The sequence below is a fragment of the Onychostoma macrolepis genome, chromosome 10, assembly GCF_012432095.1.
Source record: "Onychostoma macrolepis isolate SWU-2019 chromosome 10, ASM1243209v1, whole genome shotgun sequence".
Lineage (NCBI taxonomy): Eukaryota > Metazoa > Chordata > Actinopteri > Cypriniformes > Cyprinidae > Onychostoma > Onychostoma macrolepis.
Window position 1 is genome coordinate 6,244,679 of NC_081164.1, and position 116,933 is coordinate 6,361,611.

Sequence of the window (116,933 nt, forward strand, 5' to 3'; positions counted from 1 at the left end):
TTGGCATGAAATTGCTAGAAATCATTCTCAATTCTCAATAGAGCAAATGCTGATTGAAAGAATGAATGCAGTCCAAACATTAATAACCCTGAACACAATTATCTAAGTCTAGTATTGTTTTCAAATAAAATTAATTGGGTTAATCTTATAAAACCTGTCAGAAGCCTTGTCCTGGTCATATTTTAAATAATATTTAGCATAATGCATATGAACTATTTTAGCACCATTAATATTTTTTTCCATTGCCACATAATTTTGTTATTTTTTATTTTTTCCCCAGAAAGTTCTCATTACTGCATTTAAAAAGCGATAAAAACTAGCAAAATATTCAGACATTACGGTAATGAGACTTTGGAGGGAAAAAGTACTTAACTGTCATAAAATTAAATAAAATAAAATTTTTATCATTTATAATAATAATTTATAGTAATTTATTTAAAAAGGTACACAAATAGACTGAATTTACTTAATACATCATATTGTTTCTTTTTTTAATGTACTTATTTATTTACTTATTGTGAAAATAATTTCATATTGCAGATCTAAAAGTGGATAACAGTTTATAGCTGTTAATTTAAAAATTTACACAACTAGGCTCAGTTTTATTTATACAACATTGTTCCTTATTGATTGATTGACCCAGACATGTTCTTGGCAAGCTTAATGAGATTCACCCAATTATAGTGGCAACAGACTAACACTAACTTAAACATTAGCCATAAAAGAAAATGTTTTGTGTGTATTCAGTTATGCCATCAAGACGGAACGTGCCTTTTTTGACGCCAAAGGTGTCAAACACCATTGAATCAAATGTGCCTTGCTTATTTAAACATGCACAAGTATTTGAAAGCTACAGTCTGAGGGAATGTTTTCTGTGAATAAATACTTAAATGTCAGTCTGTTCTGCATACAAAGCTTTTATATGACTACAGAATTTTATTTTTTAATGAAAATTAATGAACAAATTTTTCATTTTGAGGGTTCTGTGACCAGAAATTTTTCGTCTAATTAGGTTAAACACCCACACTCACACACAGTGTTGAATGTTCCACACCAAAAGTGCCAATTTTCTCTTTCTCTTCTTTTCTCACTTCTATTTTAGCTTCCTATCGCTGAATAATACCTGCAGTTGGCCCCAGAGGAACCCAGGATTCACTCCTCATTTGAGCAGCCACACAAAACACAAATACTCTCCAGCACTCAATTAGAGCAGGTCTCTTCACAGCAAACCTGTAATACACGCAGAGATGTAACAGAATATAGCACAGAAGTGAAATATGAATCATGGCGCACTTATATAATCCCTATATGAACCACCCCCTTGAGTGCAAATCATTGTCATCCTGTTTTCTTGATGTGAAATAGGTATTCACATACGTCACGCATATGCACACGTAGGAGGAGGGCAATTTCTTCCCATATTTAGAGTATTGTGCTATATCCTATTGGAACCTTATGAAATTACCATCAGACTGGCACCAAGTGAGCAATCATTGACTCACTCATGTCGGCCAAACCCATATTACTTGGAACACACAAAAAGAAAAAAAAAGTCTGTATTTTTTTTCTCCATACACTAGCTATATTTTCATCCAAAGTTGCCAATTTAACTTAAGCAGAAATTTAGAATATCGCATAAAACATTTGCGAATAAAGCACCATTTCCGTAGCATGTGTTCAAGAGAACAAAATCGTCACTTCATGGTAAACTTCCGCAAAATTCTAATAATAAAAATGAAAGTTGCTGTAACTAGGGACGCCTGTGACTCTTTTTTCCTACGCAATAAATGACCTGTGCCTCAGAGCGTGCAGACAAAATGCAATAATAACACACTGTGTCGCCAATATTTAAAATTATTGCACTGATCTGCTGCCTTCGAGTGTGCCACACACGACCTGCAAAGTGAAGCCAAAACATTTTGATCGCCATCTAGTGGCTGGCTGCAGTAAAGGTCATTAAATCCCGCCTTCTAGATGTAAACCAGAGGGACATGAGCCAACCTAAGTAATCAAATTACATGTCAAATAAATTTTCCCAAAGATGGTTTCTATCATTTTAGGTATAGTTTTTATCATGATTATTTATGTCCAAGTGTTCGTTTTTTTTTTTTTTTTTTTAAATAAGTTTGCTTTTAGTGAATTCTTTGATGCTATAAAAGGGTCTGTGGGAGTTTGGGCGGGACTTTGATACCGCGGCTCCACCTCATGATCACTACTGCACAGACTCAATCTCCAAATGACTACTATGCAGACTCAGGCTCCAAATAACGTCATTTTCGCAAGATGACAGTGGCCATACTGGGATGTTTTGGTTTCACTTTTCTATAATGGAAGGAAGTGGAGATGCTTCGTCCGTCTTTTTTTACAGTCTGTGGCTGCCCTTTATTACTCTGTGCTTTTATTTTCCGGATGACAAAAAGGTTTAAATATTTAGGCTTTTCTGCCTCAGCGGCCTAACAGCGCTCGACAGTGTCAAAATGAGAGATGGCCAATCAAAGTAGTGTAGATGCTCATGTGATCAAATGCATTCGAACAGCCACTAAAAACCACCTCTTTTCCTCCTATTGACCTACAGTACGCTAGCCAGACAGCATTTAAACTTTAGCTTAGCTTAGGTCGTACGTTTGGTTTGAAGGTGAAAAATTATGAAAGGCACAATGTTATCTTACCTGTCCTGATTCTAACACAATCCAACAGCATTCTCTGCTGCTCTACTGCTACTTGTCCTTAAGCATGTTCTCCATTCGTATTCGTAAGTAAATTGTGCAAGCTTATTTCGCAATATTACATTGAAAGATCAGAAAAAGTCCATACATACACCCACCCATTGACCTTCCCCTAAAAGAAATCAAGAAAGTGTCTGAAAGTGGACAAAAGAGATAGGCAGGTGTAAACAGGAATGTGTCTCGCTTGTCTACTTGTGATTCAATCGACCAAAATACATCTTAATATACCAGGTGTAAACAGGGCATTATGGTAGGTGATTGTACTAAATCATTTTGATGAGGGACTTTAGCTCAGGCATTTCAAAATGATTCAAATAACATCTGAGATGGTGCGTGATGAGATCGGTTTGCTGGTTAGTCCAGTTATCCGATCACATGATCTGTTGAAGTGAAGTCATGTGTGTTTTTTGTTGTTGTTGTTGTTTGTTTTTTGTCATTGAAAATTTTATTTGGTAAATATGTTTCGGTTGTAGTTTATGCACGCTTTCCTATTGGATCTGCCTCAAATGAGTACCTAAGTTTGTATGAATAATGTGAATAATGATCCTTTTACATGAAGATACAACATCAAAAAGTAGCAAGTAGTTCTTTTACAGAAATGCTGATTGTAGCAACCTAGAAAACACAACTTCGTTTCCCAATGGACTGATGAAAACCGCACATCCTGCTGAATCCAGCCAATGAGATCTGGTGATTTTACTTGGCTCTTGGCACTTTGTGTGTTATAAGCATCAGACAGTCTGTGAACTGTCCGCGGGTGGCTCGTAGGCGTCCCATCTGAGGGTGAGGCTAGGTATAACGTAACGTGACCTGTGAGTGAAAGTCTGTCTCTCTGGAAGAGAATTCTCTGTGTAGGTTGGATGAGAGTCTGGTGTGTATCTGGAGGATGGATATTCACAGACGGGAAGATTAAGTGCTCTTCTGTATGCTAACAGCTAACTTCACCAAGTGGCGGTCTATGCTAAGCGCTGTGATTCATGCCAGGGCACACACAATTCAGGGTTTGGGTTTACTCACATTCACAGAGAGCCTGATTCATGCTCTCAATGGCTTCATTGAGGTGTGAGACCTAATTTGGTGCGTGTGGAGAAAAAAAAAACAGTATTTTGAACATGAGTGTTTGTATCAGTGTGGTTGTATAAACTGGTTTGGGAAAGATCATGAATTAAGTTGAACAGAAAAGATTTATATTTAAGGATGCTAATGGATTACGAGTGTTTAAAGACCTTGGCTAATGTGTAAGGGATGAATAAAAGAGAAACTGTGGTTCACCACTGGCCACAACATGCCCTCAACTAGCCCATTAAATAGCCTACTTGATTAACAAAGCAACAATATACAACTCTAATAAAGAAATTCTCCACCTTCATAGAAAAAATCACAAAGTATTTTTAATTTATTTGTAAATGTTCATCTCCACCCTTGAAATATTCATATGAATAATTGGAATACTTTTGGTTTTTATTCTTTTAGGGAGATTTTCCTTGCCAGTATCCTGATTAGCTTGCATAATAATTATATGTCAGTTTTGTTTTGTTTTTGAAACAACAACATCAAGAAAAAGATACACAAATACATTTGTATTTAAAGTGTTTCTCTTATATTCTATTGGGTAGATATGCAGTTAAGAAATTATAAAATAAATATTCCAGTTTTTTTTTTTTTTTTTTTACAAATGTTTTTAAGATAATATTTGTATCATATTAATATCATAAATAAATAAATAATTTGAAAACCTTTACAAATAAATGTGAATTGAAAATGTTTCTCTCATATTCTAATATTCTAATAATTCTCTTATATTCTTATATTCTAAATGATGTTTACATATTATAATAATGTATTATATATATATATATATATATATATATATATATATAATGTAATATTTTTACATTGTTTGAATTATTTAGTTTATCATTTTTTCTTCATAACCTTTTTCATTTTAGGCTCTATTCTGCTATGCATTAGCATACTTTTCACAGTCCAGTATTCCCAGATAATATATTCAAGTGTTTTTACTGGATATTCTTAATAAAAATTCAGTTTGAATTAGTAATATGTCACATTATAGAAGTAAAATGTGTTGTGAATGTAGTTTCATGGTGAAATTCACACTTGTAGTGTCAACGTATTCTCTTAACCCTAACCAAAACCACAAAAGTCTATAAATACTCTAATGAGAGTTAGTTGACGTTGCATGTTTGGCTTTGGTAAAACAACAGATAAATAGTTTTCTTGGGATAAAGTGTAGGTTACGTGTCATCCACTCTTCAAGTTCAGTCTGTTTGTGAAACTGAAGTAGTGGGCTTTTGTTGTGTGTTTTTTATTGTCTTATTTCCGGCTTGACTGTCAGATCAAAATCACTTTCTCTCTCACTCTTGCTCGCCCTCCCCCGTCCTCTCTCTCCTTCCTGTTTGCTAATCCTTTGAAGTGATAGAGTGTGGGCTTGAGGGCCGAAGTGACTCCTGAGAGAAAGACAGAAATGGAGGATGAAAAAGAAAAGATGAAAAGATCTTTCGGTCTTGTAGAACAGGGGAGATGGGTGGAGGGGGTTTTGGCGGTGGTCTTATATTTTTGTTCCTCGACAGTTAAGGGTAAGCTAAGCCAAAGGAGGTCAAGGAAATACTGACATGCTCAGGCAGAACCTCAGTGTCAAGCTATGAGCTCCTCAGTCCCATCGATGGACAGCTTCCTGCAGGAAGAGATTCAAACTTTCTCTTTATCACACACTACTAAACTTTTTTTTTGTAATATGACAATAGCTTGTTTTAATAGTGTAGTTTTGCCAGTAGCAATGTTTTTTAAACCACGTATATAAGAGACTTCGTACTGATCGCAAACTTTTGAACGTTAGTGTATTTAAGGGTAACTTATACTCTCATTAGAGTATATTTGACTGTTGTGGTTTTGATTAGGGTTAAGAGAATAAGTGGAGATGTACTTGCAAGGTTAATTAACATCAGTAAAAGTTCTGCTGGTGGACCATCAAAATCAAGTGTGAGCAGATATTAAAGGGATAGTTCACCCAAAAATGAAAATTCTGTCATTAATTACTCACCCTCATGTCGTTCCAAACCCGTAAGACCTTTGTTCATCTTCGGAACACAAATTAAGATATTTTTGATGAATTCTGTGAGCTCTCTGACCCTCCATAGACAGCAAGGGTCCTAACACGATCGAGGTCCAGAAAGCTACGAGAATACTTTTTGCGTGCAAAGAAAACAAAAATAATGACTTTATTCAACAATTCATCTCCTCCGTGTCACCCTATAGCACCATTTTGGAGAGTATCACATACGTAAACAACTTTGTACTTGAATACGTTGTTTACATTCAGATCAAAGCGTCAACAACATATCTGCGTACGTACATTGCATACGTTGTTTACGTATGTGATACTCTCCAAAATGGCGCCAGGGTGAAGCGGAGGAGACGAATTGTTGAATAAAGTCGCTATTTTTGTTTTCTTTGCGCGCAAAAAGTATTCTCGTAGCTTCGTAAAATTACAGTTGAATTACTGATGTCACATGGACTATTTTACCGATGTCCTTGCTACGTTTCTGGACCTTGATCGTGTTAGGATCCTTGCTGTCTATGGGAGAGTCAGAGAGCTCTCAGAATTAATCAAAAATATATAATGACAGAATTTTCATTTTTTGGTGAACTATCCCTTTAAGCACACAGTCTACTAATACTCTAATGACTAGTTCACATGTAGTTGCAAAAGCCCCTTTTACACATACAGTCATTACTGGTAAATTACAATTAAGAGATCATGTGCAAACTGGACCTTTTCAAAAATACCAGAAAATTCATTCTGGCAATTACCGGTATAAGCACGTACGAGTTCAGAATGCTTTGACGTAAGATGTCTATTCCGGGACAATCATAACATTCTGACGCAGATGACGCATTTACCCCGCACTGTGTAGTTCGGTCTGAAGTCGTCTAATATGATGTCTCTGGGCCAAAGTCATCTGCATGAATGTGAACATTTGACACAAATACGAAAACATCAACAAAACACAGACAAGGAGGCGCAGCCATTTAGAGGCCATTTCCAGTTAATGATGTCACAGAATTTACCGGTATTTTGAAACTGATTTGTGAAGGGTGCTAGACGGAACTTCATTGCCTGTGCGAACAGTGCATTTCTGTATTTACTGGTGAAGTTGTTCTGGTAATTTTATGGCAATGTACTGGTATTACTGTGTGAAGGGGCTAAAGTTACTTATAGTTATTAGAATGTCTAAAATGGACTGTCAAAATAAAGTGTTACTTACAGTATGGTATAGTATAGTGTAGTAGGTACTTTTTTGCTAATAGCTTGTACTGTAACCAAGCATTTGGGGTAGGTAGGGTAGGGATCTTGTGGTAGCTTGACTGTTTTTTCTTACGTTACACATTCTTTCCAGGTCTGTTTGTTTCCTCATCTGAACAGAAACTGATCTGGCCCAACAGGAAAGTGCAGATTACAGAGATTGCCTTCTGGTATTATTGTCTTGTTCTTTTGAAATTTTTTCTATTTGTAATGTTTCCAAGAAGCTAAAATCCCAGAATGCATTGAAACGAGTTTTTGGTGAAAACATTTATCCAAGATGTCAGACGAATTGAGAGAAATGTTGAAAAAAAAAAATACATACTTCAATAAGTATTGTTAAATCTGAACAATGTATTTTTAAGTAAATTGGAGCATCACATTGTTAGCATACCAACATGCTAACGTCAAGCTCTATTGACATTAAGCTGAGTTTTGCACTTTGCATAAGGAGTGCTATTTGTGTTGCTCTTTGCATAGAGCATCCCGAATCAGTCACTTATTCATTCAGTTTCCTGTTAAGATGTTGCCTGTGTAGCCTTGTAGGCAGTAGACAACAAATTGGCTCAGTTAATTAGAACATAGCTTGTTTTTTATTTTCTTACTTATTCTTTTAGAATAACGGGATTGGTCAATTTTAAATGTCTCTCTCAAATGAGGTCATTAATAGACAATGGGGAGGAGCTAATGAGAACATTCTGAAATATTATGCCTGTGTCTGAAGATCTGAACTCTCAACTCGCTTTCATCCATTAATGGTGACAGATGTTCATTATGAAGGTTTACTCAGTAACCAGACTTTTTGTAAGGTAGTTGACAGATGTGTATGTGTGTCCGTGTTTGTAAAAGTGTGTACAGGAAAGAAGAACAGACAGAGACAGTGAGAAAAAGGAGAAGTAAATTAGAAAACATAGACAAAGCAGGTATCCAAAAAATGTCTCATCTAACACCCACACACAGGAACTCAGCAACTGCACCAAATAACCCACCCGCTTTTCAGTTTTCTTTTCCTATTGGCCTTGCTGCCCTATGAGACGAGAGATTCATCAATCATGCCGAGACAAAACAGTGTCCGTTTACTGCCGACAGCTGACACTGTATATCAGACCTGTTGAATGGGAAGGTTGTTGACACTGTGCATCTGCTGGATATTAAAAACAGAGACTGATGAGGGGATCAGATGAGTGTTGTTGTTTTCTCACGCATACAGTCTGTCTGTGCTGCCCGGCGGACCTTCGTTCCCCATCGCCCCTGTCTCCATCTCTGTGCCACCTGCTGGGCTCGTCGGCACCTCTCCGCTGCTTGTGCCCGCAGCTTGTGCCACGCTGGCCACTACCATCTGGTGAATGTCAGCGTGACTCCTACCGCCCTGGCACAGGGTGGATGGCCAGGTGGTGTGTGTGCCATCCCTCCCCCAACATCCTCTCTTTCTGATTACGAGAATGCAGATATGGTTAAGGGCTTGTCCTAAAAGTCACCTTAAACTTGTTTATACTTCTCTTGAGCATCTATAACTAAAGTAGGTTCTAAAGTCATCATGAAATCAAAACTGACCCTTTTAACTTTCTTAATGCATGTTCCTGGTCTTATTCCAAAAAAATATTTGTCACTGTAAACATTCACCAAAATGAAATAACGTTCTCGACCTTTGAAACGACTTTTCTTTCAGATGACATCACCAAGGACACTTAAAGGATAAGTCCACTTCCAGAATAAAAAATTCCTGATATTTTACTTACCCCCATGTCATCCAAGATGTTAATGTCTTTCTTTCTGCATTCACAAAGAAATTAAGTTTTTTGATGAAAACATTCCAGGACTTTTCTCCATTTAGTGGACTTCAATGGTGGCCAATGATTTGAAAGTCCAAAATGCAGTTTTAATGCAGCTTCAAAGGGCTCTACACGATCCCAGCCGAGGAATAAGGGTCTTATCTAGCGAAACGATCAGTCATTTTCTTAAAAAATTCTATTTATACACTAGCATTAGCTCTGCGATGCGCATGCACGTCTTTATTGGGTGATATTGGAAAGGTCACACATGACGTAGGCGGAAGTACCAACCCAGTGTTTACAAAAAGCGAACATGCAAAAAAAGTTAAATTCCCTTTAGAAAAAAACTAAAGTTTTTAAACGAAGTACAAAGACGAAGAACTAACCGTGTGTGACCTTTCCAACAGGATTATGTAATGTGTGAAGATACGCATCGCAGAGCTAGAGCAAGCCGAGCATTTGTGGTTAAAAAGTGTATAAATATAATTTTTTTCAGAAAATGACTGATCATTTCACTAGATAAGACCCTTATTCCTCGGCTGGGATTGTGTAGAGACCTTTGAAGCTGCATTGAAACTGCATTTTGGACGCTAAAATCGCTGGCCACCATTGAAGTCCACTATATGGAGAAAAATCCTTGAATGTTTTCCTCAAAAAACTTTGTGACTGAAGAAAGAAAGACATGAACATCTTGGATGACATGGGGGTGAGTAAAATATCAGGAATTTTTTATTTTGGAAGTGGACTTATTCTTTAAGTTCCAACCAATGGGTGCTGCTGATGTTTCAGTAGGAGAGTATCTGCAAATGCACATTAATTACTGGCTTGAACACCACAAGCCGGTCAATTCCTAATGGATAAAAGTTCCACTCTACATTTGTCTTGTTGAATATCCTGTTTCACATGGAAAAATGTCACATTATAGAAGTAAAATGGGTTGATAACACCTGACTTGAATTTAAAATAGCATTGCTTGAATGTATGCAAGTTTGAATGCAGAAATGTCTAAGGGACACAATACCCTGCTGGAAAATCCAGCTAAAACAAAAGGTTGGGGCAGGGGAGTCCAAACCTGTTCCTTAACAGGTTCCTTTAGCTAGAGATCATGGTGGTGGATGGTAAACCACATTGGACAAGACAAAAAATAGCAACCATTATACAAAACCAGCTTCACTTCCTAAAAGATTAGGTTTATCGAATATGTGTTCCATGGAAGAAAAAAAGGGATGTTTGGAACGGCATGATTAAATGATAACCAAATTTTCATCTTTTGGTTAACAGGTTCTTTAAAGGGGTCATATAATGCTACTGAAATGTGTGTTGGCAGTGTGTACACAACCACCCTATAATGATAAAAATCCACCCAGTGTTTTTTTTTAATCTACTAAAATCTTTACCCCTTTCTCAAATCGAGCCGATCTCTGTGTGACGTCACACGGACGAAAGGCCGCTCCCACGATTGTTTGACTGACAAGACCGTCTTACCTCAGACCCGCCCTGAGTGAGCTGTCATCAGTTTCACCGCCGGAGCAGATGTAGACAAGAATGACTCCTAAGCGATTGAGGTGTTTTGTTGTTGGATGTAATAATGAACATAGCAGTAGTCATTGAGCCGCTGAAGAGGATTATGTTTGGTTCTGAAGGGAATTCGCCCTCCATCTACCTAAATGCGTCTATGTTCGTGCAAATCATTCGTGATCTTTGCAAATTGCCTTTCCTAATAATGTGCTAATTAGCAAGTTTCATGATGAATGCGGCTAAAACGCCTGTCAACAGTCCCTCAGAGAGCGGCTCGGAAGAGAGGGGCGGGGTCAGCAGAGCTCAGCAACATTTAAAGGAGAATGACACAATATGGCTTGCTCTGAAAAAAGGTGTTTTTGACAGGGTAAAAAGGTGTTTTTTACACTACCAATGATAAATTTTTCATGTTTTCCAGTGGGGTAAAGTGTATGAACATCAGATTTGTTGATAAAGCATATAATTTGTGGATGAGATGATGCTTCTGTTCAGCTTATTTTTTCCCCACCAGTTTATTGGCTTGATTCCTCTTAAGTGCGTCTTCTTCCAGCTAGTCCCCTGGTTATTTTCATGCAGCTTCCCCAGACTCTCAGATTTGAAATGACCACCTGTCATTTAGGTCAGGATGCAGCAACCCAGCTGTCACTCTTACCCCTTCACTCTTAAAAATAAAGGTGCTTAAAAGGTTCTTCACAGCGATGCCATAGAAGCACCATTTTTGGTTCCTCAGAGAACCTTTCAGTCAAAGGTTCTTTAAAGAACCATCTCTTTCTTACCTTTTTATAATATGAAGAGCCTTCTTTTGCTACAAAGAACCTTTTGTGAAACAGAAAGGTTCTTCTGATGTTAAAGGTTCTTAATGGAACCATTTAGACAAAAAGGTTCTTCTATGGCATCGTGAAGCACTTTTTTTTTTAAGAGTGTTTCCCGGTCTCTCTCTCTATTTGTCTCCTCCTGTGAAGGTCTAACATCACCAGTACTTCCAGGCTACGAGGGGCCAGTCATCTGCAATGGTCCTGATGCAACTGGAAAATTGGCAAGGTTGGCCGGATCTTCGACTGAATTGAAGAAGGCCCTTATGTGGAAATCCTCTCAGTGCATTTACTTGAACTGGTGTCAGCAGGCAGACAGGAAGTGCACCAGCGCCTAGCTTTCAAATCCTAACCTCCTCAAGAAGGACAGATAAAAGCTAACTCCTGAGGGCGGTGTTGAATGTCAGGCTTGTTGTGATACGATTGAAGAGGGAAGCGGTCATATTGAGAGAAAGAGAGAGAGGTTGGGAAGGGCGGGGGGGATGGAGAGAGTGCTGGCCATCTGTGCCGCTTTTGTCCTGCTGTGTTTCAGGTAGGGGCGAGAGGAGGACTGTATGTTCTGGGTTTGGCAGGTCAGGATGGAAGCCCCATGGGGACAGACAACCCGATTGTCAGTCTTGGGCATCCAGACATGGAGCGCTGCTGGTCACATATGGACACAGACACACTCACACACAATCACATGACTTCCAAAATAACCAGTCGGCTGCTTTTTGGAAGCTTCCTTGCAGGCAACTGTTCAACTTTGAAAAGGAAACTGAATTTTTACATTGTACAAATGTGAGTGGTGCTTGCCGATGCAATACCTGCTGCCACAATGCCAAGGTGTTGTGGGTGGTTGCCAGAGCATTGCTATGCCATTTCTGGGGTGCTCTTGGCAGTAGCTAGGGCATTGCTAGAATGTACTGTGTGGGTGCTCACTAGTTCATATCAACCCCCAAGTCTCCTTGATATTCTCCATATGGCCCAGGTTCCTTTAATTATTTAAGTCTATCAGACCTTTTCTTCTCATTTTTGTCCATCAATTTGTCCATTGTTAGTCTAATCTTAAAGTAATAGCACACCTCTCCTCAACAAGTCATGCAATTTGAGTAATCACAGTACGTCAGTAGCACAAAATATATACACAAAAGAAGTGTTACACACTGAAGGTAAATACTGAGAGTTAAGAGTTTGATGGGTGTTAAGCGTTGATTAACACTTTACATTAAGTTTCTATTTGTAAAGGGTAATAACTGACTTACACATGCATTATAAATCGTTTATAAGCAATTATAACTGCATGAATAAAAAGGGTGATTTTAAAGCAAAACCTGCAAAACAGTGAGCCATTTTTACTCAAATGTTGTAAATGCTTAATAAATATATTTATTCATACTTATTTCACTCAAAACCAAATTCCTGATTTAATTATCAAAAAAAAAAAAAAAAAAACATATTCCTGATTTATTTGATGCAACAAAAATAGATGATGACAGTATGACTGAAGGGTATTGTATTTATGGTTTTCCCATTTATGCCATTTAAGTTTTCATACTATGTTGCTTGACACTACTCTATATCTTAGCCATGATACTCTGTAAAAGTTCATTATGCCTATTCACAGCAATGTATAAAAACTGATATCTTTTGTATAAAAATAAAAAATAAATAAGAGCACAACTATAACTTGATGAGATATTAGTAATGAATAATTAGTATTAGTTACCTGTGAACCTTAATGTAAAGTGGACACCAGGTGAACCATTTATTCTTAAACTATGAACATGAATAACCTGTGAAAATGCACCTTAGTGAACACCTGTGAACATTTATTAATGAGTTATAAATGGTAATAACCTGTGAAAGTGCACCTTAAAGTGAACACCTGTGAACATTTATTAATGAGTTATAAATGTCAGTAACCTGTGAAAATGCATCTTATTGTAAAGTGAACACTTGTGAACCATTTATTAATGAGTTATAAACGTTGTGAAATCGAACCTTATAGGCAGTTATAGCTGCTCATTAACAATTTATAATGCATTTGTAAATGAGTTATTAGGAGGCATTTTTGAGCACCTTTATAAACTCTTTACAAAGAGAACCTTAATGTAAAGTGTTACCATATATGCATTAGGTCATACAAAAAATGCACTCATATTTTTATGTATGCAATATCTTACAGTACATTTTTGCCATGTCATACAAATTTTTCTTTAAACTGCTGTGATGGGAAGACCTTGAAGCTGTCGTCAACCACTTTTCTTTCTTTTTTTTATCATATCCTTAATATTCTTGTTCATTTTATAATATTTACGTGGGGTTTGCTGGTGTATATTTCCTGTTTTAGCTGCGTGGCCATGGGCTTAATGGAAGCTCAAACTTGTGGGAAGTACTCATTTTAGTTAATTATGGAAATGTTTGTGCAAATATGTTTTTGGTTTAATCGTTCTTTTATTGTATGTACTTGTTCAACTCTTGTTCTTAATTCTCGTATACTTATTAATCAAGGTTAGACAAGTGTTTTTATAAAAAATGCTATGTTCCAATCAGTAAGAGCGGGAAAGATGAGTAAATAAGATGGCTGTTTATAGATTAGATTATGATTTATAAAGTTTTAAATATGAATATTTTTCTTATACACAAACGATTCACTATTTTTCGATTCACTTCAGAGGGCCTTTATTAACCCCCCGGAGCTGTGTGTGGAGCACTTTTTATGATGGATGGACGCACTTCATTTTGCTTCAAAATCTCCCCATTCACTGTCATTATAAAGCTTGGAATAGACAGTACATTTTTTAATATAACTCCAATTGTATTTGTCTGAAAGAAGAAAGTCATATAGAATGACTTAAGGGTGAGTAAATCATTGCGTAATTTTCATTTTTGAGTGAACTATCCCTTTAAGCACAGTAAACTCTGGCCTCATTGTTGTAGACTGGAATTACAGGCTACTGTTTTAGTACCTTGCAGCTCTAGTTTTAGACTGTTTTTATTAATAACCTTTGTTTTTATGCTCTTAAACATATTTATTTGCACATTTTTGCACATCTGCCCTAAATAAACACCTTTTTGGATGCCAAAATCACTCCTATGTTTACATCACAGTCCCTGTACAGTTGCCATGAGACTGTGTTGGGGGCGGAACCAATGAAAAATCATTCAAACCTTGATGCACACTGCTTGTAATAACTGTGAGATGATTATTATCTAATGCTATATTATCCAAAGCAGCTTACAAGAGGACCAGTTTGCATGGGTTACTACTAGTACCAGTTTGTAACCACTAAGCTACCAGCAACATTGTCATCCAATCAGATATTGAAGATAGTGAAAGGAATAAAATCTGATTTTAAAATCTGGTTCATGGGAATGTTGTTCCAGGAGCATATTCTGCTTGGCAAAATCCTGGGAATATTCCTTCTTATCATTTTTACATCATTCCATTTTTGTGGAAGGATAGTGGTAGCTATAATTTGGGTACTCGTTGTCTCCATTTTATCGCATAGTACATTATGAGGCTGAGTTTAGAAACCGCAGAGGGAGGATCTGGTGTAATCAAATTATAATATTGCAGGTTGAAGCTCACTAATTTATGCATTTATGCAAAAACATGCATGCTTATTAGATTATGTCACCTCTTATATAGATGACTGGGGGCATTATGTTATTCTAGAGGGGAGGGGTGTCTGTTTAATAGAGAGTTATATTATGTTTAATTTTATTCTATGAAATCCCGCTGTGTTTGTGTGTCTGTATTTTTAGAGAAGTCTTTGTCCATATAGGACAGTATGCTCTTTTGTTCTTGTGCGTAAGCAGAGACTCTTAGTATCACAGAAACACACCCTTTAAATGAACAGGAATTTAAACACTGTAAGCGGTGTGCATGTGTGTGTGTGGAGACTGTCATTGGTATGTTGTTCTACTGGAGAGACCAGCCTTGCTTTGAAACAGCCAAAGAGATGTTTTTCCAAAAGGAACTACTCTGCATTCCTTCTGGCCTTCCGTACTTGAACAATCACTGATTTATTCTCAATGCACACATACCTGTTTTCATACTCTTGATTTCATTATGCAGTTGAGCTCTGGATGGAATGGATTCATGCGCTTGTCTGGGAGCTGATTGATAAACATTGAAGTCACTGTGCATCTTGTCAATCATACTCACCTTACTGGATTGTTATATAGCTATTTGACAAGATGTGCTACATGGTCAACAATGCAACTAAAAGAACAGCGAATCTGAGACCTCTGAGCAAGCTGCAAGAAGATGAAAGTGTCTTAACATTAATTAATTTCAGTCATTTAAACTGTGAATTGAAATACACTGTGGTTAATTGAATTGAAGTTGAAGTTCTTGTTTCAAATGTATGACTCTGGACCACAAAACCATGCAGTCATAAGCAGCATGGGTATATTTGTAGCAATAGCCAACAATACATTGTATGGGTCAAAATTATCCATTTTTCTTTTATGCCAAAAATCATTAGGATATTAAGTAAAGATCATGTTCCATGAAGATATTTTGTAAATTTCCTACCATAAATATATCAAAACTTAATATGCATTGCTAAGTACTTCATTTGAACAATTTTAAAGGCGATTTTCTCAATATTTTTATTTTTTTGCACCCTCAGATTCCAGATTTTCATCAATGGAAAGTTTATTTATTCAGCTTTTAGATGATATATAAATCTCAATTTCAGAAAATTGACCCTTATGACTGGTTGGTCTAGGGTCACATTTAACAGTTGAAAATCCAAATTAATTCTTTGCAAGTACATAAAACATGTTGTACAATTAATGTTTTAGTTTCCATCCATCCATGCATCTATCTATCTATCTATCTATCTATCTATCTATCTATCTATCTATCTATCTATCTATCTATCTATCAATCTGTGAATCTGTCTCTCAATCTGTTTAGAACATTCAGAACATATTTTACTTCAGTTTACGTCTACATTCTTAATAAGCAAGCTATAATATATCTCTATAATAACGTGCTGATAATATCTGATAATAATAAATAACAAAACAAATAAAAAAACAAAATGGACTGGGCTTTGCCTTTAAATGTAGAACTATCTAGATCATTTCCACAGATAAACTTAGTCTTAAGGCTTATGAAGTGGAAAGATAGCAGTTTGGCAGGTGAAACACTGTAACACTGTATCAGTTGTTGCAGAGCAGCAGCCCTCCAATTAGAGCACGCGCATATCATGACGTGAACGCGCCCGTGGTCCAAATACTTGAGACAGTTGGAAAGCAGATAGAGAGACCGCCGGAGAAAGAAACACTTGACTGGAGGTATATCGCTCCAGCGGGGGAGTACGGCCAACGAGACCACGGTAATTCATCTCCTTCGGGACCCTTTCAGATCCTGCTGTGCGGAAGGGACGCACAGATGGGTTTAAAGCGTATCGCGTTGTGTCATGTGCTCATGTAGGACATCATCTGTGCTGCTGTTATTAGGTAATGTACAGTATCCGCGGATCCGAGCACATCCATCAGCTACAGCGGTTCATAATTTTACCTGTAAATGCCGTCGTGGCTTTTTTTTTTAATGCTCTCTGGCGCTCCTCGGACGATGGGTTTAGTATCGGCTTTCAGATGGAGGAATTACATGCACGCGCATGCATTTAACTTCACCTCGCGCTTTCAGATGCTGCATTTGGGCATATTGAGGTTGTGCTGGTGCATCTGCTGTAGTTGAATAATTTAGTATGCTGTATCTGGGGCTGAAGGAGAGAAACAAACACTCAGCTGTTACGTGAGACTGTTTTAATTGAGGCGAAGGAAAGGAAGGAACGCTTAGCCAACGTAAACTTTGGTTGTGTTCATTTGTGTAATTTGTGCAATAGCCTACCAGTGGCATTGACCAGTGTGTGAAGCGGTGGTTTGTTTGCATGAACCCTCTCTATTTTCCTGTAAAATCTGCACCCACCTGTGTTCTTTGGGGCAAATTTGACCTATATTGAGGAATTATTAAATTCTCGATTAATCTGCGATTATTCTAAAAAATAAAATAAAAACCTGTTTTCATTAATCTTAAAGTGCATTTTTATATGGACAAATATGTTCTAAACTGAATTTAATGGAGTAGGCTCACACAATTTGAGCACTTTGGGGCACAACTAAAAGTGTTGATTTTTCTAGGCTATTTAATTCAATTAGTTATGTTTGGCGATTCATAAAATCCCACACATTTTTTATAACATCTGTATTATTCTGCTTTTAGGTAGCTAATGGACACTGTACATGGATGTTGGATGGTGGATGGATTTCACAAATAAATCTCTGTTGTGACAGGAGTAGCCTAATCAATATGGAAATTACATCCAGTCCATTTCTTACTAATTAAAAGTGTGAGTGAAAGTGTTTAGGAAAATGATACAGTGGTTTTGTTATGTAATATTTTAAATATACTCCAGGGACATTTAGTCATATTTGCACCCTCGTAAAAGAACGTGTGAGGCTGTAGAAAACATTAGAATTTTTAATAGGCCTACTACTTGTTATTAATTTATTTTCACCAAAAACTATTTTGTAAAAAATGAAAGGAATTTAGACATTTTAGATTTTTTAAATATATATAGGCCTATATATATATATAGCTATATATATGTGTGTGTGTGTGTGGGTGTGTGTGTGTGTAGCCTACAAGTCAAACTCTACTAAAATGATCCCGTAAATATTTCACATAAAACAGACACTGAGGTGATAACCACACAAGATCGATGTTGGGAAACTTGCGGAGGACAGTCGACTGTCCTCCGCGTGAATAATGAATTGAGCTCGTGCACGCGTCTGCGCGTTCCTCATTCATCTCGGTGCGCGTGAGTGAGAGGCAGCAGGCGGAGTGTGAGTCCTGCTGACACCACAATATTGGTCTGAACCTCGACTCGTACACATTGAGGATACGTTTGGATTATTAAACATTTCTTCTTTCACCAGTAAGTAGTGCTTTTGAGTCTATCTGAGCTTGTGTTTGCGGCTTTTCCTCTGCGAGATTGGGAGGTCCGCGCACAAACGCGCCTGAGAGTCTCGTTTGGCTCAGCGGTTGCGTTAAGTTTCATTTAAAAAGTTACTTTCTGTTTCTCTGGAGCTAATAAAGAGCTTCTCACCCTCTAATTTAGACTTGTTTGCGGTTACATGTTGCATGGTGTTTTATGAACTGCACGGTTGTTCTTTTGAATTATTAGAAAGAGAATAACGTTGTTGTTTTATTTGTCTAAGTTAACGTGTCAATGGCGAATGTAGGCTATGTGTTAAAGATGTGGGTTTGTTTCGTTATTTTTTTTTAACAGACTCCGATATGTAGAGTCGGTTAGTCGGGGTTGATGATCATCTTGCAGCAGGTGTCTTGTTGAGGGACTTCCGCAGTTTCACACCCCATCTACACTGTACTGGCGATGTGAACGAGTCGTTCTAGCGAGCCGGATCTTTCCAATGAATCGTTTGAATTGGTTCACATAAGCATTTGGAGCTATTCACCCGCGATTCGGACTGAATCGGTCCAAAAACTGTTCTGACTCTTTTGAACTCATATCGTCTTTTTCGGGAATAATTGACTCGTATGATCCGAGAAGCGATGAGTGAGCGAGGAATTGATTGAGTGAAAAGTTACTTTAATAGACTAGTTGCGCAAATGTTACCCCTGTGGGTTTTGTGGGAACTATCGTCCGCTCTGTTTGGTTATTTTTTTGGTTATTAAATGCGCTCTAAAAATGTACTATTGATGTTTTTCATAAAATGTTTACCATAGTAACCACAGCATTCCCACGACCATGAAAATCCTTTTTATTTTAATTTCCAGGCTTGGAAACACATGAAAATGAAAAATTAATGGACATTACTGAATATATTGATACAAGTATAAAGATAATATAATCGAATACACACGCACACACAAACACACATATATATATATATATATATATATATATATAACAATTCATAACTGCAGTAACACTTTTTTTGGAAACTACCTGAGGTTAACTTGTTACATAGGTATGATGAAGTGAGGTTATGACTCTCATAATCATGTTGGTGTGTGATCTGTGCAATCCTGAATATCCACTTTCCTTTCACAAGAACAAAGAGCATAACTGTGATGCATGTTTCCTCATGCGATCAGCTCTTGCTTCCGTCTCTCTCACACACACACACACACACACACACACACACACTGTTCTCTGTCAGCGACACACTCTGCTGTGAGCCTAGCATCTGAAATGCTTTGGAAATTGCTTGGCACGTTGGCTGAAAATAGCTTGTGGCTATCACATATTGCCTCAGGTTGAAATGCGAAAGATTGCACTTGTTTGTAAGGACCGAATTCCCTTGAGAGAGAGACAAGTTGAAACTTATTTATTTTTCATTTCTGTGCGGGTCCAAGCTGTTTGTGCCAAAACAAAAGTATGAAAACACAGATATAAACTGCAATGCGTGTTACCTAGTGATGTTCATTGTGTTGACCGTACAATGTTGGTTATAGAGTCTAAAGATTTCTATTGTGCAGTGTGACATAGGAGACTGATGTTGTGCAGTCTGCCTTTGCCTTTTCCCCTCAAGAGTCGGTGAAACTGATCTTTGATCGTCCTGAAGGTGCTCAGAGAAGCGATGACAGATGCTCTGGAGGTCAAAGGGTGGATGTGTCCTGTCTCTGGTCACTCCTTGTCTTCGTCTCTCCGTTATGTCCAGTAGAGCTCCCAGAAGGCCTGAATTTGACTCACGGTCTGTTGCAGGGGTTTAGTGCTTGAATAATCATTAAAGAGTTTTGTGCGCTGCGTGTCCTGAGGGCAGAGGGAGCCGACGGTGGCAGATGTAGCTGACTTTTCAGCATCGTTAGGTCATGCTGGGCGTCCGCAGGGATTTGGAGAGGAAAAATAAACATGGTTATGAATTTGTCGTCTTTCTTTGATGCTTTATTAACATCCCTCCTTGTTCAATCTTAGGTTAATCTTAAAATCAACATTAAATCAAAACTGACCTTGTTTAATTTCTTAATGCATGTTCCTGTTCTCGTTGTGCACACGATTCATTGGTGCATGTTAATGCAAATAAAAAGAAAATTGTTTGTCTTTGTAATCTCGCTCTCGCTCTGCCTCATCCTTCCTTTTTGGCTGATATCACAGACTCTAGGTGCATTCAAGCACACTTTCTCTGCTTTAATAATAAATCTAATTTAATATGGGTAAATACATTTAATTTCTAGAGTTTTACGTGGGAGTCTTTTTAGTGCAGTTTTTTTATTCTCAAAGTTTGTGGTCAGATTTTTATAATGAAAAGTCTCTTATGTTTAGCAAGGTGGCTATTATTTGAGCAAAAATACAGTAAAATTGTGAAATATTATTGTAATTTAAATTAACTGTCTTCCATGTGAATATGTTTTCAAAAATAATTTATTTCTGTGATGCAATGCTGAATTTTCAGCATCATTACTCCAGTCTTCAGTGTCACACGATCCTTCAGAAATCATTCTAATACACTGATTTGCTGTTCAAGAAACATTTCTGATGATTATGAATGTTGAAAACAGTTGTGCTGCTTCATAATTTTCAAAAGAACAGCATTTATTTGAAGTGGAAATCTTTTGCAACATCAGTATACTGTAAATGTCTTTACTGTCACTTTTGTTTAAAAAAAACCTGACCCCAAACATTTGAACATAAAGTAAATACATGTTTAGACAACAATAAAGGGGTTAAACATAGCTGCAGTCTATATGAAATGACTTAAAATTTCACATACAGAAATGATTTGAAAAATCTTGGAAACTGAAAAGCGTGGGAACTCTGTAACTTGCCAAAATACTGCAGTTATGGCCGCAAAACCGTTATAAATGAACATGTGTTCCTTTTAGCTGCAAGAGTTGTCAGAATCTGAAAGAATTAATGTAATTTGTTATTTATAAAACCATTAATTTCCAGTGTTAAACATAGTTTAATAAATCTGTTAAACATATAGTTTTCACTTACTAAATTATAGAGAACATATCATTGAATTTTTTTCCCCAGATCATTATTGCCTGTAGCTATATCTCACAAAATGCAGATAGTGCCTAATATAGATTTGCAGGGTATTGACAGAATGAGGTGGTATCCACCTGATGAAGTGTTTCTTCACCCGTATCTCTTGTTCTCTCACTCTTCTACCTTTTTTTCTCTCCATCGCTCTCTAACCGATTGGAGCTATTCTTGGCTTGCTCTCTGAGCTGATGGGAAAAGCTGACATTGCTAACAGAGGGGGAATTTGAGCTCGACTCAAGCCAAAGCCCACTTCCTCCTCCTGAGCCCATGCACCAGACACCATCCACCCCTCTGCCGTCTGCCACCGCTGCCATCAGGACATCTGATTTACTGTCTGCTGTTTGCATGACAAAGACAGCCTTTCTGGTGAGAGTGTTTGAGAAAGGGAGAACCAAACAGAAAGGAAGAAGCGCTCCTTTTTTACAAAAAGAGAAGTATTTTAAACAAGGTTCCCTCTACTTGAGGTCTTCTGCGAGCAGCATTATCAATTGTACATTATCACAGGTTTGGCAATAACTGAACAACAACCAGTTATGGGCATTGCGTCCCACTTTGCCAACTGAATTTGGCACGTGACTTGGTTGCATCTTGGCTGCTGAATTTAACTCCGTCTGACTAATGAGGAGAGGTGAACAATCCCATAAAAGAACTGGCGTGTAGCACAAATTTAGAATCTAGCAAACAGCAAAGTAACTACAAAGAAAGCTGCAGATTTATTTATTTATTTTTTTTTAGATTTTTGGACAGCATAGTGGAGAATTGACAGAAAAGGGGGGTGAGTAAAAGATATGACCCAGGCTGGACTTGAACCCGGTTCCCCATGAGCACATTTTTATCGCATAGAATTCAGATTGCAACGTTGCAAATTGTTTTAACGTAAAATAATTTATTTTGCTGTGGCGCTTTACATCTAGTGGCAGCGCTAATAGAGGCTCAGGAAACATTGGTCCATGCTAAATTTGCTAGGTAATTTAGGGCCCTATGAAATCAGTTTGATTTTATTTCCCCAAATTCTATTTTATTTATTTTCTGGATCCCATTTTTTCCATTTAGATTTTTCTAGACTCTGATTTAATGGTTAAATTAAATATCAAAAAGCATGTCTAATTCATTAAAAAAAATTATAGAATTTAATAGCAATTTATTAAAATTTTAACAAAAAATAAATTAAGGCCCTATGAAATACTTGTCATAGTTTATTTATTTATTACCAAATTCTGTGTTTTCCATTTATTTTCTGGATTCCATTTGAATGGTTTCATTAAATGTTAATAATCAAAAGCATCTCTAATTAATTGATTTTACAAATTTTTATTATTATTATTATTTATTTTAGAAATACTGTTGTGTATTTACATTTTTCTTGTAAATAAATTCTGGTAAATATTTTCTGGCAAATGTTCCTTAAAATAATGTAAGTAGTTATAGTACTATTACATTAAGTGATTATATTTGTCACAGTTTCTTCAAGTTAAACTGAACTTTTATTTTGACGGGTTGCGGTGAAGACCTTTTAAGTTTCTGTTTGTAAATGATGTGATGATAGGTTTTCTCAAAAGAAATGGTAAACTGCTTATGAAGTGACTCTCAGAGCAATTCTAGAGATTGTTTGTGTTCATGTACTCATATTGAGGCTGGAGAGAAAAACACTGCGAATGCTTCAGTATGTGTAGTAAATGAAACCGTGCGTCTGCGCCATTCATTCACACAGAAACACAAGGGTACAAGTGTACACTAGGTCGTGAGTGCAAGGGCACACTGGGACTGGAGTTCCTGAGGGGGTGTGCAGTGGAAAAGTGCCCTGCGCTGTGTCAACAGTCTGTGTATATGTGCGTGCGCTTGTGTTTTTAAGGCAGCTGATGTGGCGACAGGAGCAGCGGAAATGGATCCAGGGATGAGCAGAAACCAGATCTAACACAGGCACGGGGAAGGAATGGCCTTGTAAGGCATCTGAGTGTCAGAGAGCGAGAAAGAGAGACACACAGTGGGTCGCCATTCCCTGAAGACGGACACACGCATACATGCATTCAATGAAACCGCAGCATTTCTAAACACTCTGAACTAAACAAATCATTATCTGCACCACACAGGCTATAAAATTATCAATTTTGCATTATAAAGGTATTTAAAACCAAAGATGATTAGCGTTTATAGGAAGCCATGTGCTGCTGCTTTTGATTTATTGAGTTTGGCAAACGTAGTAATTAAACGTTGACCTGGGAATAGTTCCTCTTGTATTTGATTGTACCAAATCTAATCTTTTATGGAAAATATTGTCTCACATTAAATCCTTCTTATGTGAGCAAAAATGTCTGAATTTTGGAGGCGTACTGTGCAGATCATAACTTTATTTGGAACAAAAGCCTGTGAATAAGAAAATGTATTTAGGAGATATTTTTAAGAGATTTTAACAAGATTGTGCATGCTTATTGTGCTTGCTCATTGCCTTTGTAAAACTTTTTCTGGTTTTATTACACATTAGTTTCATCGCTGTAAAAGAAAGATGTGCAATTTTTAAGATATCATTCATGCCCATAGCAGGGTGAATTGCTGCAAAGCATAACACTTAGGCGTTTGTTTAAATTACAGTAGTAATAGTGAGGTACTGTAAATTAATTTTAATGTGAAGTGATGAATGAGGCAGAACTTGGCTTCAAGGACAATGTCTGTCTCATCAGGACTATCAGAAATACACACAAATTCCTCCGTGGATTTAGTCTAAACTTATTCAGCAAAAGCAGAGTATTTCAGGATGCACATTTGTTTCTATCAGTAAGACAAACTAACTGCTGCTCTCCAAACACCTGTGTTTTTATTGGCCTGATAAGATTTTACAGATTGTAAGATTCGTATGGTGTGACAGTATCTCTTCCAAAACCCACTCTCAAATATCTACGCTTTTGCGTTAAAAACAGCTAGAGCACAACAGATTCAAAAAGCCACTAATGGCTTTTTTTTTTTTTTGATGGAGTGCATTGTAGAATTGCATTATGGTTAAGGATACATACTATGGTTAATTTTTGCTGTCTAGGTAGGCTGCTTTCTAGGTTTTTTTTTGTTTTTTTTCAGAGCTCTGGTCACTTGAATGTTATTGCATGTAGCAATTAATCCCCATTTGACCTCCTTGTCAAAAAAATCTGTCAAAGTTGATACAGATATTCAATTAAAGGCTGGAAGGCAGAGTGCTTCCCCATCTGATAGTGTGCGTAATTTAATAAGGGAGGTTTCCAGCACGGTGGCATCGCCAGGCCGATTTTTATGAGTGACGAAGTGATGGAAGAGAAAGGGAAGGGTAGATGGAGAGGAAGAAGGAGGGGGTGTAGGATACTTTGATTTGTTCTGCCTTGATGGTCGTCACCCCTTTGCCTCCTTGGAGAATTAACCAATTAGACTGTGCCTGGTGTGTTTGCCGGCCACACTATTAGACAGATGAAAGGAGCCCTCTGTTTAGCCTATAAACGAGTGAGCAGAATATTGATAAAGACGAGCGAGGGTTATTGCGTTCGCCCCACCATGTTAGTTCCTTTTGTGCCATGATACAGTACTGCGTAGTTCTTTTTAACCCGCAGTGCTGTGTGTGAGTTATGGTAGTGAGAATTAAGCTGCCAGACTTAATTGTAGGAAGTGATTCGTTCTGAATTGTACTTTTGTGGCAGAACTGCACTTATCTGACAGCGATCTTATTCACTGTTCTCAGAACAGCCGTGGTGGCTGTTGAAAGCCCTGTAATGACTGTCGGTCTGTTCATTAAGGATAATTGGTAATGTTGCACAGTTCTGGATTTGTGTGGCATGTGGGTGTTGAAGTCATAAGTGGATGAGTTATAAATAAAGACCAGGCTTTCAGTGATGTATTTGTGATATAACAACCCATTACAAAAATTCCAGTATGAAGCAAGTGTGTGTGTGTGTGCACTGTAAGGTGGCAGAATTAAAAACTTAATTATTAAAAACTGTTAGTAATATCTGAATGACTTGCAGCCTGTTTTTAATAAACCAGTAAATGCGATGGTCATTGAGTGCTTGAATGTTAAATCACAAGCCAATCTAGCTGGTTGTATTGACTCAATTTTACGAATTCTTACTAGGGATGTAATGGTACACAAACATGTTTTGACGTCACGGTTCGGTTTGGTTTCAGACTGTACAGCAGGGCGAAAAAACTAAACACAAAATTGCCCTTTTTTAAAAAAAAAAATTAAACAGTTCTTTTTGAGTTTTTGCTTCTGGAGATTGAAAATGATTGGTAGGGTTGGAAAATAAGATTTGTATTTTGTACATATCAAACCTGCATCACTCACTTGAGCATCACAGTTTAATATATGTAGAGCATATGCACTAACCTATTTTTTTTTATAGTTTTTTTTTTTTTCTATCGAAAGTGGAGAGTGATGGAAACTTGTGTTGGAAGATGAAATATTGGACTACAGTTATTGGACTCGCAGGTCGAGACAGATTTAGATTTAGAGCAAGCTCAAGGCAAATAGTGAGGTCCATTTAGCTTAGTCATAAAGCAATTAGGCCTATTGTTTAATTGCTTCCTTGAAGTAACAACATTTAGATGTGTCAATGAAAAATGAAGGGACAAAAGGGTGAGTTTAATGAGAATGCACAAAATGATTCTTCTTTAATGACATCACGAACCTCTTGTAACATCTGTCCAGCCTGAACTATCCACAGTGCTCATTAACACCAGCCAGCGTTTTTCACCGAACACAGTCTCACCTGCTGCTCTTCATTACGATAATGATTTCTACTTTCCATCTCTCACCTGGACTCCTTTTTTTGGCTCTTGAATATCGATTTTCTCCAAAAAGCATTTTCCATCCTGAGGGTGTCATTCTCAGAGACTGTATTTCTTAACTCTCTCATGGCTCTTCATAGCTGTGGCCACCTGCTAAGCTCTCAGGAGCAGTGAGTAATTGGAAATCTCCCTTGCGCCAAGGGACACCCTGTGCTGCATATCTTTTCTTCCTTTCCTGGGTTTGACACATCCCAGGGATTTCTCACTGGCTTCCTCTCACACATATGCAGGCATACACTGGTCTTTGAGTGGATCCTCTGTGCAGGGATGTTTTCAGGCCAAGGTGAACTGGGATACTGGAGGGCAGTGCAAGAGCCAAACGCTGCCTAAGGGTCTTGAGGGATGGAAATTGAAGGTACTGACAGCGATTTGCAATGTCAAGGTGACCCCAAGTCATTAAATTTCAATGGGAGGTGACAATTTTACTACGACATGAGTGACGGTAACTGTTCTAAGGATACATAGGGCCCTATGATTTCCAGTATGTGGAAAATGCGGACAGAATCACGGAATCCAGTCATAAAAATGGAATTTACTGTATAACGCAGAATGTCACGGAATTTGCCAAATTTTGAATGAATAAACCAAAAGTAGGTCAGTACACTTAAATCAAAACGAGATATGGACTATTATCTGTAAATATTAAGCAGCAAATGACTGTTTAAATATGAATAACTTGAATAAATTGTGAAAGGAATATATTACTCAATATAATAGTACTACTAATAACAAAATTATTATTAAAACAAGGAATAATCATTAAAATTTCTTCAATGTTTTAACCATAAACCTATGTTGTGCAGCACTTTGTTAGCCAACTGATTAAAGCTAAATGAATGTTTTATGCATTCATTTATTTACCAGGAAAAAAAATGTATTGTTTTTATTAAATCAGTTAATTAGAGATGCTTTTGATTAATAAAATTTAAAAAATAAAAGTTTTCATAGGGCCCAGATTCAGTGCTGTTAACTACCAATGGGAGTGCAGAAGGTGATATGTCATTTGATACAGTTGGATACTGCCGTTTAGTTTTGATCACCTACTAGCACCTTTCTACTTGATGGCTTCTAATGATTGCATTGATGATTTTAAAGAAATTGTTTTCAATGACAGTTGCCGATTTCTGCTGACATGAGTGACAAAGTTGAAGAAGCAGCATCACAGTTACCTTTGGGAATGATCCACTGTCAATTAGACACAGTGGTCATGTAGGTTATCAAGGCAACACGGAGAGCTACTTCTGGGACACTTCTGAAATGTGGCTGGTATAACATTGACTAGGAAATACTCCTTTTTTTTGAATTGCCTGAAAAAAACACCTCATGCATTTTTTTGTGATATATTAGAGTTTTTGTGAAATTGACATGTTTCCATTGGGTATATTTTCAATTCGTAATTTCAGTTTTTGCAATTTGAAGGGTAATGGAAACACAGCCCCTCTCAAAATCAGGGGTGTAAAATAACAAGTTGAGAAAACTCAAGAATCTGCTGAAGCTGGTTGCCTTAAAATTTTAAGTTGACTCAATTATTATTATTTTTTTCTTTTACAGTGTAGAGCTCTAACCCTAAATAAACACACCTGAACCAGCTTATAAAGGTCACCAAGAGTACTTGAAACTTCCAGGGAGATGTTTTGGAGCTGAATTTTGCAGGACATTGGCCCACCAGGAGCAGGACTGGACAACCCTGCTCAAAATGGATCTTGTACATTTCTGTCCATCTGAACTATTTAAGGTGTATACTCTTCTTTCCATGTCCCATGTATTGATACAGCCGTGTCTCTTCCTCAGCAATACTGCAGTTGTTACACTGTAAATCTAGGCTGAATTGGCAAGTCTTGCCTCTCTCTCTCTCTCTCTCTCTCTCTCTCTCTCTCTATATCAGGAGATCAGAATGTCTCTCTCCCATAAGACTCTAGGGGTGCTCCCTAACAACAGGGATCTAATGATTGTGTTATCTGTGGTAAATTACATCTTTACACAGAGAAACACCATTTGCTGGTTTCTTTTTTTTTTCCATAAGATGTATGTGTACATTCCTACTATATATGCATAGGTCGCTCTGAACCTGACTGACCCCACAGGCACACCCTTTAATCTGTGCGGTGGATGTGTTATATCCTGGCTGGATTACTTTTTAAGTCTCTTCTGATTAGTATTCACTGATCAGACTTAATGTGGGTGGCAGTAGCCAGGTTAGCTTTGTTAGCATGTTAAATCATCTGGAGGCTTACTGTATGTAGAGCAGTAAACCTGGCTGCAGCCCTTCATTTTTCCAGGTCGAACCCTGATTGCGTCACAGTGGATAGCTTGTCAGCTGCTGCTAATTTTGACCCGCTCCTAGTCTCTTGTCTATTTATGGACCAGAGCAGAGTCTTCAACTGCCTGTCACTCTCAGGGAAATAAACAAACATGCTGGATGTGAACAGCAATGCCAAGATAAACAGCAGTTCTGTTATTGCACCTGTAATTGATTTAAGAGGGTAAATACGCATGTTAGCCATTCTTTTGGGTTCGCGGTGAGCAGAGGATTTAACAATGTGATGGCAGCTTTTGTGGATACCCAGATCCGTAGCTGCCATAAACAGTTTTAGTTCATTTAGGCTAAATCTTAAATTAGTCCCCTCAAACTTGAATATGTTTTCATGTTAGTTTATACATTTATTAAGTCTTTGGCTTTGCTGAATTTGATTCAGTTGTAAATAAGTTTTCTTAACATGAAATTGCCATGCATAAAATGAGATGTCAAATTAACTAAAACTAAATCTTCGTTCATTACTAGCAAGCAAGAGCCACACTAACATACTAAATGTGTTGTGATGGGATTTGCACAGTAATTGCTTATTGATTAAAGCAACATACAGTGTAATCTTTATACTACCATCTTTAAGTACAAGCTTCACTCTTCAGCACAATAGTAATCCCCAAAATGCCAATATAATAGAAACTGTTTGTAATCCCAAAAGAACATTAAACACTGAGTTCCCTTTTTCATCCTGCTAAAACACACACAAGATATCTCTTCATTTTAACATTTACTTTCCCCATCCAGTCCGATGCAGAGCATGATGGGAACTAGAAAGTCCCTGCCCTGTTTCAATTAATGCCAGCAAAAATTTATAATTTAGTTACAACTTTTAAGTACACTTTCTGTAAGTGAATTGCACATTTTTAAGTTAATTCACCCAAAAATGAAAATTGTCATCACCCTCATGTTGTTCCACAGCCGTAAGACCTTCGTTCCTCTTCAGAAGATATTTTTAATATAATCCGAGAGGTTTCTGACCCTCCATAGACAGACAGCAACACAACTGACACGTTCAAGGCCCAGAAAATTAATAAGGACATCGTTAAAATAGTCCATGTGACATCAGTGGTTCATCCTTAATTTTATCAAGCTACGAGAATGCTATTTGTGCACAAAAAAAAAATACATGTGCGATGTTTCTGTTGAAGGAGCCGGCATTCTGATGTAGAATCTGGATGCACTGCGCTTTGTTTTCAAGCAGAGGTATACGCACACGTGTCGTGGTACTCTCTCTAACACGTGTCGACTGACACAGAAGTGAAGAAATTGTTGAATAAAGTCGTTATTTTTGTTGTTTTTTTCATGCACAAAAAGTATTTTTGTAGCTACATAAAATTACAGTTGAACCACTGTTACATGGACTAGAGGTCTGCATTCCCGTGGCTGTCCCGACCAGATTTCTTGAGACGCGGGATTAAATTCCCGAATAAAACGCGGTTGCGGTCGGTAACTCTGGTGCAGTTTGAACGGGAGCGGGCGGTCTAACAATATCCCGTTCCCGACGTCTTTTCAGAACAGCATATCTGCACTTTATTCAAGCACCGGTACAGCCTGCACTAGACTGTTATGCACGCACTGCACGCATGAACCAGTGCTTTGTTTTATTTGCGAGGTCTGTGCGCAGGATGTGCATAACAATGCCTACCAGTGGTGAATATACGGCCCGCAGACAGAACAGGCAGGTTGTCGATGAGTGACAGAGCAGAATAAAGATGGAGCAAAGTGTGGATGCGCTGTCCTTGAAGAACGCTCAACTCGGTTTTGTTTATATTTTGCTTAGCCTATAATTTTAAATGACAGATGTCGAATTTATTTATTTATTTTTCTTCCACGACACTTTTCCTAGGCTACTGTGTTTACAGCAAGATGTTAAACGAATTTAGTATTTTGGCAAGACGAATAAAATTATAATAGGCCATTTTTGTACAACCTACATTTTGTTTCCCTCTGCGACACTTGTTCCTATTGTGTTGTAAAGGTTAAACGAATTGTATCCTGACAAGACGAATAAAAATAAGGAATACAATTTTTGTACATTTTTATTTTCTCTGTGACTTTTTTTTTCCTACTGTGTTGGCAGCAAAATGTTAAAGAATTTCGTGTCTTAAGACACAAAATTCGTTTAACATTTTGCTGTCAACAAAAGACTCTTGACAAGACGAATAAAATAACAAATACAGTTTTGTGCAGCCTACACTTTTATTTGTTAGCCTATCTGTCTTTCTTTCAGTAGAGGAAATTTAAATGTGTGATTCTGGAAACGAGATCTAAATTTAGCGGGAACAGTCGGGTCGGGAAGAAAATTATTCAAAGCGGACAGCGGGTGAACAAAGAGTAAATATATCGCGGGAGCGGGTGGGTGCGGGATATAACCTCGCGGGAGCGGGACTTAAAAAACAGTCCCGCGCAGACCTCTAACATGGACTATCTTAATGATGTCTTTATTACCTTTCTGGGTCTTGAACGTGGTAGTTGTGTTGCTGTCTATGCAGGGTCAGAAAGCTCTCGGATTTCATCAAAAATATCTTAATTTGTGTTCCGAAGATGAACAAAGGTCTTACGGGTTTGAAATAACATGAGGGTGAGTAATTAATGACAGAATTTTCATTTTTGGGTGAACTATCCCTTTAAGTTGGGACAATCGTCAAGAATTGTTTAATTGCTTAATTTTAATTGAATAAGCAAAACATGATTTATTTATTTATTTTTTATTCTTCATGTGAAATACAATTATGTTAGCTAGATATGCCCCCTTAAACGGTAATACATCAGTTGAATGAAGCTTTAGGAATGGCTGGCATGACCAATGTATGTGTTTCTGTGCTCATTTGGCTGCCCAGGTCTGTGAGCCTAGAGCTGGGATGGGCTGAGCTCTGTTTCTGCCGTGAAACGACTAGCTGCCTCTCTGCGCTGCCTTGGGAATTCTCTGACCCACTTTGCCTTTTGGTTGGAGTTATTTTTACATATTAGAAGAATAAAACAATGGCAGTCCTCACAATGTCTTTGCTTTTACTTTTTCCTCTTTTCTTACTTTTGTCACTGTCTATTTTGTATGGGAATGAGGAGGTGGTGGTGAATGGGGAATGGATCAAGGACTAGTTAGTTACCTATAAAAAAACAAAAACAAGACACCTCGGCTCTGAGGTAAATGGGAGTCAAATGCCACTTTAAAGTGTTGGTATTTTGTCAGCCATCCTGCAACGTGACAAACATTGCTCCACGTGACGATTCGAGATAGCAGTGTAACTGATCAGATGCACTGACAATAAGCACACATGCAAAAGCGAGCTTGCACACACATTCGCATGCGTGAACAAATTGTCTTTGTCAGCGGATGCTCTCTCAGCAATATTCGTAGATGGTGCAGTCTCTGGAGATCCAAGTCTGAACTGATGTAAACCTCAATCGTTATTACTAACCTCCTCTTTCACCGAGAGGTCACGGGGGCTGCATTTACACTGGAAGGCCTAATGCACAGATTTGATATTTTGACACGCATTCGATTTTTATATCTTTATTCCTGGCTGTTTACATTTATTTAAGACATAACCGACTTTGTTAACTTGAATACCCAGCCAGACGGTGGAGTGCTGACGGCATAAATCGATTGGTCAGAACAACAGTGCACCGCAGAAATCAGAATAGTTTGACCGTGTGCACGCGGCCTGAGATGCCTCCGGTCCTGTGCGGGCTTTGGAAGCGTCTCAGCGGCGGCTTAGGACACAGAGACCTCACTGATTATAAGCCTTTAATGTTAAGCTGATTACAGGCTTTAGGTATCTCCTGCTTTCTGCTGGTAATGCCCGTGTCAAGTACCAGAGTCGTGGAAACATGCAAAATGTATCCGGTAGAGACAGTCGCTCTCACTTTCTAGAAGCCTTATAAAATGATTATATATATATATATATATATATATATATATATATATATATATAATCATTTTTATACATAACTAAAAATAGTGAATGATGCTGCTTAATTAACAAGTTGTAGTGTGACTAACTGATTGGTTTTGTAAAAGTATAGTTTTTCCCGTAATAAATCTTCCCAACAAGTAGCGGTGTAGCGTTAGAGTTAGCATTAGAGAATTCAGAAACTGGTTTCTTTTTAGTGAAACTGTTTATTTGAAACATTCATGCATTTAAAAAAAAAAAAAAATTAAAAAAATTAAAAATCCACTTATTTATTTGCCGTCTTTTTGGTGCGAAATGTGTAGTTAAATCTTGATGTCAGTGTTTTTAAATATAAATGTATCTAAATAAATAATACATTTAAACATAAATAGAACGTGTTTCTAATTATTGATTTTATTTAATGTAAATTAAGTCTAATAATGTCACCATAATTAAGATATTTTACATTTGTGTGCGTGTGTGTGTGTGTGCCAAATAAATATAAATGTTGTTGTGAAAAATACTTATTTTCAAAATAACAGCAGCATTTATTTGGGACAAAAATGATGAGGAAATTCAACTGATACATTTACACAAATTACATTCAAATGTAAATACCTAGTTGAAAAAGTAGTTAGTAACAATACAAGTTAGTAAAAATATATTCCCTGAAAAAAAAAATGGCAACATGTTTTTCCATTACTCACGTTTTTTAGAGCTCCTTTTGTTTGTTTTCATAATCCATTTGAAAAAAAAACAACTATTAAACAAATCTGTTCATATAAATTATTGAATTCACAAGTGACATGTTTGTGATTTTTATTTGTGTAAGCTATAGTTCTGATCTTTAAATCAAAGCATACTTGTGATTTTATGACATTGATTACTGCTTTATTTAATCAGAAACACAACTATCTTAATGCTATTTCTGAATTTTACTTTCATTTTCTTACAAGTAGGCCAACAGCACCCCCTAAGTAAATAAAACATAATTTTTCATATCAGGCCGATACCGATGTTTACATTTTAAGCCATTATCGGCCAATTCTGATAACATTCTGATACTATCGTGCATCCCTAACTGCAGCACCCCTCCTCCCAGTCTGTCTCAAATGACCGGTTTAGTTTCTGTTGCTATGAAACCCCTCCTTCCGAAACAAGAAATGTGCTCTGATTGTTTAGTGTTCCGGAAATGACACGCCTCCTACTGTTACCACAAGTTTAAATATTAACGATGGTGGCAACTTTGCCGTACCAATTCAAGCTGGATTGGCTGGACGGTGCCTAATTGTTGAATAAAGTCATTATTTTTGTTTTATTTCCGTACAAAAAGTATTCTCATCGCTTCATAACGTTATGATTGAACCACTGATGGCAGATGGAGTATTTTGACGATGTGTTTCATAGTTTTCTGTGCCTTGGCAGTGTAATTTACTTGGCAGTCAATGGGACAGTCACAAACCTTCCGGTTTTCATCCAAAATATCTTAAATTGTGTTCTGAAGACGAACAAAGCTTTTATTGGTTTGGAACGACATGGGGGTAAGTGATTAATGACAACATTTTTATTTTGGGTTGGAGCATCCCTTTAAATGAGTGAATTTGTGATATCACAATATCCAGAAGAAGTCCGCTGTAGTCTTAAGAAGCCATTTGTTGTAGTTCTTGAAGAGTGTTTTCTGTTAAAGAGAATATATTTGACTCAATTTTGCGTTGTAAAATTGTAGCTTTCAAAGTTACAGGCATTGGTACAGCGATGCAGCGTGTCTGTTAATTCCAGGACACAATGAAACAGATTTCATGATTTCCATTAACACTGTCGGTCACACTCCATACACCTCGAGATGAGCTCAGCTTCTCATGGATTTCTGATGGAATGAGGTGGCATTGACCGAGTCATCCTCTGCTTATTAGCGAGTTCACAGCTGTTTCCTGTTGTGCCGGTAAAGCGGAGCGGTTAAGAGACAGCAGCTGCGTTAAAAACAAGAGGGGTGATAACACAAACTGCACCGCGCATCAGGCTCGTCCTCCAATGTCTCTTAACACCCGGGAGTGGGAGGGAGCCAGTCTCCATGGTAACTGCAGGAGTAAAATAATTGGGCATGGCCCAGATTGTGTGAAGAGTGATGTATGGAAGAGGGGCTTTTCTTCCCCCTTTTCTCTTGTTTTGTTCCTAACTCTTGCTTTCTTTGAGCAATGCATATCTAGATGTGCGAGGGTTTTTTTTTTTTTTTTTTGTACGAGGTGAAAAACTTCTAGATCACAGATGTGTCCTACATGACTGGATTAACCGCTGTAATCTGTATGGCCTTAACGCTCACTAGTGGCTATTGCATCACTTTTTAATTTGGTAATTTTTCTTTATTTCAGTAATCAAGTCACATAATATCCGTAATTTTGCACCCACCCCCTTTTCTGCCTGACTTGTGTGTGTTAAACCAGTGTACGATTTCTTTGGCACGCAATGCAGGATGAGAGAACATGCAAAGGTAAATATTTTGGCTCTTGGGCAAATGAGAGCCAGACGCCGAGTGTTGGCTTGTTTAATGGATGGCTGAAGCTGGAATGGCCCTCGTTTGAGCTCTATATTAAGCAGGGGGCCGTGTTTTTAAACGGTGAACAGAGAGCTCTTTGTGACCCATTCAGACGGGGTGTCTATCGATTTCAGGTCCACTGTTGCTGTTCAGGCCAGACTTGAGTAGCTGTTGTTTAAACTCTCACGCTAACAAGAAGTTGAACTAACTGAATTAACTTCCTCATCTTTAGGACAATGCAAAGCTTAAAAAGGGATAGTTCATCAAAAAAATCAGTTATGTTTTGTCACATGCATTGTAACCCCTTGAAGTGACAGTTCTGACATCTTGAACACTTGTAATGGAAAAATCAAAAGTAAAAAAATAAAAATTCTTGATACTTTCACATAATTCCAAATTGTGAATTTAATCTATTATTAAAACAATTCAGTGTCTTTACAATCACTTTTCACATTAAAACATTTGAATTTTGTGATTTTTATTTAATTTTTTAACCTTGACTCTGATTGACTGATTACTTTGTTAATCGAGTAATCGGTCAATTTATTCTGACTATTAATCGAGTAATTTGATAATATATTGTGGTAATAAAAATAGAACTAAGCGAACAATAGACTTTAAAATGACTTAAAATATGCATATAATGGCAATGAGGCAATAATAATTGGTTCAAATAAAATATCAAGCGCAAGAAATCGAGTTTTTATTGAACAGAACAGTTAAAATAATGTAATAAAACAATATAATAACTTTTGTACATTGTTTTACATCAAATTTACGGTAATGCATTGTGTTTCTAACAATGAACAATAGTTATTACATGCATTTAGTAGCAGATATTAATCTATGCTAATGTTAATCTCATATACTAGGCATTTTTAATATTTCATGTTTATGTGAACATTAATGTTTTATGCATAAAGTTGAATTAACAATAATTATACAGTATACAGTAAATGGATTTGTATAAATGATGTATATTTATATAATATCTTAATTATTGTACATTGTTAGTTCATAATACATAATGCATTAATGAATAAAATCTGTTGTAAAAATGGGGAGCTCCTTACAATAAGGTCCCATTAATTTAACGTTAGTTAATGTATTAACTAACATTACCAAAAATTAGCAATACATTTGTTACAGGATTTATAAATATTACTAGTTAATAAAAATACTTTTTTACTTCATGTTAACTTGGGTCTGTTAAATAATATTAACAGAGACAACTTTTTTTTAATAGTGTATTAATAATGTTGCAACGTTTTTGCTATACCTAATAATAATTACCGTAATATAGTTAATAAATGGAATCTTAGTATAAAGTTTTACCTTTTCATGTTTTATTTTTTAAAAAGCATTGACGTTATATTAAAAAAAATAACAATACTACTACATATTATGTAGTGTATATATAAAAAAAAATAAAAAATATATAATTTTTCCAGGAAAAAATTATATATTTTTTTATTATTATTTTAATGATTGGTCATCCCCACACTTCCCATTTTCCCTGGAAAAATCATGAATGAATACTGCTGCCACACTAAAAGTCAAAGGCAGTTACATGGTTCAGCAAGATAAGAGGTTTTATTACAGACGCCTGTGCCAGATAATCTCCATTTTCATGTGAAAACTTTTTGGCGCACTTTACCAAATTGCTACCTTCAGTAACCAGCGTTACTATACTACTCAAACAGTGTTGTGGCTGAGCTAGGGTCAAAAGTCCCGATCTGTCAGATAAAACAGACTGTTGAGGATTATTTTCCTCTCGGGCAGGGAGAGATCTGGCTCTTTGCTATAATAGCTTTGCTAAGCCATTGTCTGCGGGAGTCGGGGCTAACAATCCTGCTTTGGCAGTGGAGACTACCGCCTTATTGCTCAAACAGGGCTGGAACGCTCTGCGCGAGATCTCTGCAGGACGCGTCTGGTCTCATGGAAGGCGCTTGGAGCCTGGTGAGAAGCTGTATTTGTTGAATGGCAGAGGAGAATGGTTTCATCATTCGCGAGTTAGCAAGCTTTTCACATCAGAGGTCAGCCGCACGACTCTGACCTTTCGTAGGCGAACCACAATGAACGCGCAGGTGCATATGTGACTACTGAATCCTTGCTTCAACACCACTGAAACTCGCTGCTATTTTTAGCACAAGAAATGCAGTTTAGAAACACTGCTTTTTAATGATTGATGTGTTAAAAAAGGTACACTCTAAAAATAATCTGTGAAATTTACAGTAAAAAAAGTGGAAGCTGTGGTTGCTATGACTTTATAGAGCTATAAATTAGCCTAAATATGGTAGATTTGGCTTAAATTTAAAGTAAAAAACATTTCATTAACTGATATAATGTTTATATAAATTAATATATTGAAGTGCTGATATAATAGAAAGATGGCAGCAGCATTATTTTATATTTGCAAAGAGATTGGTAGGTCTGTTAGTAAAATCTGTTGATGGAAGCAATCTTTGTAGCATTATAAGCCAGTGGTGTCAGTTCAAAAATGGGGGAAAGGCGCTTTTCAAGTGTTTTTTTTTTTTTTCTTTTCTTTTTTTCCCCCAAAGTTTGCATGCATGTAACTCAGAAAGTATTAAAAAGAGGTCTTTTAGATTTTGGTTCTTAACACTTCTTTTATTGGTATCTTCATTTTATTTCCCTGTATGGTTCAGTTCCAGAGATATTGGGATCTCAGTGTGGCTCCAAGAGTAACTACACATTTTCAGTGGTCCAAACCAAATGTGGGCCACTTTGCATACAGCTGATACTTTATTGCTTTTAAGAACCAGAACCTAAAATTGTATTGAGATTTTGAATACTTTGACTTGCAAGCATATGCAAACTTTTGAAAAGAAAATGGCATGCAGACAGATCTGTTTTATGCAACTGTGTCAATAGAAGGAAAGAAGATTCATTTCTTGTTTTAACATTTATTTAGTTTTTCAGACAATCCTCATTAAACATTTCTTTAGGTATGTTCATTTCCAGAGATATGGGTGCTTCAATGCGGCTCCATGTCCAAATTGTTACCCATATTCAAAGGTTGATGAGCAAATGTTATCTTTAATACCTCTTGAATTACAGACAGGCAGGCAGGCAAAAAATAAATAAATAAAATAAAATAGCTTTTTTACCATTTTTGAACTGTTACCTTATAATGCAAAAAAGATTGCTAAAGTCAACCGATTTTACTAATGGACCTTCCGATCTCTGTGTAAAAATAACATAATGGTGCTGCCAGGTTTCTAAAGTCCTTTATACCCTGCTGTAATTTGGCTCCAAATCTCAGGTGAAAATTGTCATTTTGACCCCACTCTACAAAATTACTCTGTAAATATACGTCCATGACATTTAATGTTTTGGCTTTCTTTATCTATTTCTTTGACCAGAAAAAATATCAAAATCCAAATTTTTAGGCAGGGACAAAAGTTCTCTGGAAAATTCATTTTTATTTACTGTTTTGGTCAAATATTTATTAGTTGTCAATTTCATTGCATCACTTTGAAAATGCAGCACATTTGCGTTCCAAAAAAAAAAAAAAAAAAAGAACACAAAACTGAGCTGCCTTCCAAAGTCAGAAGGGATTTTGAGATTTTGTTCATGTGCTGGCATGGAGTATGTTTAGGCCTTACTCTCTTTTTCATCCTTTTTATGTTTTATCCCTGTGCTTATCCCTCTGTCTGTGTTCAGATGCAGTCGTTCACTCTCTGAGGAGAACATCTGGATGTCTAAGCCTGGCACTGTTAATTAGGGCTCTCTGCAGTCACTCACTCCGTTCACACTGAAGTCTTTATGGATTTTCACGGTCATTTGAATTAACACAGAAAAGAATCTGTTCAGTTGAATTTATAAACCCATTAAAATTCTGAAAAGGCAGAAATGAAACAAATCTTGGCCAAAAATGAATATGCGATTGTGTTCTTTGCAACACTGTTGTAGGGTGTCCAAAATTTTGTTGGCGTTAATGTTTACTAGTCTTTGATTTTGAATCAGATTTTGTACTAATGGAGGAATCATAAAACATAAAACCCATCAAAACTTGTCCAGGTCATATTTCCAAATCCAAAGAAAGAAACCAATTATATTTTGATTAAAGGAAATCCTTCTTATTTTAAGGAAGCTTAAGTTTTTTTTTTTTTTTTTTTTATTTTGCGTTGAGATACAATTCGCATGACACAAGCAGATTTCACTGCGATTCATATTGCCATAATTACTGCTTTTAATTTGATATCAATAGATATGCTTTTGTTTCTGCTTTAACTGAATTCAAGCAATAAGGACAATTAACAGACGTGTTGTGGAAATGTACATTTTCTGCTGAATTATTTTATTTCAACATTTTATGGCAAGTCCTTTTAAATTCCTCTATAAAACATGTTAAATAATGCTGAAGGGACAGCATTTCCTGAAAGCTAAAGGCCACTGGTACTTCATAATAATGGCATCCGTGACCTTTACAGCTGCTGACAAGAGAAAATTAGGGTTCGGCCTGCAGTTTCTTCTTGATATGCCTGGTTTGTCAATTGGCATTCAAACTCATTCTTTGGAATGAAGAAGTTATCATTTTTCATACAAAGCTCTGACACAACACGTTCAGAAGGGCGTTGGCCTTTTTTCAGGAAGAACGTTATCTGACAAGGAACAAGTTTGTCCTCAAAATGCTGTCATGAACCGGAAAACCGTCAGAGGACTATCGTTTAGATTTTCCGTCAGTGCCGTTTTATAATTCGGGGCTTTATGGCTGAATGGCAGAAGGTGGCGTTTATATGATATCTGATCGCGGAGCTCACGTAGGCGTCTGTAGATTACATCGGCCTTTACCAATTAAAATTTCTAGCACAGACAGCGTCTGCTTGACATGTATCCCACAGTGGAGCTATCTTCATCTGGAAAGCGACCTTTTCTCCAGCATTGAGAGTGGAGCGCTGTGTGGGAGACGTTGTTCTGAGAGCGCTAATTGAATTTCACTTTCCATCATCACCACACGCTCCTCTTTACTGACGATCCCACTTGGCTCATTGCATATGTGTGGAGTTAGACGGATTTAGACACTGGAATAACACTCCTCATTGTGACAAATATACAGACCTCATTTTGAGCAGAGTGCTGGAGATGTTGGCATTGCTTTCATACCTTCAGAGATTATTTCTTATCAAAACTTTATTTGGAAAGATGATTGGATATCGTAATCTGTTCTGCATCCAGGGCAGGGTGCTTGACTAGTTAAGTCAAGCAGGGTCCTTGTGTTAAAAACGCATGTTAGAATAATATTCAGAATTTTATTTACTTTAACTTTTTAACTTTTTTTTTTTTTTTTTTTAAATAGGCTAATAATTAAAAATGTAATATTTAGTTACTTTAATTTTTTTTTTTGATTTAAATTTATTTTATAGTTAATAAATAATAGTTTATAACAACCCAAATATTTGTTGATTTTGTGGTTTTGTATGTAGTTATTCATAAAGTGGGACAAGAAAAAATGTGCCTGTGTTTGTTTTTTTAATTTATTTTTGGTCTTTTATGCTTCCTTACTTTGCTTTATTTCTTTTTCTTTCTCTTTTATGCATTTTCCTGTCTCCTTTCATTTTTAGCTTTTTTTTTTTAAAAGTATTTTTAGGATTTTATTTTTTAATACTCTGTATATATGTTTATATTTCTTTAGTAATTGAGTGTTTAATTAATTTAGAAGGGAATCTGCAGCTTGTTGACAGCATGTTATGATGATTTTATGCAATAAATGTTACAATTAGATTTTTTTTATTTGTTGATAAATAACTGAAATACTAGTTTTAGTAGTTTTTCTCACAATTATTCATAAAAGTGCAGCAAAAATGTTTAGTTTTGTTTTTAATTTCTTTTTTAGTCTTGTATGCTTTTTTCTTCCTTTCTTGCTTGCTTTTTATCTTGTTCTTTTCCTGTCTTTATTCCTTACATTTCCTTTATTTTTATTGTTTTTAGGATTGTAATTTTTTCTAAAACTCTGTATATATTTTTATATTTACATTTTTATTAATATGAAGAAGTATTTTCAAATTAATTTAGACAGAAATGTAGCACACTGACAGTGTTTATTTATTCATAAAGGGTGACAAGGAAGTTGTTTTTTGTTATTAATTTCTTTGTTTTATGTTTTTTAAAAAGCTTGATTAGTTTATAATCTTGACAGAAAGCAATTGAAATAAATTGCCATGGCCTTCATCTTCATAAGGAGCCATTATTCACTTCTGTCTTCACATTTGCTTTGCTGGATAATTGAGTGCGCAGCACTTTGTATGATAGCAGCTCACGTAACAGTGTGATTATTGATGTTTGAATTAAGGCTCTGTGCATTGATCACACTTCTGCTAATGCCTCTATTTTAGTGCAGCTTGATCAATGTGGCACTAGGACTTGTTGTTGAAACACATCAATACAGTCTTCCAGAACAACTGTGTGGTGCTTCCATATATCTTCACAGTATTTAGTCATAAACACTGTTTTCATTGTATTTCTTGTGTCTCATTAGGTCTTCTGCAGCTCATTGTAATATTAATGATATTGAAGTCTGACTTCCAGCTTTTTTTCTCTTCCTTATTTTTCTGTCTATGATGCTTCCTTCCTGTCCATTTCTTTTGCTTCCTTCCAGTTCTCTTATTAACCCTTTTCCCTTCCTTCCTTTCCTACTTTTTCTCTCTTATGCTTCCTTCCTAACTGTTCCTCCATCTTTACTTTTTCTTGATTTCTGTCTGTTATGCTTCCTTCCTGTCCTCCTTCTTTGTTGTTTTCTTATGTTCCTCCATTTGTCTTTTTTGCTGTTATTCTTAAAAATTTTTTAGAATAACATCTTTCTTTCTCGTTCCTTTTTTGTCTCTTTTGTTTCCTTATTTTTTGTTATTCCTTCATTGCATTCCTTGTTTTTAATTTTTCTTCTCCTTGCTTCCTAATTTCCCTGGCTTTCCTCTTATCCTTTTTTTATTCCCACTCTTGACTTTGTGACCTAAATACTCCCCATTTTCTGTCCATGGATGAAAAGTCGCTGCATGGCTCATGAACGCAGATTAATTTTTCAATTGGATAGATTAGAGATGGCCCATTGTCACCCGTCTCCTGGCAAAAACAATTTTCAGCGCCTTATTTATCATCACACAATCAGGCGTGCTGCAGTGATACTGAAGCGCACACGGAGAGTTGCGCCACTACCAGTTCAGTCTTGGCAAGATGCCCATCGACGGAGGTGGAGCATGAAACACACGGCCGGTCAGTTTCAAGAGTGCTCAGACACAGCGGTTGAGTGCCCACTAGAGACTGAATTATAATTTTGGAATTGGAGGGAAAGAGCTGGTGTTTAACAGTGATTGTTTTCATCCATTGTGCATCCAGGACTAATAAAGGGTAGATCTGAATGACCTAGAGCTGCTTTCATAGTCACTTTCCTCACTTGATCCTTGACTCATGCATTGTCAGGAACTGCTCGCTGACCGCTTCCATCAGGCCAGTTGAAATTATTACGTAATTACCTTATCTCAGCTATTTGACTGTGATAACTGAGCACTTTAAATTCCAGTCACATGTTGCTGTTTCAGATAAGGGCTTTTAAATGAGTGTCTTTGTTTACGGTTTTAATATTTTAAATAGCCTAGTATTTTCTAGATGTGTCTATCATTTGACCTGACCCTCTGGAATATTTTTCAAAGCCTTAAAGAAAATCATTTCATTTCTTTTAAATTCTATAATCTATGAATTAAAAGGCTTGCACAGAAAATGACATGAACGAGACTTCAAGATTTCTAAAAAACTGACTGCAATATGTTTTTCTGCAGTATATTCTGATATGGAAAATTAAAGGAATTTTCAAGAGTTGATTGAATAACTATAAACATTATTATTATTATTATTATAAATAATATTATTTTAAATAAAAGAAATATTTTACAGTTTGTCAATTGATATAACAATTTTGTAGGCTTTGCATACACGTGCGCCCCTCGAAAGCCTGAAATCACAGAGCCCCCCACATAGCAATTCCCAAATTAACCCCTGATGATAATCGCTGGCCAAAATATCTTCATCATGACAGCACTAGCTTTCATTTGTTCATTACATACATTCATAGAAGATGGACATTTCCATGGAAAAAAAAACACAAGGCAGCTGCTGAGAGATTGAATGAGATTAGAGAATTAAAGCAGTAAAGTGTTGCACATTGCAAGTGCTGTTTTATTATAACACCAGAGGCCGTATGTTGTGTGGTCTCGCTTTGATGGCCAGTTATTCGCATCAACTCTCTGCATCACGTGATTTAATTGAAAATGAAACCATTACTCTTTGAGGTGATGGCACTACAGCGCCATGTTAGGGACCTTGCTTTTCTTGTTTTTCCTGCTTATCTTTTCTTCCATCTCTAAATATGGATCATAGAGAAGCAGTGCAGTGTGTGGCGGTCCAGTGGAAATGTATTTACCCTGTGACCAGCAGCACTGGATGGTGATTTCATGATGACGGCTGCGGTTATTGTTTACAGAGCTGGGAGGTCGTGTCATTTCCTCCCCCGCAGCCGTGGAGTTGAGTGATCATCGGTAGACTGGTGCGTGATACTGAACTGCGCCTGTTATCTGTATTTCTCTCTCCGAGGCGGGTCAGTGAGATAAAGCGAGCGCGGTGGTGTTGTTCTCCCGCTGGAGCCCGTCGAGGATGTAGATGTAGAACTGGGCCGGATCAGCTGTGATTCACAGAGAGCTGAGGTGATGGAGAAAAGCAGCCCACCTTGTGCATCCAAACACAGCGAGCATTAAACTGTCACTGCTATTAACTCTCTCACACCACAGCCCAGAGCCTCAACTGGATGTTCTAGTGTGATAATGGTTTGTGGTGTGGCATGTGGCTTAGTACATTAAAACATTGAACATGCATTGAAACGTCTAATACTGTTGCACAGACAGACAGACAAATAAATAAATACACAGTTTGCCATTCAAATGTTTGGGATCAGTAATATTTAATGTTTTTGAAAGTCTCTTATGCTTCTCAAGGCTGCATTTATTTATAATAATAATAATAATATTTTATAATAATGCATTTATTTAGAATAAAAACAATATTGTGAAAAAAATATTTTTACAATTTAAAAAAACGTTTCTATGTGAATATATTGTGAAATGTAATTTATTTCTGTGAATTTTCAGCATCATTACTCCAGTCTTCAGTGTCACATGATCCTTCAGAATTCATTTGATTTGCTGCTCAAGAAATGTTTCTGATTTATTATTAGTGTTGAAAACAGGAAAGTGATTCCTTGGATTCCTTGATGAACAGAAAGTTAGAAAAAAAACAGCATTTTTGAAAAAAAATAAAAAATAAACTTTAAATGAACTTATGTATTTTTTCATATATAAAATATTTATATAAATTAAAATATATTATTTGTATATTATATTTTAATATAATATTTCTATACATGTGTATATACATTTTATCTGTATAACTTATTGTGTGTGTGTATGTGTATGTATGTATGTGTGTGTAATTTTACATATATAATCTTTTATTTTATCTTTATAAACAACTTTCTACCAGTTATGATTGAACATTTTAAATTGCTTATAACAGAAATCCTTGTTTATTATCTGTGACTTATAATGCCGAGATAGACTTCAAAATGTATTTGTGACAATGTATTGCACAGATTTTCATGAATGCAGCACTTTTGTGTCTTGTCTGTGTTTGTGTTATTCTTCTTCAGTGAGCGGTTGAATAAAAGCTCTTCTCTTTCTACAGGTCCAGTTCTGACAGCATCTGTGCTCGGTGAGAAGGTGTAGACAGGAGCAGAACGTGAGCGCTGACGGTACGTGACCCCTCTCTCTTGACCTCTCAAACAAGGCCGTCCTGAGTGGGTCAGGCTCATAAATCTGCAGTCCTCCAGACCACCGCACCATTCTCAGATTTGTTCTCTCAGGTTTATTTTGAGTACGTGCTTTATGGGTGTGGAGCACAGAAACTCTTCCCCCACTGCTTATTTTGGGAATAATTAGTACAGGGTGGTCTGGACGCGGTTCAAGTGTTGAGTCTTAGTTTGTCAGAATGCATTTGCCCTCACAGCCTCTGGTGTTTGTTGATGAAACATAATTGTTATTGGGAAATGCCATGTTTTACACCATTTACAATCCAAATGGCCGTTGGGATGCAATTGGACATTGAGGATGATTGTAGGTTTACATGCTTGTTTCCGTGTACCTCTTTGGAGATGTTTAGTTAAACGTGAACGGTTTACTCCTGAGAGCGTGTTTGAGCCTTCGCGTTGCTTAAAGGGACAGTTCACTGAAAAAGATTAATGAAAAAAGAAAAATGCCTCACTGTTTTTTTTGTCAGTACAATGAAAGTAAATGGTGACCAATTCTATTTTTTGGATCTCATTGATGTTTAATATACAGATCAAGACAGAAGAAACCATTCTTCAGAAGTTCATCTTTTATGTTCCCCAGAAGAAAAAGTCACACATGGTTTGGAACTTGCAGCGTCTTTCAGAGTGAAGTGTGGCACTGCTTTCTTACATGCGAGCAGCTCATGATCATGATGAGTTTGGGTCGCTTTAATGTGCGTTTTGAAACGTAACACATGACTTCCCAAACTTCTGAAGAGTAGGCTAGTGCTTATCTAAAAAAAGAAAAAGAAAAGAAGAAGCTTTAAGGGCTCCCTGCAATATTTTTTTTCCAAAAAGTTCAGTGGTTTGATGTTTGAAAAATAAAGAAGTTAAGACAGCCATAAATTATTATTATTATTATTATTATTATTATTATTTTACAGTTGTAATGTGAAATTAAACTATTAATATTTTTATCATTATTATTAGTTTTATTATATAAAATATTATTTTACAGTGAAATATTACAATAGTACTATTGTTATTAAGTATTAAATTTGATCATTTATATTATATTAATTAAAATTATATTTTACAGTGAAATATTAAACTAGTAATATTTTTAGTAATAATAATAGTTGTTTTTCTTAAGTTCACAATTTTATTGTGCAGTGAAATACTAAAATAGTAATTTAGTTTGTAATCATTTTTATATTTTTATTTAGCAATAATGTTAATTTTTTTCTTAAATGCACAATTTTATTTTGCAGTGAAATATTAAAATAGTAATATTTATTTTGTTTGTAGTGATTTTTTATTTTATTTTTATAATCATCATCATCATCATCATCATCATTTAAGATTTTATTTTCTCATTTATATTTATTGTAATTATTTTTAAAATGCAGCCATATTATTGTATTATCACAATCTTGCATCCCTACCAGATTGTGTTGCATCCCTCCCAGAAGAGTTTTCGGGCCATTGTTCAGTTCTGATGAGTTACAGATGTGGGTCTCAGCATCGCTCATCTACAGCTGAATCCTATAGGAGAGCAAACACAGACTACTGGTGAAGTAATCACACAGGGATGGCTCATTCTCAAGCATCCACTGACACAGGAAAGGCCAATTTATCACACCTACTAAGTTGTGATTGTGAAGTGAAGGGCCTTGAGCAAAAAATAACCAAGTAATGCTTTTGGGTGGCATTGATCTTGTCTTGGCCTGGGCAGAAATTTACCAATCAAACATTGTGTTAGGCCTGTTGGTTCTGGCTCGCTCTGGCTCTGTGCGCTGGAGTGGATGTTGAGAGCGGACTCGGCTCGGGTAATGGAGTGTGTCGCTGTTCTACAGACCAACGCTCCGACTTTCTGCTCAAATGGTGGCTAATCAGTCTCCGCTGGTTTGAACTACAAGCGTGAGCAAGTTACTAACAACTTGTGTCCGCTTGAATCTGCTTTACTCTTCTGCCTTGTAACCCTCGATTCATTAGCCGTAGAGATAAATTAACGCGATTCTCTTGCCCAAAGCCTGCCATCATCACTCTACTTCCCCCAGGATGCTTGGTGGAGCAGATGCCAAGCCCCGCCTTCAGAGCCATACACTCACACACAGAGACACACACTGACACACACACACGCTGACACACATGCTCACGGTGTGGCCAATCCACGTGAGTGTATTCCCAGGCTGCCTCTCATATTCCTGCGCGCTCGTCTCTCTCCATCAAACACACACACACACACACACACACTCTCTTTCGCCGCAGTGTCCTTGAGAATCCAATGACTTTGGCAGCCCGCGCTTCTATCTCTGCAGTTTCACTACATCTGACATTTCAGCGTTAATTGTTAGTCCTGCATGTAGTAACAGAGTAACGTTGGTTTATTCTCCACACACTTTGTCATCAATTAAAATATTCATTACCTCTTTGTAAATTTAGTAAGCTGAATTCCTTGAAGATCTTTATTTCTATTACAGATTCACTTATTATTATTATTATTATTATTATTAAACTAGTATTAATACTAGTTATTACAGTGTAGTAGTAGTAGTAGTAGTAATATAACAAAACTGTAATGTATTTTATTACTATATTATAAATAATAAAACAAAGAGGTAAATGTTGTTTATTATTATTATTATTATTATTATTATTATTCAAATAGTAGTTATTATTACAATGTTGTTGTAGTAGTAGTAGTAGTAGTAGTAGTATTATAACAAAACTATTGTATTTTTGTATCACTATATTAAAAATATAGTAAAACTAAAAGAATTAACACAAGTATTTATTATTATTATTTCTAAAAGTCGTTGTAGCAATAATAATAATAATAATAATAATAATAATATAACAAAACAGTAATGTTTTATTTTTATTACTATATTAAAATGAAAAATTAAAACTGAAATAATTAACAAGTATTAAAAACACATGCATTTTTAAATAAATTTTAATATAGCAATAAAATAATTATACATTACTGTTTTATTATAATATTAGTATTATTATTATTATTACTATTATTTAAAGTCAACGTAGTTGTAACATGTATTATTCTTCTTATTATTATTATTATTATTACAACTACATTGACTTTTTAAATAATAGTGATGATGATGATAATAATAATAAAACAAAACATTAATGTATTGTTTTTATTATAGTAACATTTAAAAACAGAGCAAAAGTGTTATTTTAATATAGCAATGAAACAATTATACATTTCATTATTAATAATAATAATAATAATAATAATAATAATAATAATAATAAATACAGATAAAGGTTGGTAATAACAAATTATTATTATTATTATTATTTAAGAAATATAATCATAATAATAATAAACAAGAGTCTATTGTTGTAATAATAACAAATAATGTTTTTACCTTATATAAATTGTCATAATATACCAGGGACCCTACTTTATACTTTAAGTGATGATCAAGTGTTGAAGTACCTTATGTTAGAATTAATTTTATTTATATGTGCAGTAGTATACTGTAGTATATTCACACATTTTCCTGTTTAAAGGATCCTCATTTTTGTGACGTTTGCTCAAATCTGCATTTAATCAGAAATGGCCATCTGACGTCTGACATCCGTTCCTTGGAGCCTCTCTCTTTCTTTGTCATTTCCTGTGAAGGAGTTTGCGCTACTGTATTTCTTTGTGTAGACTTTGTTCTCTGCCAGGCTTTGTTATTCCCGCCTCATACCTGTTTTCATCATTTTCAGATGTTTTGTGGACGGGGCTGAATAGGTCTGTCTTGAAAGGGCTGTTCAGTGGAAGACACAAACATGAGAGAGAGAGAGAGAGCTGCTTGAATTTCTGATTAAAACTCTGTCTGCTGCTGGGACTGAGGAGTCAGTGACCGCTGCTGATGAATACAGATAAACACTCATACTCCAGAGATGCACGCTTCCTTAGATGAATAAGCATATGCGCAACTATATCTATAGAACATTGACTACAACTGTTAACCATAACTCGCTGTATATTTTAGATGCAACACCAAAACCAAGTGCATGGCATTAAGGAAGTTGAATTCGATGCAAGGCGGTTTCATGTGGTCTTTAATCTCTTTGTGCTGTTGTGTCAGCGGTCAGACGTGCCTCTGTCTGTGATATAGCATCTCGATCCTCAGCCTCTCACTGCAATAAGAGCCGCTCCATCTGTCTGTCTGTCTGTCTCTCTCTCTCTCTCTCTCTCTCTCTCTCTCTCTCTCTCTCTCTCTCTCTCTCTCTCTCTCTCTCTCGCTCTCTCTCTCGCTGCTCCTGTCTTGCATTCGTCGCTCTCTGGGAATCAGGGAGCTGCTGCTGGAAGGATGTAGCCATGACGACAATTCCCGTGGGATGAGCCGGCACAGAGCCTCACTTTTTTTTTGCCCATCTAGTTGTGCAATCTCTCTCTTTTTCCCCTCTCTCTTCCTGTCTTTTTTTTTCTTTCAGTGTTTCAGTATCTTATAACTACTGTTCAAACTGGGGCTTTTCGGGGGAACACAAATTCACATTCTTTTGTCAGGCCAGCAAGAACAGAAAAAAATGATATCTAATTAAAAAAATAAAATAAAAATGCTGATAAATTATTATAAATGGGAAAAAAATATTGTTGTATTTGTGTACTAGCTTGGCCAGTAGTTATAAACATAAACGAATGAATGAATGAATAAACAAACAAACAAACAAATAAATAGAAATAAGAAAAGAGCCATAGAAGAAAGCAATAATTAAATTAAAAATAAAATGAGGAAAATGTTTAAAACTGCAGCAAAGATTATAAATAAAAATAAAATAAAATAAAAATATTGAAGAATGGAATTAAGAACGGTGAGAAACTAAGAAAGTAATCAAAAAATGAAATTAAATGATGAAAAAATATTAAAAATACCATCTGAAAAGATTATAAATAAAAATATCAATGAATAATTATAAGTGGAAATAAATAAAGAACAATGCAAAACTAAGTAAACAAACAATAATTAAATAAAATAATGGGAATAAAAATCTAAAGTAAATAAAATAATTAATTCAGTGAAATGTTGCATACATTGATTTATTAATTTATTAACATTAATTTAATTAATTAATTAATTTAAAAAAGAGACTATGTACATTTAATCAACATTCATGAATGTAATTTATGTAAATGTACCCAAATTAGCCCGAAGGCTAGTTTTCATTGGCAGTCCCTTTGCCAGATGTTATTAGGTGTAAAAACTAGAGAAAGGAAAATTAAAACAGAAGAACAATAACAACAAAATACTACAAAAATGAACAACTCTCTAAAATACAATTAAACAACAGATTATACAAAATTATAGAAAAAAAAGTATAAAAATATTGTATAAGTAAATATAAAAAGCAACTTATCAAAATAAAGTAACATTAATGTTCGCATTGTTCATTTATGAAGAAACAATTTCTTAAAATTATACTTAAATGAATTAAACGATATGCATTCTCTAATTAATTGTGGTATTGAATTCCACATGTATTGCTCTGAATGAAAAAAAAAAACCTCATGAAATTAAACATTGCATCAAGCCAAAATAGCAGAGAAAACTGGAACGAGTCGTCGTGCAAACACATGGACTGAGAACTGAGAAAATCTCTCTAAACGGTCTGATCAACGCAGCCACCCGTCGGACGCATTCATGCTGCAGCTCTGAGTCGATGTAGTTAAAACACAGGATGCGAGGTGATGAATATGTAACGAGGAGAGTGGTGTGCGCTGGAAATGGGGTCAGGGGTCAAAACTGCAGCTTACACACAGAGATGAACACATCCTCCTGTCTGTCCGCTGCTGCGTCTGATGGCCCCGGGGTCGCTGAACTCTGCTAGGAATTCAGCACTTTGCTGAGACAAGCCGATTTTCACCACCTCTCTCTCTCTCTCTCTCTCTCTCACACACACACACACACACACACACACACACACACACAGAGAGTGCTCTTAAGCCCCATATCTGTTTTCCATTCACACTGTCATTGAACCTCCCAGGAGCTGCACACCTCCATAACTAAGAATGAGCTTACGTTTGTAAAGGCGTACTACCAGCGCTAGACACAACATTTAATATACTTACCACGTTTTTCTTGACAAAATCATTTTTTAGCATTGCTTTATGATTTTTGTCATAAATGTTTTTAGGAGAAAAATACGTGTAGGTAAATATTGCTGATAGTTACTGCATATTGTGGTATTAGTGCATATAAATAAAAATGAAACAACATCATTCATGTGTTTAATTTAGTGATGGATTGTGTGGAAAATATGCCTTTAAGAAGACTTTTACAACACTAAAATTGAAATGCTATCAATTAATATTTTTTCCTACTGTATTTTACACACTTTTAATTATTTCATTATTTCAAACATTATTTCTGTTCAATTGTCTCACAAAAATATGGTTGTTTTTGCAATTTTATGCAAATTTATTTTGTAAGGTTAAAACAATATAGTAATTAACAGAAATATCTGTTTTTACTGAAAGATTTTAATACACAAAAAATGCATAGATTTCTTTAAACATTGAAAAAATATTCAAATCATTGAATCAGTGTAAAATGTACAGTGGGGCAAAAAAGTATTTATTCAGCCACCAATTGTGCAAGTTCTCCCACTTAAAAAGATGAGAGAGGCCTGTAATTTTCATCATAGGTATACCTCAACTATGAGAGACAAAATGAGGAAAAAAATCCAGAAAATCACATTGTAGGATTTTTAAATAATTTATTTGCAAATTATGGTGGAAAATAAGTATTTGGTCAATAACAAAATTTCATCTCAATACTTTATATACCCTTTGTTGGCAATGACAGAGGTCAAACGTTTTCTGTAAGTCTTCACAAGGTTTTCACACACTGTTGCTGGTATTTTGGCCCATTCCTCCATGCAGATCTCCTCTAGAGCAGTAATGTTTTGGGGCTGTCGCTAGGCAACACGGACTCCAAAGATTTTCGATGGGGTTGAGAGCTGGAGACTGGCTAGGCCACTCCAGGACCTTGAAATGCTTCTTACGAAGCCACTCCTTCGTTGCCCGGGCGGTGTGTTTGGGATCATTGTCATGCTGAAAGACCCAGCCACGTTTCATCTTCTGATGGAAGGAGGTTTTCACTCAAAATCTCACGATACATGGCCCCATTCATTCTTTCGTTTACACGGATCAGTCGTCCTGGTCCCTTTGCAGAAAAACAGCCCCAAAGCATGATGTTTCCACCCCCATGCTTCACAGTAGGTATGGTGTTCTTTGGATGCAACTCATCATTCTTTCTCCTCCAAACACGACAAGTTGAGTTTTTACCAAAAAGTTCTATTTTGGTTTCATCTGACCATATGACATTCTCCCAATCCTCTTCTGGATCATCCAAATGCTCTCTAGCAAACTTCAGACGGGCCGGACATGTACTGGCTTAAGCAGGGGGACACGTCTAGCACTGCAGGATTTGAGTCCCTGGCGGCGCAGTGTGTTACTGATGGTAGCCTTTGTTACTTTGGTCCCAGCTCTCTGCAGGTCATTCACTAGGTCCCCCGTGTGGTTCTGGGATTTTTGCTCACAGTTCTTGTGATCATTTTGACCCCACGGGGTGAGATCTTGCGTGGAGCCCCAGATTGAGGGAGATTATCAGTGGTTTTGTATGTCTTCCATTTTCTAATAATTGCTCCCACAGTTGATTTCTTCACACCAAGCTGCTTACCTATTGCAGATTCAGTCTTCCCAGCCTGGTGCAGGTCTACAATTTTGTTTCTGGTGTCCTTTGACAGCTCTTTGGTCTTGGCCATGGTGGAGTTTGGAGTTGGACTGTTTGAGGTTGTGGACAGGTGTCTTTTATACTGATAACGAGTTCAAACAGATGCCATTAATACAGGTAACGCGTGGAGGACAGAGGAGCCTCTTAAAGAAGTTACAGGTCTGTGAGAGCCAGAAATCTTGCTTGTTTGTAGGTGACCAAATACTTATTTTACCGAGGAATTTACCAATTAATTCTTTAAAAATCCTACAGTGTGATTTTCTGGATTTTTTTTTTTCTCATTTTGTCTCTCATAGTTGAGGTATACCTATGATGAAAATTACAGGCCTCTCTCATCTTTTTTAGTGGGAGAACTTGCACAATTGGTGGCTGACTAAATACTTTTTTGCCCCACTGTACGTTTTGAACTGATTCACAGAAATTAATTAAATAATATTCAGAGACGAGAACACGTCAAATTACATGCTTCTAGGTGTTCATTTCCAAATTAAAAGTGCGATAAAATAATTGCAGTATTCACAGTAAAATCATTGTGAATATATCATGAATATTTAATATATCTCTGGTCCCTACAGAATTACACATTCACATGCTATTAAAAAAGGGTGGCATTATTCAGTGTATACTGTGCAGAAAGCTTTTATAGTGTATACAGTGTATACTGTGCAGAAGGATTTTATTCTGAACATGGAGGCAGACAGGAAGTGCAAACTCACAGCCATGACCTCAATGACCTTTTTACTTTCTACTCTTTCACTCCCCTTCAAGATCCATTCACAAGTGCAGACGGCTCTGAAAACAGAAGGGAAAAATATCAGAAAAACGATGTTTAGTTCCTAATCTGGCATCAGATTCCTCCTGCTTCCTGTGGTACGGCGAGCTCTTTACACCCATTCAGCCTCGAGGCCCGGCACGAATTCCCCGCGTCTAATGAGGCTGATTTATTGGGAGCATACGAGCCGCGCACCCGAGGTCAGGGCCGCCTGTGAAAGCGCACGTGTGGGCGTCAGAATAAACCCGCTTCCTTTGTTTGATAACCAAACGCTCTTTTCATTCCTTTCTTTCTAACGCCATCCGACTTCAGATGGGCTCTGAAAACCAGGCCGCTCCGACTGCCGAATTAGTGAAAAATTCATGCTCGGAATCCAAAGAGACGCAGGGAGTAAACGGATATTTGAGAGAGAGACGGCCGCTGAAATATTTACAACATCGCTCCGTCTGATTGACCGTAGACTGCTTGTACCAGTGCATTGTGGGTCGTGGTTAGCGCTGGATAGCGGAGGGGGTGGGTTATTCTGAGCGAGACGGTGAGGGATCGCGCTAATGAATTGGTGTTGTTGAGTAACATGCCTAAATTGACCCGGAATGAATGGATTCACTGATCCGCCTCGACTTGGCTCTGAGGTGCACAAACACGCTCTGTTTTTCCTCTTTCGGCTTAGCCACACTTGTTCTAAATTCCTCTTTCTGCATAAACTGTCTCGCCGCTTTCACAAACACACCTCGCAGGAGCGGTTCCTCAGCTGGCACAGGATGGAGCGGCAGGGGGCGGCCCGCTGGGTTGATTGCAGTATGAACAGATGGTGCCCGTGATACTGAGCAACGGCGGCCCAAGGTTGGACGCGACTCTAACGGAGAGCTGACGCACCGATCCGCTCCGTGCGTCAGTGTGTGAAGCTGAAGCGCAGAGAGAGGAGTGAGAGAGCGATGTGACCTGTGTGCTGTTATATAAGGGTCCTTTCAAAGGGTCAAATGATGGGAAACGTAGGGCCCTATGAAATCCATTTTTATTTTTTCCCAGTTAAATTTTTCTGGATTCTGTTTTTTCCCCCCTGTTTTAATTTTTCTGGTCTCCTTTTTAATGGTTAAATTGAATTTTATTAATCAAAGCATGTCTAACTAATTAAGATCATGAAACTTACATAATTTCACAGGCCCTATTTTATTTTTCTCACCATATGTTTTATTGTTACCAAATTCTGTTTTAGCATGTCTTATTTGAATGCATAAAAACAACTTAATTTATTCAAATTTATTCTTACAATAGCCTTATAAAATGTTTTTTTAATTTTCCTCAGAAATTCTGTTGTGTATGTAAATTTTACTGGATATCAAATAAAACAATTTCATTTATCAGTAGTAGTAGTAGTAGTAGTAGGTACATTCTGTCGAACAATAGTAATATATTTCTGGCTCAATGTCTTCAAGTTAAACCAAACTTTTATTTTAACGGGTTGCCATTACCTTTATTTTTCTGTGTGTGTATGATATGACGCTAGTTTTACTCAAATTAAACGGTAAACTGCTCATGAAGTGACTCTCGGAGCAGTTCTGGAGATGTTGTTTATGTATTTCTGTCCTCATTTAGTGAGACGGCAGACGCTGAAATCACCGCGAGCGTCACACGCTTCAGTATGTGTGTAGTAAACATTCGTTCACGCAGAACATACAGGATTCATATTTAAGTAGTCTTTTTGCAGCTTAATATTTACGGATACTAGTCCATATCGCAATTTGATTGAAGTGTCATGACCTACTTTTGATTTATTCATCCAAAGTTTGACAAATTCCGTGACATTCCGCGTTATACAGTGAATTCCATTTTTATGACTGGATTCCATCCGCAGAAATCCTAGGGCCCTAGAAACAGGATTTTTCTTGCTCTTTTAAAAGACTGACCATCAAAGAAATTTAATGCAGTGATTCTCAGCTGGTTTTGCTTCAGAAACGCTGGACGTCAGTTTGAAGGAATAAATGAAAAAAGGTTTACGTTCTTTTAATGAAACATGAAGTGTATTAATAAATTACAATGAACTCCAAAGGTTTAACAATATACAAAACTGAGTAGCACTATTTTATGATGTCCTTGTTAAATGTACTTACTATAGTAATAATAAATTATGCATAACTGCACGCAACAATCCCTAAACCAAAACCTCATCTTAACCCTAACCATATAGTAGAACATGTAGTTAATTAATATGACTCTGTACTTAAATGTATAATTACACTGTAACAAGGACACCTTAAAATAAAGTGTAACCCAAAATTGTTATATAGGAAGCATATTCTGGAATATTTTCAAAAGAAATTGCAAATTGTATTTTCAACTGTTTTCCATATCTATCTATCTATCTATCTGTCTGTCTTTCTGTCTTTCTTTCTAATTTTAAGAGGTACTTTTAAGCACTTCTCTACAATCTTGAATGTTTATGCACTCGGAAGTCTGAGGAATAAAAGTTTATTTTTTTATAAATCCAGTGTGTAAGCAGATAACAGGCATCTTGTAGTAATTTCGGATTTGGGGACAAATTGTTCTTTTTAGCAAAACAACGAAATCATTTCACGAATTGGACTGAAGGGTTTGTTTAAAATATTTAGTGAGAAATTGTTTGCATTAACACCTATTTGGTATTTGCTCCGGTGTCAATCATTTTACTTATAATAGGGTAGCCATCATAACAGACGGTATCTTAAAGGTATAGTACCAAAAACAATAGGTTTAGGCCTAATTCCAGGTGTGTTTAGAGGGTGAAAAATAGTCATGTAAAACTAAAATATGACTGTTAGTCAAGGAAACTTTGATTTTTGTATGAAGACTTCATGGAATGAGATAAAATACTACAAGTATGGTCTCTTATAGTGTACCTGCAGAGTGTGTGAGCTGTGATGTATCATGTCTTTGAAATCTGTCTGAAGGAAACAGGAAGATGATGATTTTGGGTTGACCGCTGTGCTGTTTAACTGTTGTCTCAGCTCAGTTCTAGTCAAGAGCCTCTTTGATTTATCAGCGGGGTACAAAGTGTTGAGCAGTTTGAATTTGCACGCTCGCACACACTCTTGCTCCGCCTGTGTGAACACACACACACATTAATATTTCCATCATCTGCTTTTCTTTCTTGTCCAGCGGTGTTTCCAATCATTTTCTCAGTCTCTTTCCTGCATCTATTCACTTCATTGACTTTCCCCCTGCCCTGCTCTGTTTCCTTTTCATTTTTTTGTACATCCTTCCTTTATTAAAGTTTTCATCAATACTGTATCTTAACTGTAAGTGCTAAACAAGTCTTGTATGTGTTTCCTCTCTTTGTCCATTAACACTTCTCCAGAGATCTAATCCACTCTAAATGGCTTTCACTTTAAGCTCTTGTTTTGTAACATGGGCAGCTGTATTTTTAGCACTTTCACAGTGGTACTGAAGCTGCTGGAGGCTCAAAGCATCCTGGGAAGTCTGTAGAAGTCTTTCATGTGTCACTGTAACACTGTAAGTCCAGCCTTTGAGAAACTCCTGAAGTGTTTTTGTGCTTGTGATCCGGACAGTCAAAATTATTTTGACACGTGATTGTCTTTTTTGTTCATGTCATTTATGCAAAAAACTTATTACACACACACCGTACAGAGAAGATAGTAACACAGAACTTAGAAACAAAATGTGCGATTTCCGTTTAAGACTTTGTAAACAAATATTGCATAGATTGGCATGAATGTTTTTATTGTAGTGTATGTGCATATATATATGTATGTATATATGCATGTTAATATTAAGAGCTTCTTTAAGCGTCTCAAATACATAGGACCAAAAGGTTACCAGCTTCGGACATGTCCAAAACATATGCAGATGATTGGCAGGTGACTGTTTGCAACGGTTGCAGGCAGCGCTCCTGTCCGGGAAAATATTTGCCAATTCGGCATTGGTTACTTTATCGAAACCTAAAACATAAAAAAGTGCATAAGATTATATGAAAAGCGGCCATAATCTCTTGAGTTCAAAGATATTCTCTGTCTGAGTTTGTGGGTTTATTTCAGAGCAACTGCTTTACCAGCCATTAAATTAATACATGCTCAGACTCACTGTAGTTTTAATACCACAACAATTGATTGCTTTTTGCATTTGTAGCGTGTGTTTGTGCAGTTTAGGTTTTTAGAATAATACGCTGTTTGGAAGAGTGTGTGTGGGCATTTGAACGTGTGTGTGTGTGTGTGTGTTTTGAAGTCCTCAAGCGACATCAAAGAGGGAATCAGTTTGCTGCATCTCATTTAATAAATCCAGGCCATTTTGCCATTCCTCGTTTGAAATGTCCTCTCAAGACAAACGAGTCAGCCAATACTGTAGATCAGGTTTATGCCCACACTAATGTCTAAACCTTTAACCCAAGCCAATGTGTGTAGTGAAGCTTTTATTAAGAAGTTGAATAGTTTCATTTGAACGTAATATTGATTGTGTTTTTTTGTTAAAGATAAAGTGTGTCATTTCTCTTCCATTAGCCACATCAGAATGAATGACAAACATGTTAGATGGAAGTATTGAAAAATGACACGGCAGCTTAATGCTGTCAGTATAATATTGAGTTTTGTTTGGGAAGCGTTTGCTCTGATGGATCTTTGCGTCTGCTGCGCATCTGTTAGTCAGCGTCACATTAGGCCGTCAGTAGAAGTAAGACAAATGAGAATTATATGAGGGAAAAGTGACTCTAAGTGAGAGATTGCGGATGACAACAGGAAGTTACACGCTAGTTTTAAGTTATACTTTGTAATCTCTCTATCCTTGTTATCCTCCTCTCCCTCTCATTATTGTCCCTACAGGGTCGACCTAAAGTCAGCAGGAAGCACCTCTCCATCTTAAATATTGACAATGTAGTTATTTGTTTATTGATGGCATCCATTCTCCCTATAGCGTGTTCAGCGTTTTTCTTCGCTGCCAGATCAACAAATGCGTGAAGCTGCACTTTCTCTCGCATTGCCACTTCAACACAAGCCATTTTTTAATCAAGACACACCTCCAGATTCCAGGAAGACAAGTCCGCATTGAAGATGATGTTATCAGTAAATGGACATCATTTTTGGGTTTGCATTGTGTTTATCGTAAGCAGTTATACTGGCACCTTTAGTGTTTTTCTGCTTGCTTTGAATGGAGCAGGTTGTTAAGAGATTTATGCATCTTCTGTTCATCATGAATTTTTTTATTTATTTATTTTTTTTTTTGTTGGCTAAATTGACCTCTACAGCGGGCTGCTGTAGGAGTGTTTTGAAGCATGTTAGATTTTCTAATTGACTTTTAAGTGTTCACACCCTGAGAATAACAGGTGAAAGGTTAAAAAAGATGTGCTGTAGTTTTGTATACAATTTATTTCAAGAATCCTGTTGCCTTGTTGTGCTTAGAAGAGTTGGAAGGAAAGTATTTGTTCACTTCAGGGGGCTGTATTTCTGAGATGTGCCTCAATTTTCAAGGTGTCTTTGTTCTGTTTGACTGATTTAAAAGACTTGCTCATACACATAACTTGTTTTAAAATGTCATTATTTTTCTCTTCAATTCTGGATTGAAAAGTTTCCTCTCTTGGCGTTTTTGTTTAATTTAACAAATCCTTATGAATTAATAATCGTATTTCTTATAAAGCTAAATAAATAAATTTGTGAAATTGTGTAATTTTATGAAATGTTATTGCAATTTAAAATAAGTTTTCTATTTTAATATACTTTAAAATATAATTTATTCCTGTGTAGCTTTAATTTTCAGCATCATTACTCCAGTCTGTGTAACATGATCCTTCAGAAATCACTCTAATATGCTGATTTATTATCAATGTTGAAAACAGTTGCGCTGCTTAATAATTTTTGGGCCCTGTGATACTTTTTTCAGGATTCTTAGTATAGTGTTTATTCAAAATAGAAATGTTGTGTTACAATATACACTACTATTCAAAAGTTTGGGTCAGTAATTTTTATTTTATTTTATTTTTTTAAAGAAATTAGTACTTTTATTCAGCAAGGATGTGTTAAATGGATAAAAAGTGATAGTAAAGACATATTGTTAGTAAAGATTTCTATTTTTAATAAATGCTGTTCTTTTTAACTTTTTAAGAAAAAAGTATCACAGGTTCCATTAAAAAATAAATAAATTAAGCAGCACAACAGTTTCAACACTGATTATAAATCAGTATATTAGAATGACTTCTGAATGTGACCCAAAGACTGGAGTAATGGCTGATTAAAAAATAAAAATATTGTGGCATCACAGAAATAAAATATATTTTAAAGTATATTAAAATAGGAAACCAATATTAGAAATTACAATAATATTTCACAATATTACTGTTTTTTTTCTGTATTTTTGATCAAATAAATACAGCCTTGATGAGCATAAGAGACTCCATTTTAAAAAAAAATTCATAATTCATGACATTGTGAATATAGTTTATACCTTTTTATTTAATTTTTTTTAACCTATATATTAAAACACAATTTTGAAAATAATTACATTATAAATTATAATAAATAAATTATAATTGCATTATAAATGTGGGCATTCATGGTGTAAAAATGTTAAATATTATATAATTGTAAATATTGTAAATAAATATTCTAAACTGTTTACTTGGTTATAAATTTTTTAGTTATTTTTAAAAGCCATATGTAACATGAAAACAAAGATTAGATTTCTAAGAGCTAAAAGGCACTTGATTTTCAACTATTTCTTTTCTTTTCTTTATCCTTGACTTTTCCCTTCATGTCACACTGAGTTATTCCGTGACAGCTCTTTTGAATTAATGTTTACTACAGGTTAAAATGGGTAAAAAACAAAAGACTTTTCTCTTTCATCTGTCTATTTTTTTTCCCTTTCAGAACGTGTTATTGTTGAACATAAGAATAGGAAACGGTGATGGCTGTTTCTCTCTGCTGTCATTCAACTCAATGTGTCGGATGATTTGTTTACATGTACTTGAGCTGGAACCTTGACTTCACTACTGCAGAAATTAAAATTAAACGCCTCACAATTATGAATTATGCAGCCACATCTAGAAACCTGCGACTTTGGATAGAGTTCAGCGAGCTTCATGAGAAGAGCTTCCTTGACTTTCGGTGCATGTGCTTTCATGTGTGCCTCTGTCTGAGTGTAAAACAGCACTCAACCAGCATTTCAGTCAGCAGAACACACTAGTGACGAATACACAAGTATGGTTTACTTAGAAATTCAGTATTTCCTTCTGTAAACGCACTCTTAAAATAAAGGTGCGTTGGGTTCACTAATAATAGATTTGGTAAAAGAGGTTAAAATGGCTCTGAAGTAAACATTTGCATGTGCAGTGGTGCTTAAACTCATAGAAGCGTCAATACACAACTCCATATATAGCTGTAAGAATAACCCACCGCTAACCTAAACATAACATTTCCCGGAGTTGCAGTTCCCAGACTGATGGTTTGTAAACATCTGTTTATTGCACACACCCTAACCAACGGCCGAGTCTTTTCCGTGGGAGCAGGTGCGGTTTGCCATGTGTAAGATTCATTAAGTGGCCGTCCAATAATCAGTGTGCAGAGAAGTGTGGCGCTGATCTGGCAACCTCGTACTAATGAGACGCCATCCGCCATGCCAGTGCCTTTTGCCTGCAGGCCAGAATGGATTTCCTTAGAGGAATCTGGTTGGGTTTTTTGTAATGAGAGAGCAAAAATGGGAACACAAGCTCATTTTGAGATTTTGGGAGTCTCTGGATGATAAATAAATGGCAAACTTGTAGAAAACATCAGCCAGGCTCTGATTGAAAGGCGCTTTCGTTTAATACCAGCTTCTGTCTCTTGATTACCCTAGAGAAGAAATTAACAGCTTTCCTTAAAACACAGAGAAGAATGAAAGAAAAAGAAAATGAATGTGTGTAATTAGTAGCACTGGGGCAAAGATATGATCGTAACCTACTCCCCTCTTGAAATCTCTTTCTATCTTCTGTTTGCTAGATGAAAACAATGTTTTTCTTTACTAGCTCCCTGTTGTCTCAAGTCTCAGGTGGATTGATGCGTTTTAATGAGTTTTGCCACTAATTCATTTAAATAGAACAACTGCTGGTTTTCAATGAATTGTGATTTTAAGGGTCGTATTTTTTGAACATCTGATTAACATCTTAAAAGGACAATTTATAACAAAATTAATGATTTGGTTATTCTTCAACTATGAGCATTTCAGATTACCATTTCAAAAATTCCTTTTCAGACATTTTCTGAAAGTAAAAAAAGTATTTTGCCATATCTTAGCATCTCAATTTGTTTAATGATGGATATTGTTTTTTGGGTTTTTTTTTAATTAAAAATGTGTCTGACTTCTTTGTCTTGCTAAGGCTAGCATTGTAAGTACTAAACACAATTAAATGCTATTTTAACAGTTTTTTGGGGGGAAATATTCAGTTTTCAAGTGAAATTTAACTAGATTTGTTATCTGTTTTAGAAAAATAAAGAAGTTGAAACATCCAATTATGAGTTTTGAGTAGTTATTAGTAAAAAAAAATACTGTCAAAATATGGTGGTTATAGTTACTTAAAATAAAAAAATAAAAAAAACTTGAAAGAAAATGTTTACTGAACTAAACTGAACTCAAATAAGATTGAAAAAAAACCAAAAACAAAATTTTATTGTACTTCAGCTATTAACACGCCAACACTTATTTCTTAACAAAAACTAAACAAATGTAGTAATAAGAAAAGTAACATGAAATTCTGATTATTTTTATTTTATCAGAAAATAAAAATAAAATCTGATTCAAAATATTAATAAAAACTATAATAGGTCAGTGCCGATAACCTCGTGGGCAACACGCCGACATGTTGCGCTTCAGGTGTCCCGAGTTCGAATCCTGGCTCGTGGATCTCAATATTAAAACAACACTGACTGTTGGAACAATGCACTTCAAATAAGCAAACAAATGTGTTTTATCTTTAAGATTAATACCCGCTCACTGAATTTAAGTCTCAACATTGTATATTTGTTTATTCTCCAAACTTTTAATGCTAAACAAATACACGTTTGTAAGTAGGATACTTTATTAAAAACTTTAGCACATGAGGTACAGTATGGCTTGCTATTTTCATTTAAATGCCTAGCAGTGATTTAGAGGATGGGAATTTCTTTTTATTTTCCCTATTATTCTGCAGCAAAGCGGGACTGTAATTGTTTGCGGGGCAGCGATGTCGCCGCGGGCTGTCTACAGGAAGGCCAGACTGTCCTGATGACAGAATCCAGTAAAAGCCACCTCTCGCTCATGCTCTTCTAATACCTCTATTATCTAAACTGCTAGAGGGAACCAAAAAATGATTAAAGGATTGACATCAGGCAGAAAGAAGGTGAAAGTGAAGGTCGGTCAGGAGGGCAGTGTTGAGAAATGCTTATCTTGTTCTTTTCACTTGTTTCCCACAAGCTGGAGGATGTGTCTACTTATTCATGCTGAAATACTGAGGTGAAATGTCTTTTTCACAATCTGACCTCTGCATGCTAATCAATGATCTCCTGCTGTCTCCAATCATGAGCCCAAATTGAACCTCAGCTTGATGTATACAATTTTTCAGGATGCATTTATACTTAAGAATCACTTCATGATATTTTAGGGAAAATGACCTTATACAGTGTTTCAAAAATAATGAATGTGTTAACATTTATTCAATACATTAAGGGAAGGTTTAGGGACCAATTCTTACTATTAACTAATTATTAACTATGGATTTTTCCTCAAACTCCTAATTTGCTTCTTATTAGTTAGTAAGGTTAAGTTTACTATAGGTATAGTGTAGGATTAAGGGATCTAAAAGTCATTAATATGTGCTTTATAAGTACTAATAAACAGCCAATATGCTAGTAATATGCATTACTAATAAGCAATTAGTTAAGTTTTTATCTATAGGTCTAATGTTTGTTTAAAATGGTGTAAAACATTTCTAAGACCTTGAAAGCAATACGAACACAGTGTTTTGTTTTTTTGTTTTTTACAACTTGGCATGTTTAAAACTAGATCTTTTTAAATATTTTCCATTTTCTTATTTGTCACTGAATGCACTGTCGTTTCCATTTTTGTGAGACTTATTACTAATTGATGAAAACATTTAACTGAATTACATAATACGGTGATTCATTAATCACATTATGAATATTTACTGAGAAACCCCCCCAAATGAAGATTATATTATTGTGCCAGATGAGTGAGGTAGTGAATAATCAGTAATTGGAAGTGGAAAGTCAATATAATATTTATTCCCATGTCACTGAACATAATGAAAGGATTTTGTTTGTCTGAAAAATCTACTTCTGTATTGATGTACAGTTGTAAACTAGACAGTGTTGAAGTTTGTATACGTGCAGCACATTTAATGATCAGTCTAGTGAGGTGATAGTTATTTACATGTTTAAATGTTCGTCAGTTCAGGGCTAATGATCTCTCTGAAAGGTCTGGTTTGGTATGCGGTGTGTTTTCAGCAGATTGTGACGCTGATAACGAGGCAGTGACAGCAGGGCCGTCAGCGAGCAGACTGTGAATGTCTCTGTGTGGACACACTCCACTGAACATTATTACAGAAGATCTGCAGGGCTGCGTTTGAGCGTAATTGCGCTGTTGGCAGCGGTGTGGGGTCCCTCACGAGATACACTTGTTCATCTCTTAAAAGGATGTCAAAGTAGAGGTTTGGTGTATAAAGGGACTCAGGAGATAAGCTGTGCCCTATTGAGCTACACTATTTCTTCCTATTCTTCGTTATCTTGGTTATGGATTGTTGGGTAATATGTACATTAGGTGAGAAGGTTTTATATGATATGCTGTAAGCAGAACATGCAAATTATCTTGGTTTGTGAAACCCTGTCCCAAACGACACACTAGATATGGGTTTGTTGTCTTGTGGTTTTTGCTCTCATGAGTCCCATTTGTCATTTCAAGCATTCAAGAGGAATGCGCACTTTTTGTGCAGACGTCTTTTGATTCACTTTTACTGGTACAAAATTCCCAAAAGCCCATGTGCAAAGTATATAGTCTGACCAACCAGAACAAGTTAGCAATCACACCCTAACAAAATAAAATCAATCAGTACTCCTTAGCAACCAAAGCATGGAATCTGAAAGATTTATTTTTTATTTTTTAAAGAAGCCTCTTATGCTCACCAAAGCTGAATTTATTTGATCAAAAATACAGTAAAAGCAGTAATATTGTGAAATATTACAATTTACAATAACTGTTTTGTATTTAAATATATTTTAAAATGTAATTTATTCCTTGGTGTAAAGCTGAGTTTTCAGCATCATTACTCAAGTCTTCGGTGTCATGATGTGATCCTTCAGAAATCATAATAATATGCTGATTTGCTGCTCAAGAAACATTTCTTATTATTATCAATGTTGAAGTTGTGCTGCTTAATACTTTTAAGTATTTTCTGAAGAATCAAACATTCAAAAGAACAGCATTTAATTGCAATATATTTTTTTTTTGTAATAACGTAATAGTCTTTACTGTCACTTTTGATGAGTATTCTGCTGAATATAGTATTGTTTAAAACAAACAAAAAAAATCTTACTGAACCTTTTACACCATTTAGAACACCTTAGCAACCACCTTGTTACACCTTAGCAACCACCTCCAAACAGCAACATAGCATCTACCCAAACACTACAGCACTTTTACATTGAAATGCGTCTGAGATCAGCTCTCTCCCCTCACAGTTTTGGATATTTTTTGAAAAACATTTTTTGGCCTGAACTTTTTTTTTTTTTTTTTTTTTTTTTTTTGAGTACATCTGTTCAGCTCTGAAAGCCATAATCCAGAGAATGAAATTATATTCCAGGGAAATTGCATTAATACAGGGAAGACATTTGGCCTGATAAGAAGGGATTAAGTGGAGTAAAATTTTACAGTTCAAAGTTTGATCCACAAATTATGGTTATTGCCGCCACTCAAAACGATTCCGGCGTGTGTGTTCAGATGACTTTCACATATAGCCATATTTGTCTTAAGCAGTGGAAGCACTTTGCAAGAGAAGCCTGATAAACAGACTCAGATAAGTGCTCTGTAAAACTAGTATACATGCAAACACTTTGCTGTGTTGGGAAATAAACCGGCAGAACAACAGTCTGCATCTCAGTTGTGTGGCAGCACCCAGATCATGAAATATGTATAACGTCCATATACTGCATTGCTCATTTTCAAACAAATAGTCACTGATACCTCCTGAGGGAAGCGTGTGTAAGGGTTTGTGATGCTACACCTTTAGTCCCCTAGATTTCAATGATGTTTATCCATCTTGTGCACTAACCCTGTGCGATGCTGTTCTCTGTCTGTCTTGCAGGTTTGGTGCAGTCGGGCGCAGCGGGGGGGCAGAGAGGCGAGCGCATGAGGAGAGGGTGTCCCGAGACCCCCGTCTCCATATTCCGCGCTCGTACACACACGTTCACGGACACACCGCGCCTTGCAACCCTCCAGCCGCCATGGTAAAAACCCCTCATCTTCTGTTTGTGTGGCTGGTTAAGTATCGCACAAGGTTGATGTCTAAATTGCGAAATCTCCCTTACATGTGTTTCTGTCCAAACTGCTCTAATCTAAAACCAGCTGAGATGTGATCGAGAAAATGTGATGGGGGCTTGCGAGAAAGAGAGAAAAGGGTGGGGGGGGGAATCAGCGTTTGATTAATGGCCCTCACCTCCGGCTTGTGGTAGCAGGGTCTCATGGGAGTGTAGGGCTGTGCTGTTTGAATTATTAAAGTCTGAGAGTTGGGGGGAGGTTCATAAATAACCCAACGTAATGAGCGCCCTGCTAGCGTGAGCTCTATTGCTAACCCAGCTTTGCCGCTGCAGCCAGGGTGACCTTGGATATGCACATGTAAGCGCGTACACGCATAAATAAATAAGCGCTTTCCACTTCTCTCACTCTAGTGGCTTTCTGTGTCTTCTGTGTCTGTATCTGTATTGATTTATTTTGCACATAACGAGGTGACCTTCCTGGTTTCACTCGACTTCCTGTCAAACTGTGGCCAAAGTGGCAGAGCCCACAGACACACACACGCACACATGAAAAATCGCACTAACACACACTCTGGCTGCATGTCAGCTTGACCCTGCGCTATGCCAAAGAAATGGACTTTTAGGGGGAAAAAATTCACATAGTGGTCTTATGCAACGAATGGCAGTCTGAAAATTAATGCACAATTCTGAGTATTGTGTTTTTGGCTAATAGCAGGGTTCTGTGTTTTGTAGTTCTTTCGAGAGCATTTCTTTTGTAATTTTGAAAGTAATTTTGACTCATCATCCCTCAATTTAAAAAATGAGCAAACATTCTGGACGTACAAGTAAAGGAGGGAACACAATATGGAAGTAAAGGAGGGAACACAATATATGCTAAAATGCATACTTATATATATATATATTAGTCACAAAAATGAAACCTTATGTTAACATGATGCAATTTTACCAGGTGACTTTCTGTGCAAAATTTTATTTGAGTTCAATAAACAACCTTCTAAATAAATAAATGTAAAAGAATACAAATAAAATAAAATCTGCAAAAATTATCTTATATTACATAACCACTGTAAAAATTACAATTTAGACCATTTTAAAGTCTAAATAATACAAATTTTAGCGAAACATTTAAATGCTTTAACAAAAATACAAGGTTCATGTTTCAGTTTAAGCACTTTTATTGTAAGTGGCTTTATGTAACCATGTTTTTACTTTAAAAATTAGGAACGAATAAAAATTATATTTAGTGCTAATCAGCAGCATGTCACAAATGGACCATCTATGCAAAGCATGCACTGATCGCTTGCATTTCTGTAAACAAGATGTGTGTGTATATACATTTGTAAGGTGGTGTTCCCCAGGTCTATGTTCTGGGGCCGCTTGAGATTTACACACTTTGAGCATCAGAGAGCTGCTCATGCACATTGTCACAGTCTGTTTGTGTCAATCTCATCACACATTCACATGCACACACTCATCAAGAAGACCTGCATCAGTCAACAGCTGTTTGTGGTCAGCTCATGTCTATGCCTGTGAGTCTATAATAAGTAGCCACAGAGCTTTGCAGATCATTGCCTGACTAGCAGACATTTTAATTAGGGGCGTGTAATTAATTTAATACTGAACACTGACCTCAAATATACACACAGAAACAACACAACATGCCAGGACCCCTCTTGTGGTTATTTAATACATCTGATAAGCAGAGCAGGAGCCATAAATACACATTACTAAATGCAAACTGTGCTACAACACAATTATTTTTTTAAATAAGCAATTCCAAATCCACATGCCCCCTCAATTTTAATGGGCTTGATCCTTCTGTGTGTGTGTGTGTGTGTGTGTGTGTGTGCCCATCGTACTCCATTCGATTGAGATCTGTTTGTCTGAATGTGTCCCCAGTGTGTCATTCACACACTAGTGGTTTTATGAAACCCTCCATTGCTTGATTGTACTTGATCTCTCTCTCTCTCTTTCTCTCTCTCTCTCTCTCTCTCTATCTCTCTCTCTCTCTCTCTCTCACACACATGCATGCTTACTTTTTCTTTTTCTCACTCGGCCACAAGTGCCACAAAACCATCCTAAATTAATGTATTCAGAACTCCTTTTGGGATTTTTGTCATAATTTGGAATGCCTCCTAAAGGATCCTATTAGAATCAGCTAAGAATCAAATAATATCCTACTCAGTGAGAATCCAGTGTTTCTGATAACCTCTGATTAGCTCTTATTAAGATCCTTTGGGACTGGTTCCAAATTACAATAGAAATTCCACTAACAAGTCTTTTTGTAGCATTAGCACATTAGATAATAGTGGTTTCTATAGATATTACATTTCATAAAGAACTAGTAAATAAGTACATTCTATATAGTATAAATATGTATAGATTGAATGTACTATAAATGTATGAATCTACTGATGTACGTAACCATTTTATACCTGCCATCACAACTCCAGAATATGGGACAGTAAAGTGTCCATCACATGTGAACTCCAGAATCTCAAATACACTGAAAAACATTTGGTAGAGAAACAATTTAGAAATTGCTAGAAAATTTTGCAAACAGTTACAAAGAAAGGGCAAGTAAAGCATTGAATTAAATGTGGAAAATATATGAACTGAAATTGTGTTTTCTTGTAAAACAGGTTTTATTTACAACTTTGGAAAAAGTTTTCTCTTTGTTTTGTTTTGTTTACAGTGTAGGCATGTTTGGACACCGTTTTTATTTTAATTTTTCTAAATTCTTTCAAATTCAATTTCACTTTTTCATGCGGATGTGCTTCCTCTTGGCTGCCATTGCATATTGTCCTTTTATTCAAAGTTATAGGGATAGTTCACCCAAAAATGAAAATTCTGTCATCATTTACTCACCCTCAAGTTGCTGGTAGCCAATGACTTCCATAGTATTTTGTTCCCTTCTAAGGAAGTCAATGGCTACCGTCAGCTGTTTGGTTACCCATACTCTTCAAAATATCTTCTTTTGTGTCCAACAGAATTTGTGTGTGTAAATGATGACAGAATTTGTTTGTCATCAAAAATAATGATTCAGTTATGGTATTGCAAGTTGTTTTTCGTAGGAGCGCCATGTGTTTTATGAGGTAGTTGAAAATACCGAGCATCATTATCGGTGCGTACCTCACACATACAAAGTGTCTTTCTATCCTTATCCATCCATTCCCTCTGTCTCTGGTGTGTTGTGTGATTAAGATGCTCCTCCTAAGCTATTTTACACTCTTTTACGCTTCCCAGTATGTTTTACAGCCGCTCGCAGGCGGCCATTAGAAGCGCCTCATAAACCCTGCGTACTGCCTTTTAAATACTGGCCCGATGCCATCGAGAGGCCACTGTCACGATGCATCTTTATATCCCAGCCACCCGCTGCTGCAGATGCCGAAAGACCCTGATCCGCACTCGTCCAGGCTGCCTTTACTCTTCTCAAACATGCGTAGTTTGTCTAGCGGTGTCAAAGTGCTCACTCTGCATCAGGCTAATTGATCAACTCCGCTAAAGGTTGCAGCCTTCAAACATCAGCGCTTCGCACTCGACAAACAAGCCCGGCTGTCTGATAGCAGCCGCCAGTGTAAAAATGTCACTCGGTGAACTCCGATTGAAACAAATGAATCTTGTTTTTCCTTTCTTGCTAGTTAAACAACAGCTGCCGTTCAGAAGATGGATGCACGGTGTCGTTTTTATGTCTATATTGCGTGAAAGGTCACACCCCCCAGGGACTGCAGCGCTGCTGATGTAGCTTTGATACGCTATTGAGCAGGACTGCTGTCGAATGGAGAAATGCTACAGGAAGAGCCAAGAGTGAGGGAATGAAAATGACAGCATTGGTATTGAATAGAGCTGATATCATAGAGATTCAGGCCTATGAAGGATGATGAATGAACTGATTGGAAGTTTTGATTTAAACACCTACCTTTTTTTAAAAATCTGTCCTAGAGTTTTTCTGCATGCATGCAGGAAAGAGACTACAGAGACATGGTCTCTTCAGTTACTTTTGGCCATATTAAAAATGTGCTTCAAAAATGTTAGGAATAAAACAGCTTGAAACGTGAAACGGCTCCTGTGATGCATCTAACATGTATATCACAACATTATAACCTACAGTAACAAACTGGACATTTATTTTGAGATTTGCTAGCGATTTTTCCAAATAAATTAATGCTTTTATTCAGAAAGTATGCATTAAATTTATCAAACCTGACGGTAAAAACATAGGTACCAAAAAAATTAATAAAAATCTGTTATCAAAAAATCTATATTTTAATGCTGGTATTTTGACATTTCTATTCATTAAAAACAAAACAAAAAAAACGCAGTTTCCATATTAAGTGTTAGTGTAAAATATTACGTTTTTTTCAATCAAAATAAGCTGAAATAATGCTGATAAATATAACATGGCATCACAGGAATAAATTACATTATAAAATATATTAAAATAGAAAATAAGTAATTTAAATTGTAATAATATTTTACAATATCACTGTATTTTTTGATGAATTAAATCTTACCAACCCCAAACTTTTGAACAGATTTAAATGTGTTAGATGATGGCTAAGGTCACCAAAAATGTAAAAATAGGCGATTTAAAAATAAATAACTTGATAGAGATGCAATGCATATATATATAAGACAATATTTAATGCAGTGACCAAAGCTGCATTTGAAATGAAACAATTCCTTAGACTGAATCCGAGGATGCACAGCTCTTTAATAAATCAATGAGCTAAATAACCATTTTCTTTTTACTGCACACTTCTCTTTATTTTTTTTATTGTAATTGTCTATAAATTGATTGGTAAAGGGGAATTTGTTACGAAAACATGATGGCTTAAAATAGATATATAGAGATATAAAGACTCTACTACAGCTGTTATGCTGTTCAGTGTCCACATGCTGCAACTCTAAAGTCATCCTCTTTAAAGGCTATTAATTTCATTTGTTTCAAAATGTTATGCATCTTAACCATTTATAAAAATATCCCGTGTTTGCATTATCTCTCTAATTAACATTCACATACACTGTAACTAGGAGCAAATCATGTCAGGAAAGATTCATTGCAGTGAATTGATGCTGAAAGTGATTGTAGGAGATGGTAGATGCAGCTGTTTAATAGCTGTTCTCTGGTGTACCAGTGTTTGATTGACCCCATGACCTCTGATGTCAGCAACAAAATACATGGAGAACATCCTGTTTTAAAAGTTAACTAAAACTAAAACCCATAAAATAAGCAATATTAAAGAAACTAGTTGCCAACCTTCCAATGCAACATTTCTCATTTTATTTAGTTTGAACTGAAATACTAAAATAACTAACACTAAATTAACTAAAGAATTAATAAAACTATATACACATTTAAAACAAAACAAAGCAAAAAGCTAATAAAAATGGCAAATTTTAAAATTAAAATGAAGACCGAAAATAAAATATAAATAGCAAAAATGATAGTCAATGCTGTTATTTTAGTGTCATTCAGATACTATTGTTGGTTTTGTTAATATTTTGAATTTTGAATTTATTTTTATGTTTTAATTTTTAATGTAGTTCAATTTTAGTATTTGTGTTGTTTTTGTGATTTTGCTAATTTGTCGTTTTGAAATGTTTTCATGTTTTTTCTAAAATAAAATAAGTTATTTATTTATTTATTTTTTCAGTTAACATTTTGATTTTATTTATACAGTATATTATTATTTTATTTATAAGTAACAATTTTTTATGGTTTTGGTTAACTATAATAACTGTGTCAGTGATACTAAAATAACACTGTTATGCAGTTAGTTGCATTTTTCTCTGATCATTATTTTTCAGTACAGACCTGCGACTCATTTTTAGGTCGCGTCCCACCACCTTGAATACTAATGCAGGAAGAGAGGATTGGGTGGTTATTAGATCTAGTCGTGAAGTGGGGGGTGTTACATGAGAGATTGACTGACGGTGGCTGATGAAAGACTGAAGGATTGTGGGTAAGCGGGAGCGATGTCTGATTAGAAGAGGTTGTCGGGTGACTGTCACCGAGCTCAAATTGATTTCCACCCGAGAGGATGATGTGTAACACGCTGACGCTCACAGACACAGGTTAATACAGCGTGTTCCCGGTTTCTCGGGTGTGACATATGGCTTTGGACACACATACGTGAACTCTGTAGATGTTACTTCTCTAGACGTTTGTTTTGCCATCAAGGCAAGCAGAGGTGAGTTTGATTGATTAAAGTTTAATCTGCTGCTGAACGCTTCGCTCTAACCTTGCACGTCTGTCTCACACGCGCACTTTACTTCAGGAGATAAATTGAAGAAGTCGGCCAAGGTGATCTTCAGAAGTTGTTATCATAGCAGAGTGTGTGTGTTTGCGTGTAGCTCACCTTTATCAGCGTTACTGGTATGTAGTTGCTGGCACTTTCAACCTGTGGAAATGGAGAAATAAATTCAATTAAACACATTTTTTACACTTTTAAAATTGTGAAATATTACTACAATTTAAAATGATTTTTTTATTTTAATATATTTTCAAATGTAATTTATTGCTGTGATGTAAAGCTGAATTTTCAGCATTACTCCAGTCTTCACTGTCACATGATCCTTCAGAAATCATTCTAATATGCTGATTTGATTGCCGTGTTGAAAACAGTTAGTGAAATGCTTTTTAACTTGAGTGTGTGTATGTAATAAATAAATTAAATTAAATTTTGTGTGTGTGTGTATATGTATATATATACACACACATACATACATACATACACATACATACATACATACATGCATACATGCATATACATATACATACATGCATACATACATATGCATTAGGGCTGCAACAACGAATCGATTAAATCGATAAAAATCGATTACTAAAAGCGTTGGCAACGAATTTCATAATCGATTCGTTGTGTCGCGCGACGCGGAGACGTTTGATTATTAAAAAAAAAAAATAAACTTTAGTTGAGCGTGGAGCGGAGTGAACACACTCGGTCTCTCTCGCGCACGGATGGTAGCAGAGTTTGGCGCCTCATAAAAAAAAAAAAAAAAAGTAAAAAAAAAAAAAAAACGAGCGGAGGTAGAGGAAAGATACATGGCGGAGGCAGAGAAATCCGTGCGACCCAAGTCATCCAAGGTGTGGGAGCAGGGGCGGCGTTTGCGTATGGCAGTTGCCATACTCTAGCCCAGTCAGGTGCTGTGAAAAATTATCCAAACTTGAGTCGCTTATAATTCGTTTTTATTATTTTAAATCAGAGAGTTTTAAAAATAGTAAACCAATGATAAGCATTAAAATAACTTGTCAGTAAAACTTCGTAACGCCATTGGATCATCGAGCTCTCAGCGAGACCTCGTAACTTCACCCCGCCTCCGTTCAGATTGACGCGCCGCGCACAGCCTGGAGAAGATGAGATCTCTGCTTTTTCGCAATGCAAGGGTGAATAAATAATTGGTGTTTGAATAGTACAGCGTTTTCTTTACTCAAACACTATGTCAGTAAAGGATAATGTTTTTGTGTGTTTGAAGAGTGGAGAAGAATTAGTTATTTGCTGTCTATATACGTTTTAAATATCCTGTGCATTATGTGCATAAGCGCTTAATTTGAGATTTTGGCCAAGTGTATTAAACAACAAGAAAAAACTAAGCGCCCATATAGCTACAATCAAAGTTATATAACCTGTAAAAGTTGATGAAAGCATAATGCACTTGCTGCTTCAGATAACAGTTACAGCCGTTCTAATGACAGACAAAACACTCCATCTCCGTCATTCTCTGGTCAAAAACATTGTTAACTCCATTTGAGCTTGATTTTCATATAATGTTAAGTGCAAGTGTCTGATACAATACCAACGCTAACGACGCAGTGTTGTTAAATTATTTAATTTTTGCACCCACCCCCAAAAGTCTATATATTTGGCAGATGTAAAGCATACATGTGTAAGAAGTCGGTTAATTACTTAAAATGAACCTCTGAGACAAAATTGTGTGCGCTTACTCTATTCATTGCATCTACAACTGCAAGGTTATGTATTGTTTCTTACTACGTTGAATCAAGCTAACAAGTGTTTTCTCTCCATCAGAGGTCCATTCGGTCATTCGGGAACGATGACCGTCACGTCATGGCCAAGCACTCCACCATCTACCCTTCCTCTGAAGCCCTGGAGGCGGTACAGAGTCTCGTCTCCACCGTGGAGCGTGCCCTGAAACACGTGTCTGATTGGATGGACCAAACTCAAGCCAGCCAATCAGATCAACCAAATTCATCCAGCACACAGGAGGAGACGACGGAGGAGACGACCGAGGCCAGCGCAGACGAATCGCCAGAAGGCAGCACAAAGTGAGTGCATGCTGGGAAAATCGACAGATTTCTGCTAAAAAGCTGCTTTTGATTTATTGGATCTGCATATTGCGCATCATTAATTCAGATCACATTGATGTTGTGTGTTGTCTCAGCGAGGACAGCAGCTGTAGTAGCAGTCCCAGTGAAGGACGGGTGTTGTGTGGCGTGATAAGGATCGGTCTGGTGGCCAAAGGCCTCCTGATTAAAGATGACATGGATCTGGAGCTGGTGCTCATGTGCCGAGAGAAGCCCACCAAGACTCTGCTGTCCACCGTCTGTGACAACCTCCCGCTGCAGATCGAGGTGACAGCGCACACACAAACACACATGAGCTACCAAAATACACACTGACCACACAACCTCCTGTACTGCGGGAGTTTTGATCTGCTGTGGATAAAAATATACACCATAAAGACTAAAGACTTTATTGTTTGAGTTTCATCTGTTGAAAGACTGCACTGCGGAACACTGCAGCTAGTATTCCCTGAAGAACAAGAGACACTTGCTTGCCATTGACCAGTTTTTATCTGGATTTAATGTGGTGTTTGCTAACAGCGAAGCGTATTTTATGTTAATGCACTCGTTAAACTATATTTGAGAAAGTGATTTGTTACCAAATGAATCTTGTTAATACTATAAATACAATAAATACTGCTGCAAATTTTCCTGAAATGAGCTCAATGGCTTCTGAAATTTCCATTATTTGCAATTCATAAACACAAATTACTACAAAAAAAAAATGTTTTTATACATTTCTATCATTAACTAAAACTATTAAATATCATGTTTGTTAATTAAAATAAAGCTGAAATAAAATACTATTTACATATTAGATTAAAAATTTTAAATGCTGTCTTTGCATCCAACTGAAATAAAAATAAGTTTATAAAATATACCGTAGAAGTTATATACATTTGTTGAAGTACTAAGATTGCTAAAGATAAAATAAAATAAAATAAATCTGAATAGAAATATTTTTAAAAATGAAATAAAAAATGACAAGCACATTAAATTACTAAAACCTAAACTAAAATTAAAAATGTAAATAATAAATATTATATAGTATAGAAATACTTATAAAACAACACTGATTTATTTTCACTTATATATCAGTTCACGCAAATAAAAAAAAAGTGTTTTCAGTAATTAATTTGGGACAAGAACGGGCCAAGTCTCTCTGGGACAAGACAGTCTAGAGGGCTTAAAAGCAGAGAGCAAAAATGTGAAATGTGTATTTTTGCGCTTATGAATTCTGACACAAAAAAATAGAGCTGTAATAATTCTGCTGGTTCATGCAGGTAAACTTTCAATTTTGTAAATATAATTCCTGTAAAAGGAATTTGCTCCATGTAAACAATAGTTATGTATCATCCGTTTCTGATTTCTTGCCCTTTTCATATGGAAATTTTTTTTTTTACCGATATTACGTGATTATAACAGGTCAGTCACATTATAACAGAGTCTATCACGCTAGTCTCAGTTTAACATATATAAACTTTTCAGCACTTTTTCAGCATGTATAAAATTTTATGAATATGTATTTTATCTGATACTAGATATTTGAATGTATTTTACACTGTTGTAGTTATGACTGCATATGTTTTGAGGGAAATTAAATATTGCAGATTTCAAAATTGCAACTTCCAAAACAGACCTGCTCTATTTATATTCATCATGTGTAATTAATATAAACCTGCCAGCAACCAGCTTCCCTAATTAGACACTTAGGACAGGCCAAGGGAACGGGGTGATCAGCGGTGACCCACTCTGAGCCTCCCACACACACAACAGACCCCCGACACAAATCCCATTAAAGCAGACTGTACTGCCAGCAGGTCAAGTCTCCGTATAATGGATCTGTTCTTAATGGAAATGGCAGTCGACTGCTTTACCCTTTCTCTACTTGCTTCCTCTTTCTCTCCTTATCGGTCAGAGCCGTTACATCAGCGACTGAGTGATAGACGTGCACATTACCTGTCTTTAGCAGCATGTGAATGCATGAAGGAAATGTGCTCTGTATAGCGGTCCCCACACACACACACACACACACGGGTCACTGCAGTGGGAGATGTAATTGATCTCTGGTTTACATGAAAAGAGCAGGCGGATTGAGAATGTGCGGCTGGAATTAATTGAATGGATTACAGAGCAGTCCCCCACATCAAACCGGATTACATTAAACATTAAAGCAAGCATCTGCGCTGTCTGGTCCCACCTCATAATCTGGTTTGTAAATGTATTGTGACCAGCTGTGGCCATGGGATGCCAAAGACTTAACCTTTCCATTCTTGTCCAGTTTGATTCAAAGTAGGTGTGTTCTGCACTTTTATCTCTGTTAAACTACAGAGCATTAATCATAAAACTAAGCATTTAAAAACCATTTCACTAAGACGTTATTAGGAGATGCAGAGTGACAACTGATATTAATATGGAATTTATGTATGTAGTCTGTTATTTCTGTAAGATCTCTGAGCCATAAAAGCCTGATGCTCAAAAAAAAGTTGTCTAAAGGTTCAACAACCAAAAAATAATTTATTTATTTATGTTGAGGTTTCTTCTAGCAAAAATAGCCACAGTTTAGATTTAAATGATTATTCCTTCCTCTTTCTGGCCCCTAGAATTAAGCAAGATTATTTTGCTACTTCAAGGAATTTAATTTCTTTTTAATTTCTATTTAATTTCACATTTTAATTTCAGACCAAACTGTTTTTGCAGCTGGGTGTCAATAAGCAGCCTAGGTTTAGTGAGGGACTTCTGCATGTTATCACAGTTTCACCTCATGATTATAATGGCCAAGAGAATTCACAATAATGATATTACGAAGATATCAATAAAAGCTTTGCAAAAAAGGTTTATGTCGGTTGTCAACCAGTGATAAGATGCAATATCACCACCTAAAGTGTTTGAGTGAACCATTAGTAGCGCTGAATTATGATATTTTCATAATTGATCCATAACTGATTTTCATGCTTGACCCTCTAACACTAGCTCTATCTATTCTATCTACTTTTTATCCTTTTCATTTATTATAAAAAATAAATAAATAAAAAACCTTGCTGTGTGTGTATAGCGTTAGACTAGCCTGAACTAGTCACAGCGCTTATGTATTGTTGCACTTTTAATGTTTTAATCGCTTCTGTCACCCTTGTTGGTAATTTCTTTTGGATAAAAGCATCTGCTAAATGATTAAATGTAAATGTACACTTTCATATGTGTTTTTAACATATCAGTGTTTCATTTTTTTAAAATATGGTCATCGTCAACATTGACATCGTATATATATGTATATATATATATGTATGTATATATGTGTAACCCTAGTCTAGTGCAGCAAATAATTTTTCCATGATATTATCCAGTTAAATAGGTCATAACTATACCCTTCTATAGAGCTAAGTACAAGATAATTCATTCTGTATCATCTTTGCATGTTTTTGACCTTTGACTTCTGACCCCTACAGAAGCTGACAGAGGAGAAGTATGAGGTACAGAGCTCTATTCCCGAGGCCGCCATCTTGGTCCGCACCACAACAGACCCCAAACTCACGCTGAAGGTGACGCTCACCTCCCCTCAGATGCGAGACGACGACGAGACGGAAGAGCAAGGTTTGCGCCTGCATGTGACCAACTTTTTCCTAAACAGCAGATGAGGGAGGGGATGGATGAATGTGTTTGTGTGTGTGTTAGTGATGGTCCATTAGAAGAAAGAGCTTTCATCTCTTCCTTACTCTGCATCCAGAACACTCTCTCAGGGCCGCACACAGCGCTGGACTCATCTCATAGTCTAAACACACACACACACACACACACACACACACACACACACACACACTCAGAGCTGATTCAGTAGCAGGTTGAGTGGTCTTCATGCTGTCAGACTCTTGACCCTCAGGCCACTCACAGGAGGTGCTGGAAAAGAGCGGGAGGAGCGTAAGAGAGATAAAGACACAGAACCGTTTGCTTCTGTAATGGGACATTATGGAGTGAAACCAAATGTTTAGTTAAGAACAATGTGGGGCGGGATGTTCATCCATATTACGTACTTAGGGCAGTAAAAGCGTCACAGTGCATTTTGGGTACAATTCTAGCAGGGGTGCCAGGTGCACATGCTGTTTTCATGCCTTTCATCTGTTGGTTAAAAGGACAGTTCACTGATAAATGAAAATTCTGTCTTTATTTACTCTCCCTTATGTCGTTTCAAACCTGTATGGCTTTCTTTCTTCTACAAAACACAAAAGAAGCACTTGTTAGTTCATATAATGAAAGTCAATGGGGTCCAAAAGCACACTGAACCCCAATTACTTTCATTGTATGGACATAAAGACACACATGAAGAAAGTCATACAGGTTTGGAATGACGTGAGGGTGAAGAAATGATGACAGAATTTTTATTTTTAGGTGAACTATCCCTTTAAAGGGGACCTATTATATGCCCCTTTTTACAATATGTAATAAAAATGTGTCTGTGAAGTTTCAGCTCAAAATAACCCATAGATCATTATGTAATTTTGAAAATGCCTATTTTGAGTGGAAGCAGAAACGCGCTGTTTTAGTGCATGTCTCTTTAAATGCAAATCAGCTCCTACCTCAGAACCTCCGCTAAAAAACATCTGTTTGATTTTGATTATCATGTCTATCGCACTGAAATGATGCGTTTTAAACCATATTAGTTTAAACTTCTGATATACGGTTTTCTGAGCGCACACATCCAAAGCACGCGCACAGAAAGCAGCTGTCACACGGCATGTGAGTACTAAACTAAGTTCTCTTTCATGTCTTATTGTGCTTAAACTGTGAAATACACAAGTTTGTTAAAAACACACGAGTTACAAAAACAGTCGGTTATGTCTGTGAAGATAAACAGCTGAGAAAGAAATCATGTTTATATTAGATCTGTGTGGCAGCAGCGTAATATACAGTAAATAAATCAATAAATTCACTGCTCTCTCGTCTCCTCTGAGGCTGGGACTGTTCTGTGATCATCAGTGCAGCCAAAGACAGAACAGTTAGCATGCTTTGCTCAAACTTTCGCCATGGTGTTAGAAGAACTGCTACACCATTGTCGCTTGTGAAAACACAATGGCAGTGCTGTTGGTGTAAACTTGTAGTTTAAGGGGTGGTAATATTATAATGAGATTCTCTTCCTGCATCAAGGGGGGAGCGAAATCTGATGCGCTCGTTTTTTCACAAGCTTGCAGAGAAAGGCTTACCAAAAAAATATTTACTGGGTTGTTCTTTTTCATGTTTTCTGGGTTGGTAAAAGCACCGGGGACCCAATTATAGCACTTAAACTGGGAAAAAGTCATTTTCTTATGTAACCTTTGTCACTTTCCTCCTTTCACTCACTTTTTTTTTTTTTTTTTACTCTTGAAATTAATATTAAAGTGTGAAGTCAGATTCAGCTTGCCGTCCATTATTGCTGATGCAGATGCACTTGAGCTCCGAACACATGAGTAAAGTCGAGATGGAAATGTGTTATTGGAGTTTTTGGTGCCGTGACCCGTGACTTACCGCATTGACAGCTGAAGTGGTTGCATCTTTAAAGGACGGCATTTAGGCTACAATTAGAGCTGCAGCAATGCAAAATGTGCTGTTTTTTCCCTCGCTCTCTCCCTCACACACGTACACACTCATGCACATTCTGTCGCTCTGTGCAAATATGCAAATGTTTTGCCAGTGAATTGGAGGGTGCAGCTCTGCTGAACATGCTTGTGTGCTCATCCGTTACAGTGACAGTAGCAAATCTCAATACTAAATAGGACGATAGAGGTAGATGTCTTATTAGTGTGGCCTTCATGGAATTCCATAAAGTACTGCAGTTTTCTGCAGAATTTAAATGCAATAATTTGATTACTAAAGAATGAAGTGCACTTAACTGTTTTGTACACTTTATCATTTTGAAATTCATTGACTTACCTACTGCGCTAATGAACGAAAAACAAAAATCTGCATTAATGATTAATGATCAATTTTAATTAATTTTAATTAATTTCAAGTTAAAAAAAAACAATAATAAAGGGGGAATAATAAATATGTACATTTTAATATTAAATATTGTTGTATATTATCAAGATTATTTAAAACATTCTAAAAAAAAATCAATATTGTTATTTAATTAAAAGTTATTAATTTTCAGCATTCTATTGGTCACCATGCTCTCTGTTGATATAAGTATTGGGGCTATTTTAGTTGACTACTAATTATTTTATGATTTTTCAAAATCAGTACTGCACAAAATAACTAAAGTATTTGCATTGCATTAAAGGGATACTCCACGAAATATGAAAATAAATAAATAATATATATATATATATATATATATATATATATATATATATATATATATATATATACACACATTTACACATTTTAGATGTCGGCTTGATTTTTATGCCTTTTATTATTACTTGCGTTATATGGATTCATATAACGCATTATTTTGCTATGAATATTTGTTTGTGTTCATCAGAAGAAAGGGTGTAAAGTATTCCTTTAAAGGGATAGTTCACCCAAAAATGAAAATGTTGTTGTCATTTACTCACCCTCAAGTTGTTCCAAACCTGTATGACTTTTTCTTCTGCTGAACATATAAGACATTTTGAAGAATATGGATAACCAAACAGTTCCTAGTCCCCATTGACTTCCATAGTATGGAAGTCAAAGGGGACCAGCAACAGTTTGAGTAAATGATTATAGAATTTTGATTTTTGGGTGCACTTTAAGGCCAATATGCCTTAATCTCATTCTCTCTGACACAAACACGCTCATTTTCTCATGGGTTTGCTCACTCCGCCATCCTGGTTGATGTAGATTGTTAGAAGTGGGGGGAGGAAAATGAAAGAATGTATCCGGGTTGAGGAATCAATACCTGTGGCAGCACACACCTCATCCATCTAGAAGATGTGTCAGATGTGGACACTGCCCCTGGAGTGAGGGATGACAGATGATAGGAGGGAGGGAGAGATGGAGCGATGGGTTGTAGATCACGACAGGAGCACCTCGTATTTTCCCGACCGGGTCAAGGGCCCTGTCCCGTTGAGAAACGGCTCAATCTCAGGACTGGCCCGAATGGGCAGTACTCATCAGTTCGCGCACAAACACACACATGTGCATAAATGACACACACACACAACAATGTAATATTAGAACATGGCTGGGTTGTATTTCACTCCATAAATCAAAAGAAAGAAATAAGAAACTGTTCTTTATAAAGCTTGTTTTTAGGATCATAAATATTTTACATTGTGACATTGTTTATTGACATTTAAGCACATTTTCCTCTTAAGTTCTTATTACAGTTATGCATAAAAATTTACTTTAAACCGGAAAAAAAAAATGCATTGTTGCATTATTTTTTATAAAATATTAATGTGCCATGACAATTTTGTTTTAGCTTAAATGTGTTGATTTAAAAAAATTTAGCTTGTATAAAAATATCAAATAAATGACTATGTATATATTTTAAAAGATACAATTAACTAGCTCAAACTTTTGGACCTAGACATGTTTTTCCACCCGTGTTTGTGTGCTGGAGATTTGTGATTCGATTACAAATGTACTGAATCATTTTTCTCATTTTGAGTGTTTGTAAGGTTGTGGGGAGATAAATGATGGATTGATGTTGATTTTTGCGGTTTGTGTGTGTCATTGATTAGAGGGTGGGCTAAACCTTTCTATCACTCTGACAGATCTTCCTCTTTAACCCTCCTCAGCTGGGCTGCTCTGATTAAAATCCAGAGAGGAATTATGAAAGAGTAATGCTTCAGTTATCATCATATAATCTCTAAATAACCCCTCATGATTAATACCCAGTAAACCTGCACACCTTGTCCTGGATTTACACTGCGGCTATCTTTTATCTGTTTGTTTATCTGCAGAGGAACAGTGGGATGAACTCACTGGTACATAGACGCTCACCTACCGAGACAATGAAAGAAAAACAATTATCAAAGAAGTTAAAGAATGATCCTTAGTGTATTGTTTGGGTGGGAGAGATGAAGAAAAATGTTCTGACAGCTCAGATTGTGAGCGTGTGTCGTGTGCGAGCGATCTCTTCTCTTGTTGTGACTGGTCTATAACAATACCCACTGCATGTCTTCATTATTCCAGTGTCAATCCAAGCACAAACTGGCACTGATTCGCTGAAGTTGTTAGTGTGTGTCGCTGCTTTTGACGTTAGCGCCTAACCAGACATGCCGCAGGAAATTAGTATCGGTCCTTACTTGAAATGCTGTGTGAAGAGACGAAATCTGAATGCTTTATATTTACAGATGTTTCTTCAGCTTTAGGCAGTCTGTGGACTTTTAGAAACTAAACTCTCTTAAAACATACTTTTCACACTCTCACTAGTTTATATTGTCTATTGACATTGTCTAGCACAGGATATACTGTTCAAAAGTTTGGGGTCAGTGTGTTTTTTATTTAAGATTTTAATACTTTTATTCAGCAAGGATGCATTAAATTGGTTAAAACATTTGTAATGTTACAAAAGATATCTGTTTGAAATAAATGCTGTTCTTTTGAACTTTCTATTCATTAAAGAATCCTGAAAAAAATTGTACACGACTGTTTTCAAAATTGATAATTGTAAGAAATTTCATGAGCAGCAAACCAGTCTATTAGAATGATTTCTGAAGGATCATGTGACACTGACATTTTCCATTCAAAATCTTTTATTTCACAGTATTATAATTTTTTTCTATATTTTTGATCAAATAATTGCAGCCTTGGTGAGCAGAAGAGAATTCTTTCAAATACATTTTTAAAAAAACTTACCGACCCCAAATGTTTTTATTTTTTCTGAACCAAAAATTTTTTAATTTACACCACATTTCATATGATGGATTGTCATTCTTTAAACAGGAAAAGTAAAAATACAAAATAAATAAATAATTAGAAATATATTTTTAAACATTTAAAAAAAAAATAAATAAATCTTATACCCCTTAATCTTGCTCATTTCATAGCTAGCATTTTATGAATCTTAAACACCATAATATTTTCACTTTTGCATAGTTTAAAAAATAAAAATAATACAGTTTGACTGTAAATTACACACCACAAAATATTAAGTGAATTTCCAAGAGTTGTATTGCAACATACATACAAGTAGTAGTTTTTCATTAAAAAAAAAGGGGGGGGGGGGGACTATTAGTTTTCATCAAAATCAACACTTTAACACCACTGCCTCTGTGTGTTGGGATTGTGGACCAATCAGAGTGTGCTGTGGGCGGAGCTATCCAGCATCAAACCAAAAATTACTACAAATTGACCGAAAATGTATTGTTGCTTGTCACTTTTGTGGCTCGTCAGGCCAAAACATTCACACGTGAACTCACATTAACACAGAGAATGCTGTATTGCGGCGTGCCTGGCTAGGATAGCGCGTAACGCCAATTGAACAGCTTCGTTCAGCCTTGTTTTGTAGGCCGTGTTTAGCATTTCGCAACACTCAGCACATGCTAACACCTTCTGCGAATCCTTCCTCCAGTTTCCAGCCAGCCAAGGAGATGCACTGAGCTCTCATCTCTTTTGGATGCACTGGACCACCTCAGCCGATTGGCTTCCTCCTTTCTCCTTCCTGCTGTGCCTTAACAGCCCCCTCCCTCATCACGTGTACGTATGTGTGTGAGCGTGCGTGTCTACGCGTGTGTGTGATTTGATTTCCTGTCCCGTTCTTCTCACCGATAGAGAGCGTTGAGTCGAGCGAGCCGGCGGACCTGTTGGATAGACAGAGGTGCCTGGTGGCGTTGGCCTCTCTGCGACATGCCAAATGGTTCCAGGTTGGCGCTCACTTCTTCTCATTGTTATTGTAGCCTTATGACCCAAAACTACATGCCATTTTCCTCGATTTCCTCCAGCTCTCCAAATGCTCGACACCTCATCACGAATGTTTGCGTATCGTAAGGCTACAAAAGCAATTGTTACACTTTTTGTTTTCTTTTGCCTGTTTTTGTTTGTCCATAACCTGCTTGTCATCATGAAGGATTTGTCTAGTGCTTTCCTGCACCGTATCTTCCCTTCTCCCACCCCACCCACATAAGCCCCTCCCCCTCCTCCATCATTCGCACGACACGGGCCAGAACCGAAGCACAACACACACTTGCACACTCACACATAGTCAAGATCTAGAGATTTAGGGGTTAAAGGTCGGACTTGATTGTTGCTCTCCGTTCACTGGGCGACTCCCTCTGGTTTCCTCAGGCTAGAGTTAACGGGCTAAAGTCGTGCGTGATCGTCTTGCGAATACTGAGAGACATGTGCAATAGAGTCCCGGCGTGGGAACCTCTGAAAGGATGGGTGAGTATCAGACTTCTGATATCATTACAAATACTATAGGAAAACTTTAGAGAATTCAGTCATAGATCAAGGAACCGTTGAATTATTGAAAATTGAACCCTTCAGGTACATATCAGTTGTCGATATTTACTGTGGTTAATTAGTCTCGAATAACTGAAACCCTTCTGTTCTGTGTAGAAATGCAACTCTACCTCATAGATTAAATATTTTCTTCACACAAAAATGAAAATTCTGTCATTAATTACTCACCCTCATGTCGTTCCAAACCCGTAAGACCTTCGTTCATCTTCGGAACACAAATTAAGATATTTTTGACTCAGATTCCATCAGAAATATTTTAATTTGTGTTCTGAAGATGAACAAAGGTCTTATGGGTTTGTAACGACGTGAGGGTGAGTAATTAATTATAGAATTTTCATTTTTGGGTGAACTATCCCTTTAAACTGCCATTATTCCTTTTGAAAAAAAAAAAAGTGATGAAGTGATATTGAATTGTAATGTGATCAAAACAATCAAGATTGAAACTATTGTATTATTGTAATAATTAGACATTCATTTGTCACCTGAAAAAAAAAAAAAAGACCAGTTTCCATTTGTGCAAATATTGCATGACTTGGTTTAACTACTTTCAGAAATATGATAAAAACACAAACATAATCTGAAGAGTTTCCATATATTGAAAACAATTAATGAATTGAGCTGAAGTGTCTTTTCTGCATATCTAATGGCTAAATGGTCATATACACAGTTATACATTATACAGTAAAAAGAGAAATATTTTTAAAATTCAAAAGAACTGTTTTCTATGTGAATATATTTTAAAATGTAATTTATTCCTGTGATCAAAGCTGAATTTTCAGCATCATTACTTCAGTATTCAGTGTCACATGATCATTCAGAAATAATTCTAATGTGCAGATTTGATGCTCGAGACACTTATTTTTATTATCAGTGTTGAAAACAGTTGAGCTGCTTCATCATTTTGAGGAAATAGTGTATGGGCCATTCAGCCTTGAGGACTGGATCTATTCTATTATTAGTATCTTGTATTTGAAGGATTAAACTGAATGGTTTTACAGTAACCACGGATGTAATCTCTCATTTCAGTGTCCCAAAGGCAAAATTTTGATGAATTGATAGCTTTTTATGTAATAAATCAGTCTCTGAAAAGCAATTTGCTCTTTTGTTCTCAGCCTTTGGAGTTAATATGTGAGAAGGCCATCGCCACGTGTAACAGACCTCTGGGAGCAGGAGAGGCTCTGCGTCGGGTCATGGAGTGTCTCGCCTCTGGCATACTGCTTCCAGGTATGAACACTTCCAGAATGAAGCAATAAAATGAGTATAAAGAACTCAGTAAAAACAGTTTGAAGTTCTAGAGAATAGTTCCAGAACAAAGAGGGGACTTTAGTTTAATTCTAATTGTTATGGTTTTGTAATTCTTAAACCTTTTTTTATGTCAATTTTTCAAAATGTAGATTTATACATCATCTGAAAGCTGAATAAATAAGTTTTCCATTAATGCAATGTTTGTTAGGACATTATTTGGCTGAGATGCAACTATTTGAAAATCTAGAATCTGAGGGTGCAAAAAAATCTAAATTTTGAGAAAATCGCCTTTAAAGTTGTCCAAATGAAGCTCTTAGCAATGCATATTAATAATCAAGAATTACGTTTTGATATATTTACGGTAGGAAAGTTACAAAATATCTTCATGGAACATGATCTGTACTTAATATCCTAATGATTTTTGGCATAACAGAAAAATAGATAATTTTGATCCATACAATGTATTTTTGGCTATTGCTACAAATATACCCCAGTGACTTAAGACTGGTTTTGTGGTCTAGGGTCACATATACAGTAGCTATATCTATGTATGAAACGTGTTATCTTTTACAGTTAATTAAATTTCAATGTCTACACTACTGTTTAAAAGTTTGGGGTCCTTAAGATTTTTTTTTAATGTTTTTTAAAAGAAGTTTAATTCTCAAGGCTGCATTTCTTTGATAAGAATACAGTAAAACAATAATATTCTGAAATAATATTACAATTTTCTATGTGAATATATTTTAAAATGTAATTTATTCCTGTTCTAATTCTAATATGCTGATTTACTGCTCAAGAAACATTTCTGATTAGTATCTATGTTGAAAACAGTTGTGCTGCTGCATCATATTTTTAAGAAAATCGTTATACATTTTTCAGGAACAGGATGCTCAATTACTCAATTTATAGCATCCTTGCTGAGAAAAAAAAAATAGTGTTGCAAGTAATTTAGTGTTGTGGGTAATTTATAGTTTATAAGTATAATTTATAGTAGTAAAAAAAAAAAATCTATGCTGGTACCTGATTTGATTATGAATGCTGTTTTTAATAAAAGAAAGAGTAAAAAAAGAAAAAGTGGAACCGAGAAAATGATCCATTGTATATTAATAGATCCCTAATCTTAATTGACTTTAAATAAGCCTTCTAAATATCTGCATATGCATGATAAATGTGAATAAGTCCTGTGTGGTGTGATGACAGCAGTGGTGTCACTATCAGATCTGGGTTTCATTTGCAAAGCTCTAGTTCCTTTCTGAGGCCCAGAGGAATAATGGAGCCTCATTTATCTGCTCTTGACATAACTAGTCCATCCCTCGCTACTCTTATACTCTTTTCTCACTTATTCATTAATAATGAGATGCAGGCATTAATTTTTGATTGGCTTGCATGGGAAATAAGCCTCAATGTTATATACTTATGTGAACATAAAACTATATATTTGTATTGTACCTTCAGGACATAATTTAAACGATAAAGGTTGACTTTAGAGTTTGATTAACTGCTCACCTGCGGTGATGAGGAGTAACTCACTAAATAATGAAACGCTACAGTTTGCAGTAGTTTCCTCAACTCTTGACTGGGTACTTCTTGTCAGCTATGTAAATCAAATAAATTGTAGAATGTATTTCACGTTTATAATATAAATATTTTTGGTTTCCTCTCCAGGTGGACCAGGCCTGCATGATCCCTGTGAGAAGGAGCCGACAAACACCCTGTCGGCCATGACGGATGAGGAGGCGGAGGCCATCACGTACAACGCACAGGTACAAGCAATGTGTGTTGGGATGTGTGTGAGATGCAGGTGTCAGTGAGAAGAGGCGACGCTTATCTCAGCTTTGCTGTCTGGATTACTGCCAGACATGTCTCACACACACCAGACTTATCGGTGATTCTAGCCTATATGTGACCCTCGACCGCAAAACCAGTCTTAAGTCGCTGGGGTATATTTGTAGCAATAGCCAAAAATACATTGTATGGGTCAAAATTATCCATTTTTCTTTTATGCCAAAAATCATTAGGATATTAAGTAAAGATCATGTTCCATGAAGATATTTTTTAAATTTCCTACCGTAAATATATCAAAACTTCATTTCTGATTAGTAATATGCATTGCTAAGAACTTCATTTGGACAACTTTAAAGGCGATTTTCTCAATATTCTGATTTGTTTTTTGCACCCTCAGATTTTCAAATAGTTGTATCTCAGCCAAATATTGCCCTATCCTAACAAACCATACATCAATGGAAAGCTTATTTATTCTTATATAATTTTGACCCTTATGACTGGTTTTGTGATCCATGGGCATCATTTTGACCAAACAGCCGTTGACAAGTAGCTTCAAATTGATTGAATATTAGTTTTTAATAGATATGTTATGTAATTTTAACCTACTTGTCAACAGTGGCCATGTATGAACAATTAATATGGTCAAAATGTTAATTATTTTACCAAAATAAGAGTTATCATACAAAATGCATGTTTTTTTTTTTTATTTAATACTGTCCTTACTAAGATATTTTACATTTAAGATGGTTATATATAATCCACAAGAAAAGTTAATAGCTGAATTTATAAAAATGACTATGTTCAAATGTTTACGTACACTTGATTACCTAGATGATCCTGTGTTATTTTGTGATTGTTGTTCTTGAGTCCCTTGTAATATTTTTGTCTTCTGGGAAAACATCTGGGAGTAAAAGTAAATCAGAGATGGTGTTAACACAATGCAGGAAACTAAAAGACAAAAAAAAAAAAAAAAACCCAGCACATTAAAATATCATTTTACATCACCAGTAAAATCATAGTAAATATATTGTGAATGTTCCATGTATTATCCAGACTAAACACACACCCATGCCCACACACACACACACTCATCCTGATAGAGCACCTTGATGATTGGCTCTCTAATGAGCGTGGGAAAATTATACGGCGCCGGCCCGTGAATCTTCCTCCCTGCCCCAGGGACTCTGTGTGTGTGCGCTGCATCTCGGAGTAGATTTCTGTAGCGCTTTTCCTTTGAACACTCGTGCAGTCAAGAGCGGAATCACAATGTGCCTAATTGTTTTGCAGCAGATCGAAGAGGTTCAGCACACACACACACACACACACACACACACACACACACCCTTCCTGATTCTACACACCACTGAAGCTAAGAATATGTTTGATTGCTTAACATATTTATCAAATTGTTTCATTTCCTTGGGAAAAAAAAAAACAACTAAACAGCAATATATGAAGTTTTGGGGAAAATAATAATTCATTATATATATTTGTTTTATTCATCTTCTACTTTAGTGAATGTGATGCGTTAGGTTTTTTGGAGATGATGCGGGTATGAATGAGCATTTGTTTTTACTGCAGTTTGCCGTAGTCATAAATGAGATGCATTGCGGTGATATGCCGTAGTAACGCCCACCTGCAGAGATACTGCATTCAAGAGAGAGTTTCTGTCGTCACACATGAGGCTGAAAGATGGTGCTTATCGATGCAATTTACTCAGATGAAGAGTTCATGAGTTCAAAATGAGCTGTGAGTGTAATCACAGAATTTGATGGAAGGAAAATGTAAATCTAGCTTCATCGAAATGCAATTTTAGCTTATTAAATTACTATTCTTAATGCTTATTAACCTAAAATATCACTTCAAACTTTAGTTTAGGAACTATATGTAATCATCAACGCTAAACTTGGGAAACAGAGGGAAAGTGGGTGAATAATTATGCGTTCAACTTTGTTGTAACAAGTTTGGGGTTAATAGGATTGTTTTTGAAAGAAATTGAGCAATGACGCATTGAATTGATCAGATTTGACATTTTTGTATTGTTATAAAAGAGTTTTATTTCAAATAAGTGCTGTTACATGAACTTTCTGAAGACTTGAGTAATGATGCTGAAAATTCAGCTTTGCATCACAGAAATAAATAACATTTTAAAATATATTCAAATAGAAAAGTTATTTGAAATTGCAGTAATATTTCACAATTACTGTATTTTATATCAAATAAATGCAGCCTTGGTGAGCAGAAGAGACTTATTTAGAGAATATTACAGAATTTACTTGTAAATAGTTTAAACATGAACCTTTACAAACATCAAAAAAGAAGTGAAGGAGCACCAGGCACTTCCAGTGATAACAGCTTTGTTGATTTATAATGTAAGCAATCTAGTTTTATCAGGTGACGAACCACCCAAATAAACATTATGTAACAATTCCATTAGTTGATCTAGAGTCAAAGTTTGTGTATGGGACCGTATTAAAATGGTTGGTTCACTGTGGTGATATTCACACAGATGGTCTGATGACTTTAATTAAAGGTGTTTCCCAAAATGAGCTCACAAATCTTTTCTAGGGATACTTTTGGAACCAAACCTTATGTGGTCTTGTAATGGGCTATAACTAAAGTAAACCGCTTTGTCAATATCTGTTGAGATGAGTTAATGTGAGTTAGTTGTAGCATGAATTATTTGTGAGGCAGTCTGTCCCCCATAATTCCTCTGAACGTGGTGATTCAGTGTCGATGTTCCACATCTACAGGCGGTCTGTGGGCTCAAGCGGAGAGTTATTGCTTTATTATTAAAAAAATAAGTGTGTGGGTGTTTCTTCAGGCTACGTTTTGAGACTTTTTTTTTTTTTTTCTTTTTTTTCAGGAGCAGATAACTTAGGTTTGCTCTGTGATAACTTTGATACTTTTATATGTGTGTTCCAGCATGCTCTGCGGCTCATGGCCTTTGGGCAGATCTATAAGGTCTTAGAAATGGACCCTCTCCCCTCAAGTAAACCTTCACAGAAATTCCCCTGGTCAGATAAAGAAGGTGAGTACACACAATTAATTAATTACTTAAGGATGTGTAATATGTAGGTATACTCGAGGTCTAGTTTAATATGTAGATACAACTATAAGTTGTTCGTAGGTTGATTTCTCTGAAAAGTGTGAAACACTCATTAGTTTTAACATTGTTTGTCTGAACATCCTACTCTGCCTGACAACAGCAACTCAGATTCAGTCATTGGTGTGAGTTTGGGGGTGGGGCTTACTGATTGTCCAATCAAAATGAGATAGAAGTGTTGTCTGAAAAAATTCAGAAATTTTACACACTGACATACAGCTCTGTGAGTCTGTTTTTGATGTGTTTTAGTAATTCATTGTAGTAGGTGTGTTTCATCAGCACGTTAACTCGGCTCTTTTGTATCAGGTCTAGGGCTGAAGAGACCTTATGAAGATGGTCTGCTGGACGACAAAGACCTCATCAAGAAGATGAAACGCAACCTGAGAAAAGGTCAGTCTGAGCAACAGTAGACACATTTATTGGTTAAACCAGTTAATTTGTAGTTATATAATGTGTAATTGAGATACTTATTGAGATTGTGTGCATCTGTCAATAGCAGTGTTCGGTTAGTTGATTAATGGCAATTTCCTTTTTGATTAAATATGTTTTTATTAAATATTGTGAAAAATAATTCTCATTAAAGGGATAGTTCACCCAAAAACAAAATTGTCATTAATTACTCACCCTTGTGTCGTTCCAAACCTGTAAGACCTTCATTCATCTTCGAAACACAAACCGAGAGCTTTCTGACCCTGCATAGACAGCAACACAACTGACATGTTCAAGGCTCAGTAAGGTAGTAAGGACATCATTAAAATAGTCCATGTGACATCAGTGGATGAACCGTAATTTTATGAAGCTACAAGAATACTTTTTGTGCTCAAAGAAAACAAAAATAAGGACTTTATTCAACAAATTCTTCTCTTCCGTGTCAGTCTTCGATGCGCGTTCACAAGAGTACCATGGCGCATTAATTTTTGTGTGAACTATCCCTTTAAATTGCATTGTATTTCAGTATATTGTTGATCAGCCAATACCGATAACTATAGATGACTGTATCATCCTTGGGCATTGCTCGCTTCAGTTTGGAGCGCCATTTCTAGCACATTTTCTAGAAAGTTTCATTCCTTTTTTATTAAATTTTTATGATGAATATTATATTTTAAAGGGGTCATATGACGTTGCTAAACATTATTTTTAAATAAACGTAATTTATATAAACGTACTTACAGGCTGTGAGTCAGAAGCGCCAGACTGTCCTTGCAAAGTTGGAATTGCCCCACTTTATAGAAACAGTCTTTGTGCAAAGCTGGCAGCTACTCCCAGGTTCAGGAAATAGTCCTCCGTAAAATGTACTGCACACACTCTAATATTTGAACTGTTCTGGAACAGTGTTGTAAACACAACTTAACCACTGATTTCTAGTTGTGTCCTCTTTTGGAAGTCCAAACTAAGTAGTTTCGCTTTCACAATGAAACACAGCGTTTCCAGGATATGGTGCCGGCGGCAGCAACAACACCACAGCGAGAATAAAAGTTATGCCTTCTTTTTTTGTTTTGCAAATCTCCCTACACCGTGACGTAGACATGTGGGGGCGTGTTTAATCGAGGTGTTTTAGGAGGGCGTGGTCGAGTCTTAACTTTTATAAAGAATATCTCTTTGGTTTTGAGACTTTAGTCTTTGCAACTTCAGGGATCTTATCTATGCACAAACAGCTTGTAACACTCCAAAGAGAAAGGAAAACTTGAAATCGCATCATATGACCCCTTTAATTTTATATGAAATGTCAATCTAATGTATAAATGTAGTACTTGTATTAAAAGTTCTACAAGTAATGTGCCTCACCAAATCAACCTTTTCTCAGTGCTTCGTGACAAATCCTGCCTGTAATATCCTCTCCTGTTTTAAACTAGTAAGGAAACGCTGATACAGTAACCTACCTTCCTTCAGTCGTTCCTTCTTCATTATGGCCCCGTTTGGCCTTAAAAAGTGATTGTCCTCTTTCTAGAATGATTAAAGAACAACACGTTTCATTTTTTTATGTATTTTTTTCTGCTAATCTCATACCTTCTTTCTCTTTGGTAAGCTGTCCAGTTTTCTCTCTGCTCTTTTATTTGTTGTCATCTCTTCTCTCTCGCTCCTCATCTTGCTGCACTTCCATCTCTTGCTCTCTCGTACAGGAAGCAGACAACCGTTGGGAAATCAATGCCATTGATTCTTAATTTCTCTTGGAGCCACGCTGCTGTCCCCAGCCTGCGCTCCTCGCCGGACTCAAATAAATCGCTTTCAAAGCAGCAGAATTTCGCAATTAGCCAGCTGATGGAACGAAGGGATCGTAGAAAGTTAGAAGATGAGCTGTGTGTTTAAAGAGCGCTTCTTTTCCGCTATAATCACTAACGCTTATTTCTGTTCTCTTTCCCTTCCAGCAGTTCTTGACAGTAAAGCAATAGACTCAAATCAACCCATGAACGCTCTGATGCGCTTGAACCAGATCCGGCCGGGGCTGCAGTATAAACTGCTGTCTCAGTCAGGTCCGGTTCACGCCCCCGTCTTCACCATGTCTGTAGACGTCGACGGCACTGTTTACGAAGCCTCTGGCTCCTCTAAGAAGACTGCCAAGCTGCACGTGGCTGTAAAGGTACACCTGGCCGTCAGTTGTATTTGCGTCATGTGATTGGAGGGGTGACCATTATGTAAGGTGTTAAAGGATTAATTCACCCACGAATGTGTATTTTGTCATAATTTACTCATGCTTATGTCTTTTGAAACCCGTATAAGGAGAAATCAGACAAAATGTCTGAGCTGCTCGCTTCCATACATTGAAAGTTAATGTTGATTAGGGGCTGTCAAGCATAAAAAAGCACCATAAAGTAGTCCATATGACCCGTGTGGTGTATTTTAAGTGTTTTGAAGCCTACTGATACTGGAAATGTACACACTTGTATGGAAAAGAGCAGCTTGAACATTCTGCCTAATTTCTTCTTTTGTGTTCTACATAACAAAAAGTCATACGAGTTTCAAAAAACTGGGTGAGGATGAGTAAATAATGACAGAGCTTTTATGTTGGGATGAACTATTCCTTTAATAATAACCACAGTGTTGATGTGGGTGATCTTAGTTCAAGCCTGGCTTGCATAATTTCCAGATCCTCTTGTCCCCTTTTTTTCTTCTGCATTTTCTATGTAATCGAAAATGAAGTTTCATTTAGATTGAGCGCTTCAGCTAACAACTGTTTTTATTGGTCTTGATTTTGATTTTAATTAAATTGATTAATCCTAAAAAAAGCAGACATTTTTGTTATTGATTATTACAAATTATTTGTATTATTATTACTTAATACAAATATTAAAATCTAAATATAACTATTGTAATATTGCACTTTAAAGTAAAAATAGCAGTGTTGTCAAACGATTAATCATGATTAATCGCATCCAAAATAAAAGTTTTTGTTTACATGTGTATATAAATACACACACACACAGTATATATTTTGAAAATATTTCCATGTGTATATATTTATATTAATATAATTGCTATTATTTTAAATGTATAAACATAACTATGTATATTTTTAAATATATACATGCATGTGTGTGTATTTATATATACATAATAAATATATACAGTAGACACACACATTATGTAAACAAAAACTTTTATTTTGGATGCGATTAATCGCGACTAATCATTTGACTGCACTACAAAATAGTATATTATTATACTTAAATACTATTTTTAATTTACAGTGCAATATTACAATAGTAATATTATTATTAATCATACTAAGCCATATCACGATTTTGGTTTTATTTCAATTAAGTGAAATTACAAATTACAAAACAAACTTTTTTTGACACATTGTGCACATTTAGACCATGAATATGTATTAAAATAAAGTAAAAATGAACAGTTTTGATTTCATGCTGACTTTACAATATATAAACTCTCCAGTTGTCACTACTAGACATTTTCCAGGTCTCTAACATATGCACACCTAGTTGGTGTGCTGTTGTTAAGCTCTTGTTAGCTGTATACTTGATCCCATGACCCTGGTTAAATCCGTCTCTTAGTGTTATAGAAGACCCTGCTTGAACCAGATTTGTAGATTCAACCCTCTTGTCACTGTAGCAGGACAGTAAAGCAATGTGTCATTCAGGAAGACCGGTTAAGCTTGTTCCCACATACACACTCCAGTGATTCCCAGAATGCAAAAAGAACTCAAATCTATGTAATCCTGGTGAACTGGTGCTGGTGAACAAACGCTCTGGAGCATAGGACCACACTAATCCTCTTTCTGTGAGAGCGCAGCCATTAACGGCAACGAAAGCCCCAATTTGGGTCAGACTGACAAATGAACACTGGTGCTCTTATGATACCCTTTACCCCTGTGTAAACTCACACTTAAAGCATGCATTCACCCTGACTCTGAGATAATGTATGTCAATACTGATAAATTAAAAAAAATTCCATTGGCTGATAACCGATACAGTATTTAATAATAAATTGTACAACCCCAATATACAGTATATGTGTAATATATTTTGTCTAGTTCTTTATCTATTCAGGGTTTTGTTTGGTTAAACATCCAACTTGATTTACAGAGATCTGCAGCTCTGCTTTGCATCTGTGGTGTGGGCATATTTCTGTGAACTTTTATATAAGCGAGTCTTTTTAAAGTGATGATTTCACTCTCAATAATGACCTCTGTATCCAAGGAACTGTCCACTTTTGATTCCGCCTGCTCACTGACGGCCACAAAGATGAACTGAACTTTCCCAGCATGTTTCATCATTTTGTGAATCTTTCATGCCAAAACTTGAAGTCTCTTGTTTAAAGATACTTTTACTTGACTTTTTTGCTCATGGTGTCATTTTCAATACAAAAGTAATGTCCTCATTAAAATGAATGCTGATGTGGCGTAGTTTTAAATAGGGAAAGTTAAAATATTTCACCATTTATTCATAGTCAACTTTTGGAGTTTCCACAATGTTCTTACATAAGAGACAGTCTTGCATTATAGTCATCTGAAGCCGCTGCTCCCTTATTAAATTGTTATTCTCTGTCATGTTATGTGTGACGTCCGTGCTGGATTAGTAGTAATGCTGTTTTTGTGGTGTAGGTGCTACAGGCGATGGGTTACCCCACAGGCTTCGACACAGACCTGGACTCCATGAGTGCAGACGAGAAGTCGGACGGGGAGGGCAAGAGCGAAACATCTACACACTCGAGCAATAACACATCACACTCAGACAGCTCCAACACGTTGGAGGTACACACTCACTGAATGTTTAGTAAATGTTTTTTACCATGTTAAATCAAGTCACATTTATTTATATAGTGCTTTAAACACTATATAATACAGATTGTTTCAAAGCAGCTTCATAGTAATAAACGAGAAAATAAGAGAAAGAAATGACAAACTTTTTTTTTTTTTTTGTAAAATCAGTTAATCAGTTCTACATAAGAAAATATTACGGTTATTTGGCTCAAGTCAGTTCGGTGTTGGTTCAGTTCAGTTGAAGAACATGTTTTGCATACAGGTGCGAACTCAGGGTCCTATTTTGACGGCCAGCGGGAAGAACCCAGTCATGGAGCTGAATGAGAAACGCCGCGGGCTGAAGTATGAGCTCATCTCAGAGAGCGGAGGAAGTCACGACAAACGCTTCGTCATGGAGGTGGGCCTCACCAGACACAAACGTACCACTCAATCCCTGTTCTCCAATAAAACTGTTTATTAGTGTTGTTATTTTATTACTCTTGCTGGGGGAGAGGGATTTGACTGAATCTCTAACCCAAGTATTAATCTTTGTTGTGTAACATGTCCCATGCAGTTTGTGCTGCAGACATGGCTTTGATGAATTACTCTCTCCTGAGTTTAGATAAGAGAGGTGTGCCATCACTTTAGGGGCCCAAGACATTTTTTGGGAATCCGCAATTATGTAGCATTGTGGAGCTTACTTTTTCAATTTTGAATAATTTTTTATCTTTGAAAGAAGTCTTTTATACTCACCAAGGCTGCATTTATTTGATCCAAAATACAGTAAAACAGTAATATTGTGAAATATTAGAATTTGAAAGTACTATTTTTTTACATTTTTTAATTTGTAATTTGTTCCTGTAATGCAAAGCTGAATTTCAAGCGGTCATTACTCCAGTTTTCAGTGTCGGCATCACACCTTTGCATCACAGGAATAAATTACATTTTAAAATATATTCAAATACAAAGCAGTCATTTCTGTATTTTTTTCAAATACAAAACAGTTATTTGTAAAAACTAGTTCACAATACTACTGTTTTTGCTATATTTTGATTAAATAAATGCAGCCTTGGTGAACATATGTAAGAGAGTTCTTTCAAAAACATTTGAAAAAAATCTGAATTATTCAAAAATTATTCCAAATGATTTTTTTAACCAAAATATACACCTCATCTCAGATTTCAGTCATTAATGTCATTTCCTGTTCAAAATACTAATCCCATGCTCTCATGGGCAGGTGGAAGTGGATGGGCAGAAGTTTCGTGGCGCAGGGCCCAATAAGAAAGTAGCCAAAGCCAGCGCTGCCCTTGCGGCTCTAGAAAAACTCTTCTCCGGGCCTAATGCTGCTGGCAACAAGAAGAAAAAAATAATCCCTCAGGTAGGTCATCCGTTTCTTCGACTAGTGACCAATAACATCCATATAGGGCTGATCAGTATTCAGTCTGTTCCTGGGATAACCAGGGTCGGTGCTTGGTAATCCATGACTGCTCTATTAGATATTCTGTGATCAATATTTCCTCGATGAACCTGAGACCTGCAGACTAATTCATCTCTTTTCTCCAGAAATCAATCTGTGGCAACCGTACACTTGGTATTGCTGTAGCTTCTCGTTGCTGATTAAAGCCTGTGTGTATTGTAGAGTAAAGGGGCATTAGCTGCAGCTGCTGCTGTGTCTGCCGCCGCGGTCCAAGCAGCACGAGGGCGAGGAAGACCCACCCTCACACGAGGAGCCTTCGTCAGCGCTGCGGCAGCACCTGGATACGTCACACCAGGTGTGTGTTTGATGCCAGACAGTGTTTCTATAGTGACTAAAGACCTGTTTACCTTTTGGCACATGAAAAACTACATGCAACAATGCATGTATATTACAGAAGTACCCATTTAGCTACAATTTATACTAGCGTTCAAAAGTAATTTGACGAAAAGTAACAGTAAAGACGTTTATAATGTTACAAAAGATTTCTAAATCAGATAATGCTGAACTTTTGCACTTTCTATTCATCAAAGAATCCTGAAAATAAAAAAAATGTATGATATTTTTCACAAAAATAACCAGCAAAACGTTTTCAACATTGATATTAATAAGAAATGTTTCTTGAACAGAAAATCAGCATATTGGAATGATGTGACACTCAAGACTGGAGTAATGATGCTGAAAATTCAGCTTTGATCATGGGAATAAATAACATTTTTAAATATATTAAAATACAAAGCGGTTATTTAAAATTTGAATAATATATCACAATAGACTTCTTTCAAAAAACACGTACTGATCCCAAACTTTTGAACAGTTGTGTATAAATAGACAATACTAAATTTTGATACGATTTTGTCTAAAGTAAAAAACAATACATTTAAAATTAAAATCTTATCATTTTGTTGCTTTTGATCAATACCTATACTCAAAAAATCTTTTCAATCGCTAGTGGTGTACTGCACAGGTGATCAAGTTTATTAACTTGTTTTTTATTTTTACATTTTACTTTGTATAATTCATTACAGGATTTGAACATTTTCAGAGAATAATGAAATGTTTTAAAATATATGTCATGTTGTATCATAGTCAATACGCCTTAATTTTGAATGTGAGCACCCGCTCTTGTTTTTAGCATGGTATTATGTTATTATTTTCATTTGTTTACTTGTTTATTAGTAGATGTATTTACATATAATTAATGCACTGCCTGGCCAAAAAAGTCACTGTCTGGATTAAAATACATAAATACTTGAGGACTGAATCATTGTTGCAGTGATTAATAATATGTTCTGTTTCAACAATTATTTTAACCCTAACTAATGCAGTGTGGTAAATTTTCATTTCTTTGTCAGAAGACATACCCATGTCCATATTCAAGGATGAGAATGCCAAGGCCAGGCAGTGTATATAGTTTGCATAATAGTCTTCAGAAAGGCTCTGTGACATGACTCATGACAGTAAGGTCAAAGGTCACAGGTAGTGTTGAGGTCATGTGAAGGAGTCTTAACACTTCACCATATATCATGAATGCCGTGTTCTCGCAGGCTTCGGAGCCCCATACGGGTACAGCGCAGCGGCCGCCACTCCTGCATACGGTACGTACCCCTTCCTTCCCGTCCTCCCTTCCTCCAGTCAGGGTCTAGGGTCCAAATCTGCCCCCACTTACTCCCCCATTCAGCTCTCAAATTGGGCTTTCAAACCCCAAAATCACATCCCCAAAGAATCCCGTAGAGAAATGACTCCCTGGACGATGGAAACGAACCATAACCTTTTGGTTCTTAACTGTGGTTGGAGCAAGACTTGCTGCACCTGGCCTGAGTGTGACTTTGCTCGTCTAGTCTGCCTGCTCGACGCTTGGCCCGTTTCTCCTGACTCTGGGCAGCTCTCTAAGCGTCAGCGTAGTGCTGCTGTCTATAGCACACAGTTACACCATTCAAAGCAGCCGCTGGGCATGATGGGTTGAGAGGAAGATCACGCTAAACACAGTCTGAAGACTAGTGATACGACTTGCTAACATAAAGCGTATACATTTTAAAGGGATAGTTCAACTAAAAATGAAAATTATGTCATCATTTACTCACTCTCATCTCGTTTCAAACAGGTGACTTACTTTTACTGTGAAACACAAGAAAAAGTGATTTTCAACCATTTTTGTTCACACAATGAAAGTCAGTGGGGTCTAAATAACAACTGACTTGTATTGTAGAGACAAAAGAACATTTTTGTGGATTATAGCAAAACTTTGGTATTTAGGGTGAGTAAAAGATTACAGATTTTTTTATTTTTTTTTATTTAAGAACAACATTAAAACCGGTTTAAACGTTCAGTCTGTGTCGTCTAAAGACCCGTTTACAATAAGAAAAATAACTAACGATAACTTTATTAGCATCTGCTTTAAATGCTCAGGTCTTTGCACGCTGAGTCCGGAATTATCGTCCGGAATTTTCGCACGTTAAAAAATAAATACGACCTCACGTTGTCAATCACGTTTACATGCTGCCTCCGAAATTTTCGTCTGTCATGAAGAAAAATTAGGATCTGATTCGATTTTCTGTGTTTTCGCATCTGTATCAAGCATTTTCTTAGGAATCCTGGATTGACAGCCCTAGTTAATATACCAGTGTAAACAGTGTAATCTCCAAACTTTCCTTCATCCTAAGACCACCTGCATACTAGAGAAAGCTCTGACAAAGCGTTTGACCATTAAGAAAAGTGCAAGATCAGTAAACTGTCCATCAGATGTGCACTTCAAAATCTTGATTTACATAGTGTAATTTGACTGTACAGTAGAGAAGTAGGCACATCCAGAACAGTATTATTTTTATACCATTAAAGTATTAATATTTTGAATTTGCTTTTATTTTTATATTTTCAGTTTTCATTTTAATTTTAGTTTCAGTATTTTCAAGTGCTTTTATCAATTTTATTAGTTTTTTTTTAAATTTTAATTGTAGTCATTTTAGTTATTCAATATTTTTAAAATTAAATGTTGCCTTGGCAGCTAACTGAATTTAAGTTAAAGTTTTTAATTAAATATTCATGTTATTTTATTTCAGCTTTATTTGAATTAAAAACAAATTTCAGTGGTTTTAGTTTCAACAATAGCAACACTGATATTCAGATCTTCAGTATTTCTCACACATCGACGTAAACAGAGCTCAAAGTCTGACACCTGTGCAGGACCACCTGCACTGCGCGGTCTCATCTGCCAAAACCACCAAAGTCTTGTGATCTATTCATCTGTAAATATTAGCTTCAGATAACTGCCGTGTTTTATATTTAAAATTCATCACGCGCTCTTATCGTAACTGTCTGAAATCTTATTTGATTATGCTCCGCGCAAACACACCATTCCGGGACGCTCATCCGCTCAGAAACGTATAAACACTTGAACACACAAATACAGGAATGCGCACACAGTCCGTCGGCTTATAAACAAAAACTCCTCACCCGTTTGTGTGGTGTGTTGCTTTAGGAGCGCCTCTCCGGTCAGGCCCAGATGAAGATGCTTTGAATGAGCCTTATGTGCAGGGGGGACTAGGTGAGGTGGGCTCAGCGGGAACCAGGCTGAATTTGGAGGGTGTTTGCTGGGTTTGGTGTGTTTATTTCTCAGGGGATGAGGGGGGTGGGTGGGGGGTGGATATGGGGTTGCTCCCAGCGCCCTGGTCTCTGCCTGCCACATAAAGACTGTTCCTTTAGGTGGAAGGTGAAACCCGGTATTGTGCTGTAAGAGAACAGTGCGCCCCTCTCTTTGACGTCTCTCCGGTTTGGTGCCTGAGAGCTGTGTGCATGCAGTAATTCTCACCAGTCATCTTACGCTGTCCAACCCTCTTCCTCCTGTTGCTGCTTTGGGATTTCTAAATGGGAACGACTGTGAGACTACGACTACTATTCACACACACGCACAAACACACACACACACGGCACAGAATGAACACTCCACATAAGAGCGCCAGCCAGCAGATCACTCCTGTAACCCTCCATGTGCCCCTACCCACAGTTCACATGTATGCTTCAGATGCCAAGTTTAACTTTATTACTTTCAATTAGATAGTTCTGTCTAGCAGTTAAGAGTAGGGCTGGGCAATATGTTGAATATTTATGAATATTATTAAGTTGATTTTAAAATTAACCACATGAATATCACAACAATATTAAGTTTATTTTTATTTTTATTAATTCTCTAATTTAATGTTCTACATTAAAGACTCTAAATTAAATTCATTTTCAAAACAACAGTTACAGTTTAAAATAAAGAAATTAAAAATTGTAACTATAATTTGACCACATTTTGTTTACATTTCATACAAATGTATTAATATAATTATTAATATGAAATAAAAAAAGATACATTTACTGTTAATTTGTGTAAAACTGAAAAACATACCTCGACTTTAAAATTTAATTATTAGATTTGTACATTATTAATAAAATAAAACCAATTAATTATTCCCTTAATTGTGTTCATTTTGTGTGAATTTTTATTTTAACTGTAAATTATTATTTAACTAGATTAACTATATTATCATTAGATTTTTATAGATTGTAAATAAAAAAATAATTATTCCTTTAATTTAGTGTTAATTTTGTGAAAAAACTGAAAACGGTAACTTGATTACTTTAACTAGAATTTTACTGTATTTTGTTAGATGTTTTCAAATATTTTATGAATGAAATCAAATAATTTGTTATTATTACATTAGTTTGTTAATTTCATGTAAAACTGGAAAACATACTATGATTATTTTTAACTGTAATTTTACTGTGTTTTATTGTTAGATTTATACATTGTTGAAATTGATGATAGTTCTGTTAAAATGTTGGGGCATTTTGAAAAAATATCTCTGGAAAATATTAAAATAATTTCAAAAATAAATAAATATATGTATGTGTATAAATAAATAAATATAAATAAAATTCACAGTATAAGTATACTGAAGTATACTTTCAGCAACTTATACAATTTATTTAATGTACAGTATATCATTCAGCCCTACTCAAGAACCATTATTCATAAGATGACTGAATATACCATGTAGTTCAGAAGGTCAACTGTATGCATTTATCATATCACATGACATTAGGCAGCAGGTACATGTGTGTCATCTCCTATCTGAATTAATGCTTGATTTCTACCCTCTCTTTTCACCTGACCTCACTCTTCCTGTTCTTCCACTCTCCTCCGCTCTCTTGGGTTCATGTCCCCATGCTACAATGAGACTGAATTGGCATTAGCTTCATTTTAAACAAAACACCCTCAGGTCTTTTATTTTGTCCTGGACTTATGTGGAGTGCTCTTTTCATTTTCTCTCTAGGTTTGCCCAAGAGAATGCTTCTGTTGCCCGTCATGAAAGTGCCCGCCTACCCCGTCCCCCACTACTCTTTCTTTTAGCTCAGGAGCCTACTTTACACACACATACACACACTCATGTACACACACACACACACACACACACACACACACAGCATAAATGTACGTGAGAAGGGAAGGTCAGATAGCACAGCCCTATCACAAGTAGGGACAGCTACAAGGGTATTTGTAAAGTGCTTTTTATTTGATCATCACATTTTTTTGTTCTCTTACTGTGTTCTGGTTTTAAGCAAATGCAAGTTTTATGTTCTTCAGAAAGAAAACTTGAAGGATTTGTACTGTGAATTGTTACCTCATTCTTGGAAACTTAAATTATATCAGCCTCTTTTGTTATCATGGTTGTGTTTTGCTTGTAGAATGGGAATAGGCTGACATGACAGGCTTAATCAATGTACGGATATCAGGAGCTGTGTTTAAGATGTATAGATCTAATTCATACTACTGCTAACAAATAAACCTTTATCTTCATGAACTGCTAAGCACTGACTGGTGTGTATTTGAAAACTCTTTAGTTACTCATTTAGCATATATATATATATCTACTGTAGCAGTTGTAGCAGCTCTAAATTTACGCTTCGTTTAGCTTTCAAATACTTTCAGAAGTTTCAAGTAATGTTTCAGGTTCAATACAATGTTTTCTCTATATGGACAGCATCTTCACATTCTGTTGATGACCACAGAAAATCATTCTGATTTGTAAAAAATAAGCAAAAATCACTACGAGTTTATGAGGTTGGTCATTCTAAAGATGTTATTGTTTGGTATTGGTTTGGGGTTTTTGTTTAGTTTGTTCTTTGGTTTTGTTTGAACTTAGTGACTGTGATATCATGTATAATGTCAAAGCTATACTTTTTAAAACTTTTGTCTTTATTTTAATGTTAAAATTTTAATATACAAATGTGTATTTTACTGTAAAAAAAAAATCTTCAAATATTAGTGCATTACTGTGCAGACTTTTTTATTTATTTAATTTTTTTAAATTGATAACAGCTGTGGGATTTATTACAGTATCAACCGTATTTATTGAACCCGGAACATTCCTTTTATTTCCTTTTAGCAAAATATGTTTCAAGACAGAGCCTGTTTTGAAATTTTGGACATTTAAGATTTCAACCTGCAGTTTAGTGTTTTGTTTTGTTTGTTTGTTATATATTTTAGTATTATTATAAGGCAGTTAACACAGAAGTTTGGTTAGTCAGGCTCTAGATGTCTATTCTTCCACTGAGCAGTTAGTGGTAGAATTGAACCATACAAAGTCACTCATCACACAGATAACTCAAACACGGCCCCTCACATGGACACACACCGGAAGCTCCAGTCACAGCCTTACAGCGGAGAATCGAAAGCAGCAACAAGGGATCCATGGAGACATGCTACTGAAATGTCTTTTTGTCCTTTTCTGTTTTTACTTATTGGTGAGTGTCTTATTGTGTGTGAGATGTTATTTCATACTCCTCCAAAGGCCAGCACAAGCCAATTCACGTTGAGGTCCCTGGCACTTTGCTCGGGGTCTTTACTGAACAGTGTTATTTTAGTATCTGTGAGTTTTTTTTTTACTTGTATTAATTTGAAAAATTTGAATTAACTTTCTTTTTTATTTTTATGTTATGTAATTTTGTTGTTTTTGTCTTTTTTTTTTCAGTTATACTTTGTTGTTTTAGTACATCAGGTTAACGTTTCATTTTATTTTAGTTAACATTATTTCAAGTAATAGTCTGTTTTAGTTAACTATAATAACCCCGTTCCTGACCCTTTGAGTTCTAAACCTTCCAAAGATGCACATTGTGCACATAATGTACATTGAGGGCGAAGACGCAAGTACCCTTGAGTTCACGTTCATAAAACATTGAAGGTGATTTGGATGATGCTTGTGCTGTCTTATGGCTGGGTCATGATTGTCGCTTACCAAAGAGGAACTCCATCTCCATGGTTAGACGAGTGGTCACGATATTCTCATCCATTGTTAACGGATCCGTCATATTCGTCATGGTCATCCCTCAAGTGTCCACTCCAAACCAATGGCCCGTCCTCTTTGGTAGCGATCGCTGTCATTGTACTATACTCTCTCCAAAATCACGACAGATCTGATTTGTCAGAGTTATGTACTAACTACATCTGTATGGAAACCTCAGAGTTGCCACATACGTTTTACATTTCCTCTGCCTTCTCTCAAACGAATGAGCTCCAAGTTTTTTTCCGTTTTGTCGGAAAGTTAACCGTGCAGCTTAAGTTGTTGATGTCTTTTTTATTAACCTGAGACGCTCCCGGTGCAATGAAAACCCCACGTACAGCCCGAAAGAGCAGAGACCCTAGTATCCACCCCTGTGGCACACCCTAACCCCATTTCCCCCCTGCCATCAGAATGTATATACCGCTGCCTCCTGCCGGGCCGCATGATTAATCGCAGCTCTCTCTGCTCTTGTCCTCACTGTAGGTGGTCTTTTCATTGACAATCCCTTTTACCAGCCGCGGACCATCGCTCCTTTTTTTATTCACTTGGGTCCTCAAGATCTCTTCTCTGACTTCTAGAACCATCAGGTTGTGTGGCTCTAAACTGTCGTACCACTCCAGGCTTGACCAGGCTGTCTCCACCGCACAGAAACGGCCCAAACTTCATACACTCTCCACCCAAACCCATCCATACCCAATCTAAGGATCCAAAAACGCACCAATCTTACAAAAGCAATACTCTATTTGACTTGCTCGATCCGAAAACCGGCCGGGGACTTCGGTTCCTTCTTATATAGCAATACACTTGAACTCTTTTGGGCTTTAAGCTTACTTGAGATGTGAATGTTCGGTTGAGTCTTACTCAAACTTGGCATTGCAATATAGTCATTTTCATTGTATATTCACCACATGTGTATGTGTGGCTATATTATAAATACATGCATATATATGTATGGTCTATGGCACTATAAATATATATGTGTAGATATACCGATGTACTTATGTATATTTATATACAGTATATATATACATATACATATTCTTGGTATTGATTATTTTAGAATTGCAAAGTGATATGTAACCATTATACTAGGATATAACTTTCTTCCAGTTTTATATATACAGTATACATATATATATATATATATGCTAAGCAATTTAATCTCGTAAATTATTCTTGTGAACATGCAATATGAAAGCCCTTTTCTTAATCTACCTGTAGTAGATTAGTAATGCTTCCTTCTCTCTGACTCGAGCAGCTTCGCCGTCTCTTTTCGCCAGATCTGTGCGAGTGCGTGCGTGTGTTTTTTGCTCAGTCGACCAAAGTCTGGTGTTCTGGTTGGGTTAAGAGGTTTTCCTCCGAACATCTGGCCACTGTGCCACCTACATCCACACCTCACAGATGTACACGCAGGTCTTTCAAAAGCACATCCGACGGCAGATTTGTTTACACTTTCTGGCCGTTGACAGAGGTGCATACTCGTACACGTAATCGCGGTATGAGGGGCAGCTAATGTGACCCAGTCACTCCTCACTTTCCCCTGCAAAAGCACAGGTGACTCTCTTTAATGCGGCATAGGTGGCCCTTCATTTGCCTTTCCATTCATTTTGTCATTCTTCTCAGGCCTGTTTCACATGCACACAAAAGTGATGCATATTTGGACGTATATATTTCAGTGCACATGTTGCAGCATTCACATTCAGCATGAGCTTGCTTTTCAGAAGCGTAGCTGCACGTATCTGTGCTGTGCCTGTTCTTGCCGAAAATGTTGAAAATGTGCTTTGAACGCAGTAGTTTGCATTAAAGGCTTTTATACACTGAAAAAGGCACAAAAATAGCTGTTTCTATTCAGTAAATCTGAATCAAGATCATTGAAACAGTTTATAACTACACTTTGGGTTTGGGCTCAGTTCCATGTAGATTAATTTATATTTGGATGCAAATGTGATGTGATCCTTATATAAATTTTCATTTTCATGATGATCAGTTTCGTAGTAATTCTCAGTGGCTAGCTCCCAATAAGTATTTAATAATTTATGGTTGATATTAAAAGAGATGCTCAGTGTAGTAACCCAGAAATCGCTATTTTCTGGTTAGAGCTGCAGTTTAGCAGAATCTGTCGTTGTGAAAATGCAACACGTTTTACTGCAGCGCACACGTGTGTTGTGAAACAGGCCTGTTGATGCTGCAGCGTGTGGTCGCTTTTTACTTTTGCGTTTTTCTTCAGCAGGTCTGTTGTAGCGCAACTTTAGGCTATCTAATTAATAACAGCACTAAAAAAAACTCCCAGATATAAACCACAGAGCACAGTCGTGAAAATAAGCTTGATGATATTATTTTAGCTGTGCTATATTTGGACTTGAAGCTATTTGAAGAAGCATCCTACCGTCAGGATTGTATAACTGTAGTCTGAATGCATATCGTTAAGTAATGAAAGTAATTTTTATCAAAATTTCCTTCACTTGTTACCACCACATGTATAAGAATAGATCATTCAAACAATATCACTAGTAATGTATTGATGTTTGTATGTCAAAATACTTTTGATATGTTACTGTGCGTTCAATAACCAATGGAATGTTACAATTTCTCACCGAAACCCAAATGTATAAGGCCCAAAGATTTCACAAAAGTAGGACACGACCGACATACTTTACCACCCAGCTACACTGAATGTGTCCCCTTATATAAATTTCCCCATGTATTTAGTCATATTTTAGCTGTTGTGTTTGAATGTGAAATATTGTAGCTCTCAAATAGGAAAAGATGGGATATAATCACAGAAATACTACAGAATAGTACTAGTTTAATAGTAATAGTACAGTGGTAGTTTAATAAAAGCAATAGTACAACATGCATTATATAATAGTTTAAATATACTTGTTTAACATAATGTAATTTTTTTATTTGTATATTTTGACTTTTCTTAAAGTGGAATATTTTTCAAAAACAAATTCATTTTTCTGTTCCCCAACCAGACGAGACTTCGGTCAGTTTTGAATTAGAGCTGGTAAGTCTTGTATGGGTAAGTTTTGTGTGGACATGCAATAGAGATTTGAGAGAAAAGCGTATCAAAAGACCCTGCAATGACACAACGTTAGATGGCCTTTATTTTTCTTTGAGCTTTTACGAATGATTGTCAAACACACAAGCCCCTTTCCATGATGCCACACCAGCAGTACGCAATTCAAACGACTGGCAACTGGGAGTTAACGCTATTAAAGTTATATTGAGTTAGTAAAACAGAGGGCTAACCAAGTGTAGCAGAGAATGTTTTCATTTTTGCATCACAGCGATTCAAAGTCTTCCATGTTGTTTGTTTAATTAGTTTGCAGAACATAAAACCCTTTGTTGGTGATTAAAGTCAACATGAAATCAAAATTGACCTTCTTAATACACATTTTATTGGCAAATATATATACAATATTTTCTGTAATGCATCCGCAATGACTTTTGGCTAATGTCGACAATTTATCAGTGCTTCTCGTCTAATTATCCTAATCCAGTTAATTCCTGATGTAAAAAAAAAAAATCAACCTTAGTTTGTTTTTCCTGTTTTGAAACTGCCGTTTCACTTGAAAATACACATTTATGTAACGTTTACAGAAGTGAGTTGCAAATGTAATTTCATGTTGACCAAGATAACCTCGTAATATGATTTCTCACACGTGCTGCAAAATATTCCATATCTCATAGTGAGCGAAGATGATAAAGGGATGTTTCATAAATCCAAATCCAATATAAAAGCCATATAGTTTGTCTTTATAAACACCAGACGTAGCTGCATTGTTTTGCTGCAGTGCTTAAAAAGCATCAGAATCCTGAACTGCAAATATGTCTCTCTTCATGCCAGCCTGCTTCCCCAGGTGGCATCGACAGCCAGATGGTCTTCATAAATATGTTGTGAGGACTCATATTTTAGTTCAGTTTAGGTTTTAATTCTGCTCATCAAAGTCGAGCAGAGCTCATCAGCTGTGTTTGAATCTCAGTGGTCTATCGTAGGGAGAAGACATTTGCACAGCTGCATCTCCTGTGAAATTAAGTGTGGAGGTGACGTTTGAAATAAAATTCCAATAAAAGACCCAGAGAGGCTTCAGATCCACAAGAGAACGTCTGACTGAAATAAAGCAGGCTTAATTTTCTTGGGAGCCATCAAAAGTTTTTTTTTTTTTTTTTTCGATTCTGTTTGGTGACTCAAGTATGATGTCACCGTTTGTGGGTGGAGCCTCGATATTTGCATACCACTTCCATCAACTCTGCTCAGGTAGATGTCAAATGCAACATAGATACAGCATCTTCTGCTATTTTAGCGCTCTTAGATTATTTTGTCAGTTAAGATCTTAACATCTTGAAGCCAAGGTTCAAATCCCCAATTACAGGTTCAAGTCCCCAATATCATCTACATTAATCCAGATGCATCTTTTTCTCCATGTTTTGGCCTTCCATCCACACGCTTTTGTCCGGCGAAAACTGAGCTTTTGAAGATGCTATCCACACTGTAAAAAAAAAAAAAAAAAAAAGTTGAGCCAACTTAAAATTTGAAGGCAACCAGCTTCAGCAGATTTTTGAGTTTGCTCAACTTATTTTTGTGGGAGATTCTTACATTTTTTATGTATAAACTTGAGAGAAACAAGTTGAGAGAACTCAAAAATCTGCTGAAGCTGGTTGCCTTAATTTTAAGTTGGCTCAACCTTTCTTTTTCTTTTTTTTTTTTAACAGTGCAAGTGCTTGTTTTAGCATTGTAGTGTGGACTGTGAAAAGGAGTTATTTGAAAACAACAAAGCATTTTTAGTCATGTGATGCATATTTTATGGATAGATGTCTTTAAACCTACATTTGCCTGTTGTGTGCTGTTCACTTCACAGTGTTGCTAAAAGATAAATGTTACTTGGCACAATCTTAATATTACATTCCTGCAAAGATGACAGAATTTACTCGCAATTGCTGTGCTTTGGCAAAATATGAGGCCAATCGCATTTTAGATCAAACATATCATGGTAATTGAGTGCAACCTGGACGCACCAGTAAGTGTTGGGGTATTTTGCAAATAAAATAAAATAAAATAAAATGATCGTGCCAGAAGAATAGTGTGAGAACTTTATTATGTGTGTGGTCTCTTAGTGAGCTTTTATTATGTTTTGCACATTTGCAGTAATACGATTTCAGAGTTTTGGAAAATGCCCGAACCCACCCCCACCCCACTTTGTATCTGGATTAATGTAGCAAAAGGCTCTTCAATTTAATAAGAAATCTAGACTGAAATCACAACATTAGCTCTGAATTGTTGATTTGACTGTTGCCTCTTATAGAACCGATACATCATTTAAAATCTTTTGTGCAATCAACATACTGTATCTAGGATTTAATTTATTGATAACTAGCTAGATTAACTGATTCTGGGGGAAAATGGCATTTTTCTTTTTAGACTCTCACTTTGTAACAGATTGAGGACCATTAGATTTAGTTCTAAAGAGACATTTCCCCACAAACAAACACTTTATAATGTTGGTGCTTTATCAATACAAGCAGACTACTTGAGTCTTAATTATGAAAGAATTAGGTGGTGGGCTATTTATCCTGTCGTGAAGGAAAGGGACTTGTGTGTGGGACTTGAGTTGGAAATTCAATTTGCGAACTTGCGATGCAAGTACAGAAATATAGATCCAGTTTCAGCTTGAGCAAGCTTTGCAAAATGAATTGCTGAAGTGAATGTTTTCTCCACGTCTCCTATCTCCCCCTGCATATAGCTGGGGCAGATGGGGACGGCCGTCATTTGAGCTGGTTCATGCGTGAGCCGGGACACTGAAGATCCTGTAGACTGAACCAGCAATAGAGCCATGTTTAGGTTTGGAATGTATTTATGTAGTAGAATGTACTTTCATAGAAGAGCTAACTGCATCTTTGTAGACACATTCAAATACACTGGTATGAATTATTTACCTATATTAAAAAAAAACAAAAAAAAACTCATGTGATTTGTGTGTGTGCGTGTGTTTTTGTTTTTCCGTGGGTGCTTATGCCCATTTTTATGTTTATTTTTATTTTATTTTTAACTTTTACGAGCATGGCAAATCCTTGCTTGCGTGCTCTTCCATGATTCTGTAAATACTCCTCTTGTGTCGGACTGCGAGTGAAAGCAGTCTGCGGGATTCTCAGTTATCCATTTCACAACTTTTATGTAACTTGACAAATTATATAAACAAGAAAAATATTTAGATTTGAGATATTATAAAGGGTAACAATATAATGTGAAATGGTGATTGTGCACAACTTCTGTGAGCGAGCAGTGCTTGAACATGACAGCAGTAGATGTTTGCTAGCCGTGGTATCAAATTACAAACTATTAGTTGTGAAAATACTATAGTGGTTTGTCTGTCACTTTATTGCCATAATTTATGCTTTTAAAATAAAGTGCTGAATCTCTAAAAAGTGTAAACTTTTTTAAAAAAAAATAAATATATAAAGACATTAAACTCTTTTTGATGTGGTGTATTTTGTCCTGTGTCCTTTGTGTGCTTTCTCCGATAAGCTAGAGGGCAGTAATGAGCAACAGCCAATAGACCTTATTCAGGTTAGACAACATATTCAATTTTACGTGGATGGAAATGAGGGATAGGCTTATAGTCTTTACAATGGCACACACCATATAAAGGTCCTAGTTCACGTAATTTGCGCAACTTTCAAAGCTGTTTTATGGAGTTTTTGTCTCCCGAAAGTGTTTTCGGAAAGACGTTTCATCAGCTGATTAATCAGTATGTTGTTAAACATCAGTACAGTCCACTGAATGCACTGTACTTCTATCCCTCACAGTCTCAATTTCATTCCAGTCAGAAATTTAAATAAATAAATATAAAAGAAGCACTGTGGGATGCAAAAACGTGTTCTGTGTGAATGGCCTTTCATAATCACTACCGTGTGCACATGTCTGTTATGTCCACAGTGACAATTAGTAATTTTAGTTTTCAGAAGGGTGCTCACAATTCAATGTGCACTTCTACCAAACCCACACTGAGATGAGCTTTGCAACACACTTGTACCTTAATGCTGAGTTCACACTGCACGATTTTCAAAGTCAATTCTCTCAGTTCGCATCTTTGATAATTCACACTGCAGGATTGCCACTCGCGTGAACGAGCACAGATTTGCCTCTGATTTCGGGCACTTGTCGGCGATTTCGCAAAACCTGTTGGCGAGTGAAAAATGGGGTTAAAATCGTGCAGTGTGAACTCGGCATTAGAGTCAAAGCGGTATTATGTCACAAAAGCTGGGGCACCACAATGAGGGAAAGGTTAGAACAATTCCAAGGACCCTAATCAGAGATGGGGCTGAACCCCATAAAACGGGTTTTCAAACCTGTCCTGGAGGATCTCCTGCCCTACACATTTTGTATGTCTCCCTCATTTAACACACCTGACTCCACTCATCGGCTCATTAGTAGAGACTGCAAGAACTAAATCGGGTGTGTCTGATTAGGGAGACATACAAAATGTGCAGGGCAGGGGGTCCTCCAGGACAGGTTTGAAAACCACTACCATAAAACAATTTCTAATGAGGGGGACAACCCACCACCAAGAAACCCCTGCACGAAATTGTGGACTTGGAAGGAAGGCTGTAAGAGTTGGGTGCCATTTGGAACAGGGCCATTCTTCTGTGCAAATTGGTGCCAACAACTGTCCACAATTCCTCTGTTTTTGCATGAGTTTGTGTAAAAATGTAATTCTGGGATAATAGTTGTCTGGGAAGAAAATTATATTATAATTAACTTAGTCTGTGATTAGAAGCGTAAAGTGCTCACCATAACATTGATGTCTTTAAACATGAGTAGGGCGACAAGATTCTGTCTTGCAGCAAGGGCGAAATTATAAGCGATCTGAAGAATGCAAATCCATACAAATCATCTCCAGCAAGGAGCAAACAGTCCTGTAAATCAAACACTGACTGGAGTGTATGAAATACCATGAGATGAGATGACATCAATGATGTTTTAGGAGTTTGAAGACGGCAAACTTGTAGCCCAGTCATTTGATTGGTTTGGAATTGCAAGAGTGACTAAGTGCTTTCAACTCAAAAGGATCAAATAAAGGAGTTTGGGATGACTGTGTGATAATGTTTGGGCTTGAAAGGTTTAGTCTGGTTAGTCTCTGGTAATCTACACTTGGGTGGGATAAGTGTGGAAAGAACTTTCCGGGGAATGTTGGCGTTCTATGACAGGCACTGATGAAATGATAGGGGTCCGGTTACTCTCGGCATCACAGGCAGGATAAAACATCTCTTGCTCCACATCTCACAATGCTTTCACCGATTAATCAGGCTCTTCTGTGGCCTACAGCCAAGTTCTTGCTTTACACTGCGATCCTTCCACACTAAAGTCGGTCTGAGGTGGAAAATGGACAAGGAGCAGACCCATATGACTGGCCTCATGAGCCATGATGAGGTAAGACCAAGTATTTGAGCACGACAGTGGACATAATACATGTTGCCAAAATGTAAAAGATCCCAGCTGTTTATTGGACACCTCTCATCTGGGAAAACCATTGCAGTTTTGTTTTTTTTCTGCAGCTGTTCCTCGCCTCCATTGGAAGTTATTTTCGATGACTGAGCAAGCATAACACCAGGCTTGTGTCAGCGAAACCTGGGCAGAGTTGGAGGCACACTAGGGTTGGGTTGAAGTACTTAAGCACAAACCAGTCAGACTCAGGCTCTGGGTAAATGAGTGCTATCAGCATTCCCCCCGTTCCCTCTCTTAACACATTCACCGACGAGTGACAAGTGAGCTGTGGAGTTTGGTTTCATCAGTGATGACGTTTGGGTTTGTACTGATGCCAGGTAACTCCCAGTAACAGGATTCCCAAACCTGCTTAGCACATCCCGGGGTGATAATTTTACAGGACCATGTGCTATTTAAAAAGTTAGCATGCCATGCTTATAAACGGGCTTAATGATATTACAGGACGTGCTGTAGGACAACTATTTCACTGTGACTACTGATCTATTTACTTGTCAAATCAGTGGTTAGTTTAATCAAAGCTGGTAAACATATTAAAGAAACTGGAGACTTCGTTGACGCAATGTCCAATAGCTCTGATATTTGTATACAATTGTTGCATTTCACCCCCTAATGGCATTCGTATTGAACTTTCAAATTTGTCACGAATCAACCATTACCTTCTGCTTATTCACCATGGAAAAATTGATGATTTTTTATGCACGTAATGAACATATGAATACATCCACACAAAACAAATAATCAGTGCAAATAATTATTTACTTCATAATTATGCATAACCGACATAAATAGTGTTTAAAAAAGAATGTTTTCGTGAGTAATATTTGAAATTTTTACCTTGCGATAATAGTTTCAATTTGAATAGCCTACATCACATCTGGTCAGGTGGTCATATAAGGTGTATCCACAGAAGGCCAAATTTCTACATATACATATGTTTTAACTTCACGCAACTCTACTCTACATTGAACATTAATGATTTCCAGTCTGTTGCTTGTTTGTCGGAGATGGTGGAATGGTGACTCGATGTTACGTGTTAATGTTTCCTGACTGTCAGGAGCCAAAACCAAATGACAAATGGTGCTAATATGGTGTACTGTACTACTACAGAAAATCATGATCTTAACCATTATCTCCATACCGAAATCTCAGATGGTCAGACAGTGATTCGTCCTGAATTAAAATATTGGTGCCAGGAAAGACACAGGCTAACTTTTTAAAAGCTTAGCTTAATTTTGTGATATGAATAAATAGTGCTAATCCCTTACGAAAACTAACCATGGTTTTATTATAGTAGAAGTGTAGTAACCGTTTTTTTTTTTTTTTTTTTTTAATAACCAAAGTTTTACTATGCCACGGTTAACTATCATTATTGTAGCAAAACCACGGTTAGTTTGTGGTTACCATGGTTTAACTATAATAACCATTTATTTGTTTGTTTGTATTAATTGTTTGTAATTTATTCATTTTTGTAAGGGATAAATGACTGTTAAAATCATAGATAGATATACCTAGAAACGGCTTATTTAATGACTCGAAAGCCTATCTGCTAATCTTTAACATGTTTTACACTAAACAATACTTATGGATTTAACTATTTTTAGAGTTTACCACGAAAAAAAATGGTGTTTTATAAGAGAAGTCAGGACTTTTTGCGACAGGTGTGATCCAGCTTAAAGGGGTCATATAATGCCCATTTTCCACAAGTTTATATTATTCTTTAGGGTCTTAATGAAAAAACAGTTTGGTTAAAATTTCTCCTGTAGTGTAAAAAACACCTTTTTCACCCTGTCAAAAACAGCTCTTGTCAGAGCAAGTGGTATTGTGTCATTCTCCTTTAAATGTTAATGAGCTCTGGTGACTCCGCCCCTCTCTTCCGAGCCGCTCTCTGAGGGACTGTTTACTTTAGCTGCATTCATGGTGAAACGTGCTAATTAGCACATTATTAGGAAAGGCCATTTGCAAAGATTCATTTAAAAAAAACCTTGTACTCACTTCTTCTGGAGGTGAAGCTGGATCACGAATGATTTGCACGAACATAGACGCATTTAGGTAGATGGAGGGCGAATTCCCTTCAGAACCAAACCTAATCCTCTTCAGCGGCTCAATGACTACTGCTATGTTCATTATTACATCCAACAACAAAACACCTCAATCGCTTAGGAGTCATTCTTGTCTACATCTGCTCCGCCGGTGAAACAACTGATGACAGCTCACTCAGGGCGGGTCTGAGGTAAGACACCAGTGCAGTCTGTGCTAAAATGCTGCTGTCAATCAACAATCGTGGGCGGGGCCTCCGTCTGTGTAACATCACACGGACAGACGGCGCGATTTGAGAAAGGGGTAAAGATTTAAAGAGATTACACAAAAAAAAAAAAAACACTTGGTGGATTTGTATCATTAGGCCTATAGGGAGGTTGTGTACACACACTGCCAACACACATTTCAGTTCAAACAACTTGTAAAAGTGCATGTAGCATTATATGACCCCTTTAAGGCACTTCCCGTTCATTCCTATGGTATCAGTAAACGGCCAATGAGTTCTATGAATTCTGTGAAGTCAAGGCTGTAATCTGATTGGTTATTAAGGGACACGTGATCCAAGTCGCCCGTTATGCTTTCTCCAATAGTAAGTAATACAGACACATCTCCCTTTATTAAGACAATAGGCGCGTTCGACTTGAAGCGGCGCTGCGCAGAATGGTCAGTGTATGTCATCAAAGTACTGCGAGAGCGATTCGAAAGCATGGATCCATCTGCTCTCTTATCGCTCTCGCGGTACTTTGATATCACATAGTGATCTTTTTTAAATTTTTTGTTAATATAAAGTCTTCCAGGGTTTCGTGAGCCACGTGTTCTGTTCTATTCTGTTATGCCCTCTCTATTGTTGATCCACGCTGGTGGAGCGGTGTTAAGTCATACAAAATTGTTAACTTTGAGGGAAGTCAAGTTGCTTGATAAGTGTTTTTAATATGTTCATAAATATTCTTTCAAGACCGGTGCCAGCACAACAGTAGGAGTTCTTTATTTGCCAGCCAATGAGCAACTTATGTTTGGCCTACTTCGTGGCTTTAGTTAATATTCATGAGCACATTAATATCGTTATTAACAAAATTATATATTTATCAAAGAATTATGTATCATTTTTAATATTGATGTTAATTTTAGTTATTTAATAGAAATAGAGCTGTTCATTGTTAATGTCAGCTCAAGTCTGCTGAATAATATTAAGACAACTTTTGATTCTAATCGTGTTAGTAAATGTTCAAATTATGATTATTGAATGCTTTAGTAGTATGTTTTGTTCATTTTAATAATGTAAATAAACAGAACATTGCTCTAAAGTGTTACCTTAATTCTTAAATTATATAATTTGTATATACTTATATAATTTGTCATCACTGTACTCATGTTGCGATGTTTAATATGAAAGTAATTTCATTCATTTACTTTTTAAATGTGCCTCGTGGTCATGACGATGAAAGTGAAGGTGACCCATACTCTGAATTAGTGCTCTGCAATTAAGCCATCCAAAGTGCACACACACACACACAGCAGTGAACACACACACCCACACACACACAGCAGTGAACACACACACACACACACACACAGCAGTGAACACACACCCGGAGCAGTTGGGGGTTCGGGGAACCTCAGTTGTGGTATTGAGGGTGGAGAAAGCGCTGTACATTCACTCCCCCCACCTACAATCCCTGCCGGCCCGAGACTCGAACTCGCAACCTTTGAATTACGAGTCCGACTCTCTAACCATTAGAGTTAGCAGTCACATATCTGCTGGCTTTATATTCATATACAACTACACAGTAAACTTTGAAAAATAGCCTAAAGTCTGCAGTGCTTTTAGGGGATATTAAAAGAACCAACATTCTTACCAAATTACCAGTTCTTAATACTCATAACAGACTGTTATGAGTATTATCAGACTCATAACAGTCGTCATAAAAATGTGAGTACTCCAATTAGCAAGTAGCATGTTTGAGTTGGCACTGATTACACAGAAGGTAAATATTAATGCATGTTACAGTAGATTCCAAT

The 116,933-nt window shown here is 36.4% G+C and overlaps 1 protein-coding gene across 8 annotated transcripts; it reads left to right on the forward strand.

Annotated features, from left to right (window-relative positions):
* The first annotated feature begins 16,359 nt into the window (after positions 1-16,359).
* On the forward strand, positions 16,360-110,852 carry strbp (spermatid perinuclear RNA binding protein). 8 transcript variants are annotated; one of them, XR_009272990.1, is made up of 20 exons: positions 17,908-18,090; positions 44,453-44,519; positions 65,371-65,512; positions 73,597-73,853; positions 73,970-74,159; positions 77,318-77,462; positions 83,547-83,638; positions 84,060-84,155; positions 85,349-85,460; positions 87,147-87,244; positions 90,192-90,297; positions 90,679-90,762; positions 92,739-92,950; positions 95,432-95,581; positions 95,853-95,987; positions 96,807-96,947; positions 97,209-97,341; positions 98,591-98,641; positions 104,852-106,526; positions 106,599-108,945. XR_009272990.1 is itself a non-coding variant. In XM_058788329.1 (19 exons), the coding sequence occupies exons 3-19, from the start codon at positions 65,510-65,512 to the stop codon at positions 104,944-104,946; spliced, it is 2,100 nt and encodes a 699-aa protein (XP_058644312.1). In that variant the 5' UTR covers positions 16,360-16,485; positions 44,453-44,519; positions 65,371-65,509; the 3' UTR covers positions 104,947-110,852. The 8 variants fall into 8 exon arrangements, 7 of the variants coding, with proteins under 7 accessions (XP_058644312.1, XP_058644313.1, XP_058644314.1 ...); XM_058788329.1 differs by lacking the exon at positions 17,908-18,090 and adding an exon at positions 16,360-16,485 and having other exon boundaries at positions 104,852-110,852; XM_058788330.1 differs by lacking the exon at positions 17,908-18,090 and adding an exon at positions 16,591-16,609 and having other exon boundaries at positions 104,852-110,852.
* Positions 110,853-116,933: the final 6,081 nt, after the last annotated feature.

Excerpts from the sequence above, each read along its gene's own strand:
- strbp (XM_058788329.1), top strand. Across the intron at positions 74,160-77,317 it reads ACCTCCCGCTGCAGATCGAG|AAGCTGACAGAGGAGAAGTA; the intron begins GTGACAGCGCAC and ends TGACCCCTACAG. Across the intron at positions 83,639-84,059 it reads GACATGCCAAATGGTTCCAG|GCTAGAGTTAACGGGCTAAA; the intron begins GTTGGCGCTCAC and ends TGGTTTCCTCAG.